The sequence below is a fragment of the Argopecten irradians genome, chromosome 4 (genome assembly GCF_041381155.1).
Source record: "Argopecten irradians isolate NY chromosome 4, Ai_NY, whole genome shotgun sequence".
In the NCBI taxonomy this organism is placed as follows: Eukaryota; Metazoa; Mollusca; class Bivalvia; order Pectinida; family Pectinidae; genus Argopecten; species Argopecten irradians.
The window spans coordinates 1,731,171-1,875,349 of record NC_091137.1 but is presented as its reverse complement, the minus strand read 5'-3'; the positions used below and the strand labels follow the sequence as shown (position 1 = coordinate 1,875,349).

Genomic DNA, 144,179 nt, shown 5'->3' with positions numbered 1-144,179 from the left:
GTTCACGAAGTGGTTCTATCATTGTCGAGAGAGAAGGTAAGAACCTAGCCATGTATTGAACCATACCACAAAATCTTCGCACTCCTGGAGCATCAGTAGGACTGGCCATTTTCAGAATGGCCTCAACTTTCAGAGGGTCTGCTTTAATACCATTGGCGGTAATGGTATTTCCTTGAGACCTGTAGCTTTCTTCTCTTCATTAAGGACTATGTTTCTTTCTTCACATCGCTGATAAAGAATCTCTAGTTTCTCTTTGTTGTCCTCCAGAGCGATTGCGTCTGATGCGCCTTTTCCTACAACAATGATATCGTCAGCTATGGCGAAAATACCATCTAGTCCTTCGTTTAATTTCCTCTGGAAGATTTCACTAGATACCTTCAGTCCAAAAGGTAGTCGAGCCCATCTATATCGTCCAAATGGAGTAATCATGGTTGTATATTCACTGGATTCTTCGTCCAGGCGTATATGCCAAAAAGCCTCCTTTACGTCTAGTTTACTAAATACGCGGGCATTGTTCAACTTTGGCAAAACATCGTCAATTGTCGGTAGTTTGAAGTGCTCTCTTTGAAGGGCTGTGTTTAGTACTTGGGGGTCCAAACAGATCCTAAGTTTTCCGTTTGCCTTATGGGCCACCGCCATTTGACTTACCCAAGGTGTAGGTTTGGTAATTGGTATCAAAATCTGTCTCTCCACCAGACTGTCTAATTCAGCCTTGACTTGATCTTGGAGTGAGATTGGTAGTTTTCTACAAGGTAGAACTTTAGGTTTTACCTCAGGGTCAAGAGTAAGAGTTGCCTCCCCTAGGTCACCCAGTTTGTTAACAGTTGATGATTCCACTTTTCCAATGAACCGTTCATTGTTTATAGTGACTAGACCCAATTCTTGTATGGATCTTAACCCAAGAATGTTCTGTAATCTATTATTGACTACAACAAATTTCACAGACTGTCCCTCTCCTGTTTTAGGATTCGTGACCATGAGTTCCGTCTCTCCCAATGGTTTGAGTGTGCTCTCATTAAACATGTGTAGGGTGAGAGTTGTTGGCTGAACTTGTTCTCTCCGAACATATCTTTGGTTGATGGTATTTACATCAGCTCCACTGTCTAGCTGAAATTTCACAGAATTCTCATTTACAGTCATGGAGGCAGTAATTATGTTCTTACTCTGTTTAATCGCGACAGAGTGTAACCACTGGTCGTTTCCATCTTCGTCGAAATCAGAGTTTTCTCCCTCCACACCGACGACATGAAGATTTTTCTTTTTGCATTTAACTTTGAAGTGGTTTCGTCCATTACACTGGGTACATGTCTTTCCCCATGCTGGGCATGCCTCCTTTTTCATAGTGTGTGTCCGTCCGCAAAATTTACACTCTCTGACAGTTACACTAGCATTTGATTCCCTGTAATTAGGCCTACTGTTCATCGGTTGTTTTTGTTTTCCCTTAACATTGGGCTTGGTAGTGGCTTTCAGTTTGTGTACTTTAGAGTCTTTATAGGCAGGTTCTTTCATTTGACTCACCTGTCTATTTGCTTGTTCATAAGATTGACATATTTTGATTGCTCTCTTGAGGGTAAGGTCGTCATCACGTAGTAGCAGTTGCTGTACTTTTCCAGTAGCGCTGAAAACTATTTTGTCCCTTATCATCCTATCTTCCTGTGTCCCAAAATTACAGGATGCTGCGCGTGATCTCAATTCAGTCAAGAATTGATCAAAAGGCTCAAAATACTGTACAGTCCAAAATTTGTGGGACTCGGCGACCTCGTTTTGTCTAGGATTACAGTAATCTCTAATTTTGTTGAAAACATCTACGGGGTTATTCTTATCCATCCCGTCTTCCCACGTAAAGTGATCGTATGCCTTCAATAGGGCCTCCCCTCCACAATTAATTATTGTTGCGGTTTGTATTTCGCCGCCCATCCGTGAGATTCGACTCGCGGTTAAGTATTTTTCGATATGCCGTTTCCATGTTTTGAAATTCTCCGACACATTTCCAGAATGAATGTTTAATTCGGGGGGGGAAACGTAAATTTGTGTTGATATGCTGGGTTGCCGGTACGGCCATTGCCTCGGCTGCGGGAAGGAAAACCTCTTGACCTTCTTCACCCATTATTTCATAGATTTAGTCATAGAACAGTTCAACACATACGTTGTACGAAGTACAGTTCATAGCATACGACCGTCACTGCTGCCACCATGTTGATGTGGAGTTGTCATATCAAACAAAATACAAGTAGACAGAAGTTTTCTTAGCTGCCATGCCGTCCACATCTTTATTCAAAGAGAGGCTTGGTTACATGTAAATTTAGGAATAGCGAATTATAGAAATGATATTCCGAATCTCGATATTTTACGGAACGAAATTAGATAATGTTCAACAGGGACGTTCAAAGACACATAAGTACATGACGGGAGACAAAACAGATCAAAACACGGGATACATATACACGCCAATCCTTACAAAAACAAACAATTGAAAGCGATATCGGCATTTACAACCCATATCATTGTTGTCCATGTCGACGTTATGTAAATATAGTATTTGAAATTTTTTGACGGGTTGCTATCTATGAAATTAACAAACATCCATCAAATGTATGATTATAACGTTAAATGATTAGAGTATTAATAGGCGGGGCAATATTTACAGTTAAATAACTCTACATAAATCTGTCAACTACGAGATTAAGCAATGAAATATTGAACGATCGACGTGCCATTATACACATAATAAAGCTTTCCAATGATTTTAATGTACTTGTTGACTTTTCTATATCGCATCTATCTGCCACAGAGTGTGTCCAGAATTGAACTCTTTTATTTCCGCGAGCCTTTCAGTTCATCGCTTTGATGGATATAGTTAAATCATGACACATTTAAGATAATCTCTAGGATGTATTTTTGTACCAGACAGAGGTTTTTGATAATCATAATTTAATCAAGGTTATCCTCGCGAAAAACACATGAGATAAAGGAATTAAGAGAATTCCGAAAATTATGAAGAAACAAAAAAATACTATGACATCCGTATAATTTATGAAACGTATACCTGCACTTATTATTACAACTTGTAATATACTGACGCGAAGATGCTGTTTTGTTTAGTACAATCCAATAAATACTATTCAAACACCTACATTGTACCTTTATATCTACCACATGCCGGTCCGTGGATTGTTATATTGAAAAACTAGTAAAATATATATTAAAATTTCTTTTTATTTACCCGAGGTAGCTGAGATCAATAGGAAGCAATCAACTTTGGAGACAGAACTAACGCGGTATAGACAGCATAGGGTCGGTGTAAGGGAACAGCTGGGATAACAAACTGCCACAGAACACCTCCAATAGACAGCTGCTGGTCCAATAACTAGGGGTAGTTGTACCTATTGTGGGCCGTTAGATATTGTTAACTGTGTTGTAATTGACAGCTTGGTCGACTTAGTGACACGTCGTTTGTGACTTACATACCATTGAGTATATAAAATATAGCATATACAAATATTTATCTTAACAATTTTGTCTGTTTTACTAAACCCATATATTGATGGATTGAGTTAACAGTTGTGTTAAGTATGTAAAAAAGAGTAGACTGAAACCAAACCGAGTGAAAAGTACATTACATGTACATAAATCTTGAATATGAAGAAAGAAACGTGACGACATACAAGTGATAAATTATTTGGTTACAGATACGTCGAGAATCAACCAAGTTAAATGACGTTGATGATAATGTTGATGATGTTGATGATGATGTTGTTGATTTTGTTGATGATGTTGATGATGATTTTGATGTTGATGATGATTATGATGTGTTTATGATGATGTTGATGATGATTTGATGATGATGTTGTTTGATTTGATGATGATTGTTTGATTGGATGTTGATGTTTGATGTTGTTTGATTGATTGATGTTTGATGATGATGATGTTGATGATGATGTTGATGATTTTGATGATGATGTTGATGATGATGTTGATGATGATGTTGTTGATTTTGATGATGATGTTGTTGATGATGATGATGATGATGATGATGTTGATGATGTTGTTGATGATGTTGATGATGATGTTGATGATGATGTTGATGATGTTGTTGATGATGTTGTTGATGATGTTGATGATGATGTTGATGATGATGTTGTTGATTTTGATGATGATGTTGTTGATGATGTTGATGATGTTGTTCGCTTTCTCTTATTACTGGTTTTATGTCCTATTTATATTTCCAGTTCTGGTAAAAGACGCAAAAAAGAGGACGTAGTGATCCCGGTTATTGCCAGATACACTCAGTTGTTAGTACTTCAAGGTGTTAATCAGATGGCCTTCACCTGCCCAACTCAACAACGCTCTGATGCAATATAGACATGAGGCCAGAATGATGTCAATGTGTTTGTTTATATTTTTCATCCACAATTTTGATGATTTATTGATTCCCTAAATCGATCGACTTTGAGAGAGGAGGGTATATAGCATGACGATAGTTTGCCTTTGGATTTAAGACAATACAACATATCGGCCTGTGATCCTTGCGGACATTAAGCTTAACATTGTAATGTACAACATATTTCTATGAAGAAATAGATGTTTATGTACAAACAAATGTAGTTAACTTTGAAACGTCTGAAATTCCTCTTTGGTTTTATATTTGATCGTCATCTGAAATGGTTTTAAGCTTTGGAAGATACCACCAACCTAAATCAAACTATATAAGGTTTGTGCACACAGTTACAGTGATACACAATTAGCTCCATTTACCGCAGTAAATACATATTTACTTCAGAGATATATCCATTCGGAGATTCCGTAATAGCCCACCAAATGTGGATGGTTTGATAATTAAGTTTACAAGCTCTCAGCGAGATGTCGGTATATTGCAGTTATATCTCAGAGCACATAACAAACTACCTCTTTTATGTAATAAACATTTTAGATGTTACAGTAACACTTACCTTTATGAAATATTACTAAGTATCATATCACAATGTTGGTATGTACCCTTAAGTGTATATGTTAAACAACACCCCTTTTGCAAACAATACATACCTAACTTTGAAAGATTATTGCCAATATTCATATGGAAATTTATGATGTATTACATTAGTTGATTTTTTTGTATTTTGGAATCCCCCACTCCAAACAGTACAGTTTTCAGTGGACCTTTATTATATTAACAACCACACCATCAAAGCGATTGCAAGACCAACCAATTCTGCAGCAAAAATTACAGCCCAATTCTGGTTTGGCCTTGAAAATAATACCAACAAAAATTGAGTTACTCAGAACACCCGATCTGCCTTAGTTAAGCATCAAAAACATGTTCAGCTCCCGACAAATTTTATTCTAATCTAACACCATAGTTACGTCATCCCCTTTGTTATCATGGCCGAATACAATGATGTTTATTGACAGCCTATGGAGGGACATCTTTGGTTATTCATTCAGTATCGGTGTTCTCTACGTTCACTATACGGTATCCACGCGGTGATGCAATGATGGCGTTAAATTCATCAAATGATCGGTAATTACATTTGGTGAACTGATTTTATTTTATAATTAATAAATTACTACTTATCGAGGACAACGCCGGCCTTACTTAGTACATGGACGTGGTAAATCATAAAAAGCACGATCTATTTGATAAAGGTACTGGAGAGCTATCAAAAGCACATTAACTAATACCGAAGTATAGCTGAAAGTAATCACTTACCTTGTTGGCATCTAAAATATTCACAGTATCGCCTTTGGCAGCCACGTGACCTATTATTCCTTTTCCCCACGCAACCTTGATGCTGCTCTCACCGGAAGTTGATGGTAAGATCGAAGTTCCGGAATGAATATCAAACAACTTGGACACAAGGACGGGTCTACTGGACCCCTTACCCTCCACAACAAACACAGACCCTGCATCACCATCAACAAGTACGCTGATGTTGGATTTTATTTTGTTGGTAAGACTCCTAAGGTCAAGGTCGTTGGAAATATCCTTCACGATTTCCAGGAAGAAATCACGTTCGTTGATTTGTCGCAAATCCCTCTTCATGTCGATATCTTTACTTGGGTAGCGAGGAAGTCGGACCTTTGATTGGATTAGAAGACTGAGGATATTAACAGAGTTCGGCGGTAGTGACCGGAACATTCGCATGTCTTTAAGACTACTGCGTCGACCTTCAGTCGTAAGTTCGGGAGAAGACGTTGGTTCATAGGTTCGAAAAATATTCTTCTTTTTTGATTTTGCAAAATCTTGTCGAAGATACTTTTTCGAATTAGATCTTTGATGGGCATGTTCAAAGAATCCGTCCTCACACCGAAGGTCCCGCGGGGAGGACGGGTTACTGTTTCCACCCGTCAAAGAGCCACGCTTTGTAGGATTGGGCGCGTTATCACACACAGCCCCGTATCCGTGTAACAAAAGCCACTTGTTAATGAGAACTGTATCAGCTTTCTTCAGAAACAATTCCTGCATAGACTCCTTATGTGTGTCCATCCAGTCTTCTACAGCCGCCGTTGTCAATCCAGACATTGTGAAAACTATTTATTACGAAACCTACCGCAAAATATCTCTGACTTGTAGTCTTCGATCATGGTTACTTCTAAATAAAACACTTCTTTAACGTCAAGTCGTATTGCCAATATCTGATACAGTTTTGTTATAAATAATTACTGTTTCAAATCCTCGGCAGTGTAAAGCTTATAACTTCTGAAAATGTTCACATTTTACTAGGTTTTACTCCTCTAGTATTCCGTGGACCATGACAATAACAGTGCTGGTACATGTCAATACTTTGTCATATGATTATTTTCACCTGTTCAATGTTTGAATTACAAAACAAACCGATTGATGTCACTAATCCATCATTGTTGAAAAAAAAATCGAAGTAAAATACATAAAGTTGATTTAGTTCGTGAAGTTTTGTTCAAAGTAATTAATTTAATATCATCTAATCACAGCACTTTCTAGCAATATATGTCGACAACAAGGCTGTCATACTATATCACTGGAAATCGTCGGTCCTATAGCAATATAAATAGTGTCTCAATTCTGCCCAGTCAGTTAACTGCGTGTTGTTATGCACGACTAGTACGAGTGGTCGTATGATGTGAGCGTAGTGTGTCAGTTCGCTGCTACCAGTGGCCCAACAAATATGTATCTCTTGGAGCTTTAGCCAAGGCGGATCGATAACTAGCAAAGGCTGTGATCTGGTCGCGTAGTAATCATGTCATCCGTGATTGTTTTGCCGCGCATTCCGACAAAAACGACACCACCAGGCTACAATGGTTTATACATATACATCCCATACCACCAGTTAGGGTACAATGGTGTATACCTATATATCCCATACCACCAGGTAGGGTACAATGGTTTATACATATACATCCCATACCACCAGTTAGGGTACAATGGTTTATACCTATATATCCCATACCACCAGTTAGGGTACAATAGTTTATACTTTTACAACCCACACCACCAGTTAGGGTACAATGGTTTATACCTATACATCCCATACCACCTGTTAGGGTAGAATGGTTTATACCTATATATCCCATACCACCAGTTAGGCTACAATGGTTTATATTTATACATCCCATACCATCAGTTAGGGTACAATGGTTTATACATATACATCCCATACCACCAGTTAGGGTACAATGGTTTATACCTATATATCCCATACCACCAGTTAGGCTACAATGGTTTATACATATACATCCCACACCACCAGTAAGGCTACAATGGTTTATACATATACATCCCATACCACCAGTTAGGGTACAATGGTTTATACTTATACATCCCATACCACCAGTTAGGGTACAATGTTTTATACATATACATCCCATACCACCAGTTAGGGTACAATGGTTTATACCTATATATCCCACACCACCAGTTAGGGTACAATGGTTTATACCTATACATCCCATACCACCAGTTAGGGTACAATGGTTTATACATACATCCCATACCACCAGTTAGGGTACAATGGTTTATACATATACATCCCATACCACCAGTTAGGGTACAATGGTTTATATATACATCCATACCACCAGTATACAATGTTTATACATAATCCCATACCACCAGTTAGGGTACAATGGTTTACTATACATCCCATACCACCAGTTAGGGTACAATGGTTTATACATATATATCCCATACCACCAGTTAGGGTACAATGGTTTATACATATACATCCCATACCACCAGTTAGGGTACAATGGTTTATACCTATATATCCCATACCACCAGTTAGGGTACAATGGTTTATACCTATACATCCCATACCACCAGTTAGGGTACAATGGTTTATACATATATATCCCATACCACCAGTTAGGGTACAATGGTTTATACATATACATCCCATACCACCAGTTAGGGTACAATGGTTTATACATATACATCCCATACCACCAGTTAGGGTACAATGGTTTATACTTATACATCCCATACCACCAGTTAGGGTACAATGGTTTATACATATACATCCCATACCACCAGTTAGGGTACAATGGTTTATACATATATATCCTATACCACCAGTTAGGGTACAATGGTTTATACATATATATCCCATACCACCAGTTAGGGTACAATGGTTTATACATATACATCCCATACCACCAGTTAGGGTACAATGGTTTATACATATACATCCCATACCACCAGTTAGGGTACAATGGTTTATACATATACATCCCATACCACCAGTTAGGGTACAATGGTTTATACATATACATCCCATACCACCAGTTAGGGTACAATGGTTTATACTATACATCCCATACCACCAGTTAGGGTACAATGGTTTATACATATATATCCCATACCACCAGTTAGGGTACAATGGTTTATACATATACATCCCATACCACCAGTTAGGGTACAATGGTTTATACCTATATATCCCATACCACCAGTTAGGGTACAATGGTTTATACCTATATATCCCATACCACCAGTTAGGGTACAATGGTTTATACATATACATCCCATACCACCAGTTAGGGTACAATGGTTTATACATATAATCCCATACCACCAGTTAGGGTACAATGGTTTATACTATACACATCAAGGTTTATACCCATACCACCAGTTAGGGTACAATGGTTTATACTATATATCCCATACCACCAGTTAGGGTACAATGGTTTATACCTATATACATCCCATACCACCAGTTAGGGTACAATGGTTTATACCTATATATCCCATACCACCAGTTAGGGTACAATGGTTTATACCTATATATCCCATACCACCAGTTAGGGTACAATGGTTTATACCTATATATCCCATACCACCAGTTAGGGTACAATGGTTTATACCTATACATCCCATACCACCAGTTAGGGTACAATGGTTTATACCTATATATCCCATACCACCAGTTAGGGTACAATGGTTTATACATATACATCCCATACCACCAGTTAGGGTACAATGGTTTATACCTATATATCCCATACCACCAGGTAGGGTACAATGGTTTATACATATACATCCCATACCACCAGTTAGGGTACAATGGTTTATACCTATATATCCCATACCACCAGTTAGGGTACAATGGTTTATACATATACATCCCATACCACCAGTTAGGGTACAATGGTTTATACATATACATCCCATACCACCAGTTAGGGTACAATGGTTTATACATATACATCCCATACCACCAGTTAGGGTACAATGGTTTATACATATACATCCCATACCACCAGTTAGGGTACAATGGTTTATACCTATACATCCCATACCACCAGTTAGGGTACAATGGTTTATACATATATATCCATACCACCAGTTAGGTACAATGGTTTATACTATACATCCCATACCACCAGTTAGGGTACAATGGTTTATACCTATATATCCCATACCACCAGTTAGGGTACAATGGTTTATACCTATATACATCCCATACCACCAGTTAGGGTACAATGGTTTATACATATATATCCCATACCACCAGTTAGGGTACAATGGTTTATACATATATATCCCATACCACCAGTTAGGGTACAATGGTTTATACCTATATATCCCATACCACCAGTTAGGGTACAATGGTTTATACATATACATCCCATACCACCAGTTAGGGTACAATGGTTTATACATATACATCCCATACCACCAGTTAGGGTACAATGGTTTATACATATACATCCCATACCACCAGTTAGGGTACAATGGTTTATACCTATATATCCCATACCACCAGTTAGGGTACAATGGTTTATACATATACATCCCATACCACCAGTTAGGGTACAATGGTGTATACATAAACATCCCATACCACCAGTTAGGGTACAATGGTTTATACCTATACATCCCATACCACCAGTTAGGGTACAATGGTTTATACATATACATCCCATACCACCAGTTAGGGTACAATGGTTTATACCTATACATCCCATACCACCAGTTAGGGTACAATGGTTTATACCTATACATCCCATACCACCAGTTAGGGTACAATGGTTTATACCTATACATCCCATACCACCAGTTAGGATACAATGGTTTATACCTATATATCCCACACCACCAGTTAGGATACAATGGTTTATACCTATATATCCCATACCACCAATGGTTTATACCTATATATCCCTCACCACCAGTTAGGGTACAATGGTTTATACATATACATCCCATATCACCAGTTAGGATACAATGGTTTATACCTATATATCCCACACCACCAGTTAGGGTACAATGGTTTATACATATACATCCCATACCACCAGTTAGGATACAATGGTTTATACATATATATCCCATACCACCAGTTAGGATACAATGGTTTATACCTATATATCCCATACCACCAGTTAGGATACAATGGTTTATACCTATATATCCCACACCACCAGTTAAGGTACAATGGTTTATACATATATATCCCATACCACCAGTTAGGGTACAATGGTTTATACCTATACATCCCATACCACCAGTTAGGGTACAATGGTTTATACCTATATATCCCATACCACCAGTTAGGGTACAATGGTGTATACCTATATATCCCATACCACCAGTTAAGGTACAATGGTTTATACATATATATCCCATACCATTTACTTCTCTTCAGACAGCCTAAGTAATTATTGATTGTATACTAACATTCTGATGATATCAGACTGGTTAAAGGCCAGTGGTTTGATATATCTGATTAACGTTATTAGATATACGACACTTTGACAAGTTCTGAAGGATACCATGATTAAAATGATGTGACACTGGACTCAATTTAGTTATGTGTCAATAGTGACGTATAAATAATTAACTTTCTTTTGTGTCGTACGTTTAGACCCGATGATCATATTCCCATGATAACTGTCCTCGATTCATAGTCGATGACGTACAAAAATGTATACGTGAATCAACGATGATAAGGTACCAAATAGAACTAGTCGCTTTAGTGATGATAAGGTATTTTATATAATACAATATCACATGTCACAATGATTATGGCATTGTAGCATGGCGTTAGAACTTTACCTGCTGCATGATCGTAAAAGTCGACTAAATTTCCCCCCCCCCCCCCCCTCAGCATTCCGGGAATGGGCTACTGTTTTCCCTTTGTCAGTATTATGTGACCGGGTGGGGTGTTGTTTGGTGTCTTCGGCAGCATAAATACTTCAGTGATATAGCTCAATAAAAAGGACAAAAGTTCCACTATACAAGAAGACACAAAACGTACATACCGCAGTTTCTCAAAACACGCACCACATACTTCATACACTACACCAAGGATTTATAAGTGAGAAGGATTCGTGACTGTCTCTTTACATTACTAAACACCACGCGAGACGCCTATGAACCGGGAATAAAAACCGTTTTTCTCAACAAATACTTGTCTTATCGAGTCAAACGAAACACCAATGTAGAGTTTATTAAATTTCACAACGTTTATTACTTGATTTAAGGACGGAAGATTTAGAGGATATGTCTTAAATTTGCGTTAAAAAAATACGACAGCCCATGAAATGACGGCCCGCTTCAGAAAGTAAGACGGTAACCCTCGCACCCGCAAGCTGCATCGAAGGCTGCGCCAGCGGATATCAAAGGAAAGTCAGTCGTCGCCCAACGTCACGGTCAGTGCACAAACACAAAAGCTCCTGCCTTGTGCTTCCCCAAAACCCAGTGTGTCTTATCCTTCTCATATACGTCCTTGACTACACACTGCATACATGGGAGGCCGTCCTTAAACGACCCTGGCTCTGAATAAGGCGTTATACACGGGAGACGGTCCTCGCACGATCTAGCTATGAATAAGGCGTTATACACGGGAGGCCGTCCTTACAAGACCCAGATTGTTAATAGGACGTTATACATGGGAGACCGTCCTTAAACGACCCTTGCTGTTAGTAGGACGTTATACAAGGGAGGCCGTCCTTACAAGACCCAGATTGTTAATAGGACGTTACACACTGGAGGCAGTCCTTACACGACCCCGGCTGTTAATAGAACGTTATACACGGGAGGCCGTCCTTACACGACCCCGGCTGTTAATAGGACGTTACACACTGGAGGCAGTCCTTACACGACCCCGGCTGTTAATAGGACGTTTCACACTGGAGGCAGTCCTTACACGACCCCGGCTGTTAATAGGACGTTATACAAGGGAGGCCGTCCTTACAAGACCCAGATTGTTAATGGGACGTTATACATGGGAGACCGTCCTTACACGACCCCGGCTGTTAATAGGACGTTACACAGGGGAGGCAGTCCTTACACGACTCCGGCTGTTAATAGGACGTTATACACGGGAGGCCGTCCTTACACGACCCCGGCTGTTAGTAGGACGTTATACATTGGAGACCGTCCTTACACGACCCTGGCTGTTAGTAGGACGTTATACAAGGGAGGCCGTCCTTACAAGACCCAGATTGTTAATAGGACGTTATACACAAGAGGCCGTCCTTACACGACCATGGCTGTTAAAAGTACGTTATACATGGGAGACCGTCCTTACATGACCTTGGCTGTTAATAGGACGTTATACATCGGAGGCCGTCCATACATGACCCTGGCTGTTAATAGGACGTTATACATGGGAGGCCGTCCTTACAAGACCCTGGCTGTTAAAAGGACGTTATACATGGGAGGCCGTCCTTACATGACCCTGGCTGTTAATAGGACGTTATACATGGGAGGCCGTCCTTACAAGACCCTGGCTGTTAATAGGACGTTATACATGGGAGGCCGTCCTAAACCAAACCAAACATATAGACCATTCGCAACCAACGAAGCCCAAACTATAGTCATTTCTCGAAGCCACAATATTTTGGATGGTCAATTACAGACTGTTTATAGTCAAAGTGTTCAGTGAAGAGTTGATATTGGACTCGGAACAAAGAAAGCGTAGAGTAATATAACAACGTCGCGAGCATTATCTTGATTTCAGTAATATTTAGGATGGTAGGACGTACGACTATCAATAATTAATTATAAAACCAATTTTTATGCAATATAGAAGCAACTGCGTAGTTAACATATTTAATTTATTTGGCTCGTATTGTGTGGTTATTTATGAGTGGCGACGTGGAAAACGGAGAGCTGCACAACATTGAAGCATAGGGAATTCAACTTATATAAAATTTATTTTACATCGATTGCGAAAAAAGTTATACAACTTATACAAATCACTTTCGATGACCTGGACGGAAGCGTGCTAGAGGTCGTAGAGTGTGACTACAGGAGGAAACTGGAGTGCCCGGAAAAATCCCACGTGATCGGGTAGGTGACCCCTGAATTTCTCACATCCGTGCCAGGGATCGAACCACTTAACCCCTACACAACCCGATCACCCAAATTCAACTTATGTTATATTTTACGATATGGTCTGTATCCATAACACCGAATTGTTAATCGTGAAAAAAAAATTCCAAGTTGATATCAGTGTGGATTCGGACTACACAGAACATCGGTCATCAAAAGAGACATTCCGAATGATTTGTTAAGATTAACAGCTTGGATCATTTAATAACAACATCCCATGTATGCAATGTGCAGTACATATCACAAATGGTACTATTATGAGGGCAATGGGGAACGCTCCATTCGTGCTTAGCGTTAAACAGGAGCAAAAACTACCGCTTTTATATACTGTGGTGTTCTTCGGCCAGGGGACAGAACCAAGAACATTTGTCACTGGGGAAAGCGTCCAACCCAAGGCCAAATGTAAGGCAGTGTTAAAGAAGACGTCAGGAAGAATAAAAGTCAGTTCCACGTCGTTCTTGTCGGGCAGTCCAACAGTTTAACATCTATATTACCATGGTACGAACTATAATCTGACGCACATTGTTCTTGATATGTTTTCACACTTCATACACGCAACACACCGCATAGAAGAGGGGCCGTCCATACATGGCCTTGGCTGTTAATAGGAAGTCAATTTGATCAAACAAACCAACAAATTTTCTGACAATTAAATTTAACATATTTCTTGCTTGAGAATAATGAATTATGCAGGCAATAACACAAAGTCGATATCATTCTTATTAAAGAGATATTTATGTGATAGATGTAAAATATGAGTGGATGACTGGAGTGCTTTATACGGTGAAATGTGTTTAAAGGAAATTACGATTCACACTTGTCATTGATCAATAGGGTATTCTGGTATTCGCCTATTTGCATTTTATTCATGATACGTACATTTTGTCTTATAAACCCAGAAAACACAATTTGGTGTTCATTTAACATATGGAAAATATTGATTATTCGACTGTGCTGCGAAAGCGATATCTTTTGATGATATGCTGCAGATTGTTTAATTTTCATTTTTATGTCCTTGGAATGTTATTGACTTCTTGTTGGTGACTGATTGAAATGAATAGAAAACACATTGTTCGATACATATCAAGTTCTCTGTTTTGTCCAAGACCTCCTTTGAAAAAGTGATTTAGAAGATAGACAACTATTACACTAGCTTTCACGTCGGTGATATAGGATTTTTCAAATAGACGATATCTCCACTATGATAAAGAGGCACAATAGGAACATACCACTGTCTCCCAAAACACAAAGACACTCACTAAATTCCACTTATCGTATACATGGATACCGTCTTTAAAAGGTGCTACCTGATACAAGGCCATTCAGTAAACAAACCGGCCAGCCAAATACAGAGTCGTGGGTCCCAACCGGCCAGCCAAATACAGAGTCTTGGGTCACAACTGGCCAGCCAAATACAGAGTCGTGGGTCCCAACCGGCCAGCCAAATACAGAGTCATGGATCCCAACCGGCCAGCCAAATACAGAGTCGTAGGTCCCAACTGGCCAGCCAAATACAGAGTCATGGGTCCCAACCGGCCAGCCAAATACAGAGTCGTGGGTCCCAACCGGCAAACCAAATACAGAGTCGTGGGTCCCAACTGGCCAGCCAAATACAGAGTCGTGGGTCCCAACTGGCCAGCCAAATACAGAGTCATGGATCCCAACCGGCCAGCCAAATACAGAGTCATGGGTCCCAACCGGCCAGCCAAATACAGAGTCGTGGGTCCCAACCGGCCAGCCAAATACAGAGTCGTGGGTCCCAACTGGCCAGCCAAATACAGAGTCGTGGATCATAACCGGCCAGCCAAATACAGAGTCATAGATCCCAACCGGCCAGCCAAATACAGAGTCATGGATCCCAACCGGCCATCCAAATACAGAGTCATGGGTCCCAACCGGCCAGCCAAATACAGAGTCATGGGTTCCAACCGGCCAGCCAAATACAGAGTCATGGATCCCAACTGGCCAGCCAAATACAGAGTCGTGGGTCCCAACTGGCCAGCCAAATACAGAGTCGTGGGTCCCAACTGGCCAGCCAAATACAGAGTCATTGAAACGAGGCTGAACACTTCCTTAGGTCGTTTGTTTGTTCGGTTACGTAAGGTCACTTAAGGACGGCTTCCCATGGATGCGGTGTGTAGTATGTATGAAGTGTGTAGTGTATGAAGTGTGTAGTGCGTGTTTTGGGAGACTGCGGTATAATCGTTAGCTTCTTCTTCTATAGAAGATACCAAGAAACACACTGACCTGAATGAAACCTTTTCATCATATATATGTACTACCAAAACCTTGTATTCAACAAGACATGAAAAGCGGAAATCAAATTGTTTAACTAGTACGCTGTAAATGAACAAAAGTAAAACAATTAACAAAAGTTAACTATCTTACCAATGTTCCATGATCGTGACTGGCACAGATTCAAACTGCACCATTCTCCGGGGATATCTGAAAACATAGTCTTCAATGTTATCAAATCATCTTTAGAGTTGGGGCATGTATGTCTCAAAAGATGGTCTTCAATGTTATCTTTAGAGTTGCATAGCTGAATCGAGAGATTGTCGTTTGGAATCGGTTGCGAAAACCAAGGAAAAAAAATCACCAGGCAATCAATTTTAGAAACAAATGTCATGATCTACTGAAGTACAAACATCACGATTTAGATAGTTCATTTTACTATTCTTCATTGACTTTGCAGTTCAATCACTCTCCATAGACCCTTTCGCATGATACGGTCGATCTTTGTGGAATATTTTCTGCTTTAATTACATCACATCATGTTATGTTGATATATATATATATAAAGTGCTCAATTGATGCGCACAATGTGATACTTTGTTTTGATAAAATGAAAGACGTGACACATATCCGCTAATTTAACGCCGCTGAAAGTGTAACACGGTTCCTTAAAGACGCATGGTTAATATTTCACAAAATACCGCAAAGTAAAAACGAATTTCCCAGATATTCACTCAATGAAAAAAAAAAACAACAAAAAACACACAAAAAGAAAAAGCAAACAAACAGAAAACCATTGCATAGTTTAAACGTTGAAATTATGCATACATCTCGTTTTACTTACACAAAGCGAACCTATTCATGGTTATGTATAATAATCACCCCTCCTCCCCCCGCACACACCATCACATTCTGACACCCACACACCACTCATACCGACACCCACACCCTCGAACCCACACAAACAACACCATCATATCCTGACACCCATACACCATCTCATACTGACACCCACACCCTGACACCAACACATACCATCACACCCGGACACCTACACACCATCACATCCGGACACACACACACACATCACATCCTGACACCTACACACCATCACATCCGGACACACACACACACTCACCCACCCTCCATCTCATCCTGACACCAACACACACCATCACACCCGGACACCCACATACCATCACATCCTCACACACACACCCCATCCCATCCTCACACACACACACCATCACATCCTCACACACACACACCCCATCCCATCCTCACACACACCCCATCCTCTCACACACACAAAACATCACATCCTCACACACACACCCCATCCCATCCTCTCACACACACCCCATCACATCCTCACACACACACACACCCCATCACATCCTCACACACACACCCCATCCCATCCTCACACACACACAACATCACATCCTCACACCCACATACACAAGGCTATTTTACATTTCATTAGGATGATCGTATACGCTTAATCACAAACATCATACGTCTATTTCTATTGTATTTAACCTGTCATATCGTAGCTTTCACACTGTATTGTCAGCTGTAAATTACATCAAAAGTCAGTGGTGATAACGGAGGCATACCACATATTGAAACAGATCTTTCCAGACAATAACTAACCACCGCAAAGCTTTCACATAGTCTTCAGTACATAACATGCTTAAGTCATTTGTTACGAACCTTAAATCGGACATAAGGCCTGTTAACAATTTATTTCATGGTAATTCAACTGATTTTCATTAGAACGAAACAACCCGTATTCCTGACCTGCAGGTAGGGCGTTAGAACTGTACCTGCTGCTCCTATTGAATGATCGTAAAAGGCGACTAAATTTAAGACCTTATCTTTTCTCTTCTTTCTTACCGACTTTCCTAATGCCTCCCCTGGCACAGCCTCACTTTTTGCCTTGAGTTGAGCGTTCGCCCCTGTGAAGATGGATCTGGGGTCTGTTCCCTGGCCGAGACACACCCAAAGTCTATAAAAGTGGTAGTTTCTGCTCCTGCTTAGCGCTAAGCATACAGGGAGTAGGACGATTGGTTCGCCCGTTGTCAGTATAATGTGACCGGGTGGGATATGTAACTTCTCTTTTCGGCGGCATGCTTCATTTATATAGTACTATAAAAAGGGCAACAGTTCTACTATACAAGAAGACACAACACGAACATACCACAGTCTCCCAAAACACGCACCTCACACTTCAGACACGCTGCACACTGCATACATGGGAGGCCGTCCTTACATGACCCTGGCTGTTAATAGGACGTTAAAATAATCAAACAAACAAACAACCAGTATTATGTGTTAAAATTGATGTCTACTTCACCACAAATTGCCCTGCAACCTTTAATAAACTCAGGTCCTGATTAAAGTTTGTTAAAAAAATCATTAAATCAGTAAAAAAATCATAAATTGCTTACGGGAATGAATTTATGATTAAAAGTTGGAGGTGTACTTGTCTGGAATCAATATAACGATCAATAATGAAACACTGACCTGTTGTAGATAAATAGAGACAAACAACTAAATTATATTGATTAACGGCTTCAAAGTCGGAGTTTTGAAAATGCATGAAGGCTTTTAATGCCTTGAACAATATTTTCGTATGAGTCAAAATACCAAATACATTGTATCCATAATCAAAATCATATCATCGAGTGTATGCAATAATTGAAACAATATATAACTTGCTAATGTTATGTTAAACGTCTGGACCTTTTGCTGTGTTAGAATTCAGGTGACTATTAAGTTCCGTAGGCTCTTGCTGTATCAGAACACAGATGTTTGTTTAATTAAATTTAAGTCCAGTTAACAGTCATTTTAGGACGGCCTACCATGTAGGCAATGTTTTGCATGTGTAAAATAAGAAGTGCATTTTGTGTCTTCTTGTATAGCGGAACTGTTGCCCTTTTTAGAACTATTCAACTGAAGCATACCGCACAAGACACATAGTAACACACCCCATCCGGTCACAATGATAACTAGCGAACCAGTCGTCCCACTCCCTTGATGCAGAGCGCTAAGCAGGAGCAGAATCTTCCATTATTATAGACTATGGTGTATCTCGACCAGGGAACAAAACCCAGAGCCTTCCTCACAGGACAAAGTCCTTAACCGAAGGCTAAACGTGATGTGTTGTCAAGGGAGACAATAGGAAGAGGAAAGTAAGTTAAGGAGAAAGAAAAGACTATCCTAAATTTAGTCGCCTTTTACAATTTTACAAGTCAAGTTTCCGAGCCTGTTGTACCAGAACACAGGTGACGGACGATTTTATATTAAGTTAATGAGCATCTTACTTTATCAGAACTCAGATGACCGTTAAGTTGTCCCTGAAGTTCTTGTATCAGAACTCAGGTCGCCGTCAATTTTACGATTCTCTTGCTGTAACAGAACTCGGGTGACCGTCAAATATTTGGGCCCCTTGTTCCCTATAACTTCATTTGATTATTATACCGTTTATGTTAAGATATTAGATATTGATCGAAAAGTAACTCAATTAATGCATGCCATGCATGGATTGCGACTTCTCTGTCCATTTAATTGGTTCATTATATTTACGTCTTATTAACAGCCAGGATCTTGTAAAGACGGCCTTCTGTGTAAGTGGTGTCTTGTGAGTGGTTTAGGAGACTGCAGTATATTAGTGGTGTGTCTTCTTGTATAGTGGAACGTTTGCCCTTTTTATTGTGCTATATCACTGAAGCATGCCGACGAAGACACCAAGCAACACACTTCTAGATCACTTTATAATGACAAATGACGGACCAGTTGTCCCACTCCCTTAATGCTGAACGCTAAAGCAGGAGCAGAAATTACCACTTTTATAGACTTTGGTGAATCTCGACTAAGGCACAGAAACCAGACTCTGCATCACAGGAGCACTCAACAGAAGGCCAAAGGAAGAAGAGACAAACTCATAAATTCAGTCGCCTTTTACGATTATGGGCGAATATGGGCAGCAGATACAATTCTAACGCAGGTCAGTTAAAGTTTCTGTCAGCTTTCTGTGATCAAAACATACAAAATGGACGAGGATTGTTAATAATTGGCGTGACCATGTCGTGTCGTAGTTGAGACGGGAAGTTGTCCATTGAGGCCGTTATTGTAATATAATGTCTGATTGTTTGGATTTGATTGGCGAGGTTTGGATGAACATACATATTATTATAACCATTACTGTGAGAGTAGAATATCAAACATGTCTCCTACATGAACATAGATTTTAGCATTATTATCAATTTCCTTTGGGGTTCAGAAGTCATAGACAAAAACGGAAGGACATTCTTCGTAGACGCGAAGCGTATATAAAAAAGAATGTCCGTCCGTTTTTGTAGAATAACAGAGTTGGTTTTGCCCTAGAGATATATAGAAAGGTACATGTATATGCTACATATTATTATAACGTTTACTGTGAGCATACAATATCAGACATGTCCCCTACATGAACCTACATATAAAGAATCACACTTTTTACTTTGGTATAATTGTGTGTCGCTCCACTATGACCCTTTATGACGTTGTTGTAGAAGTTTACAACACGAGCATCTCATAAGAACATTAGCTTATTGGTGTCTCGTGCTATGCCTTTTATGAAGTCATTACACCTCGTGTCGACATAGATTCCACTTCAAGTGCCCAAATAGAATTTCAAAACGATAGATGACAAAAATGCAAATGTAGGAGGATGTTGTGCTGAGCTTTCATAACTGAAAATAAACTTTAAAAAGCTATTGATCTAAACTTAGCCTTTTCATGAATAGATAAATAGTACAACACGATTTCCTATATATTGCAATGGTATTTCGGCATAGATGTGTATTGGTATCTTTAAATAAAAGTTTCCTGACATCAAAGATATGGTTGTTGTTATAGTACTCACACGTACATCTATACAGGTAGATGTACTGTCTCATGACGCAGGAAAAGCAAATTCATTATTAGAAGAAGAAATTGAGTTATCTACTTTATTGGTTTTCAAAGACATCTTTATGGTGATGAAATGATTAAGAATGTACGTTCACCTTTATCAACAGGTAAGAATTAGCATATTCTCAATTTTAGACAAACAACTTTCTCTTGATGTAACTCCACAATTGGATGGTACAAAATGACTAAAGCGAAAACTGCTGCGGACACACATGCAGACCGCCTTTTCGTGACCTCGAGTATTTCTACATCTGTCATTTACCGATAATTGTTGAAACATCGCATTATAAGGGATGGTTCTGAAAATTGTTTATATAAAACAGCCCAGTTCCTAGATTCGTTTGAGGATCCTTTCAAAAAATTCTGAAATGTATGGGTAGTACGTTTTACCATATCGGTATCACTGTGAAAGAGATAAAACTGTTTGTGTGCGGTCTTTGAATACACTTTTTACAAAAATTTAGAAGATTTTTGAAGATTTAAGGTAGACCGTCCCTTCTGGTTTCCTCTCAATGATTTCGTTCATTTTTTGATATTTTGATTTTAGGGTTACCCTGATCACAAAAACCACATGAAAATCATATGTCACCGGGTCAATTTTTCTTCCAGGGTTTGCTTAAAGATATGTACTAATGACTCAATATTCCGGATTTTAAGGATTTTTAAATAGATTATATATCCTCCCTTAACATCCCTTAACAAATAAATAATATGCTTGTAACAAGTTCATACCTCCAGTAGGTGATATAGAATTCATGATTATATCCAATAAGCTGGTTTTTTCACAATAAAACGAAATATCGTTATTTTTTAATTAAATCCGGATCCAAGTTTAGTAAAAAATTGCATCAAAATAGTCATATTTTCTTTTTTTTCTGAAAAAACGATATCCAGAAAAATCGATTTTTCAGAATTTCCATGCTGATCGACTTATTTGCAATAAGAAAAGTCAATAAAAAGTATACCTCACCGCATTATTTTTCAAAATATGACCGATTTGCTTCCTCATACTCCTTATATTTTGGCCTGAAAATGTTAAAAGTAGGCGAATCCGTAGCACTTTTCAACGTTTTATGTTATTGATTTACCCTTGTTAGTTTTCTATATTTATTATATTATTAGAGCATACAGGATAACACAATAATTACATATCTTAATGATTTCATTAATTTACTATATAAAATATAACAAACCAGTCTGGCCTCAAACTTTCAAAAAGAGTCTGGTTCAGAAGAAAATATATCCGTTTTTTCTGAGACAAATATTTTGCTCTGTGTAATACTGTATTTAAATGGATTATTTTCCGTTCTAGCATCTTTTAAAATAAAATGAAAATATTTTCCAGCAGTTTTATTTCCGTAATTTGTTTGTCCGTTTCCGGACGAAAGTTAGTAAACCGGTATCTTACGAAGAGTGCCTATTGAAGCTCGAAACTTAAATTTTTCCATTTAATATACCACTAACTTCCTTCGGCATCCATATGCTGTGTAAAATTTCTATTCTGCAAAAAGATAGGTATACAATTATAATGATAAGGGTCATTCATTTGTTACTACTGACGTGAAGTTTTTCATTTTGGGTCCCGTAAATAATCTGATTGCTTAGCGACTATTATAATTCTTGGATTTTAATTCATGCATGAATCTTTAAAATTATACTATATTTACCGATTGTCACACCTTTAGATTGACACACTTCAAGTTAACACTCGAAAAGGTTCTAGACGAAAAACTTGCTCGAATGCCGATTTCAGAAGCGAGTTGTAATAGAAGGGTACGGAGAAATAAAATGCATTTGTCGGAATTCGGATAGCGACGTTTCAAACGTATGACGTCACAGAAGGGACGGTCTACGTTAATACTGGTTTTTTTTAATATAAATTAGTGTCCTATTAACAGCCATGGTCATGTAAGGACGATTTCCCATGTATGCGGAATGTAGCATGTGTGTGGTGCGAGCTGCGTGTTTTGGGAGGCTGCGGTATGTTCGTGTTATATTTTCTTGTATAGTGGAACTCTTGCCCTTTTCATAGTGCTATATAATTATCTAATACCAAGTTTTACTTGTATGTAATGCACTTACATATCTTCGAAACATTTTGGTAACGAAAGTATTTGTGTATTAAGAATTTTGACCAAAAAATGTCATGGTTTCGAGGAATCATTGAAAGTAAAAGAAAAATATCAAGAGAAAAAATCTTAATTGGCCAATTCTCAAGAATTGAACACCATAAGATCAGTTTTAATACATAACTATTTCCATTTCATGACGTATAATACATTTGGTATTTACTGGGATCATTATTAACAGCCAGTGTCATTTAAGGACGGTTTGCTGTGCTGTGTATGTCTCGGCCAGGGGACATAACTCGGATCCTTTCGGGACGAGCCGTTAAATTAGAGACGAAGGTACGACGGCATTGACAAGGGAGATATTGGGAATAAGAATAGGGGATATCGGTTAGGAAAACACAATACTCTCAATTTAGTCGCCTTTACGATTAATTCAATAGTGGCATCAGGTACAATTCTAACGCCATATTTTGGTAAGCAACTAATCAATAACTAAATATAGCTGATCGCTAACGCTTATATCATATATAATGTTTTGACGACATATTACCCACAGAATATAATGTTAAATCTTAATTAATCAGTTTAATGTGCATGTATTTATGTGTCTGAGCTTTGCCCATTATGCGTCTGATTCACATCAAGTCATGTTATGATTGTGGCCTTTCGAGGACACTCAAACTGTAAAACAGCAATGAAAAGATATAAATATGGTGGTTGTCACCACCAATGTGATCCACAGACGTCACCACAACATAAAAATTCTAGTTTTATATCATTTACGTGAGGTGGCATTTCGTCAAATAGTAATTAAACACTCAAACTGTATCGATGCAAGTTGTGCTACTCAGAAATTAATAAATCAATGACCACATAACATCATAATTCGTGTACAGCCAAACAATTAGGCAATGTCAATATAATTACGTGATACCCTAATGTTAATTAATTCAGGCAAAATAAGTTGATGTCACGTGCTCAAACATAGACAGTGTGATACCGACGAATTCATCAAATATTCTGGATTTATACACTCAAACAACAAAGCAGTATCACGTCTCACTCCAAATTAAATAATAAAAGAAACGTTTTCCCCGTGAAATCATGATGACAACAATCCGATTCCCATGGCTCTCATGCATTTGCTTTTTTTAAATCGATTCTTGTATGACAAAAGCTTTTGCTATAGAAAAAAAATGAAACACTGGGATATTGTAAATTTTATCATTGTGTTGTGGCTATCATATGCTATTAATTACAGACTAAAGTAAGGTTTAGGATGCTTACCTCTGAGGTTTCGGTTTTATAAATGATTTTTAGCAGTACTACCGAAATTCATTTTCACCTCTTATTTGCATCTGTAAACTGAAAATCTGCGCATTATAAGTATTATATCATCGTATTTTGTTTAACCAGCTGAATAACTTTACCGACAAAATTCACTGCTATGTTTTTCGGTCACAAAACAACAAATACTGTGCATATGTCGAAATTGAGCATTTATTAAATGCCAGTAATAAAACTTGTTGTACATGCCAAAAAAGATGGGGGTAGCTTACAAATAAAAAACGCCATCCCATCATTATGTCAACAGAAAGAATAGTATCAAATTTTAATTCTGATGCAAACAAATTATATAAAATCTTCTATCACACTTGTCTGGAGGAAATTACAGAAGGGGAGGAGGTGGGTATTTCCAATTTCTTTCCCAGGTCGTTTCAAAGTGTGAGAAAAAATTTTCATCGAGAGTCACGTGATAAATCAACGTCACGTGACTATTAAGTAAGGGAGATAAATCCCAGATACGGAACATAATTGTTTACTGATGAACCGGAGAAACATAATAATAGATGAAAAAATAGTTGATATAAATTACTTTATGCTGTGCATGAATCCAATTATATCATCGTATTTTGTTTAACCAGCTGAATAACTTTACCCACAAAATTCACTGCTATGTTTTTTGGTCACAAAACAACAAATACTGTGTATATGTCGAAATTGAGCATTTATTAAATGCCAGTGATAAAACTTGTTGTACATGCCAAAAAAGATGGGGGTAGCTTACAAATAAAAAACGCCATAAACTTGAAGCATTATAAGTATTATGATTCACAACCTGTTGATATATTCAACTTTCTTTTTGATTCATGAGTATGAAAATTACGGAAGATATAACTTGAAATGATTCTAGTTGTTAACAGGTGCATTTGCAGTGAGCCAACAAAGTAAATATCCCAAATAGCCATGACGGCCCAACAGAGTCCGACAGATCTAGATGTATTACATAATTCCCAATTGTGAAGGTCTCTTAAGTGATTGGCCTGATACCCTTCATCTATTCTACACATATAATCATCGAGCCATATACATGATTGGCAATATCAGTGTATTTATATGGTATGACCAACACTCAATAGCCTAGCACCTTATGTTCTCTATGAAACAGGTCCGCCACCAATGTAAGGATACCCCACATGACTTATAACCTCCGACAGAGATAGCAGGAGAGCTACAATAATCTTCTTCAATAAAGGTAATATGGTTATTTTACAGTTTAGTAACACGATATATGGTATTAAGGCCTTTCGCGTGATACAATTAATTGTGTAGCGGATATATAGACGATCTCATTTAATGTTTTCCTATCAACACATTTCATCTTTGTACGTTATTTTTGCTATATTTATCACCTCCAATCTAAATGCAGACATCTGTGACGTCATAGGTAGGATACATATTCTATAGCGGATTGTTAGAAATATTGGAAGATAGATTAATTCCTAGCTAATCAATTATCGTTCGTGGGATGTATTGAAATATATCATTGATATAATTTCAGTATCTTTTCAGGAACCGTGATGATGTTCGTATGAATAGAATAATGTACATTCCATCCCAAATATATCGTGCGATATAGGACATCTGAATGGGATTGTAAATTATTCATGTCATTTTTTCATAACTGTCTGTGGTAAGGTATATCGCAACCTATTTTCGAGTGTACTAAGAAAATAAAGTAGTCAGTATAATGTGACTGGGTCGGGTGTGTTGCTTGGTGTCGTCGGCGGTATGCTTCAGAAATATAGCACAATGAAAAGGGCAAGAGTTCCACTATACAAGAAGACACAACTCGAACATCTCCTTAAACACACTCGCACTTCATACACGCAACACACCACATACATGGTAGGCCGTCCTGACATAACCCTGAATGTAAATAGGACTTTAATTTATTAAAGAAACAATCAAACAAAATCTTTGCATTTCAATGACATGGATGATAAAGGCGAAAAGGAATAATGCCTTTCGAACTTCAGGCAATGTGCTAACTTTGACGTATCTAGCAACTAACTTATACCTGAAAACACAGAAAGAAATGAGTGAAGATGATACTACCAGAGCATCGAAATGTGTTCAAAATGAAAGCCTATCTCAACAAACCACCTACTCCTAAACAGGTGAGTTCAACACATGTATTGGGCTGATGTTATAACAGCTCTCTTCATTTCAATTTCTCTCGTACGAGTAAGTGTATACATCATTTTTAGTTGCATGTATCAGTTTGAATGAAAAGTCCTACTTTAGTAATAATCGTTGTTATCCATATCTACAGTGATATCGATCTACAAATTAAAACAAGCAGGGGAGTAATTTTTACAACTGCAAATATTTATGGATTTCAAAATGGTAGCTTTCTGGGTTTAAAAACATGTAAAACATATTTAGACAGCTGGATTCTGACGTCAATTTGACTATTATCAGATCTTGTTTCATCCCATCCATGGAAAATCGAAAACACCCGTATACGGGTTACCGTAATGTGATATATAATCTAATAATTGATTGCTTTATACCATCGATTTACAAATACAAAACTACTCATACAGAAATTTTGTATGTATCCAATACCTAAAATTATTCCCACCTTTAAATCTGGTTTTCGGAGTTTTCATAGAAAAATCTACTTTCATCTTACCTGTTTGTAATTATATTATTAAGTTAGAGATGTAAATAGGCATCGTTAAAGACCATTTGATTGAGACATTTCATTTCCATTATATCTTAATCTTACCTCGATAACTACTTATTGTTGGTTTGATACATTTAATTGAAAATGGTATCGTACAAATTCAAGCAAACAAAAATATGTCACGACATATTGAATGTGAGTGTATTTACAGGTTATGTTGGTTTTTTTTGAGCTTTTTCACTTTTTTAGCATTTACTCTTCAGTTACATCATACATTTATGTTTCATTAGACACGCAAATATAGAAAATGTTCTCGCAAGCAATGTTATATATTTAGCTTTTATTGCAGAATATTCTACATATCTGTATATAGGTATGTATTATGTATATATTATGTATTATTTGTATATTCGTATATAGGTATTTATTATGTATATATTGTATATAGGTATGTATTATGTATATATCTGTATATAGGTATGTATTATGTATATATCTGTATATAGGTATGTATTATGTATATATCTGTATATAGGTATGTATTATGTATATATCTGTATATAGTATTATTATGTATGTATTATGTATATATATATCTGTATATAGGTATGATGTATTATGTATATGATATCTGTATATAGGTATGTATTATGTATATATCTGTATATAGGTATGTTATGTATATATTCTGTATATAGGTATGTATTATGTATATTCTGTATATAGGTATGATTATGTATATATTGTATTAGTTTTATATATCTGTATATAGGTATGTATTAGTATATCTTATATAGGTATGTATTATGTATTATCTGTATATAGGTATGTATTATATGTATATATCTGTATATAGGTATGTATTATGTATATATCTGTATATAGGTATGTATTATGTATATATCTGTATATAGGTATGTATTATGTATATATCTGTATATAGGTATGTATTATGTATATATCTGTATATAGGTATGTATTATGTATATATCTGTATATAGGTATGTATTATGTATATATCTGTATATAGGTATGTATTATGTATATATCTGTATATAGGTATGTATTATGTATATATCTGTATATAGGTATGTATGTATGTATATATATCTGTATATAGGTATGTATTATGATATATATCTGTATATAGGTATGTATTATGTATATATAGGTGTATTATGTATGTAAAGGTATGTATTATGTATATATCTGTATATAGGTATGATTAGTATATCTGTATATAGTATGTATTATGTATATATCTGTATATAGGTATGTATTATGTATATATCTGTATATAGGTATGTATTATGTATATATCTGTATATAGGTATGTATTATGTATATATCTGTATATAGGTATGTATTATGTATATATATGTATTATGTATATATCTGTATTATGTAGGTATGTATTATGTATATATCTGTATATAGGTATGTATTATGTATATATCTGTATATAGGTATGTATTATGTATATATCTGTATATAGGTATGTATTATGTATATATCTGTATATAGGTATGTATTATGTATATATCTGTTTATAGGTATCTATTATGTATAAATGCACTAGCAGACTAATTGCTAACGAAACCTTGTAAGTAAGGTATAGTGTACCTATTGTTTCTATTGTAGGATCGAAAAGGCCTTTTCCTAACTGACTGTTTTTATTTCTGCTGTCTCACTTGACACTACCACACTCTAGTTGAAATCAGTCCCCGGGCCAACACACACAATTATACTCCTGCTTCGCGATCAGCGTAAAGGAAGTGTTTGTTTGTTTGTTTGTTTGTATGATTTATAAACGTCCTATTAACAGCTATAGTCATGTAAGGACGGCCTCCCATGTATGCAGTGTGTTGCGTGTATGTTGTGCGAGGTGCGTATCTTGGAAGACTGCGGTATATTCATGTAGTGTCTTCTTGTATAGTGGAACTGTTGCCCATTTTATAGTGTTATATCACTGAAGCATGCTGCCGAAGACACAAAGCAACACATCCCATCTGGTCACATTATACTGACAACGGGCGAACCAGTCGTCCAACTCCCTGTATGCTGAGCGCTGAGCAGGAGTAGAAACTACAACTTTTATAGACTTTGGTGTGTCTCGACCAGGGGACAGAACCCAGAGCCTCCCTCACAAGGCGAACGTTCTCAACTCAAGGCCAAAAGTGAGGGGATGCCAAGGGAGGCATTAGGAAAGATAAAGTCAGTTAGGAAGAAGAGAAAAGATCCTAAATTAAGTCGCCTTTTACGAACATGCAATAGCGGCAGCAGGTACAATTCTAATGCCCTACAGCGAGATGGATGGTTTTCCCGTTGCCGTATATGGTAAGGGATCCACTCTCCCACTCAGGGAACTAAAATGTGAAAAGATAATGATGGCGTACGTCGGACGACGATGGACGAAGCAGGATGACCTACAGATATCCTGATCCTTCATGTGAGATGACCTAAAAACTAAAAACTCGTTAAAATAATAAAGAAATGTTAAGAGGATGCTTGGTACCCAAAGTATACCTAATTGCAAAGCTGTCCTGTTCTCTCGTTCGTAGTAGAGTATTTTTAAACTGAACAGCAAGGCAATTACGAGTTAAAGTATAGGAATTTTTGGAGCAATTCAATTATTGATTTCCTGTCTGAATGGAATAAATGGAACAACGCTATGTGGTACTGGTGCCTGTTGTAATTGGGATTTCAGGAACAAATCTCTATTGGTATTCGCTGTAGTGCGAAGCATTCTATAGAAACTATTTACAGACTTAGCAACTTTCCTCGGCTCTACCTCCTTCAATAAATATGCAAATTTTCTTATACATATGTATGAATTAAACTGTGTCAAATCGTGATTGAATACGTGTGAATCTGTAATCAGTAAGTGTGACTGTATGTTGGTTGTATAATGCTAAGGACATTGAAACACCAAATCAGCCACCAAACAGAGAATATCCACAAAAATTGGTGAGAGTCAAACTCTAAAATCCCCCAAAGAGCAGGACTGAGATGTTTTTCTAATCAAATGATGCTTCAAAATTTAACAAACGTGTGTTAATTCACGCATTATAATAATATATTTAAGAGTCACATTTCATAAATTGTCAAAAGGTCAGAATCTGTGGACGAGACAAAAGACGTCTAGACTAGTACTGTCGATGTCTTAAAAATGCCATCATTTTTACTTAACAGTTGATCATGGGTCATGTATGGTGGTTAGGTTAACGAGTAATGTGTTAACAGTCTGTGTGAGAGAGTGGGGTCAGGAGCTGATAATTGGTCAACGGGGAATATTGGTCCACCTAAAGAATTGTTACGAAGAACAGCTGTATTGTTATCATGTATCTGTTCTCATATGCCAATCTTCTAATACCAGAACACAATTGATGAAGCAGTGTGTAACAAAGTAGCATTATAATGGAGGTATATCATAAGAGACATGTTAAGGTTGTACAAACATGGAGGTATATCATAAGAGACATTTTAAGATTGTACAAACATGGAGTTATATCATAAGAGATATGTTAGGATTGTACAAATATGGAGGTATATCATAAGAGACATGTTAAGGTTGTACAAACATGGAGTTATATCATAAGAGATATGTTAGGATTGTACAAATATGGAGGTATATCATAAGAGACATGTTAAGGTTGTACAAACATGGAGGTATATCATAAGAGACATGTTAGGATTGTACAAAAGGAGTTATATAAGGACATTAAATTGTACAAACATGGAGTTATATAAGAGATATGTTAGGATTGTACAAATATGGAGGTATATCATAAGAGACATGTTAAGGTTGTACAAACATGGAGGTATATCATAAGAGATATGTTAGGATTGTACAAATATGGAGGTATATCATAAGAGACATGTTAAGGATTGTACAAACATGGAGGTATATCATAAGAGACATGTTAGGATTGTACAAACATGGAGGTTATATCATATGAGACATGTTAGGATTGTACAAATATGGAGTTAATCATAAGAGACATGTTAGGATTGTACAAAATGGAGGTATATCATAAGAGACATGTTAGGATTGTACAAACATGGAGGTATATCATAGAAGAATGTTAGGATTGTACAAATATGGAGTATATCATAAGAGACATGTTAGGATTGTACAACATGGAGGTATATCATAAGAGAATGTTAGGATTGTACAAACATGGAGTTATATCATAAGAGACATGTTAGGATTGTACAAACATGGAGGTATATCATAAGAGACATGTTAGGATTGTACAAAATGGAGGTATATCATAAGAGACATGTTAGGATTGTACAAATATGGAGGTATATCATAAGAGACATGTAAGGATTGTACAAACATGGAGGTATATCATAAGAGACATGTATTGTACAAAATGGAGTATATCATAAGAGATTGTACAAAATGGAGGTATATCATAAGAGACATGTAAGGATTGTACAAAACATGGAGGTATATCATAAGAGACATGTTAGGATTGTACAAGTATGGAGGTATATCATATGAGACATGTTAGGATTGTACAAATATGGAGTTATATCATAAGAGACATGTTAGGATTGTACAAACATGGAGGTATATCATATGAGACATGTTAGGATTGTACAAATATGGAGGTATATCATAAGAGATATGTAAGGATTGTACAAACATGGAGGTATATCATAAGAGATATGTCAGGATTGTACAAACATGGAGGTATTTCATAATATAGACATGTTAGGATTGTACAAATATATCATAAGAGACATGTTAGGATTGTACAAATGAGGTATATCATAAGAGACATGTTAGGATTGTACAAACATGGAGGTATATCATAAGAGACATGTAAGGATTGTACAAACATGGAGGTATATCATAAGAGACATGTAGGATTGTACAAAATGGAGGTATATCATAAGAGATTAGTACAAATGGGTATACAAGAGATTGTACAAATATGGAGGTATATCATAAGAGACATTTAGGATTGTACAAATATGGAGGTATATCAAAAGAGAGACATGTTACGATGGATTGTACAAACATGGAGGTATATCAAAAGAGATATGGTAAGGTTGTACAAACATGGAGGTATATCATAAGAGATATGTAAGGATTGTACAAACATGGAGGTATATATTACATAAGAGATTCAAAGGTTAGGATTGTACAAGTATGGAGGTATATCATAAGAGACATGTTAGGATTGTACAAATATGGAGGTATATCATAAGAGACATGTAAGGATTGTACAAACATGGAGGTATATCATAAGAGATATGTAAGGATTGTACAAACATGGAGGTATATCATAAGAGACATGTAAGGATTGTACAAACATGGAGGTATATCATAAGAGACATGTTAGGATTGTACAAGTATGGAGGTATATCATAAGAGACATGTTAGGATTGTACAAATATGGAGGTATATCATAAGAGACATGTAAGGATTGTACAAACATGGAGGTATATCATAAGAGACATGTTAGGATTGTACAAACATGGAGGTATATCATAAGAGACATGTAAGGATTGTACAAACATGGAGGTATATCATAAGAGATATGTAAGGATTGTACAAACATGGAGGTATATCATAAGAGACATGTTAGGATTGTACAAATATGGAGGTATATCATAAGAGACATGTAAGGATTGTACAAACATGGAGGTATATCATAAGAGATATGTAAGGATTGTACAAACATGGAGGTATATCATAAGAGACATGTAAGGATTGTACAAACATGGAGGTATATCATAAGAGACATGTTAGGATTGTACAAGTATGGAGGTATATCATAAGAGACATGTTAGGATTGTACAAATATGGAGGTATATCATAAGAGACATGTTAGGATTGTACAAAATGGAGGTATATCATAAGAGACATGTTAGGATTGTACAAATGGAGGTTATCATAGGACATGTTAGGATTGTACAATAGGAGGTATATCATAGATTAGGATTGTACAAATATGGAGGTATATCAAAAGAGACATATTAGGATTGTACAAATATGGAGGTATATCAAAAGAGACATGTTACGATGGTTGTACAAACATGGAGGTATATCAAAAGAGATATGGTAAGGTTGTACAAATATGGAGGTATATCAAAAGAGACATGTTAGGATTGTACAAACATGGAGGTATATTATATGAGACATGTTAGGATTGTACAAATATGGAGGTATATCATAAGAGACATGTTAAGATTGTACAAATATGGAAGTATATCATAAGAGACATTTTATGATTGTAAAACCTGGAGGTATATCATAAGAGATATGTTAGGATTATACAAATATGGAGGTATATCATAAGAGACATGTTAGGATTGTACAAATATGGAGGTATATCATAAGAGACATGTTAAGATTGTACAAATATGGAGGTATATCATAAGAGACATGTTAGGATTGTGGAAATATGGAGGTATATCATAAGAGACATGTTAGGATTGTACAAACAAAACATCAGAATGTAACACTATAAGGTTTTTCTTGTTAGTTCCTTTAAAAACGAAATGTAAAAGGTTTTTCTTGTTAGTTCCTTTAAAAACGAAATGTAAAATTATTTATCAATCGTTATGAACACGATGAATGAAATCGTCTGAAGTACTCATGGTGACATTGACATTTCAACAAATTATCATGATGTTTGTCTTTCTGACGTCAAAGAACATTATAACTTTGGCTTTCATTAATACTTTAATATAAATTCAACTGAAAGTCGAGATAACCGAGTACAATGGCACGTCCATTAACGGCCGTCAGATATGACGTAGCAGTCTTAAAGGATTAATCTATATGTAAATGACTGTGCTGCTTCATTACAACAGCCGTCACAAGGGATTCGGTCACAAGGCGATAAGAAGCTGTAGTTTCACATCAGATGTTTGCAAATAAAGCTTCGTACCTGATCCTATGAAGGGGATTTCGAAGTCTGCTCTGAAAGATATGAAAACGACCGAGTCATGAAAAGAGTGGATGGCTTGGTATTATGGTTTGAACGAGGCTTAGCATATTTTCTAAGCATGTGCCAAAGATAACAAACGAAAAACATCGCCCATATCCTACCGATAGATCGTTAGAATTGTACCTTCTACCCATATTGCATGATCTTAAGAGGTGACTAAATCAAAAATATAATCTTTTCTCTTTTTCTAACCGCATTTCTTTTTTCCTAGCGTCTCCCTTGACACCTCACGTTTTGACCTTCTATTCGGTGATGCGCTTGTACCCTTGAGGTAGGTTCTGCCCCATGGTTGATTCACCTAGTCTATAAAAGTGGTAGTTTTTGTCCCTTTTTACCGTTCAGCATAAAGGGAGAGACGACTGGTTCGTCCTTTGTCCCTCGTCCATTCAGCCAAAACACACCGCATACATGGAAGTCTTGAAAGATGACCATAGCTGTTAATGGGACGTTTATTTAAACAAACACACAAACACACTTCACCCGGGCACCACTGTTCTACCAAAGGGCAAACCAGTCATCACTCTCCCTTTGTGCTGATCAATACATCTGCACATCTGCGTATTCTACATAAATGATGCTACCCCCAAAAAAAAGTTCCATCGGATCTGTTGACTGTTGTTATAATAGACTGTTTTACTGAATTCCCCTTAGCGTTACAGTTCGTAAATCATGGCTTTGATGTAGTCTATTTTGTGATTACAACCTGATGCACAAATTTCTGGTTCATATAGAATTTAAAAAAATGATTTTTTTGTGAAATGAAAAATAATCTGATCAATAAGCCGTCTTCTAAACATTGACAGCCCCCTGTTTTTATATACGTGTTCATACAATACACAATAAAGTATATACCTTCAACTTGAAATCACGAATGGAACACAAGTGTTACAGCTGTAGCTAGAAGTGGTTTCAAAGAAAGCATATAAATTAGTCTAAAGTTTCCAACGTTTGATTGACACGATATATTCTGATATTTCATCATATGAAATATGATAGGAAAACAACAAATGCAAGACCATAAGGCGTTATTGATTGATTATAAAAATAAGCGTACACATTGTGTCAAATATGAAAGTTACGTCCACGGGCCAAAGGTACAAGTATAGTCCGCTTCGTTCGTTAGCACAAATGTCCTACGGGGATGGCTTACAAAGAGGTTACACGAGTGGTTATTGGATATGGAATTTATTTCATCTAAGTGAGTTATTTTTTAAAAGTTACAAAAGACACAAGCTTTAAATTGCATATCCAATTACCCCGAGCTGTGTGACCTATTTCTACCACGATGATATCCTCTACAAGACGGCCAAATAAGATAACGTTATTTGCCGACATATACAATAAGGTGTAATAATATCATTATAATTAAGTTAGGCACACATTGATATTAAACAAATATTAAAATCTTAAAGAATGTATTAATAACAAATCATTTCCAATATGCATTCCTATTCGCTGAACATCTTTCTTGAATCTAGATTTCTACAGGTACTTGAACAATCAACTAATAGCTGTCGAACTTGTTTAGGGCAAAGTGAGATCTCCCGGAACTTCTCGCCAAAAATCCTCACCAAGTTAACGTCCGGCCTATGAGCGTTAATTCTACCGGAATCATCCTCACGGTCCACGTACAGCACTACTAAACAAAAGACAAGGATGAATTTTAAGTCGATACATAGATTCCATTTCAATAGCATTTTGTTCTACATGCAGCGATCTGAGTAAAAAACATGCCGTCATTCTATGATCGATGACGTTGACAAATTGTGACGTGACAATGAGAAAAGTAGTTCGGATCAAAACAAATCAAGAGGAAGGTGTTATTCCACAAGTGAAATATCAATATATTTATCCAACACACAGTAAATTTATACAATGGCCTGAGAGTGGAATAACACGACGTAGTGTGTACCAAACAGGGATGGGATAAATATGTATACCATACGGGGGTGGGATAAATATGTATACCAAACAGGGATGGGATAAATATGTATACCATACGGGGGTAGGATTAATACAATCTGTTACCTGTAAGTGATCGAGATCGGGTTATCTCAGTCAAGGGCTAAGATTTTGTAACATAATCCCAACCGAGGCGTTAATATATTTTTTCTCGCGCCTCTAAGATATAACAAAACCCATCTATATACGCGTTCAGAGTGTAAAATTATCCCGTTTTGGACTTCCTGTTTCAAAGCCGTTTAGCTATTTCATCTGCGCTTCGATTTCAGTCATTCCGCGTAAAAATATAGTTCGGTTATATCAAAGAAAAACGATGATCAATCGGTACAAATTGTTTTCATAATCAAAAACATCAACCAAACAATGCATGGTAAATGACTTACTTTTTAATGCACATATTTCCAATAATATTGATTATCTGACGCGTGTGACGTCACTGATTCGAAAGTATGACGTCACAGGCGTGGACTGTTACATGAATGGCGTAAAATTCCGCCAAAAATCACGTACAGGTACCAGACAGATCGGACGAGATAGAAAAATCTAGCACTTGTTATCATGTGAGATATCCCTGTCCGAGGTGCGAGAAAAATATGTATATCATACGGGGATGGGATAGATATGTATATTCCACTGATGCTTACAAAACGTCAGTAATTATATATAAGTCGCTCAACTGTAAATGATTCGCACTACAGCAGTGCCTCATTAAGTAGTTCATTGGGCGAAAGTTCGATTGTTTATCGATGACACGTGACGCGATGGCTTAAATGCCGACATTTAATTGATGTCTGCGCCAAGGTAGATTAATAAAGCTAGTTATAAGTCAGTTAATGTCGTAGTTCGAGGTCAGATGTGTACTTAGTGGTCATTACAGGACGATCATCTGGCCATTAATCGATAAACGAGATACCCACGCGCTCATTATGATATGACCGATTACGCGGTGTATACAATGCCTGAAATTATAAAGGGCTCGTATCATTTTTTCCAGCAAACTGCCAGAATGAAAATACTGGTCAACTTTATAAAATAAAAAATAAGACATTCAGTGTGGATGCCATGTATTTGGGACACAATTAAAAATAAAAGTTTTTTTAATCAATGGATATATGTCAGCTGATGATAAAGATATGTTGTTGATGGGCGTGTAACGTATCATTGAGACATAGATAGGGCTTCCAATACCTATAAATCAGGTTTGAGACAAAATACAGCTGGTGCGTCCTAAAGGACACATCATGTATACTAAGGATCACATAATGACATAAAGTTAAGTGAAATACATGTATACAAAGTATGTTGTGAGGTATAGAAATATCGATGACATCTACAATACAGGACATCCCCATATATTTACATATGCCCCTATATAGTCAACGGGAGGGGAGTTGCGTTCAAATTAGCGAAAACGCAATGACGTATGAATGCAAACGCAGTGCAGGTTCGGGCTACTTCTAGTTCACGCTTCGATAAGATTTTGCGTCATAAGTTGACGGATTTTAAAATAACAATAAAGAGTTTTTATTAGATCCTATTAAATATGTATTTGACATCAAAACATGTGTTCAAGCATTGTAACGGTAATAAACTACAAAATGAATCGCTGGTCGGGGCTACAACCGGGGGGCTTTCCTCAGGAATGTTCGGGGAATCCCATAGTTACGTCAGATGTACATGTGTGTACGGTCACTCATCTCACCTAAATATAGTTTTGGGAGCGTCTAAGCGAACGATAGGTTAACAGATCATATACAGGTTTCCAGAAAAAAAACATTACAGGTAGCCTATCCGAAACAGTATCATCAGCTTAAATGGCCCCGTCTTTGCATTCAAAATAGGCCTACACACACGCAAACACTTGTCTATCCTCCGTACAATAAAATAAAAGTCATGACTGCGAAGAATTTAGTTTATATCGCGTTCTTAGACCGATACATACATGACAAAACTTTATCACAGTCACTTTCCTCGGTTGAAAATCAAATATGGCGGCTCGCTTCACTTCGGACCGCATCACTACCCTGACAACGATACATACCGGTAGTCGTTCCGCCTTGGTTATCTCAATTTTTATTCGAAATGGACATTATTAATATATATTATCAAATTGAAAAAAATATATGTTGAAAATAATTGAAAAGTGTCATTGTTGTATTTCAAACCAAACTGCAGCTATAACATTCAACAATCGGAACTATATCTTCGGTCATCCTGACTACCGTAGTTACCCAACTTAGCAACCATCACCGTTTTAAATTGTACATAAAGGTAGATTTATTTATGTAAATGTATAGATTATATATAACGCGCTACATTGAATATGTCTGTATCCCATTGCGTTCATACCACCTTTAACGCAATCAAAACACTGTTCAATCTCTATATGAAAGCATTAAGAAGTATAACGTACGATTTCTTCTAACTTCTGGTTTCCTATAGAAACGAGGGCCTGACACCTAATAAAGATACCAACCATTGAAATATTGTTGACTTCTATTTCTCATTGCATTTAATGTAGGTTTCACCCAAACCTTGTAAAGCCCGAAAAATTGGAGAAAAGTAATGAAAATACCTCAATTTAATTTCTGAATGTGTATGAGATTAAAAAATTGCATTAAAGGTAGATTTCGCCCAAACTAATAAACATTTTTTAGTAAAAAACGGCAAACTGGAGAAAAGTAATAAAAATACCTCAATTTAATTTCTGAATGAGTATGAGATTAAAAAATGCTTCTTGAACAAAATATTTAAGAAAATCCTTGTTCTATTACCGATGTCGATTGGATTATATGCAAATGAAGCTGCGATGGTTTGGTTTGTTTCATTGATTAATTAATTAACGTCCTATTAACAACCGGGGTCATCTAGGGAGGCCTGTTGTGTATGCGGTATGTAGCGTGTGTGAAATGCGTGTTTTGGGAGGCTGCAGTATGTTTGTTATGTCTTTTTGTAAAGTGGAACTCTTGCCATTTTTATAGCTTTATATTACTGAAGAATGCTGCCGAAACACACACCAATTCACGTTATACTGACAACAGACGAGCCAGTCGTTCTATTACTGTATGCTGAGCGTTAAGCAGAAGCAGAAACTACCACTTTTATAGATCTTGGTGTGTCGCGGCCAGGGGACAGAACCGAGAGCCTTCCTCACAGGGGCGAACAACGCTCAACTCCAGGCCAAAAGTGAGACCGTGCCGTATTTGAGAAGAAATTCGAATGTAAATTGTTTACGGACACACGACGAACGACAACAGACAACAGGCGATAAGAATAGGGTCACTTGAGACTTCGTCTCAGGTACTCTAAAACTAATTAAAGAGCTAGCTATAGGTTAGAGGCCATATTAGAAATAAAATCATATCTATTCACCCTGCCCCCGTGTATCTTACATTCAGCCATGATTCTATCCACTCTTCCCTCCTGTATCTTTCACTCTCGGCACTGAATCTATCCGCTCTGGTCTCCTATACTTCACTCTCGGCCCTGAACTTATATGCTCTGCAAGAAGTGCGAAAAACAGCAAGATAGGCGTATCCTGATACGAGGGGGCGAAATACTACACAAAAAACCCGAATCTATAACTCGGCGTATGAGTTTTTTTTTAATCACGATGAAACAAAGTGAAGAACTGAAACAAACAGAAAGAAGAATTACTCTTTCTGATAGACAGAACACATAACAAACAACACTATGCTATAATGCAATAAATGTTACTCGAAACGATATGACCTTAATTTGACATGATTTACTTTAATATGTCGACTGTATATTTCCTATTCATAGTAAATATGAGTGATCGATAACATAACATACAATAGGAATGAAATTACATTTAGTCTAAACGATTATAAACTCTGTAAACTCACATTTTTGGACCACCCAAACTAATGGTGCGAGGCCCTCCAATGGCGTATCTTGCGAAAAGAGCGAAACAAAAGGGGGATAACTCTAATGTAACTATAAAGTTTTAAAGCGGCGATGTACCGAATCTATGACACATAATATGATACGAAATAATTGTATAATGTAACTATTTGTTACAGAACAAGGCGACTAAATTCAGGATATTACGTTTTCTATTATCTCTAATTTTTTTCTTCCTGACGTCTCCCTTGACACCACTTTACTTATGGACTTTGGTTGAGCCCTCAGCCCTGTAAGGAAGGCTCCGAGTTCTGTCTCCAGACCGAGAATACTATAGACTATAAAAGTGGTACTTTCAGCTTAGCCTTCAGCATAAAAGAAGTGTAACGACTAATTCGCCCCTTGTCAGTGTAATGTGACCGGGTAGGTGTGTTGCTTGGTATCTTAGGTGGCATGCTTTAGTGATATATAATGCCAAACAAATGTTCCACTATAAAACAAGACACATAAATACACTGCAGTCTCCTAGCACTCATCTTGCACACATACATGTCACCACATCCACTGGAAGTCTTCCTTAAATGAATCTAACTGTTAATAAGACGTAAATAAACCAAACAAAACCAATGTATCCGCCCTACCCTCCTGTATCTTGGACGTGACCCACCGGCGATCGTCACTTCGACTTCTTCAAGCTGGAATAGAGGACGTAATCAATATTACAGTTGACATCGGTGATCCTGGGACAAGTATTTATACTTTCTTGCTTGTTTCTTTGTCCGTCTTGTAAACATCCCGTGATGTCGGAGATGGAAACTGTAATTTTTGTATATTTGATCTAATTATTAATAAATCAACACTACTGAATGAGCAATCCGTGTATGTGGTATTTTGCATACAAATTAATCATATTACGTGGAGTTTGAAAAATAATCTGAATAAAATACTTATTAATTCCCGAATTGTAACATGAAATCAAGGTCTAAGCAATTAACGTTAGTGAAATGGCAGGTGGATCCACGGCAGTGTAATGATGTAAACAGGGCCGCGAACCTAATAGCCGATATTACGGGTGAGGATGTCAATATCACGTGTGATGAATATTAACATCGATAGCTACTGACCACACAGTGGATCGTGGCAATGCGGGACCGCCAATAATGACGCCGATAATTAGCCTTACTGGAAGTCAATTATGTAATGATTTCTATTAATGCAGATGTATGGGATAGCCTGATTGTAGGGGATTTCATTGACTTTTATATCTTAAATAATTAAAGCATGAAAATATATAATCCGAAATCTAATAAACCACAAATTATATTATTTCATTATTAAACCATATGTTTTTCCCTTGTGGATTCGGCATATTGTATAGTCGTTTCGATATATAAATGAAGCTAACGTGAACTTGGAATACGCAGGATATGCACCAGTTATAATTTTAAAATGGACGAATTAAAAGAAAACAATACGACATCGAATTAAATCTTTAGACACAATGTACCTTAACGGATGTCAGAAGTACAGCTTATATCAAATTTGCTAGGCTATGCCTCGCCCCTTAGAATGGTGAGTTATGAAATGATCATGGTGTTAGAGCCGGTGTACCTGGTTAATGTTTGACACGCTATAGTCTTTATCAACTGATATTGTTTGTTTGATTAATTAACGTCCTATTAACAGGGCCATGTTAGGACGGTCTCCTATGTCTCCCGTGTTGTGTCTTCTTGTAAAGTGGAACTCTTGCCCTTTTTGTGTCGCCTGCATCGCAAGGGCGACGCATAGGTATCACTATGTCGGCCTCCGGGAAAAGGTTTCCGTGTGATAACTTTAGTATTCATTGCCAAATTTCAACTAAAAGTATACTGCTTTATATCATTGATATCTTGAATGAGTTTGATACTGGTCAAAATCGGTCGATATTTACAAGAGTTACGGAACTTTAAATTGTCAAAACATATAAATCCATGCTTTTCGCTTGATAACTTTCGTATTAATTGTTCGATTTCAACAAAATTTGCAATATTGCTTTAATTTATATTAATGAGATCTAGGATGGGTTTGATACTGGTTAAAATCCGTCAATATTTGCAAGAGTTACGTGACTTTTTAAATCGTCAAAACTGATATTTTCTTGGTTTCCGTGCGAAAACTTTAATATTTAATATCCGATTTTAACCAAATTTTGTGTATTGCTTTTTATCAATGAGATTAAAGATTGGTTTGATACTGGCCCAAACCCATCAATATTTACAAGAGTTATGGGACTTAAAAATCGTCAAAACAGATATTTTCTTGGTTTCCGTGCGATAAATTTACAGATGCTCTACCGCCAACAGAGCATAAATGATACTCAACCTTTGAACAATAATTGGTGTTTAATCATGTATTTAGCTATGCAACAATGACTCAGAAAGGATGTGCTCAGTTTGTTAAATAGGGCTAATAACAACAGAAACCATGATTGAAAGTGAATAATGTCATTTATTTGAGTTATAAATGACGACATAAAATTCAACTTTACTTTTAGTACAAAAGTGTAAAGGTTATCTGTTGACATATATATGTAATAACATAATAAGAACCCCCTTTATACAAAGATGGGGCTAAAATAGCGCCAACCATATAACCGGGCAGTTAGATATCTGTCAAACTGTCCGGTTATATCCCCCATCCACATCCTTTTAAGTCTACATGTACACTGTTACTTCATACTGACAATATATAGTGGTTCGAAAAATTATGTCCTTGTAATGAGAAAAAACAATTTCTTATAGGTCTCCAAAACAACAATCATATCAAACATATCATAAAGACTCTCAGAGGCCACTAACCCCACAAGAGCTCTACATGACTAGATACATACTACACAAACATCAATCTTTTAGGATCATCACCCGTTTGAGAGTCAATCAATAAATGTATACCTAGACATGATAGGTATTAAAACACCTAGGATTACAACTTGAAAACAGTACAGTACACAATTAAGTAGATCGTAAGAAGTCAGTATATAAGTGATGAAGTCTCGAGGGCATTACCCCAAGATTGCGAAAGACTTTTTAAAAACAAAAATACCCATAAAATATCCACTTCCGTGGAATTCTTGTTATAGTACTATATTACTGAAGCATATCGCCGACGACACTAACAAGACACCCCACACGGTCACATTATAATGACAACGATCTCACTCCATTTATGCTGAGCGTTAAGCAGGAGCAAAACCTACCACGTTTTAAGACTATTGTGTGTCTCGGCCAGGGGACAGAACCTAGAGCCTTAGTCACAGGGGCGAGTACTAACCAAACGTGAGGTAGTGTCAGGGGAAACAAGAGAAAGGAAAAGTAAGGTAGGAAGAAAGACTATATAATATCCTTTATATTTAGTCGCCTTTCATGATCATGCAATAGAGGCAGCAGGTACAGTTCTTACGTCCTACCTGCAGGGCAGACAAAACTGACATTGATGTTTTTTTCTGTTTGGTAGGAAAATAATTTTAAGATGGTCAGTTTGGATTTCAAGATGCACAATGATCCAAATTGCAATTAACATTTCGTTTCCAACTCTTATATAATTATGTATTAATATGATATAACATGTCTGATATGCCAATCAAATATAAGGTTGTGAACAATATAAGAGGCTCATGGTGTAAAATACACGCGAATGGCTAATTATGTAGGTCAATAAAGGTTATCAGCCTTGCTGTTCTTAAACAGATCTTATTATGGCAGCCGACTTAATTTACTGCAGCATTAGTCAACATTCTACAAATTCAAGCAGCCAATAGACTCTTAAAACTTTATATGGTTCTATAAATCACCAATCTTAAAGAATTGTGGAAATAGACAACAATATCTTAATGATATCTTACCAGTTCCTTCCTCGCTTCATCATTTGAAGGTTTGACATTTTGTAATTGAACTTATCACAACACCCCAATAAATCAGCTTTCGGTTTGCACCACACAGGAACTATCATGTACAGTGGAACCGTTGGACCTTTCTATGGTGCTATATCACTGAAACATGCCGCCAATTTCTGGCAAAGGGCGAACCAGTCGTCTCAATCCCTTAATGCTGGGGCCAGACAGGAGCAGAAATTACCAATTTTATAGGCTATGACGTGCCTCGACAGGCAAGAAGACAGAGCCCAGAGCCTACCTCAAAAGGGCGAGAACTCAATCGAAAGCCAAAAGTGAGGCGGTGTCAAGGGAGACATTAGAATGAAGGAAAAACAAAATCCTAAATTTAGTCGTCTTTAACGATCATTCCAACGCCCTACCTGCTGGGCAGTAGCGAAATCTAATATTTGGTTGAAGATGATCGGTAGCGGTGATCCAAATATTAAATTGAGTTAGAATGTAAAGACTAGTCTCCAAACTCATTACGTCAACATTAAGTTGTAAGTACATGATGTAAGCTTTACGAAAAGAACATTTCTTTCTATGCAGGGAAATCAATAGGCGTGTAATGTGTTGGAGATTTGCTGAGAGAATGATAAGGGTTTAATTAGGCGACGATATGACGCTAATGTTGAACAGCTTGCCTTCAATAGGAGATCGTTAAAGGCGAATTGTGTGTGAAATCATGTAGAATCTGCATATTTCTGATGTATCCTTTGTAGTTTCGAGGTGACATTACCAAAGAAAGGGACCCGTCATATCTATATTTGACAATGCTGAATACAACTTTCTTAACGTAACCAAACTGCAGTTACTTTTAATGTGGTATATGGCATCTCCATTCTCAATTATGGAGGAATCTCAAGATACCATTCACTAAGTTGAATAGAAATTACGTAAAACCCCGCACCACTAACTTCACACACGCAACACATCTCAAACATAAGAGTTCGTCCTGGCTAGGACGTTAATCTAAAACAAATTATTTTACAATTTTCAATTCTCGATTTAATATCATCATAGTCTCGCCAGTTGCGAAATAGATAACTATTGGTTGAAATCTAGGTCACACACTGATGAGTGTAATCCTTGTCATCAAGCCGAAAGATTGCAGCGCGGATTGACCAAGTGATATGTGAAATCAATAGGAAGGATTGGCGTCCTTGATATGTACAGATTGTATTCATATCTAAATTAATTCTCTTGTCTACCTCTAATCCAATCCAATCTTATATCGTATACTCCGCATGGCAGTGATATGAACTATTTATCTCTACCTCTCGACATATACTGTTATATGTCAACTTTGGACACAGCGTAAAAGAAACATTTGAGTTTTGTACGATTGGCTGTCATTTGCTCTCTTGTCATAGCCTGATATCGTAAACCTGAGTAAACGCGTTGACTACGGCGCTTCATGTCATATGTTCAGTAGCAATATCGGCTTGATGTATTATATCCCAAACGAATAAAATATTATCTCATACCTTACACGGCAGAGATCCCTGAAAGGGAAGATAAATTTCATAAAAGTAAGAGAGATCAGTCATACACCCGCTCACAACAGCAAAATATTTTATATCATCATGTAGAAATGACAACGTTATCATTTGGGACAATGATTTCATGGATTCTTGTTTGATGGGTTTTATACACTGCTCGTATGCCAGAAAACCACCATTACGATCTGCTATATCTTCAGTTACTGGCCACACATCCCAACTATGGCATTCCTATTCACTAATTATCTGGTTTCAATTTATAAAGGACTAAAAAGCTTTGTGCCCGTTTTGGCCCCACATCTCTCAAATTTTTAAACGTTTTAATGATCATGTTGTTGGATTTCATATATCGAGAATATGTACATCCTTGATGAATTGATATAATAGTTGTCTGATTGAATACTATTTCAGCTGTAGTTGTAGCTATGGTAACCATCCTAAATATGGATAAATTTTAAGGATTGCAAGGTTTTTATTTAGAAAATCATAGTGCATCCTTGAGCAAACTGTATAGTTTCCTTGCATATTATCAACAAACATTCAGTTTGTATAATTTCTATTGTTTCTGACAGAAAAAACTATCAAATATTAAGCCCAAATGACACTTTCGTAATCAGGTATGCCTATTTAGGATAGTTATCTTTGCAACTAGATAAGTATTAACAGAAAATTGACATAAATACTGAATTGGTAATGTAATAATATTTTAAATAACTTATATTATATATATAACTTATATTAATATTTCATAATTTCTCACAGTTCCATGACAATAACGCCCACAGTCGGAAATGCATTGATCTATGGCCCTGCAGGTAGGGCGTTAGAATTGAACCTGCTGCCCCTATTGCATGATCGTAAAAGGCGACTAAATTTAGGATCTTATCTTTTCTCTTCTTCCTATCTGACTTGATCTTTCCTTATGCCTCCCTTGGCACCGTTTCACTTTTGGCCTTGGATTGAGGGTTTGGCCCTGTGAGGAAGGCTCTGGGTTATGTCCCCTGGCCGAGACACACCAAAGTCTAAAAAGTGGTAGTTTCTGCTCCTGCTTAGCGCTCAGCATACAGGGAGTGGGACGACTGGTTCGCCCGTTATCAGTATAATGTGACCAGGTGGGGTGTTTTGCTTTGTGTCTTCGGCGGCATGCTTCAGTGATATAGCACTATAAAAAGGGCAACAGTTCCACTATTCAAAAAGACACAACACGAATATACTGCAGTCTCCCAAAACACGCACAACATAACGCAACACACCGCATACATGGGAGGCCATCCTTTCATGACTATGGCTGTTAATAGGAGGTAAATTAATCAAACAAACTCATTGATCTACATAAGTTATACTGAATGTCTAAACATCACCGGAATCTTTTATCAGACTTTAGATATATATAGGTATAATATGGGACAAGGAAGTAATTCCAACCGTGTGGACAAAACAAAATTGTCAAATTTTCGAGGCGATCTGCCCCTTTATCAAGACATACAAAACTAACAAGATTACATAATAGGATACGAACGGTAAGCTGCCACTTGCCGAAGGGTAAATTGCGCTCCATTTTGCTGTATAGTTTAATATTTGTCTACTTTGTCCCGCATTACCGTTAGTATCCTATTATGAAATCGTGTTCGTTTTGTTTGTCTTGATAAAGTGGCAGATCGCCTCGAAAATTTGACAATTTTGTTTTGTCTACACGGTTGGAATTACTTCCTTGTCCCATATTTACCATTTGAAGTAATTCGTATCCAACAGACTTACGTTTGATTGGATCCCGTGTCATCTGGAAAATCCTGTTGATATTACTTCTTTGACCCTAGGTATAATATGGATACTTTTTAATGTTGATCTGGTTACAACGGTATTGAACAAGCCTGATTTTATATGTGACGAACACAAGTATTTCCCTGATAAGGTTAGCATATCGACAATAGCACTTCCTCGCTGTTTTCGGCAACAAGCATCTCTTGAACCTCAATTTGAATTTCCCCGTCAACAATTGACAAATCCACGGCTATAGTAATAATTTGTAGACAGCAAGACGCACTGGCATAGGCTGGAAATATTAGGATTTAAAAAAGGGAAAATCAAGAGTTTTAAAATATTGTAAATGAGAAAATAAGATATTTATTATTCAAGTAATTCATTGATTGTTAATTATCATTGGCAGATAACTATCATTGGCAGATTTATATAACAAACAATATAATCCGATCACATTTCTATACAGACAGAAAGAACATAAAATTCCCCATAGACGATAGAAAGGATACAGAAAGTACCATAAATCTTTTGACAAATAGCAGTATCACTTCTCTGACATATTCAGGTTGATTTGAGGTGGTCATTATAAAAAAGCTATCCTGTAAACCGCGACGGGCTTACTGTCAGCGTACAATATGGTAAAGTCCAATAGAATCTACTTGAGACAAAGATGTAAGGTATATTTAGAACAGGATCTCGGTGTACATAGATCTGTATTTATACCTGTCGTAAACACCAATTCTGATGACTATTGTGATCTGTCGTAAACACCAATACTGATGACTATTGTAGTCTGTCGTAAACACCAATGTTGATGACTATTGTGTCTGTCGTAAACACCAATGTTGATGACTATTGTGATCTGTCGTAAACACCAATGTTGATGACTATTGTGATCTGTCGTACACGCCAATGTTGATGACTATTATGATCTGTCGTAAACACCAATGTTGATGACTATTGTGATCTGTCGTAAACACCAATGTTGATGACTATTGTGATCTGTCGTACACTCCAATGTTGATGACTATTATGATCTGTCGTAAACACTAATGTTGATGACTATTGTGATCTGAGTAAACACTAATGTTGATGACTATTGTGATCTGTCTAAAAAACCAATGCTGATGATAATTGTGATCTGTCGTAAACACCAATGCTGATGACTATTGTGATCTGTCGTACACTCCAATGTTGATGACTATTGTGATCTGTCGTAAACACTAATGTTGATGACTATTGTGATCTGTCGTACACTCCAATGTTGATGACTATTATCTGTCGTAAACACTTATGTTGATGACTATTGTGATCTGAGTAAACACTAATGTTGATGACTATTATGATCTGTCGTAAACACCAATGCTGATGACTATTATGATCAGTCGTAAACACCAATGCTGATGACTATTGTGATCTGTCGTAACACCAATGCTGATGACTATTTTGATCTGTCGTAAACACTAATGTTGATGACTATTGTCATCTGTCGTAAACACTAATGTTGATGACTATTGTCATCTGAGTAAACACCAATGTTGATGGCTATTGTGATCTGTCGTAAACACCAATGTTGATGACTATTGTGATCTGACGTGAACACCAATGTTGATGACTATTGTGATCTGTCGTAAACACCAATGTTGATGACTATTGTGACCGGTCGTAAACACCAATGTTGATGACTATTGTGATCTGAGTCAATACCAATGTTGATGACTATTGTGATCTGTCATCAACACCAATGTTGATGACTATCGTGATCTGTCGTAAACACCAATGTTGATGAATATTGTTATCTGTCGTAAACACCAATGTTGATGACTATTGTGATCTGTCATAAACACCAATGCTGATGACTATTGTGATCAGTCGTAAACACCAATGTTGATGACTATTGTGATATGTCGTAAACACCAATATTGATGACTATTGTGATAAGTAGTAAACACTAATGTTGATGACTATTGTGATCTGTCGTAAACACCAATGCTGATGACTATTGTGATCTGCGTAAACACTTATGTTGATGACTATTGTGATCTGTCGTAAACACCAATGTTGATGACTATTATGGTCTGAGTAAACACTAATGTTGATGACTATTGTGATCTGTCGTAAACTCCAATGTTGATAACTATTGTGATCTGTCGTAAACACCAATGCTGATGATTATTGTGATCTGAGTAAACGCCAATGCTAATGTCTATTGTAATCTGTCGTAAACACCAATGTTGATGACTATTGTGATCTGAGTAAACACCAATGTTGATGACTATTGTGATCTTTCGTAAACACCAATGCTGATGACTATTGTGATCTGTCGTAAACACCAATGCTGATGACTATTGTGATCTGTCGTAAACACCAATGTTGATGACTATTTTGATTTGAGTAAACACTAATGTTGATGACTATTGTGATCTGTCGTAAACACCAATGTTGATGACTATTCTGATCTGTCGTAAACACCAAGGTTGATGACTATTGTGATCTGAGTAAACACTAATGTTGATGACTATTGTGATCTGTCGTAAACACCAATGTTGATGACTATTGTTATCTGAGTAAACTCCAATGTTGATGACTATTGTGTTCTGTCGTAAACTCCAATGTTGATGAATATTGTGATCTGAGTAAACACTAATGTTGATGACTATTGTGATCTGTCGGAAACACCAATGTTGATGACTATTGTGATCTGTCGTAAACACCAATGTTGATGACTATTGTGATCTGTTGTAAACACCAATGTTGATGACTATTGTGATCTGAGTAAACACTAATGTTGATGACTATTGTGATCTGTCGTAAACACCAATGTTGATGACTATTGTGATCTGAGTAAACTCTAATGTTGATGACTATTGTGATCTGAGTAAACACTAATGTTGATGACTATTGTGATCTGTCGGAAACACCAATGTTGATGACTATTGTGATCTGAGTAAACACTAATGTTGATGACTATTGTGATCTGTCGGAAACACCAATGTTGATGACTATTGTGATCTGAGTAAACACTAATGTTGATGACTATTGTGATCTGTCGGAAACACCAATGTTGATGACTATTGTGATCTGTCGTAAACACCAATGTTGATGACTATTGTGATCTGTCGTAAACACCAATGTTGATGACTATTGTGATCTGAGTAAACACTAATGTTGATGACTATTGTGATCTGTCGTAAACACCAATGTTGATGACTATTGTGAGCTGAGTAAAAACTAATGTTGATGACTATTGTGATCTGTCGTAAACATTAATGTTGATGACTTTTGTGATCTATCGTAAACACCAATGTTGATGACTATTGTGATCTGTCGTAAACATCAATGTTGATGACTATTGTGAACTTTCGTTATCACCAATGTTGATGACTATTGTGATCTGTCGTAAACACCAATGTTGATGACTATTGTGATCTGTCGTAACACCAATGTTGATGACTATTGTGATCTGTCGTAAACACCAATATTGATGACTATTGTGATCTGTCGTAAACACCAATGTTGACGACTTTTGTGATCTGTCGTAAACACCAATGTTGATGACTATTGTGATCTGTCGTAAACTCCAATGTTGATGACTGTTGTGATCTGTCGTAAACTCCAATGTTGATGACTGTTGTGATCTGAGTAAACATTATTGTTGATGACTATTGTGATATGTCGTAAAAACCAATGTTGATGACTATTGTGATCTGAGGAAACACTAATGTTGATGACTATTGTGATATGTCGTAAAAACCAATGTTGATGACTATTGTGATCTGAGGAAACACTAATGTTGATGACTATTGTGATCTGTCGTAAACACCAATGTTGATGACTATTGTGATATGTCGTAAACACCAATGTTGATGACTATTGTGATCTAGTAAACACTAATGTTGATGACTATTGTGATCTGTCGTAAACACCAATGCTGATGACTATTGTGATCTTTCGTAAACACCAATGTTGATGACTATTGTGATCTTTCGTAAACACCAATGTTGATGACTATTAAAGAACACCAATATTGTGTTCTTTCGTAAACACCACTGTTAATGACTATTGTTATCTTAGTAAACACCACTGTTGATAACTATTGTGGTCTTTCGTAAACACCAATGCTGATGACTATTGTGATCTTTTGTAAACACCAATGCTGATGACTATTGTGATCTGAGCAAACACTAATGTTGATGACTATTGTAATCTGTCGTAAACACCAATGTTGATGACTATTGTGATTTGAGTATACACCAATGTTGATGACTATTTTGATCTGTCGTAAACACTAATGTTGATGACTTTTGTGATCTGAGTAAACACCAATTTGATGACTATTGTGATCTGTCGTAAACACCAATGTTGGTGACTATTGTGATCTGAGTAAATAACAATGTTGATGACTATTGTGATCTGAGTAAACACTAATGTTGATGACTGTTGTGATCTGAGTAAACACCAATGTTGATGACTATTGTGATCTGAGTAAACACTAATCTTGATGACTATTGTGATTTGAGTAAACACCAATGTTGATGACTATTGTGATATGTCGTAAACACCAATGTTGATGACTATTGTGATCTGTCGTAAACACCAATGCTGATGATTACCAAAGCTGATGTCTATTGTAATCTGTCGTAAACACCGATGTTGATGACTATTGTGATATGTCGTAAACACCAATGTTGATGACTATTGTGATCTGAGTAAACACCAATGTTGATGACTATTGTGATCAGTCGTAAACACTAATGTTGATGACTATTGTGATCTGTCGTAAACACCAATGTTGATGACTATTGTGATCTGTCGTAAACATCAATGTTGATGACTATTGTGATCTGAGTAAACACTTATGTTGATGACTATTTTGATCTGAGTAAACACTTATGTTGATGACTATTTTGATTTGAGTAAACACTAATGTTGATGACTATTGTGATCTGTCGTAAACACCAATGTTGATGACTATTCTGATCTGTCGTAAACACCAAGGTTGATGACTATTGTGATCTGAGTAAACACTAATGTTGATGACTATTGTGATCTGTCGTAAACACCAATGTTGATGACTATTGTTATCTGAGTAAACTCCAATGTTGATGACTATTGTGTTCTGTCGTAAACTCCAATGTTGATGAATATTGTGATCTGAGTAAACACTAATGTTGATGACTATTGTGATCTGTCGGAAACACCAATGTTGATGACTATTGTGATCTGTCGACACCAATGTTGATGACTATTGTGATCTGTTGTAAACACCAATGTTGATGACTATTGTGATCTGAGTAAACACTAATGTTGATGACTATTGTGATCTGTCGTAAACACCAATGTTGATGACTATTGTGATCTGAGTAAACTCTAATGTTGATGACTATTGTGATCTGAGTAAACACTAATGTTGATGACTATTGTGATCTGTCGGAAACACCAATGTTGATGACTATTGTGATCTGAGTAAACACTAATGTTGATGACTATTGTGATCTGTCGGAAACACCAATGTTGATGACTATTGTGATCTGAGTAAACACTAATGTTGATGACTATTGTGATCTGTCGGAAACACCAATGTTGATGACTATTGTGATCTGTCGTAAACACCAATGTTGATGACTATTGTGATCTGTCGTAAACACCAATGTTGATGACTATTGTGATCTGAGTAAACACTAATGTTGATGACTATTGTGATCTGTCGTAAACACCAATGTTGATGACTATTGTGATCTGAGTAAACACTAATGTTGATGACTATTGTGATCTGTCGTAAACACCAATGTTGATGACTATTGTGATCTGAGTAAACTCCAATGTTGATGACTATTGTGATCTGTCGTAAACACCAATGTTGATGAATATTGTGATCTGAGTAAACACTAATGTTGATGACTATTGTGATCTGTCGGAAACACCAGTGTTGATGACTATTGTGATCTGTCGTAAACACCAATGCTGATGATTACCAATGCTGATGTCTATTGTAATCTGTCATAAACCCCGATGTTGATGACTATTGTGATATGTCGTAAACAACACCAATGTTGATGACTATTGTCATCTGAGTAAACACCAATGTTGATGACTATTATGATCAGTCGTAAACACCAATGTTGATGACTATTGTGATCTGTCGTAAACACCAATGTTGATGACTATTTTGCTGTGTCGTAAACACCAATGTTGATGACTATTTTGCTGTGACGTAAACACCAATGTTGATGACTATTGTGATCGGTCGTAAACACCAATGTTGATGACTATTTTGCTGTGTCGTAAACACCGATGTTGATGACTATTGTGATATGTCGTAAACACCAATGTTGATGACTATTGTGATATGTCGTAAACACCAATGTTGATGACTATTGTGATATGAGTAAACACTAATGTTGATGACTATTGTAATCTGTCGTAAACACTAATGTTGACGACTATTGTGATCTGTCGTAAACACCAATGCTGATGACTATTTTGATCTGTCGCAAACTCCAATGCTGACGACTTTTGTTGTCTGTCGTAAACACCAATGTTGATGACTATTGTGATCTGTCGTAAACTCCAATGTTGATGACTGTTGTGATCTGTCGTAAACACTATTGATGATGACTATTGTGATATGTCGTAAACACCAATGTTGATGACTATTGTGATCTGTCGTAAACACCAATGTTGATGACTATTGTGATCTAAGTAAACACTAATGTTGATGACTATTGTGATCTGTCGTAAACATCAATGTTGATGACTATTGTGATCTGTTGTAAACACCAATGCTGATGATTACCAATGCTGATGTCTATTGTAATCTGTCGTAAATACCAATGTTGATGACTATTGTGATATGTCGTAAACACCAATGTTGATGACTATTGTGATCTGAGTAAACACCAATGTTGATGACTATTTTGATCTGTCGTAAACACTAATGTTGATGACTATTGTGATCAGTCGTAAACACTAATGTTGATGACTATTGTGATCTGTCTTAAACACCAATGTTGATGACTATTTTGCTGTGTCGTAAACACCAATGTTGATGACTATTGTGATCTGAGTAAACACTAATGTTGATTACTATTGTGATCTGTGGTAAACACCAATGTTGATGACTATTTTGATCTGTCGTAAACACCAATGGTGATGACTATTTTGATCTGTCGTAAACTCCAATGCTGACGACTTTTGTGGTCTGTCGTAAACACCAATGTTGATGACTATTGTGTTCTGTCGTAAACTCCAATGTTGATGACTGTTGTGATCTGAGTAAACACTATTGTTGATGACTTTGTGATCTGTCCTAAACACCAATGTTGATGACTATTGTGATCTGAGTAAACACTAATGGTGATGACTATTTTGATCTGAGTAAACACTAATGGTGATGACTATTTTGATCTGTCGTAAATTCCACTGTTGATGACTATTGTGATCTGTCGTAACACCAATGTTGATGACTATTGTGATCTGTCGTAAACACCAATGTTGATGACTATTGTGATCTGAGTAAACACTAATGTTGATGACTATTGTGATCTGTCGTAAACACCAATGTTGATGACTATTGTGGTCTGAGTAAACACTAATGTTGATGACTATTGTGATCTGTCGTAAACACCAATGTTGATGACTATTGTGATCTGTCGTAAACTCCAATGCTGACGACTATTGTGATATGAGTAAACGCTAATGTTGATGACTATTGTGATCTGTCGTAAACACCAATGTTGATGGCTATTGCGATCTGTCGTAAACACCAATGTTGATGGCTATTGCGACATGGGTAAACACTAATGGTGATGACTATTGTGATCTGTCGTAAACACTAATGTTGATGACTATTGTGATCTGAGTAAACACCAATGTTATTGACTATTGTGATCTGTCGTAAACACCAATGTTGATGACTATTGTGATCTGTCGTAAACACCAATGTTGATGACTATTGTGATTTGAGTATACACCAATGTTGATGACTATTTTGATCTGAGTAAACACCAATGTTGATGACTATTGTGATCTGAGTAAACACCAATGTTGAAGACTATTGTGATCTGAGTAAACACTAATGTTGATGACTATTGTGATCTGAGTAAACACCAATGTTGATGACTATTGTGATCTGAGTAAACACTAATGTTGATGACTATTGTGATCTGAGTAAACACCAATGTTGATGACTATTGTGATCTGTCGTAAACACCAATGTTGATGACTATTGTGATCTGAGTAAACATTAACGTTGATGACTATTGTGATCTGTCGTGAACACCAATGTTGAGACTATTGTGATCTGAGTAAAAATCAATGCTGATGACTATTGTTATCTGAGTAAACCCTCTTTAATTAAAACAGATGTGTAATGGTAAAAAGAAAAAAAATAAACAAATTGTCCTACACATTTTGACCAGGTGAAGTTACATAAGCTATGGTGCGACGTCTGTCGTTCGTCAACCGTTTATGGAAATATATTCAGTAAGTTCCGATTGAACATTACCAAATTTAACCAGGAAAAATGAACAGATATTTTATCTCTGCTGACCTCTGTAAGCGATACAGGACATCTGGGCCTCATAATTTAGATATGGCTAAATGTGATTATTGCTTTCCTTTGGTGTACAATGTATGTATTTAGGAATTATTTATGAATCACCGAAATAACACACTTACAGTAAGTGTTGCAAGCAACACACCTTCCCTGCCGTCGCTGCCGACAATTACATTTCCTAATCTATGGCAAGTTATTGTTATTGCTTATTTATGCTATCATTGCAGAAAATTTGAAACAAATTCCATTGATGTGTACCCAAGTTATCGTCTGGAAACTGATATTTTATAAAAAAAATACATTTTTAGCATCATTGACCTTTGTAGTTGACTTTTTGACCCCAAAGTTAGTCCCAAGTGTTTTCACATATGCTACCATTGTGTGAAGTTTGATAAAATCCATCAATTCGTTCTCAAATTATCATCTGGAAACCAAATCCGGACAGGCAGACAGACAGACTGACAGAAAGGAACAGAGTACATATACTATAGCCCCCCCCCCCCCCCCCCCCCCCGGTTTCACCGGTAACGGACTACAAAAATAAAGAATCGATAAATTTCAACATTTTTTCCATGATAAAGTTCTCTATATCATAATATGTGTAGTCATGGTCATGTCAATCATGACGAATGTACACATCAATGACATTTTATCTGTGATTGTCATTTACCTTGTCTATGTGTACACTGATGGTAGCACATTTTAGAGCACACATCCCTCTTAGACCCATTCTTATATATAGTATTTAGTACAAGATCTGATGTCTGGAGGCTAGTTTAGTGAGAGTAGTTTACACCATATTGTGTTGTTTTATATGTTCCCCCACAAACTCTTTTTATCAGACTTCCAAACAACTAAAACGTTTCTGCGAATCTAAAAAGGCAAATATCCCACTATTCAAGAAGATTCTGATTAATTGACATGAAATATAACCTAACTATATTTTCCTAACTTCTATATCATGTCATCATTGCGTGTGTGACGTGCAGGATTCGTGATTTGGGAGACTGGAGAATGTATATATATTCGTGTTTTGTCTGCTTGTAATGGAGGAACTATGGCTTGTCATTTGTATATAGTGCTATTCCACTGAAGCATGATGCCGACGACAAACACACCTCACTCGGTCACATCATACTGACAACGGACAAAGCAGTCGTCCCACTTCCGTTTTATTGAATGTTAAGTAGGAGTAAAAACAAAAATTTTATAGACTATGATGTGTAGCATGGGACAGAACCCAGAACCTTAATCAAAACGACAAACGCTCAACTACAGGTCAAAATTGAGGCGGTTTCAAGGAAAACCCTAGGGAAAAAAAGGAGTGTAGAAAGATGAGAAATGATAATATCCCAAATTTAGTCGCCTTTTACGATAGCAGCAGGTACGAATTTAACACCCAACCTGCAGAGCAAACATTAATGTATATTTTCCTTTATTTTAAAGGCTTTCTGAAATTTATTGTGGCACTTCATGTGATATAGAGTCGCTCTTAGTAGATGATGAGGTGTAGCAGGTCACCGAATTAAACATAAAACGTTGGCAGTCTTCTAACATTGTGTAGAAACAATTTATATATTGTCTTTCCTCTGTAACGGCGTTTGGCATTACACATAAAATACCGTCTCTCGGTTACCTTGGAAACCTGTAGACGTGGTTTTCTTACATGCCGTGTTTGTGTTTGTTCTGTAGTCGGTACAGTAAAGAAACACCTATTCGGCCTCATTTCCTCCGGTAATAATACTCCATTCTTTATTTAGAAAATCTCATTATTATGATGCTTTTCAAACCAAATTTCTTTCTCTTAGCTGTCACCACCGGATCCTAAGACTACAGATATGAAACGCATTACGAAAGCCTTACCTAGCGAAAATCAATATGTCACAAACAATGTTAAAGTGTTCTAGAATGACCGCCTCAAAATATCTTTTTATACATTGGACTAGCACCAGACCTTTATACCATATCAAGCTAAAAATCGAAGCTTCAGTCTTTCACTACTCGCACTGGCAGCTCCTTAAGTAATTTTATGTCATAATGTATACGATTAATCATGTATCAATCAAATGATAACTGCCTCCTAATATTAGATCCGACCTAACTACTTCAGTATTAAATCATTTCTTGATAGAAATTTGACAAGAAACATCAGTTTAAACTAAAAGATAAAATCCGTTTTTTAACTTGACAGTAAGTTGTTAATCACTTTATTTCATTATTGGTCACGGTTTTGTTAGATTATTTCAGTTGTTTGATTGGTATCATTTAATGTCCTATTTTAAGCTTAGGTCATTCAAAATATTCCCTGTATCTAATATGTTGTATATATATGATGTAAAATGATGTGGTATATTCGTGTGATTTGAAATGATGTGGTATATTCGTGTAATATTAAATGATGTGGTATATTCGTGTAATATGAAATGATGTGGTATATTCGTGTAATATGAAATGATGTGGTATATTCGTGTAATATGAAATGATGCGGTATATTCGTGTGATATGAAATGATGTGGTATATTCGTGTAATATGAAATGATGCGGTATATTCGTGTGATATGAAATGATGTGGTATATTCGTGTAGTATGAATTGATGGGGTATATTAGTGTGATATGAAATGATGTGGTAAATTCGTGTAATATGAAATGATGTGGTATATTCGTGTAATATGAAATGATGTGGTATATTCGTGTGATTTGAAATGATGTGGTATATTCGTGTAATATTAAATGATGTGGTATATTCGTGTAATATGAAATGATGTGGTATATTCGTGTGATTTGAAATAATGTGGTATATTCGTGTAATATGAAATGATGTGGTAAATTCGTGTAATATGAAATGATGTGGTATATTCGTGTGATTTGAAATAATGTGGTATATTCGTGTAATATGAATTGATGTGGTAAATTCGTCTGATATGAAAGTATGCGGTATATTCGTGTGATATGAAATGATGTGGTATATTCGTGTAATATGAATTGATGTGGTATATTCGTGTAATATTAAATGATGTGGTATATTTTTGTTATATGAATTGATGTGGTATATTAGTGTGATATAAAATGATGCGGTATATTCGTGATATGAAATGATGTGGTATATTCGTGTGATATGAAATGATGTGGTATATTCGTGTGATATGAATTGATGTGGTATATTCGTGTAATATGAAATGATGTGGTATATTCGTGTGATATGAAATGATGTGGTATATTCGTATGATATGAAATGTTGTTATATGACTGTGAGTTTTGCCGTTTTCTGATTGGTCTAGACCGCTCGGTCAGGTCTTGACAAAATGCAATGTCAACCTGAGACCGATGAACACCTGTTCAAAGGTTGACATTGCAAATCCGGTAACATGGCTATAATTAGACACAGGGAATTCCCTGTCTCTTCTACATTTTTCACCAATCAAAATAGATCATTGCCAATCATCGGGCAAAAGCCAAATCAGACATCAGTGTGATAGGATTAAGATAGATATTTTACAGATGTAGTTTTCCGGAAATTATATTGTGAAGAAGTATAACTGAAGTATTAAAAATACCTACTAAGGAATACGTGGGTGAAATTTTCTTGATTTAGTTTTGTTTAATTTTAAAATCATTCCACTAACCTTTCCTCAAAATTGTTTTAAATACTGAAATAGCAAAGCCTATATCGTTTCATATGAAAAAAACAATTGTTGACTTTTTGTAGGTGAATACGAGGAATTGTTAAACCTGAGAAAGGTGATATTCCCCGAGGCCGGCCTACAAAAAGTCAATATTTGTATAATGTGGTAAATTCGTGTGATATTAAATGATGGGGTATATTAGTGTGTTATGAAATGATGTGGTATATTAGTGTAATATTAAATGATGTGGTATATTTTTGTTATATGAATTGATGTGGTATATTAGTGTGATATAAAATGATGTGGTATATTCGTGTAATATGAAATGATGTGGTGTATTCGTGTGATATTAAATGATGTGGTATATTCGTGTGATATTAAATGATGATGGGTATATTCGTGTGATATTAAATGATGTGGTATATTCTTGTAATATGAAATGATGTGGTGTATTCGTGTGATATGAAAGGATGTGGTATATTCGTGTAATATGAAAGGATGTGGTATATTCGTGTAATATGAAATGATGTGGTATATTCGTATGATATGAAATGTTGTTATATGACTGTGAGTTTTGCCGTTTTCTGATTGGTCTAGACCGCTCGGTCAGGTCTTGACAAAATGCAATGTCAACCTGAGACCGATGAACACCTGTTCAAAGGTTGACATTGCAAATCCGGTAACATGGCTATAATTAGACACAGGGAATTCCCTGTCTCTTCTACATTTTTCACCAATCAAAATAGATCATTGCCAATCATCGGGCAAAAGCCAAATCAGACATCAGTGTGATAGGATTAAGATAGATATTTTACAGATGTAGTTTTCCGGAAATTATATTGTGAAGAAGTATAACTGAAGTATTAAAAATACCTACTAAGGAATACGTGGGTGAAATTTTCTTGATTTAGTTTTGTTTAATTTTAAAATCATTCCACTAACCTTTCCTCAAAATTGTTTTAAATACTGAAATAGCAAAGCCTATATCGTTTCATATGAAAAAAACAATTGTTGACTTTTTGTAGGTGAATACGAGGAATTGTTAAACCTGAGAAAGGTGATATTCCCCGAGGCCGGCCTACAAAAAGTCAATATTTGTATAATGTGGTAAATTCGTGTGATATTAAATGATGGGGTATATTAGTGTGTTATGAAATGATGTGGTATATTAGTGTAATATTAAATGATGTGGTATATTTTTGTTATATGAATTGATGTGGTATATTAGTGTGATATAAAATGATGTGGTATATTCGTGTAATATGAAATGATGTGGTGTATTCGTGTGATATTAAATGATGTGGTATATTCGTGTGATATTAAATGATGTGGTATATGGTTATATTCGTGTGATATTAAATGATGTGGTATATTCTTGTAATATGAAATGATGTGGTGTATTCGTGTGATATGAAAGGATGTGGTATATTCGTGTAATATGAAAGGATGTGGTATATTCGTGTAATATGAAATGATGTGGTATTTTCGTGTGATATGAAATGATGCGGTATATTCTTGTGATATGAAAGGATGTGGTATATTCGTGTAATATGAAAGAATGTGGTATATTCGTGTAATATGAAAGGATGTGGTATATTCGTGTAATATGAAATGATGTGGTATTTTCGTGTGATATGAAATGATGCGGTATATTCTTGTGATATGAAATGATGTGGTAAATTCGTGTGATATGAAATGATGTGGTATATTAGTGTGATATGAAATGTTATGGTATATTCGTGTAATATGAAATGATGCGGTATATTCGTGTAATATGAAATGATGCGGTATATTCGTGTAATATGAAATGATGTGGTATATTCTTGTGATATGAAATGATGTGGTAAATTCGTGTGATATGAAATTATGCGGTATATTCGTGTGATATGAAATGATGCGGTATATTCGTGTGATATGAAATGATGTGGTATATTCGTGTAATATGAAATGATGCGGTATATTCGTGTGATATGAAATGATGTGGTATATTCGTGTAATATGAATTGATGGGGTATATTAGTGTGATATGAAATGATGTGGTAAATTCGTGTAATATGAAATGATGTGGTATATTCGTGTAATATGAAATGATGTGGTATATTCGTGTGATTTGAAATGATGTGGTATATTCGTGTAATATTAAATGATGTGGTATATTCGTGTAATATGAAATGATGTGGTATATTCGTGTGATTTGAAATAATGTGGTATATTCGTGTAATATGAAATGATGTGGTAAATTCGTGTAATATGAAATGATGTGGTATATTCGTGTGATTTGAAATAATGTGGTATATTCGTGTAATATGAATTGATGTGGTAAATTCGTCTGATATGAAAGTATGCGGTATATTCGTGTGATATGAAATGATGTGGTATATTCGTGTAATATGAATTGATGTGGTATATTCGTGTAATATTAAATGATGTGGTATATTTTTGTTATATGAATTGATGTGGTATATTAGTGTGATATAAAATGATGCGGTATATTCGTGATATGAAATGATGTGGTATATTCGTGTGATATGAAATGATGTGGTATATTCGTGTGATATGAATTGATGTGGTATATTCGTGTAATATGAAATGATGTGGTATATTCGTGTGATATGAAATGATGTGGTATATTCGTGTGATATGAAATGATGTGGTATATTCGTGTGATATGAAATGATGTGGTATATTCGTGTGATATGAAATGATGTGGTATATTCGTGTGATATGAAATGATGTGGTATATTCGTATGATATGAAATGTTGTTATATGACTGTGAGTTTTGCCGTTTTCTGATTGGTCTAGACCGCTCGGTCAGGTCTTGACAAAATGCAATGTCAACCTGAGACCGATGAACACCTGTTCAAAGGTTGACATTGCAAATCCGGTAACATGGCTATAATTAGACACAGGGAATTCCCTGTCTCTTCTACATTTTTCACCAATCAAAATAGATCATTGCCAATCATCGGGCAAAAGCCAAATCAGACATCAGTGTGATAGGATTAAGATAGATATTTTACAGATGTAGTTTTCCGGAAATTATATTGTGAAGAAGTATAACTGAAGTATTAAAAATACCTACTAAGGAATACGTGGGTGAAATTTTCTTGATTTAGTTTTGTTTAATTTTAAAATCATTCCACTAACCTTTCCTCAAAATTGTTTTAAATACTGAAATAGCAAAGCCTATATCGTTTCATATGAAAAAAACAATTGTTGACTTTTTGTAGGTGAATACGAGGAATTGTTAAACCTGAGAAAGGTGATATTCCCCGAGGCCGGCCTACAAAAAGTCAATATTTGTATAATGTGGTAAATTCGTGTGATATTAAATGATGGGGTATATTAGTGTGTTATGAAATGATGTGGTATATTAGTGTAATATTAAATGATGTGGTATATTTTTGTTATATGAATTGATGTGGTATATTAGTGTGATATAAAATGATGTGGTATATTCGTGTAATATGAAATGATGTGGTGTATTCGTGTGATATTAAATGATGTGGTATATTCGTGTGATATTAAATGATGTGGTATATTCGTGTGATATTAAATGATGTGGTATATTCTTGTAATATGAAATGATGTGGTGTATTCGTGTGATATGAAAGGATGTGGTATATTCGTGTGATATGAAAGGATGTGGTATATTCGTGTAATATGAAAGAATGTGGTATATTCGTGTAATATGAAAGGATGTGGTATATTCGTGTAATATGAAAGAATGTGGTATATTCGTGTAATATGAAAGGATGTGGTATATTCGTGTAATATGAAATGATGTGGTATTTTCGTGTGATATGAAATGATGCGGTATATTCTTGTGATATGAAAGGATGTGGTATATTCGTGTAATATGAAAGAATGTGGTATATTCGTGTAATATGAAAGGATGTGGTATATTCGTGTAATATGAAATGATGTGGTATTTTCGTGTGATATGAAATGATGCGGTATATTCTTGTGATATGAAATGATGTGGTAAATTCGTGTGATATGAAATGATGTGGTATATTAGTGTGATATGAAATGTTATGGTATATTCGTGTAATATGAAATGATGCGGTATATTCGTGTAATATGAAATGATGTGGTATATTCTTGTGATATGAAATGATGTGGTAAATTCGTGTGATATGAAATTATGCGGTATATTCGTGTGATATGAAATGATGGGGCATATTCGTGTGATATGAAATGATGTGGTATATTAGTGTAATATTAAATGATGTGGTATACTCTTGTAATATGAAATAATGTGGTATATTCTTGTGATATGAAATGATGTGGTAAATTCGTGTGATATGAAATTATGCGGTATATTCTTGTAATATGAAATGATGTGGTATATTCATGTGATATGAAATGATGTGGTATATTCGTGTGATATGAAATGATGTGGTATATTCGTGTGATATGAAATGTGGTATATTCGTATAATATGAAATGATGTGGTATATTCTTGTGATATGAAATGATGTGGTATATTCTTGTGATATGAAATGATGTGGTATATTCGTGTAATATGAAATGATGTATATTCTTGTGATATGAAATGATGTGGTATATTCTTGTGATATGAAATGATGTGGTATATTAGTGTAATATTAAATGATGCGGTATATTCGTGTGATATGAAATTATGCGGTATATTCGTGTGATATGAAATGATGTGGTATATTCGTGTGATATGAAATGATGCGGTATATTCGTGTGATATGAAATGATGCGGTATATTCGTGTGATATGAAATGATGCGGTATATTCGTGCTGTATCTCCATGTTATACAGTTATAGTGCTATCTCACTGAAGTTTGTCGCCAATGATACTGAACAGCACACCTCATCCGATCACAGTATCATGACAACGGACAATCCAGTCGTCCCACTTGCTTTGCTAATTACGAAATAGGAGTATTATAATTTGTGTTGTGTATCGGCCAGGGGAATGCTCAATTCTGGATCAAATGTGAAGAGGTTTCAATGGAGAAAATAGACCGGTAGAAAGAAGAACAAAAATATCCTTAATTTGTAAATTTATGCTAAATACGAAGTCTAACACAAAAATATAGAACAGCTGGTCACATGTTCAACACATGTACAGACATGCTTCGAGCATGTCAATCCAGATACAGAAAGCCACGCTTCAGATTGGATTTACAGTGCTAACAAAAACTCGAAATCACATTATTTTGCAGCTGCGATCAATTTCCATATAATAAATTGCCAAGAGTACCTTTCAAATAGATTGATAGAATACAAAAAGTTACTATAATTTGATTGCATACCTGGGGTTTGGAAATTGAATTAGACTTTATGGAAAGAAATATTTTGCTTTTTCTTTGAAACATAAATGAAATATATTGGAGATCCTTTCTAAGCCCTACCTATTGAATACAACATTGGCGATATATAAAACCTTTCTGTTGCCATAATCTTCCATTACAACAATATTTCTTTGACGTCGCATATGTATAACTATTGCCACAACGTTGCGCGATTTCATTTTCACTTTGACAATGCCATTATATGTTGTACATCGTTTCCGTACCCGGTTGTCCAGGTTGTACATGAGGAATGCCCTTTCCATTCGATGCAAATGGATGTATGAAGAGAATGACAAAACGTTACAGAGGCGAACTTGTGCTCACGAAGAAGTTATGCGAAATAACTAGAACTTAAAATTTAACCAGCAACTCACAAGAGAAATTAAATAAACGTGATGTAGTTTGCATCTTCGTTTTGGTAGAATATCATTTAATGAAGAAGTAGTTAATCTTGTTTTGTTTGGTCGAATCGGCTTAACGTCCTATCAACAATTACATAATTGTAACAACACTAATTCTTTATCTGGATACCGTAATTTGCCATCCATTGAATTAATCTAAGTACATTATGATTGGTATCGTTGGAAATACGGTTCTATGATTTAAGATTCTAAGGACGAGTGACCGTTATTAGTGGCCCTGCAAATAGGATGTTAGAATTGCACTTGCTGCCCCTATTGCATGATCGTAAAAGGCGACTAAATTTAGGATCTTATCTTTTCTCTTCTTCCTCACTGACTTTATCTTTCCTAATGCCTCACTTGGCACCGCCTCACTGTTGGCATGTAGTTGAGCGTTCGCCCTTGTGAGGAAGGCTCTGGGTTCTGTCCCCTGGCCAAGACACACCAAAGTCTATAAAAGTGGTAGTTTCTGCTGCTGCTTAGCGCTCAGCATACAGGGAGTGGGACGACTGGTTCGCCCGTTGTCAGTGTAATGGGACCGGATGGGGTGTGTTGTTTGGTGTCTTCGGCGGCATGTTTCAATGATAGAGCACTATAAAAAGGGCAACAGTTCCACTTTACAAGACGACAAAACATGAATATACCGCAGTCTCCCAAAACACGCACCTCGCACAACATACACGCAACACATCGCATACATGGGATACATACCATAGCTGTTAATAGGACGTTAATTAATCAAACAATCAAACAAAGACCATTATCAGATGAAGTCATGTCTGGCTTATGAGTATGTCCTATTAATAGGTTTTTACGACCTACACTGTGTGAGTGTAGGTGGTGCTAATGTATTGTGGGGGACTATGGATATATTCGTGTTGTCTCCATGCCCATGCGATAGTGATATTTCACTGCAGTATACCGATATAGACATCACACCCGTCAAAGTTCCCTTTCTGCTGAGTGTGTTTAGTGGGTCGCGAAAAGGGGCAAGTTGAAATAATCCATCTTTATTTTTTGCGAAGATAGCTAATACATTAAATAGTTTTTTTTAAATAATTCGCCATGAATTAATATACAGGTTTCCAAATTATTAAGAGTACTAAAGTAGCGATAGGCACACGCTACGTATATATTCGGTCAGAGACTTTGGCTGGCGCATATCTGAGAAGCTCAATGCATGTCCTTTATGTATACTTGTTCATAAGCCTGTAGTGATTTCGGTATAAACAAATCCAGTCTCAATCTAAATCAATACATGCTATAGGTGTACTGCATTGTGCGTGCACTTACCTCGTCATATACCTACTGCTTAAACCCAAGTGCCGTCTGGGACGTATTAGAAATAGGTTTTAAACTAGAATAGAACTATACACCACAAGGCCGGTTCCAACGTATTCTGTTTGGTCTGTATTTATTGCCAGCTGTCGTAGTTATCGTGTTAGAACGAAAAATAGGTTGACATATGAGGGTCATATCTAAATATTTCTAAACCTACTTCAGAACTTCATATTAAACCCCATAAAATCATTATATGAAAAATGTATATAGGAAACGATTACAGTTATATGAAGAAACAAAGAAAAAGTTTAACTTGTGCAAACCTACAGGAAAGCGCCATTTAATCTAGAGCCACTCGGAACACGAGGTAAATTGATCTTTTAGCGCCGCTCAGAACACAAAGTAAATGATCAGATGGAAAATCTTTGTGTACAGAAGACTAAGCATTGTGTAACTTTATCGAAAATACCAATGGTACCTATTCGGAAAACTATAGAGAATACTTGAGGGCAAGGGAAGATAACTCTCACTTACTAATCGATTGTTAGGTATCTATTGATGAAGTTTAACACATGCAGTGGATATATGCCAAGTGAAACAATCTTCTGTAATTTAAGAAGATTTTAATCATAATGTCATTTTTATGAATAACGTCATCTGGACAGTAGCAACAAAATATTGCCGAAATGTCTCATTTATTCTGCTATTCTTGTATTGATTTCAAAATGTTCAGACTGTAAAAATCATTGTCTTGATTCTGTGTTTGTCATTTTCTTCCATTGTACATCCCCGATGACCAATAACAAATCAAATTTCACATGTTTGTTATTTGTATTTACTATCCTTAGCATCCGTTTTATTTGTTAACCATTAAGTCGGTAATATATAAGCCAAGTATGTAAACGATAGATAAACAATGTTAAGACCCAATGTTGTTTATACACTAAGTGTAAATAACGTTACCAATAGATACCAATGCTTTGTTTTGTTAAATTTGTATTAACAATTAAGGTAGTTTGACCAGAATGATGCTCCCGAGTTATTTATTGGTTCGACAAACATCCAAAACATGTTTGCAGAGCTTCTATTGGTTAACATCAATGAATGGTAATGGGTATATGTTCTCCCGCTGATGGTACGTTCACAACTCTATTCTGACTCACAGAAACTTGAATGACAGCGAATCCTCGAAAGGTAGGTTTGGAACAGGTAACACACAGTTTCCAAGTAACTTCATATACTTTGATTCATTATATAGCGTTTCATATGACACATATACAAATGTTCAGTTAAACGCTGTTTTATACCAAACGGTTGGAATACAGTCCTGATAATATCACATTATACGAGGAGAAAATTATTTGTTTGGAAATAAAGAATCAAATCAATTTTTAAATATGATGTACATAATGATATCGTAATAATAAAATTAACATTACTTACAGATGTTTAATCTAACATATTGCCTTCCATTATTATAGCATGTTCTAATTCCAGTTCTAAATGTATAAAATAGAATCGCGTGACGATGAAGTTCAACATAAAACAACTATAGAGTATTATTTCATTAAACCAGCAGGAATAGGAACATCATATTCTATTTACCTTTTTTTCATTTAACAAAATTCTTAATAAGTTCATTGATTTGGATTAACTGGATTGGTTATTCGATTACTTGGCCTTAACTAGTTTAGTTATCCGATTACTTGATCTTAACTGGTTTGGTAATTCGATTACTTGGCCTTAACTAGTTTAGTTATTCGATTACTTGGTCTTAACTGGACTGGTTATTCGATTACTTGACCTTAACTAGATTAGTCATTCGATTTCTTGGTCTTAACTGGTTTGGTTATTCCATTACTTGACCTTAACTAGTTTTTTTATTCGATTACTTTGCCTTAACTAGTTTAGTTATCCGATTACTTGATCTTAACTGGTTTGGTAATTCGATTACTTGGCCTTAACTAGTTTAGTTATTCGATTATTTGGTCTTAACTGGATTGGTTATTCGATTACGTGGCCTTAACTAGTTAAGTTATTCGATTACTCGGTCTTAACTGGATTGGTTAATCGATTACTTGGTCTTAACTGGTTTGGTTATTCCATAACTTGGCCTTAACTGGTTTGGTTATTCGATTACCTGGCCTTAACTGGTTTAGTAATTCGATTACTTGACCTTAACTGGTTTTTTATTCGATTACGTGGCCTTAACTGGATTGGTTATTCGATTACTTGGTCTTAACTAGTTTAGTTATTCGATTACTTGGCCTTAACTGGTTTGGTTATTCGATTACTTGACCTTTACTGGATTGGTTATTCGATTACTTGACCTTAACTGGTCTGGTTATTCGATTACTTGGCCTTAACTGGTTTAGGTATTCGTTTACGTGGCCTTAACTAAATGTATTTTGATCATAGACGGCGTTTGTGTATAAAGCGTTTAATTGTTTGTTTGTTTAATTAATTAATTAACGTCCTATTAGCAGCTATGGTCATGTAAGGACGGCCTCCCATGTATGAGTGTGTTTGCGTGTATGTTTTGGGATTTGCGTGTTTTGGGAGACTGCAGTATATTCATGTTGTCTTCTTGTATAGTGGAACTGTTGCCCTTTTTATAGTGCTATATCTCTGAGGCATGCCGCCGAAGACATCAAGCAACACACCCCATCCGGTCACATTATACTGACAACGGGCGAACCAGTCGTCCCATTCCCGTTATGCTGAGTGCTAATCAGGAACAGACACTACCACTTTTATAGAATTTGGTGTGTATCGGCCAGGAGACAGCACCAAAAGCCTGCCTCACAGCGCCGAACGCTCAACCTAAGTTAATATAGCGTTTAAAGAGAGGAGATTCCTATAGAGTTGTGGGTTTCACAAAGAAAATATGGCGTGCATGATGCTTTTCCTTCTTGTAATTTTATTATTTGTTTTAAAACATAATTTTACTTTAGTATTGATGTTGTTTCCCCGTGGAATACCAGTTTCCAATGTTCGGAAGTAGAAAGTGGAGGCAGCAAAATGCAATATCTGTAACAGTAGAGGAGAAAATGTAGCAGTCAGACTTGGATTCAAACCCGTGATCTCCGAACACTAGGTGCATGCTCTACCGACTGAGCTACCTGTCACCGATGATCAACCCAGTCCAATCTTGCTACATTTTTCCTTTTTCTTTCTTTTTTTTAGGTCTTTGCCCTCGAAGACATACGAAACCATTACCATACCACAGGGGGGATTTTAGTTGGGCGCTATTTTTGTAACAGGAGAGGAGATAATATTGAGGCCAGACTGGGATTCTATTCCGGACATTAGAAAACAGGCCGAATGCTCTATCTACTGAGCTACCCAGTCACTGATTCACGAAGCGAATATTTCAGTGCCATAATTAGTATTTGCTTCGCGTATAAAATTACACTTTAGCACACCAAGGCACGTTCACTTTTCAACAGTTTATGTTTCGTTTACTGCTTAATTTAGTGATCTTAATATGAAAAACGTATATGGAATTTGTATTTCTAACAAAATATGCAATTTGTCAAAATTATTTCAATTTCAATTATTTCTATAATTATAACTGATAAAAGTTATTATCATTTTCTCTGCAGGTAATACCTTAACGAAGAACAATGCTTCCAACAAAAACCATTGTATTACTGATGCTCTGTACACCAAGGATGGTGCTGGGAGGCAACGGGACGATGGCCGACTGGATACGACTTACTGACACATTGTTCGCTAACTACACGAACGAGATCTACCCTGTTCGTAACTTTGGGACGGACACACTGATCATAGATACATCAATGTTTCTTCTTTCGATTCTCGACTTTGATGAAGTGGCTGGTATTATTACAATAAGTGCTGGAGTAGTACTTGGTTGGTACGACTATCGTCTGCAGTGGCTACCCAGTGAATATGGAGGAATCACAGAAATTCAAGTAAATGGCTCGAAGGTGTGGAAACCAAAAGCCTATGTAATCACGGCAGCTGATGACCTAAGCAAGATTGGAACCAATGACTTTGACGTCGATATAGCATCCAACGGTTTATGTTACTACAGTCCGGGGAAGCTGTTAAAATCGACATGTTCGGTGGATATGTCGAAGTTCCCAGTTGATACTCAGAAATGCGACATCCGAATACTGCTGTGGGGCTCACCCAGTGATGTCAGACTCACATTTACGTATAATTATATAGATTTGACGTACTATACTCCTAATGGGGAATGGAATATTGATAAGACTTCGGTGTCCTATTATATGGGGTTCGGATCTCCTTCCACTACCATTGATTTTACCATTCAGATATCAAGAAAGTACATGTATTTCATCGTCTCAATGACAATACCGATATTACTTCTGTGCTTCCTGAATCCGTTCGTTTTCCTATTGCCTGCCTCGTCAGGTGAAAGGATCTCCTACACCATTACGATGTTCTTGTCACTTGCTGTCTACATGACATTGATCAGCGACAACCTTCCGAAAGTGTCGGAGAATATGGCGGGGATGTCCTACTTTCTACTGCTCTCTCTTTTCTACAGCAGTGTGTTGATTGTATTAACAATATTTACACTTCGATGTGAAGCTATCGAAGATATCCAGAAATTTCCGAAGTGGCTTAGGTGCGTTACGCGCTTCTGGTGTAAAAGAAATGGAAACAAAATTTCATCTAACCAAGTATCGTCAAAAATTCCAGATTTTGAAAAAAAGAAAGACCTTGAAACAGAAGACGTTATCGAGGTCGACACCGACTTCATAAACGTTTCGCACAGTGAAGTGATGGAGATAATTGACAAATTTCTATTCGGAATATCCTTTCTGGTTATCATTATAATAACCGTCTGGTTTCTTTGTACTCACTATGCGTAAATCAGCAATAATAGCAAGAATCCTAGTAAATTATTTTGTTCTAAAAAAACATATCTTCAATCTATAGGCCATTAACCAGATAGGTGATTTGTTTTACATATATTCAACATATTCATGTAACCTGAGCAATGTATATGAATATAAAGAAATTAAGTGAATTAAAATGGGTTCTACATTCGAAGATCTCTTTTTTTACATGTCTGAAATCAACTGAGGTAGTCATGGTTTCTGTACTATTTTACTCAAAGACTTGCTATATCACGACGTCATAATTGATTTTCGACCAGCAGGGTTAATAAAAAAATAATGAATTATTTGTGCTCGTATTGACGTCTTTACGTTTACAACATGATATGGCTTTGGATAAAATTCTATCATGATTTTAGACGAGAAATGCAAACATAAATTGCCACCAATTTGCTAAGGTACATATTTACTGATGGTTTTGTATTTGCCCTCTTTGTAATTGAAGTTGAATTGTTTGAGAACTCCATGTAGTGCCGTCTATGTTCCTGTTCTGCTAGAGTTAATCATTAAAGTTAATAACATCGATTAAACCTAACGAAATTAGATGTATGATTGTATAGATATGTATTGATGAAGTAAAGGTTGTTTACACTGTTCAGAAATAGCTAGATCGATATCATACCCACCTTAATGACCAGATAGCCGGGACCAGATAACAGTTGTTATAAAACAAGTCAACACGAAGGTATCCTACAGCTTTCGGTGATTCACTTAATGTAGACGATGACCAACGTTTCATGTGATGGAAAAAGGTCATTATGTCATGTATGACGTCACGAGCCCCATTGATCAATAATGATTGAAAATAGTAGGTTGGAAAAACCCAAATGTTTGTCATCTACAAAGAATTTGGACCTTGAATAATAATAATAATAGACTCAATATTTATTGAGGATGAATTTACATGGTCCTCCTGTTAGTAAAACACAATATCATTTGTTAGATAAACTGGCAGACAAATTAAGCAAATTGATAAACAATCGCAAAAAAAGATAACAGAAATTATACTTAAAATTATCACAGGATGCATAAACCCCATGCATGGTTATTCCGTCATTAAAAGATTAAAACATTGTCATAGTTACGTGTAAATATAGCAAAATCTAAAAGAAGAATGAATAATAAGGAATTCAAATAAAAAAACTAAGAAAAAAAATGATTAGACATCTCAATAAAATACAATAATGATTTATGATAGTGATATACAGTGCTGGACAAAATTTCGTTAAAATGTGGAAAACATTTTCTTCATGTCATTTGCTAAACGAATCCAATCATTGATGCTGCCCCTGCGAGATGGTATCCAAGACATCACGAATATACATGAATGATTAATGAAATTTCAAGAATATTAGCAGATTGTGGTTCATGAAAACAAGCTCATGAATATTCATCAATGAATTTCCTGAACTCTTCATGAAGTTTTATATACCATGAAACATTCATGATTGTTCATGATCAATGTGTCAAGAATTATCCATGAAGTTTTATGCATGACTGCGATTCATTAAAATTCTTAAATTTTCAGAATTTAAATGAATATCAGTTATGCATAAAACTTCATGAATGATTTTTAACATGTTATTTTATTCATTTTGATGAATTTTAATAAATATCCACTGAAGTCACATGATCACACGAGTCACTTATATATATATATTTCCCGCCAAAGCAGTCAAAATCCAAAATGACTGCTGTATCTGCTGGCGTGTGGAAAGAGAAACATTATTCATCTTACAATGGAAGTTTTGGCACATTAGTGAACTGGTGATTCCATTCCTGGATCTCTTTAAGCACAGATAAACACTCAGTAAGTTTTGATTTTCTGCAGTTCTTTTTTCAGCATGAAATTGTTGCACACTGATATTGCTATAGTGATTATGCATAAATATTGGTTTGTAAAATTTCGTCAAATGTTATTGAGTTAAGTTGCGTATATACTATCATGCTTTATAACTATAGGTTTGCTTTGGACATTTACAAAGGAGTAGGTACAATAAAGGTCAATTTTGGCCCCAACAGAGATTGCCTTTATTTTGATACTATATACATCAATATATGGGAATTATAAAATGCACACTTTTAATACATTCTGTTATGTTGTTGCCTAGCAACAGGCCTGGCAACGAGCATACAGTATTGATGCTAAAACAGACACTTGAATTGCTTTTAAAAATTTCTAACGCGTAGATTAAGGTGGAAACTTTAAGAAAGTTAGTACTTTGTGATGTGTGTATAAGAAATCATCGAAACCATGTCATGTTTCATAACACTTAACCATATTATAGCCCATAGTTACACCATAGCAACCATTTTCTCTCCATAGCAACAACACTCTAGACACTAAAAACACAAAATAATGAGATTTTAAAGATATTTAAATCAATCTAATTTTACGTCTGTTCATTCCATTTCTGTATTTCAGCAGGGTATACGTAGTCTTCACATTTCTTGAATTTTATATCAAAGTCCCAAAAGGATAGCAACAACGTAATATAATCACAATCTTATGGCACTACTACATGTGTACACTACGGTACTACTTTACGATATGTTATTACATGTATACGCTCGCTATTTAGAGCCGGGCCTTCCTTTTTCAAAATCTGGGCTGTATACAAAAATGGCGGCGAAAGAAACGATGAGTAAAGGAAATGTTCTATGTCAAGAGATGCATACATTTGCTGAAGTCGGGAAATCTTTTACGGAACGTCCGACGTGTCAATGCCTATATTCGTGTCTATAGATCTTGTGTAGGTGTTCAAACAAACAACTATACCAAGAAAACAATAACACGAACATGATATGGTGCTGGAAAATCATCGAATTTTGCTTCCATTCGGGTACGTTTCTGATTAAAGTTGTATGGTCTATAACTTTCGCTCTTTTTGTCATAGTGAAAACTGTTTAAGTGTTATACATATTTTTTCTCCGTCTGTCTGAGGTTTAAACTTTCTAATTTTCTAATTTTACCACTTTTTATAAAGTTGCAGCACTGGAAGTATCTATAATTATAAAAGTAAAAAATCTTTTTGACGTGTACACGTGAAAAATAGGCTCGAAAGATGCCGAATCATTCCAAACTCTTCCGAACATCGTCGCGACAATCTCGAAGTAAAACGAGAGTTGTGAAACCAAGAGAAAATATCAACAATTTTTCATAAACAAAATATGTGGTCGACCTCATCAGACTCTATCTACAAAGAAAATAATGCTCGCACATTACAATATTTGATACACACAACATTTTACGGTAATGTGTAAATTCGATGTTTCAAATACTCAATCTGTGGACATATATCAACTATCGGTATAAGAATATACTAGCATGATTTGCTCATATAGGCCAGAAGGAAAACGTAAACAAACACATGTGTGCTTACGCTAGTTACCTGGCTGACCACGTGCAGGTCGTGTCGAACGTCAGTCACGTGATACGATTAGGAATCCGACAAAACCCGAAGTCACTGAACATGGCGGTGATTGAAGGCGCTTTATTCAAAACCAGGAATATATGATTCCTAGATTTCGGCTCTGTTATAGGCCGACATATGCTTTTGGGGAGCTAAATCATCAAGTTACATGTCAATGTTTAAATATCAAATATTTAAGTTACATATCGTTACAGTGAAATTAGCAGCAATACAACTTTAAAACATCAAAGTCTTCTGAATTTAAAACAATTTTCTAAGGACTTCCATTTAAGGCATTAAAACATATCTTGAGATGGTGTTTCATAAGGTACACCTAAAATAAGTTTAAATGGCTGCTTCTGGGCCTTGAGAAGCTTGCTGATCAGATTTGAGTTACATCCTTATCATACTGTACTACATATACAGAAACAAGAGATCCCATATTAATCTAAATTCCTTAAATAAAATGAAGGATCTTTGCGCCAACCAAAGAAGGATCTATGACTAACAATGGAAAGAGGTATCTTTACCTTGCATTTTCAAACTTTTTCAAACATACTACATGTAAAATTTGAGACAGATCGCTTCAGTACTTTCTGAGAAACAGCGGTAACAAACTTCAACGATGAAATCCAAGATGGCGGCCAGTTGGTCATCTTGTTGACCAATCAGTCCCAAAAGGTATGGAATTTCAGAGAGATCCCTTCAGTTATTTCTGAGAGAGAGCGGTAAAAAAAACCTCCAACTATCAAATTCCAAGATGGCGGCCAGTCGGCCATCTTGTTGACCGAACAGTCTCAAAATGCAATATGTACAACAAAGGTCCCCGGGGAACCTACATAATAAGTTTGAGAAAGATCCCATCAGTACTTTCTGAGAAATAGCGGTAACAAACTTTAACTATCAAAATTCATTGTATATCGGCCGTTCGGCCATTTAGTTGACCGATAAGTCCCAAAATGCAATATGCACAACTAGGGCCCTAGGGGAACCTACATATAAAATCTGAGACAAATCCCTTTCTGAGAAAAAGCGATAAAAAGAATTGTTAACGGACGGACGGACCACGGACGAGTTAAAAAAGTAGTTTGCCTTCAATGAATAAATTTTGACTAAAACGTCGTAGTAAGTCTAATTTTTGTTTTAATTTAGATAATGTGACATGATTTACATACATGTATTTAAGCCCTATGTGAACACCAAGTAATTTCTCGTTTCTAACTTGTTCCAGCGGTTTACCACAAAGATAAATTAAGATTTACACACTTTCTAAGTTGCTTCGTTTAGGGCAAATGTACATGCATTAAGGTTTTTTTACATTTAACACCATTTTGTTTTCTGTTCACTTTTTTATTTGTTTGTTTCATTGATTAACGCCCTATTAACAGCCAGGGTCATGTAAGGACGGCCTCCCATGTATGCTGTGTGTTGTGTGTATGTTGTGCGAGTGGTCCTGTGCGAGTTGCGTGTTTTGGGAGACTGCGGTATATTCATGTAGTGTCTTCTTGTATAGTGGAACCACTAAAGCATGCCGCCGAAGACACCAAGCAACACACCACACCCGCTTACACTATACTGACAACGGGCGAACTAGTCGTCCCACTCCGCGTATGCTGAGCGCTAAGCAGGAGCAGAAACTACCACTTTTATAGACTTTGGTGTGTCTCGGCCAGGGGACAGAACCCAGAGCCTTCCTCACAAGACTTTAACATTATGATTGCAGAACTTCATGTATGCTATCTGGTGTCTTAGTAGAATCATCTGCATACATGTCTGTAGCAGTGTAACTTTGCTGTATTCGATAAAGGACCACTACGGGAGACAATTTAACTTCAATCCTCTAGTAAAGATTGACCCATACCATGGACTTGTCTTCAATTTCATACATGCTCATCTTTTGTAATAAAACATAATGATCTACAAGGTCAAAAGGTTTTTTAAGATTAACTAGACCATCATCTATATTATTAGCCCTAGAATTTACAATATTTAACAGTGCAGTTTCACAGGAGTGATTCTGACGGAAACCTGACTGGGTTGATACAATAAGATGGTTAGCAGAAAGGTATTTATAAAAAGTGCTTCTCGGGAATTTTTGAAAGTATTGGTAAAACAAATATTGGTCTAAAATTGCTTCAATCTGCAGCGCTACCACTTTTATGAAGGAGAGTAACTCTACCCAACTTCCACTGAGCTAGATATCTGCCAGATCTAAAACTAAGATTCAAGAAATAGGTAAAAGACGGAGCTATTTCCACATGGATACCGTTCAATAGCTTAGCCATGGTCGACACCAGCACAGGGACCTGGCACGATTTTTTAAACTAACAGTATACATATATATACAATGTATATTATAGTATCAAGGGTATGAACTCGGCAGTCGAGAAAAACGGACCTATTTTTTTTAAACCATGATTATTTTAATAAATGGGTTATATACAGTATTGACGGATATCTTACCTTAAAAAGAAATAATTTATCTTTCCATTGAGTGCTTGATGAACAAAATTGGCCAAGTATTGACGAAGTTATGGCTTGATGAATCGAGAAATTTACGAAAAATATGCTAGGTAGACATTTCCCTGTCCGGTCGAAATGTCGTCTCGGCTCTAATGGGCACCTCAAAAACCAAGCCAAAACCACAAAATCTACGCTTGTGGTGGTAAACAGTACCCATAACTGTGTTCATCCACAACCTCCTTTGGAGGTGTCATGACCCGTACTTTGTAGAAACTCCATTTAAACATCGTGTAGCTCACTTACTTTAACCGTCACCGCCATGTTCGTTTGTTTTTCGGAACGCTTCTCGAGTTTATTTACAAGCACAACATTACATAATTTGCATAATGTAAGTCACGATATGTAAAGTCGAGAAGCGTTCCGAAAAACAAATGAACATGGCGGTGACGGTTAAAGTAAGTGAGCTACATGATGTTTAAATGGAGTTTCTACAAAGTACGGGTCATGACACCTCCAAAGGAGATTGTGGATGAACACAGTTATGGGTACTGTTTACCACCACAAGCGTAGATTTTGTGATTTTGGCTTGGTTTTTGAGGTACCCATTAGAGCCGAGACGACATTTCGACCGGACAGGGAAATGTCTACCTAGCATATTTTTCGTAAATTTCCCGATTCATCAAGCCATAACTTCGTCAATACTTGGCCAATTTTGTTCATCAAGCACTCAATGGAAAGATAAATTATTTTTCTTTAAGGTAAGATATCCGTCAATGTTGTATATAACCCATTTATTAAAATAATCATGGTTTTAAAAAAATAGGTCCGTTTTTCTCGACCGCCGAGTTCATACCCTTGATACTATAATATATATATGTATACTATTGGTTAAAAAATTTTCGTGCCAGGTCCCTGTGGACACCAGTGGCTTAATCATGTCCAACTCTTTTAAAAACTTTGTTCAAAAAGAAACCTCTTGGATAGCAAATCTACTATCATTGCCTAGTTTTGCGTCTATAAAATGCTTCAGTTTATTAAAAGAAGTTGATACATTCTCAAGTTGTGATGTCAATTTACCAACGACCTCGGTAAAGTATTCACTAACGTATTTTGTCATTTCACCTTACGTTTCGTCCGTCGTCGTCCGCCCAGCTCCGTCCGCTGTGCGTATACTTTTCAGATTTTGAACTTCTTCTCAAGTTCTACCAGTATAATTTCACTGGCTGAAACTTGCCTTCTGACATGGTCCCGACCAAGTTTTGTTATTTGTAGGGTCGATCCCAAATCCAAGATGGCCGCCACAGCCGCCATCTTAAAAACACAGTTTGAACTTCTTCTCAAATTCAAAAGGTGCGATTTGGCTGAAATTTGACTGAAATGATCCCTGACATGGTCCGACAAAGTGTTATTTTTCGGGTCCATCCGAAATCCAAGATGACAGCAACAGCCACCATCTTGAAAACACGTTTTGAATTTTGACAAAATACTTTCATAAAAAGGTGTTATAGTTTCCATGGATGCTTTTGGAAGACACCTAGTATTCATATTTACTATGCAATTCAAGAAAATAAGCTCTTAGCATTTCATGCAAATTACAATTGGTATGGCAAATCAAAAGTTTTGATCAAAAAGAAAAACGCAAAAAAATACCCAAAACAACAAGAACAAAAAATATCGCTTTTTATAGCAGGTCATGTCTCTGCAGGAACTGTAGCTAATCGACATTTTTAGATGACAATTTCCGATACGACATCGACACTTTTTTATTGAACTCTACCTCATTTATTTACGCAGCACGATCTTATTAAAACTTTATAATAATAATGATAGTTTCCTCGTAATTTGAGCTTCAAATTTGTTCAACATTTTTTTTACTTTGTTTGGACGATGTTTTAACCTTAATATTAATATCTCTTATGGTAGGAATCAACTTTTTTGTAAAGCATTGGCTGTCAGAGCCTGACAGAAAGCATAGTAAAGTTTGAAGATAAAAAGTTTAAAGTTTGGAGATGATACAATGTAGCTGTAATGACACATTTGACTCACGTTTTGCCTGGAGGTATTATTTTTATTGTGTACTTCTAAGCATTTAGTGATTTTTTTAAAGTGAATAGTCGGGCAAAGAAAACCAGTCTAAATGCGTTCATTGGCCTTCCAAAAGTTCTCGCATATTAATACGACGGTCAAGTTCTGCTTAGTTTCCCAGTTCTGACCATTAAAGTAAAGGAAATTTGAAGGCATTGAAAGCGAGGCTGTGTGGAAATGTAACCACGGACAAAGTGAGCCGGGAGGACGTTTTAGAATTCCCATACTTTAAATTAATTTCTTCGTACGCAGACAGATTTTGACGAGAAATTTTATTTTTCCATTTCATAAGAAATTATACTGGATACATTCACACAATTTTTACCGACTTTAGCCATCCTTGCCCGACTGTTCACTTTAAGTATAAAAAGGGCCGTTCCCATGGGAACTTTGTGTTAACAAGGGGGAATGGGTTAATAAGGGTAGATCCTCGTCGTACGCAGCAGTATTCCAACACTTGTTGAATTAGTATTGATGTGCTTCCGCTACATCATAGAGATAAAAACTGTCGTGATACATGCTTGTAACCTTGGAGGAAACAGGGTACAAAGAGGAATTGCGACAACTGTTTGTTTGTTTGCTTGCCTGATTCCATTAACGTCCTATTAACAACCAGGGTCATGATAGGACGACCTCCAATGTATGCGATGTACCGCGTGTGTGGATGTTCATGTCGCATCTTCTTGCCCTTTTTATAGTGTTATCCTACTAAAGCATGTCGCCGAAGATACCAAACAAGCACACTCCAATCGGTTCAATCCTACTTACAACGGGCGAACCAGTCGTCCTGCTTCCTGTATGCTGGGCGTTAAGAAACTAACACTTTAGTAGACTATGGTGTGACTCTGACAGAACCACAAACCTTCCTCAGATTTGTGAACGCTCCATTGAAGCCATAAGTGACGCGGTGTAAAGGGAGATATTACAAGGAATAAATGAAAATAGGGAGAAGAGAAAATAAACTATTCTAAATTTAGTCGCCTTTTACGATCATGCAATAAGGGCAGCAGGCAAATAAGATGGGATTTATACATAGGATCGACAGTCGGATCGCCCTTCCGGGCTGTATGGACAGAACCACCCCTCTCTTCCATTACATAAAGTTACCTCTAAACATGGGCTATGTAATCTGACTTGGCCTAGTTAATATTTAATGTGGTGGCTGTGTTTCACGTCCTGTTACCGGTATGATTACTGTATTTATATGTTTAGATTTATGGAAGTTTAAACGAAATTATTTCCATATGGTAAAACATGCCAACATTTACTTGTTAGAGGGACACGTAGAACTAATGGTAGAATATAGACAACCACAAATCATTTCCAAAATAAGGCAAAAGAAACCTACCGACAGATCAACGAAAATTTAATGGAGATGTAGACGTACTATTCGTGTGCGCTTTGCTCGATTCGAAATCAATCCTTTAAAGACACACAGCGATGTCACTTCCAGTGCCCATGTTAACGCTTGTCTCTGGCTTGCTAAGTCTTAAATCATTAACACACTGATGTTTACTGGGGCTTCCAATATCGATGGCAGATTTTTATAATGTTTCTAATTTTACGTTAATTAAAATTGACAGCATCTCAAATTTCTCATGGTATTTTTTTGCCTGTCAAGTTCAATAATTTTAAAAAGATGAGATGACATAATTTATAAAATACGTAATGTTTTCCACCATGAACTTTAAAAGAATACCTGCAAAAAATGACTGTCATGTTTCATTCTTTATTATCGGGCTTGGCCATATTTCATTTGAAATGTCTTCAGCAATATGATGTTGAAAGTGATATGATTATACGTTGTTTGGTGTTGTTGGCGGCATGCTTGAGTGACTACAAAAAAGAGCAGGCAGGATTCCAAATATTACAGGGAGAAACAACATGAATGTGCCTCCCATAGTATAGTCACACGAGCGACAAGTTGTAGGTTGTAGCTGTAAATAGGATGTTAACCCCAACCAAATCAAGCAATCAGGTGTTGTACCCACTTCATGATAGTAAAAGGCGACTAGATTAGGAATTGGTCTTTACTTTCTACCTTCTTCGCCTCGCGCTGATTAACTATCCACTAGCCGGGACGCACCTTATTCTACATCAATGATAGAAGTTTCCGTGTGACCGGAAATGCTGTTTGATGTCCATGGCAGCATGCTTCGGTGATATTATAAAAATGGTGATCCTGTATTACAAGTCTCCAAAACCACATCCATGATCACTCACTACACTAAACGCCTTTAGATATGAGGGAAATTACCTTTGTTAATAGAACGTTTACTTGCTTAGTTTGTGTCTACAAATATTTAATTTCACAATGCCACATCCGTATACGTATAGTACATATCTTATGTTGTCTTATTATAATGATATTTGTGTGTTTAATGTTAACATTATTGATTTGTTTTCAATCCTTTAAGTGATCCCAATGAGTCTGTTGAATTGATAATAGACAATATGCTGTCCTCTGGTCAACACAAACCATAGCACATCTGGGTTGGTGTGCTGCCTTTGGCAATACATTACAGTACGTGTACAGTCAAACATTGACAAGAGCTATTACTTATAACGAATATACTCAGGTTCATGTCTGATTTTTGTTTACTTTGTTCGTGGTTGTTATGCTACTTTAATTAACACTAAATTGGATAACGATTTTCATTATCAAGATATGTAAGTTACAACAGCAACCTGCATCTGGAACAATGTAAACACGAACACGTATACTCTACAGTCCAAGAAGGATAACTCTCATACAACATGCTGTGAGAACACTGGGACTGAGGCTGCACACATTTCTTGGTTTAGGTTATGATACTTTTTATCCTAGTTTATCAAACATTTACTGCATTTTCGATACACTGATGGTGAAGTAAGGGAAACATAAGTATGTATAAAAACTGTATTTATCAAATGTAATATACACAATACAATACATTTCAAAGTGAAGACGGAGTTTTATCTTATACATTTATTTGACGTTTTCGCTTGGTTTACTGAAGGGTTAAGTAGGCAATAATTCTTAGACTAGCTGAACTTGGGGCCTGGGATCGCGATACGTAGGGGTCAATATCAGTAACTAAACATAAACTTGGGGGATCGCGGTAAGTGTCAATGCTGGTACATGAAGATCACCTTGGGGACTGGGATCGCGATACGTAGGGGTCAATATCAGTAACTAAACATAAACTTAGGGGATCGCGGTAAGTGTCAATGCTGGTACATGAAGATCACCTTGGGGACTGGGATCGCGGATACGTAGGGGTCAATATCAGTAACTAAACATAAACTTAGGGGATCGCGGTAGCGCGTACAATATCAGTAACTGGGATCAAGCGTCAATGACATGATCACCTTGGGGACTGGGATCGCGATACGTAGGGGTCAATATCAGTAACTAAACATAAACTTAGGGGATCGCGGTAAGCGTCAATGCTGGTACATGAAGATCACCTTGGGGACTGGGATCGCGGATACGTAGGGGTCAATATCAGTAACTAAACATAAACTTAGGGGATCGCGGTAAGCGTCAATGCTGGTACATGAAGATCACCTTGGGGACTGGGATCGCGATAACGTAGGGGTCAATATCAGTAACTAAACATAAACTTAGGGGATCGCGGTAAGCGTCAATGCTGGTACATGAAGATCACCTTGGGGACTGGGATCGCGGATACGTAGGGGTCAATATCAGTAACTAAACATAAACTTAGGGGATCGCGGTAAGCGTCAATGCTGGTACATGAAGATCACCTTGGGGACTGGGATCGCGGATACGTAGGGGTCAATATCAGTAACTAAACATAAACTTAGGGGATCGCGGTAAGTGTCAATGCTGGTACATGAAGATCACCTTGGGGACTGGGATCGCGGATACGTAGGGGTCAATATCAGTAACTAAACATAAACTTGGGGGATCGCGGTAAGGTCAATGCTGGTACATGAAGATCACCTTGGGGACTGGGATCGCGGATACGTAGGGGTCAATATCAGTAACTAAACATAAACTTAGGGGATCGCGGTAAGCGTCAATGCTGGTACATGAAGATCACCTTGGGGACTGGGATCGCGATACGTAGGGGTCAATATCAGTAACTAAACATAAACTTAGGGGATCGCGGGTAAGCGTCAATGCTGGTACATGAAGATCACCTTGGGGACTGGGATCGCGGATACGTAGGGGTCAATATCAGTAACTAAACATAAACTTAGGGGATCGCGGTAAGTGTCAATGCTGGTACATGAAGATCACCTTGGGGACTGGGATCGCGATACGTAGGGGTCAATATCAGTAACTAAACATAAACTTAGGGGATCGCGGTAAGTGTCAATGCTGGTACATGAAGAGATCACCTTGGGGACTGGGATCGCGGATACGTAGGGGTCAATATCAGTAACTAAACATAAACTTAGGGGATCGCGGTAAGTGTCAATGCTGGTACATGAAGATCACCTTGGGGACTGGGATCGCGATACGTAGGGGTCAATATCAGTAACTAAACATAAACTTAGGGGATCGCGGTAAGTGTCAATGCTGGTACATGAAGATCACCTTGGGGACTGGGATCGCGGATACGTAGGGGTCAATATCAGTAACTAAACATAAACTTAGGGGATCGCGGTAAGCGTCAATGCTGGTACATGAAGATCACCTTGGGGACTGGGATCGCGATACGTAGGGGTCAATATCAGTAACTAAACATAAACTTAGGGGATCGCGGTAAGCGTCAATGCTGGTACATGAAGATCACCTTGGGGACTGGGATCGCGGATACGTAGGGGTCAATATCAGTAACTAAACATAAACTTAGGGGATCGCGTAAGCGTCAATGCTGGTACATGAAGATCACCTTGGGGACTGGGATCGCGGATACGTAGGGGTCAATATCAGTAACTAAACATAAACTTAGGGGATCGCGGTAAGCGTCAATGCTGGTACATGAAGATCACCTTGGGGACTGGGATCGCGATACGTAGGGGTCAATATCAGTAACTAAACATAAACTTAGGGGATCGCGGTAAGCGTCAATGCTGGTACATGAAGATCACCTTGGGGACTGGGATCGCGGATACGTAGGGGTCAATATCAGTAACTAAACATAAACTTAGGGGATCGCGGTAAGCGTCAATGCTGGTACATGAAGATCACCTTGGGGACTGGGATCGCGGATACGTAGGGGTCAATATCAGTAACTAAACATAAACTTAGGGGATCGCGGTAAGCGTCAATGCTGGTACATGAAGATCACCTTGGGGACTGGGATCGCGGATACGTAGGGGTCAATATCAGTAACTAAACATAAACTTAGGGGATCGCGGTAAGCGTCAATGCTGGTACATGAAGATCACCTTGGGGACTGGGATCGCGGATACGTAGGGGTCAATATCAGTAACTAAACATAAACTTAGGGGATCGCGGTAAGCGTCAATGCTGGTACATGAAGATCACCTTGGGGACTGGGATCGCGGATACGTAGGGGTCAATATCAGTAACTAAACATAAACTTAGGGGATCGCGGTAAGCGTCAATGCTGGTACATGAAGATCACCTTGGGGACTGGGATCGCGGATACGTAGGGGTCAATATCAGTAACTAAACATAAACTTAGGGGATCGCGGTAAGCGTCAATGCTGGTACATGAAGATCACCTTGGGGACTGGGATCGCGGATACGTAGGGGTCAATATCAGTAACTAAACATAAACTTAGGGGATCGCGGTAAGTGTCAATGCTGGTACATGAAGATCACCTTGGGGACTGGGATCGCGGATACGTAGGGGTCAATATCAGTAACTAAACATAAACTTAGGGGATCGCGGTAAGCGTCAATGCTGGTACATGAAGATCACCTTGGGGACTGGGATCGCGGATACGTAGGGGTCAATATCAGTAACTAAACATAAACTTGGGGGATCGCGGTAAGCGTCAATGCTGGTACATGAAGATCACCTTGGGGACTGGGATCGCGGATACGTAGGGGTCAATATCAGTAACTAAACATAAACTTAGGGGATCGCGGTAAGCGTCAATGCTGGTACATGAAGATCACCTTGGGGACTGGGATCGCGGATACGTAGGGGTCAATATCAGTAACTAAACATAAACTTAGGGGATCGCGGTAAGTGTCAATGCTGGTACATGAAGATCACCTTGGGGACTGGGATCGCGGATACGTAGGGGTCAATATCAGTAACTAAACATAAACTTAGGGGATCGCGGTAAGCGTCAATGCTGGTACATGAAGATCACCTTGGGGACTGGGATCGCGGATACGTAGGGGTCAATATCAGTAACTAAACATAAACTTAGGGGATCGCGGTAAGCGTCAATGCTGGTACATGAAGATCACCTTGGGGACTGGGATCGCGGATACGTAGGGGTCAATATCAGTAACTAAACATAAACTTAGGGGATCGCGGTAAGCGTCAATGCTGGTACATGAAGATCACCTTGGGGACTGGGATCGCGATACGTAGGGGTCAATATCAGTAACTAAACATAAACTTGGGGGATCGCGGTAAGCGTCAATGCTGGTACATGAAGATCACCTTGGGGACTGGGATCGCGGATACGTAGGGGTCAATATCAGTAACTAAACATAAACTTAGGGGATCGCGGTAAGCGTCAATGCTGGTACATGAAGATCACCTTGGGGACTGGGATCGCGGATACGTAGGGGTCAATATCAGTAACTAAACATAAACTTAGGGGATCGCGGTAAGCGTCAATGCTGGTACATGAAGATCACCTTGGGGACTGGGATCGCGGATACGTAGGGGTCAATATCAGTAACTAAACATAAACTTAGGGGATCGCGGTAAGCGTCAATGCTGGTACATGAAGATCACCTTGGGGACTGGGATCGCGGATACGTAGGGGTCAATATCAGTAACTAAACATAAACTTAGGGGATCGCGGTAAGGGTCAATATCAGTGCATGAAGAAAACTTAAAAGTTTAAAACTTTACCACCCAAATCAAATATTGTATCAAAGAGACTATTGATGAATATAACTTTTCTTTGAAATTCTTAAAATTAAATTCCGATCAATATCAATATTTCACTCTATTTCGAAGGCCAATGATAAGAGAAAACATGAAAATAATAGAGAAATTGAAATAGAGGAACTACTTAATAACAACCCTAGTGCAGGCCTTTCGACTGAGTTTGGTACCAAAATACAGAAATTACTATGTAAAGTTGAAGGCCTTATTCTACGGTCAAAGGCCAATCGGTATGAAAATGGGGAAAAAGCGACAGATTTAGGATGTTTTTACTTAAATCTATAAACTGTGTATACCACACCGGGCAACTATCTGATTTTCAATGCTATTTTCATGTATAGCAAAAGACGATAAAGATAGAAAGTATTTGAAAATAGGCGACCAATATCTCTTCTTGTAGACTATACAATAGCATCAGCAGCAACAGAAAGTAGAGTTTAAAAGGTTCTCCCAAACAGCATTAGTGAAATACAAACAAGTTTTTATTGAAGATAGGTTCATCGGCTTTAACACTAGACCTTTTTATGATATCATGACTCTGTTGGAAGGGAAAAACTGTCAGAATTATTGCTTATTTTTAGACTTCAAGAAGGCCTTTGACTCTATTGAATGGAATTTCATGCTGTAAAACTTTGTAAATTGGTTTAAATATTTTATAAGAATTCTAAAAGTTGTACTATTAATATTGGTCATTTGTCATCCTTCTATAGTTTGAGTACAGTCTGTCGTTATTGTGATCCTTTGTCACCTGATATCTCATAATTGGGGTTGAACTGTTAGTATTATCATTAAAATCAAACAGTAGGGTTAGAGGTATAGCTATAAAAGATAACCAGTTTCCACTTGGTCAATATGCTGATGATGCTTATCTCCTACTTGATTGTAAAAGTCAGTCACGATGCACTGCTGTTCACATACTTGAAGATTTCGCTAGTGTATCAAGATAAAAATAGATTTAGAAAAATCTAGTGTCCTGTGGATTGGTAGCAAGAAATACTCCAATGAAAGAATATGAATTGAATTTAAACTGGTCTTAAGCAAATCTTAAAATGCTGGGTGAAGTATTTTCATTATATCTTGAAAACATGGAAAAAATGAATTATGATAACAAACTCTGTCAGATAAACAAACTTCAAAGACACTGGACTTGTCGAGATCTAACTTTAATTGGACGTTTCTAAGATACTGGACTTGTCGAGATCTTACTTTAATTGGACGTTTCTAAGATACTGGACTTGTCGAGATCTTACTTTAATTGGACATTTCTAAGATACTGGACTTGTCGAGATCTTATTTTAATTGGACTTTTCTAAGATACTGGACTTGTCGAGATCTTACTTTAATTGGACGTTTCTAAGATACTGGACTTGTCGAGATCTTACTTTAATTGGACGTATCACTATCATAAAAACACTCATGTTACCCAAATTTGCACATCTGTTGTCGACACTTCCAAACCCGTCTAAATCCTTTATTACTAAGTTATACAAAATCATGTTTGAATTCATATGGAATTCTAAGTCTGATAAAAAATGAAACGTGACACTCTAATTGCATGTAAGGAAAATGGAGGTTTAAACATGACTCATGTTTGTTTTATATTACATATCTGAAAATGAAATGGATTAGAAAAATATATGAAGATACTAGAAAAACCTGAAAAACTTTGCTAAAGGATATATTGCTATTTGAAATTGATTTGTTATATGAGCTTGACGGTAATGAAATGAAAGAAACAGGAGATAGCTGTTTATCAGAAATACAAAGTGAGCCTGATACCCTTGCAGAATACTTAAATAAAAGCTTGGTCAATTTTGTTCCTATTATAAAGTTGTGTAACACATGGAAAGGGCAACACAGTCTTGGTACAGTTAGATCTATTTCAAAACGGTACAATAAGATAATTTCAAGATATGGATACTATCCATTATTTAAATTTCATTAGTAAATACAATAGATAGACATTGGAAACAAGTTGATCGTGATTCTGTAGAGCGTAATGACACTGTAAAACCATCCAAGAAGATAGATATTATTTCACTTGTTTTGTGTTAAGTTGAATGGAAATATAATTGTAACGATCAAAATATCATTCTGGGAAATCTAAAGGTTGGAAAATATTTAAATCATTTTCTTTGCTAAAACAGCATATATACTATTGTCGTATGAAAGATTTCATTCCAAATTTCGGAGCATGTTTGATTTTTTTGCAAACACAATGACAATAGAAAAACAGATCTTGTACAACTTTTCAAAAAGAAGTGGGGAGCGTTTGAGCAATCTCTTCACATTAGGTTTTGAATTTCACTATATTGAAAAGTTATTTATATTAATTCTACCCATTTTTAAGTTCGTCCCCTTTCCATAGGCATATAATCTTTAGGTGTGGGGAGGGGGATAAACGCTCTATTGCTGACATGGAAGGGTCCCTCTTACTCTAGATCTAATATATAAATTCATTTCGATTAATGAAAGGCTTAGATTGTATATCACGTTTATCAAATAAGGAAAATATATGAATGAATGAATATGTAATGAACAAATGAATGTGTACAAACGTACATTTTATAAGCATACATATTTGAGGTTTGAGAGTAGTTAGAAATGAAGAATAGAATGAAACTAATGTAGTATATTTAAGCCTAAGGATGTGTATGTTGGTATGTAATATATGTTTGACGTGTGAGAGCCCCCCTGTGAGGGGACATTATTTATATTTTGAGGCTGACCCCAAGGCCCCAACCTTGGCAGCCTTCAACTTATATAAACATGTCTGGGGAACAAAGAATGTGTTTTAAAAACTTTACCATCCAATCCCTGTGTATCAATAAAATATGTTTCGGCTTACTTAACTCAAAAAACCCTCTATTTATATATTGAACATATCATCAAATCTACGGTTGACCTTGGCCTGAATTAGCTGTTCACATTAGGTTGAATGGTATATACCAAAACACCCTCCATATCAAAGATACAATTGTGGTGACTATTGCCAGAAAAAAAGACATTTCGGTAATCTCCTAAGAGAAGGTATCTGGATGCGAATATCCCATGTGAAATTGAACTGAACGGGGTGTACTGTCTTCGACAAGCAGTCATTTGTACCCGATAAATAAGAATAACAACGAAGTCTTTTATTTTGATTTTAATGAAAATGCCATACAAACAATTAATTGAGGTGCAAATGACACGCAAACATCAAAACAGAAATTGCATATTAACTGATTTGTTAGTGAAATAAAATCCTCTCAATGAGCCAATATCAAGTGAGCAAATTTTAGTATCCGCTTGACAAACCGTATGCCACTCAACAAGATCACCCGAAACCTGAAAATTCAAAATATCTTTACAAGAGACTTAAGATAAAAGGATGCAGTCTTCCACTGTCTGCAATCACCCAGTGCAAAGTTAGAAATCGGCATATTATTTTGAATGTATACATGTGAAGTCTCAATAATTTGATGGAAACATACATTTTCATAACTTACATGTATTTAAAGTATATCATCCATGATGTTGCGCTGTATTTAAAACCTAATTTGACCTCATATCTATGATTCTACATCATTGCCGTTCGATTCTCTATATGTAATGAGTGATATAACTATATATGATACATCATATAAAATCAATTCCAACTCACTTAAGCAGCAGCAACGCAGTTGAGCATGCTCTAGCTAATCAATATAATATCAATAATTAATATTACTGTCAATTATCATATTAATTAAATCTAGAAACAATAGGTTTCCGTCTTGATGCATATAACAATGAAATGTATGTGTTTCACATCAGTGTGATAGTGTTTCGGTTTGTACACATAAAATTATATAATCAAACCTCGGATTCCTGTTGAAGGGTTAACAGAAACACATCCTTCGTACACAGTACTGTTACCCTGGTGATGTATGTCATCAGAAACACACCCTTTGTACAGACTACTGTTACCCTGGTGATGTACGTCATCAGAAACACACCCTTCGTACAGAGTACTGTTACCCTGATGATGTACGTCATCAGAGACACACGCTTTGTACAGAGTACTGTTACCCTGGTGATGTACGTCTCATCAGAAACACGCCCTTCGTACAGAGTACTGTTACCCTGATGGTGAACGTTATCAGAAACACACCCTTCGTACAGAGTACTGTTACCCTGGTGATGTACGTCATCAGAAACACGCCCTTCGTACAGAGTACTGTTACCCTGGTGATGTACGTCATCAGAAACACGCCCTTCGTACAGAGTACTGTTACCCTGGTGATGTACGTCATCGGAAACACGCCCTTCGTACAGAGTACTGTTACACTGGTGATGTACGTCATCAGAAACACAGCCTTCGTACAGAGTACTGTTACCCTGGTGATGTACGTCATCAGAAACACACCCTTCGTATAGAGTACTGTTACCCTGGTGATTTACGTCTCATCAGAAACAAGCCCTTCGTACAGAAAACTGTTACCCTGGTGATGTACGTCATCAGAAACACACCCTTTGTACAGAGTACTGTTACCCTGGTGATGTACGTCATCAGAAACACCCCCTTCGTACAGAGTACTGTTACCCTGGTGATGTACGTCATCGGAAACACGCCCTTCGTACAGAGTAATGTTACCCTGGTGATGTACGTCATCAGAAACATGCCCTTCGTACAGAGTACTGTTACCCTGGTGATGTACGTCATCAGAAAACACGCCCTTCGTACAGAGTACTGTTACCCTGGTGATGTACGTCATCGGAAACACGCCCTTCGTACAGAGTTCTGTTACCCTGGTGATGTACGTCATCGGAAAACACACCCTTCGTACAGAGTACTGTTACCCTGGTGATGTACGTCATTAGTAGTCAGTGAAGAGTGATTGGAAGATTTCCATCTGATATTGTAACAAAACAAAAACTGGCACATAAAAATGGTAATACTTTTCAAAAAGAGTATTGAGCGACCGAAACCCGATCTGAATCGGTTCCAAGACGACGAAGACGACACTATTTGTATCAATAGACCATTTGCATTTCTCAGTGATGTAAGCGGCATATTTTGTAATGACGTAAGGAAACACCTGACAAAAACGGCACTTCCTGTCTATTACCTGACACATTTGTTACCGATGTCAACACGATGAAACGCGTTGTTTTTGGTGTAAATATCGGCGTGACAACTCATGATAAGATAATAAGTGCTTGAATAAGGTATTTTTATACTATTTTCTTATTTCTGAAACAGTCACAGTTGAAATATAAGGGTAACTCGTCGCTTCAATGCAATGTTATATTACACTCTGATCATCCATTTGTCAGCTGTTTGTACGGAACACAGATTGAAAAATGTTAAAAATCCTCAATTTTCCATATGAATTATGAAACCTGATAATACTGACAGTTTATATATGAAAAGATTATTGAGAAATAATTGTGGACCAATCTCTGTGTCTGTAGTTACCGCCATTGAAATAAAAATAATAAATTCATTGATCAAAAGTACATGTACAACACGTACACTTGTAGGCCCCCTACATTACGGGAGGCTATGTACATGTATACATATGCACATTAAAATTATACATAATGTACATGTCCGGTATAATTAATACCTATTTAACACCAGAAATATTAAGTACAATGTACATGTTTTGACAACACAGTCAATTTAAATATGATGAACATTTCTTTGCAAATTGAAACAGATCGCTAATGCACTAGGACTACTTTAGTCAGTATAAGTAAAGTGTACTAAGTTTGCTCTAGTGAGTTACACATGAGTTTCACATTAAGGGAGTACTCTGTAGAATGAGAGGGAGTATTACTTCAGCAGATATTTAAAGAAATCTACTTGTCACCCTTTCATTTGATGAAACATTAAATATTTATACATGTACCATGTATATAGAGTGTATGTACATGTAAATATACATGAATCTTATTTGGCTTACTTGGGACAATTATGATGACACTTCAAATGTTTTTAAGAAGAGAAATCAGTCTTCTGGTTGTCTATTTGATGATCCATTCAAATGTGTCTTGTGAGCAGCAATGAAAAAGAAAACCACAATTATACAAATTGGAGAGGATAAAGCTTTTTCCTGACAGCCATAGGCCAATGTCTAATATCTATGAGTCAATAACATTTATTGAATTTGAAATACTGATGGATTTATTTGAGACTAAATATTCAATTTTATTAACAAACCAAATAATATACTGTATATTCAGTTTTCTCCATGTAAATCTGTAAACAAACATAAGGCAAAATACATGTAATGATCAATCCCTTCCTTTTTGGATTTTGATAAGAAAGCAACAGAGTATGATCAAAGCTTTAATATGCTAACATTAAAACAAAAAGTCATTCTAGTTACATTCAGGCTTTTCATTTATTTAATATTATGTGCAATTTCATACTCTCTTTTCAAAGATTTTAAGATTTAACAGAGATTAAGAATAAGATGTCAGAACTTGACTTTTGATATCATTGCAGCTGTTTGATAAAATAGTTACCATAAATCTTAGATTGCAAAGCAGTCAACCTATAACAAAATTTATTTGTGAATAACATATATATTAAATGAGGTAAAAAAGATAGACTTTAAACTCTAATATTTAAACAGTGCAATAAAACAAGAATAACTCCAGACTTTTTTGTATATACACATGTTACATGTATATACTTTACATTAAATCAGATCTTTCACCTGTATTAGGTTTGAATGTCTTGTTACCTGTTCACATATGAAGAAACACAAATGCATCATCACTATTCTTTTTATTGTAATAAAATGATTGTATGTTTTTGGATGGTCCAGGTCCAGATCAGTGAACCTTAACTGAGGTGGTAGATGTATTAAGTTCAGCCTCTTACTAGCCATGTATATTTCCCCTTCTACTACAGAACAATGACATATTCATAACATGGGAGACTGCATCCTTGATACTCCAGAGGTTATTTTCACTGTCATTACACTAGAAACTGTTGAACACTTAAGGCTGAATGGAAAATTTATGACAAGAAAATTTAAATGATATTTCATTAATCTCAAAATATATTTTTGCATCTAGAGAATATTGAAGAAACTCTTGTGTTTGCAGGTCAGACTGTGAGTGCTTTTTGTCCTGCAGTGCTGCACTGTGCAAAATTGAAAACTTTGAGCAAATAAAATTATTAGAATTTCTTATGTGTGTTAAATCTATTTATTAATAATTTATTCTCAAGAAGAGAATAAAGGTTATGGCAGTAATTTTACCATTATAAAAACTGAATAAAAACCCACTATGAATGGTTGCATGTTCAATGTTGCTCTCAAAAGCATGTGTGCCACTTCATAGAAATCTGTTATTAGTAAGTATTAGTTATCTTAAATTATCTTAATATGAAATATATTTTGTAACACCATATTTTAATTTAAGTTTACAAACTAAATGATCCTGCAGAGGTGTATCCTCAATACTCCAGGGGTTACTATCTACTGACATTATATCCATCCTTGGGCTATGGCATAGCAAAAATGAAGGCAACAGAAGACACAGGTAATTTGATCCTTTGATGATCTTGTACATCAAAATAATCTAATAATGGTACACTGTGGTTGACTGTGGCTTTGAAGTTGGACATCGCTCACTCTCTGAAATCTAAAAGGATTTTCTCTGCAGACCTGTGATTGGCCAGCTTTATTCTCATGAACTGCCTCCTTTTTATAATGGGATAGTTCAGGGGTGGATAGGATGTCTGTGTCTTAAACCCTGGAGTATCGAAGGTGGCAGAGTGTAAATTTCAATAATACCTTTAAAAGATGCATATACATTTGTATAGACTGTCCATATTATTCTTTTGAAAGAAACCTGAACATTGCATTTCTGTTTAAAGACTGTTCAGTTATTACTGTATACACATCTGATGCAAGGGAACTACATAAAGACAATTATCACTATCACTATCAGTGTCAATAGACACTGTTTCCATTTCTTGGGTAGGAAAGGGGACAAGGAGCTGGAATCCGGGATATTTCGACTGACTCAAATGAAGGGAATACAGGCTACATGTAGCTCATAAAGTTTGGAATACAAATAAAACAACAAAGTGCTGTCATAACTTGTATTTTTCACTTTAAACACATTTTAATAATAATACTGGATTACATTTGTAGTGTATCTACAATGCATTTGTATAAAATTTCTCTCTGTCCATAAGTTATGATGTCCATTCTTTTAATCCAGTCCTTTCCTCATATGCATGTATGTCCTTTTGATTTAAGAACTGTTATCACATCAAAGTTTTCCATGATTAGCTTCCTGTAATTAAAAATAAGAATGTGATTAATTGTTACACTTTGACTAAGGTAATATGTCATTTATTGACAGATCATTTGTCATTTAATACAAATGATCTTTAGTTCTGTAGTATACATGTAAATATAATATTATTGTTATTGATAAAAACTGGACTTGACAATCTACACAAATATTAAACTTTAAAAGCTTTAACTTGTCTTATACTCTTGCAGGTGCTTTTATGTTTCATCTGTAACAATATGAAATATTTCTGTCACAATTACATGCATATTTTTTTCAAATTTTAAATAATTACTATTGATTACATGTATAATATTGGATACTTCTCATTACTCTAAGAAAAGTTTGGAATTTACACTGGTCAAAGAAATTGTTTGGAGGCGGCAGTATCTTATATTTACCTGGAATTTTTATGATAATTGTTTGAACCTAAATGATAATCAGATGATTTCTAAGAAATAGCTAGTTAATGATTTAATAAAATTCTATGCCTAATACAAATTTGACAGTATAGGCTTGCCTGCATGCATAATTTACTTTATTTATCATAATTCAAGTCATTTGTGAAATAACAAAACTTTTTCCTATATCTGGTTATAAACGTCTATGCTTGACGTCTCCCGCCATGTTAGCACTAAATACATATGTACAGTAACTTACATGTACATTATATTACGTTTCTTCGTCACTGGTTCTGTATAGCATTCTTCGGATGTGGTCTTACACAATTCCTTTAAGTCCTAAAAGCTGAACATGTCGCTGACAAAGGGTTAATGAATGCGGGTTTAATATCAATCTCATTGAGCCATGTTGCCTGGGTATTGTGATAAACGAAAAAGTCAATATGTTCCTTTTAATTTATATGTTATTCTATATACAAAACAAAACCTCGCGCGTCATGGGAATGTTGGCCATCCTAACTCTGGCCCCTTATGGTAATTGATGGACATACCAGTGTACGTATCAACACAACGTTCCACTTCACAGATATCTCAGCAGAAACGTTTCATTGCCAAACGAACAATATTCCTGCTTAAAGAGCCATTATATCAGATACATAGTATGTCAATCCTTCAAATGAGAAAACACTTTTTATTATCCTGTCGATTTTATATTTTATCTATACTCATAATATTGAAGTCGATCATATTAGAGATAAAACGTTGAGTTATTTATTACCGGTAAAATTACCAGTCAACGATTGCAACCATGTGAAACGTTAATTGATGTTCATAATTCAGTTGCATTTAAATCAAAGGTATGATACCAAAAAGAAGCTACTAAAATAAGGAAACATTCCTTTTACTGTCAGGGTTACCTCCCGTATAGTGCTTGTACAGAATAACGTAGTTATCACATTGGCTTATAAGACTACCGAAAAAAAGATCATGTAAAAATAAGTATTTGTTGTATGTATAGCAATCGTCGCTGATTATCTACACTGTTATTGTTGTTACTAAATTTATACTTGCCATAACCGGACGAACATTTTTGTCTTTAGTAATTACAATTGCATACAAGTAGTTTTGATGAATTAAACTGTGAAAATCATTCATGCTTTATAAGCATTTGTTTGCGTACTGTAATAGTTTTTTTTATGTTATATGTATGTTTAGATGAAACCATGTCAGAAAAAATCATTTTGTAATTATTATTGCCACCGTAAAGATGTGAAATGAAAATGATAGACAACAACGTTGTCACTTGGTTTGATTGTGTGGTCTTTTTACTACATTGTAAGTATTGTGATTCATTATTATTGTAAGGGAATATAATTAATTTTTATTTGTTTTCATACTATATCCGACTTTCTGATTAGCAGATCATTTTTGTTCATATGCTATGAAGAAAAAATCCAAGAATGGCACGAAAACCCGACGCTCGATATTATCATGTGGTTCGAAAAATTAATTATAAGCATTAATGTAACTAATTTTTCACTTCATCGAGTTATGCCGATGAAGTTAAAAAATAGTGATATCAATTGAAAATTACGGCACATACAACTTTGATTTCAAAGACCAGAAATACTAAATGTATAGCCAGATTATATTAACACCATTATTCTCGAGTTAACATTAAATAATTAACAAACAAACTGGTTACAAACATATGTATGATGTAAACTTTATATACCATCACTAATTATAACTGATCCTAGATAATTATTAATGTATTATTCAATGTTAAGAAATGCTTAGCTCTTGGTGGAATGTTTTCTGCTAGGGGCCAATATCAGCTGTCCCAAAAAGTAAATATATAACATAGTACGATCAAGACAAATGATATACCAGCAGACGTCTGAGGGCGTCTTTGATGCTCATAAAATGGTTAAAAGTCTGAATGTGTTTAAAATAATACACCATTAAAACGCTCGCAGACACACATTCACAAACACGCGCGCATTAAATCTTAAATAAACATTCTATTATCAGCTGTTATTATAGCCAATATCTATACAAACATCCTTCGATATTTGAAGTGCATTCAAAATGTTAAATTTAATACGAAAGAACAAGAAAAACGAATAACAATTGTCACGTTGTAATCGTGAATAGTTAATATGATTTAAATTCTATCGTAACCGTGAATTTTCCTACTAATAGTGAATTAGGTTAATATGTTTCCAATATGAGTATAGGATTTGTGTCTTTTCTGTGCAATCAGAAAAACGGATTATATATTCATCTATGAAACAATAACAGCTGCTACCATGTATGAAACATTAGTAAAAGATGGGTATATTAGAACTTCTACAACATGAGATATTAAAAGTTTTGCCAATGCAAAGAAATATAAGATGATTCAGTTTCGTTATGTATAATCCGGCTACAAACCAAATATTCCAAAGATAGAATCACTTTGAATTAAGATATTTTCTATCACCTGATTTCATCAATGATGAAGACGTCACGGCCGCTCATGCCGCATTCTATTTAATAACAATTCAGTGTGCTCCTGACATCATCAGCGGGCGGAGTTTTCTTGTAAACTAAGACAAGATAAATTATTATTATGTGATAAATTAATTGCAAAAGAGTAAAGAGGTAAAAAAAAAGTTTAAAGAGTATTTCATAACCCGGGAAGATCATGAATATGGATCATTCTAAGATCATTAATATATATCTTAAACTCCAAACGCACTCATAAGATGCAAAGTCACATCCCTTTTCTGGACGATATTTTCCAACAAGCCCGTTCACGTCCTGTACACGGGTAATCACGTGACTATCACATTGGTAAAGGGATCATTCCCGCCATTTTATCACGTGATCCCTGTCACATTATGCACGTGACATAAAATAATTCCAATATTTTAGCAGCTTTTATACATAAAGGCCATTAACAGTGTCCATCTGCACGTGAAACGAATTGTTAATCCATTTTCCTATCGAAAACACGTGAGGAGTATAACGAGGATTAAAAACGTCATTAGGGAGCGCACATGAGTTTCTGACTTTAAGGATGTCCCCTCGTTACATTTCCATTTTTCACAGAAACAGATATCTCCTGTTCTTGGTCTAGATTCAGCTATACAAACAGCGTTAATGTTCATAGTGATTGTCAGGTTCGAGGAGCAGGTCCGCTGATACCGAACAACGCCTGTAAATATATAACAAAATCTAAGTATGTAACATACTTCAGGTACAAGTCCGCTGATACCGAACAACGCCTGTAAATGTATAACATAATATTAATATGTAAAACGCTACAGGTTCAAGTCCGCTGATACCGAACAACGCCTGTAAATATATAACAAAATCTTAGTATGTAACATACTTCAGGTACAAGTCCGCTGATACCGAACAACGCCTGTAAATGTATAACATAATATTAATATGTAAAACGCTACAGGTACAAGTCCGCTGATACCGAACAACGCCTGTAAATATATAACAAAATATTAGTATGTAAAACACTACAGGTACAAGTCCGCTGATACCGAACAACGCCTGTAAATATATAACAAAATATTAATATGTAAAACACTACAGGTACAAGTCCGCTGATACCGAACAACGCCTGTAAATATATAACAAAATATTAATATGTAAAACACTACAGGTACAAGTCCGCTGATACCGAACAACGCCTGTAAATATATAACAAAATATTAATATGTAAAACACTACAGGTACAAGTCCGCTGATACCGAACAACGCCTGTAAATATATAACAAAATATTAATATGTAAAACACTACAGGTACAAGTCCACTGATACCGAACAACGCCTGTAAATATATAACAAAATATTAATATGTAAAACACTACAGGTACAAGTCCGCTGATACCGAACAACGCCTGTAAATATATAACAAAATATTAATATGTAAAACACTACAGGTACAAGTCCGCTGATACCGAACAACGCCTGTAAATATATAACAAAATATTAATATGTAAAATACACTACAGGTACAAGTCCGCTGATACCGAACAACGCCTGTAAATATATAACAAAATATTAAATGTAAAACACTACAGGTACAAGTCCGCTGATACCGAACAACGCCTGTAAATATATAACAAAATCTTAATATGTAACATACTTCAGGTACAAGTCCACTGATACTGAACTACGCCTGTATATATATAACAAAATCTTAATATGTAACATATTTCAGGTACAAGTCCGCTGATACTGAACTACGCCTGTAAATATATAACAAAATATTAATATGTAAAACGCTACAGGTACAAGTCCGCTGATACCGAACAACGCCTGTAAATATATAACAAAATCTTAATATGTAACATACTTCAGGTACAAGTCCACTGATACCGAACTACGTCTGTAAATATATAACAAAATCTTAATATGTAACATACTACAGGTACAAGTCCGCTGATACCGAACTACGTCTGTAAATATATAACAAAATCTTAATATGTAACATACTTCAGGTACAAGTCCACTGATACTGAACTACGCCTGTATATATATATAACAAAATCTTAATATGTAACATACTTCAGGTACAAGTCCACTGATACCGAACTACGTCTGTAAATATATAACAAAATCTTAATATGTAACATACTACAGGTACAAGTCCGCTGATACTGAACTACGCCTGTAAATATATAACAAAATCTTAATATGTAACATACTTCAGGTACAAGTTCACTGATACTGAACTACGCCTGTATATATATAACAAAATCTTAATATGTAACATACTTCAGGTACAAGTCCGCTGATACTGAACTACGCCTGTATATATATAACAAAATCTTAATATGTAACATACTTCAGGTACAAGTCCGCTGATACTAAACTACGCCTGTAAATATATAACAAATACTTAATATGTAACATACTTCAGGTACAGGTCTACTGATACCGAACTACGCCTGTATATATATAACAAAATCTTAATATGTAACATACTTCAGGTACAAGTCCACTGATACTGAACTACGCCTGTAAATATATAACAAAATATTAATATGTAACATATTTCAGGTACAAGTCCACTGATACTAAACCACGCCTGTAAATATATAACGAAATCTTAGTATGTAACATACTTCAGGTACAGGTCCGCTGATACTGAACAACGCCTGTAAATATATAACAAAATCTTAATTTGTAACATACTACAGGTACAAGTCCGCTGATACCGAACTACATCTGTAAATATATAACAAAATCTTAGTATGTAACATACTTCAGGTACAAGTCCACTGATACTGAACTACGCCTGTAAATATATAACAAAACTTAATATGTAACATACTTCAGGTACAAGTCCACTGATACTGAACTACACCTGTAAATATATAACAAAATCTTAATATGTAACATACTTCAGGTACAAGTCTACTGATACCGAACTACGCCTGTATATATATAAACAAAATCTGAATATGTAACATACTACAGGTACAAGTCCGCTGATACCGAACTACGTCTGTAAATATATAACAAAATCTTAATATGTAACATACTTCAGCTACAGTCCACTGATACTGAACTACGCCTGTAAATATATAACAAAATCTTAGTATGTAACATACTTCAGGTACAGGTCCACTGATACTGAACTACGCCTGTATATATATAACAAAATCTTAATATGTAACATACTTCAGGTACAGGTCCACAGATACTGAACTACAGCCTGTAAATATATAACGAAATCTTAGTATGTAACATACTTCAGGTACAGGTCCGCTGATACTGAACAACGCCTGTAAATATATAACAAAATCTTAATTTGTAACATACTACAGGTACAAGTCCGCTGATACCGAACTACGTCTGTAAATATATAACAAAATCTTAATATGTAACATACTTCAGGTACAAGTCCACTGATACTGAACTACGCCTGTAAATATATAACAAAATCTTAATATGTAAAACGCTACAGGTACAAGTCCGCTGATACCGAACTACGCCTGTAAATATATAACAAAATCTTAATATGTAACATACTTCAGGTACAAGTCCGCTGATACTGAACTACGCCTGTAAATATATAACAAAATCTTAATATGTAACATACTTCAGGTACAAGTCCACTGATACTAAACTACGCCTGTAAATATATAACAAAATCTTAGTATGTAACATACTTCAGGTACAGGTCCGCTGATACTGAACAACGCCTGTAAATATATAACAAAATCTTAATTTGTAACATACTACAGGTACAAGTCCGCTGATACCGAACAACGCCTGTAAATATATAACAAAATCTTAGTATGTAATATACTTCAGGTACAAGTCCGCTGATACTGAACTACGCCTGTAAATATATAACAAAATCTTAATATGTAACATACTACAGGTACAAGTCCGCTGATACCGAACAACGCCTGTAAATATATAACAAAATCTTAGTATGTAACATACTTCAGGTACAGGTCCGCTGATACTGAACTACGCCTGTAAATATATAACAAAATATTAATATGTAACATACTTCAGGTACAGGTCTACTGATACTGAACTACGCCTGTAAATATATAACAAATACTTAATATGTAACATACTTCAGGTACAGGTCCACTGATACCGAACTACGCATGTAAATATATAACAAAATCTTAGTATGTAACATATTTCAGGTACAAGTCCACTGATACCGAACTACGCATGTAAATATATAACAAAATCTTAGTATGTAACATACTTACAGGTACAAGTCCGCTGATACCGAACTACGTCTGTAAATATATAACAAAATCGTAATATGTAACATACTTCAGGTACAAGTCCACTGATACTGAATTACGCCTGTATATATATAACAAAATCTTAATATGTAACATACTTCAGGTACAGGTCCACAGATACTGAACAACGCCTGTAAATATATAACAAAATCTTAATTTGTAACATACTACAGGTACAAGTCCGCTGATACCGAACTACATCTGTAAATATATAACAAAATCTCAATATGTAACATACTACAGGTACAAGTCCGCTGATACCGAACTACGTCTGTAAATATATAACAAAATCTTAATATGTAACATACTTCAGGTACAGGTCCACTGATACTGAACTACGCCTGTAAATATATAACAAAATCTTAATATGTAACATACTTCAGGTACAGGTCCACTGATACTGAACTACGCCTGTAAATATATATCAAAATCTTAGTATGTAACATACTTCAGGTACAGGTCCACTGATACTGAACTTCGCCTGTATATATATAACAAAATCTTAATAAGTAACATACTTCAGGTACAGTCCACTGATACTGAACTACGCCTGTATATATTATAACAAAATCTTAATATGTAACATACTTCAGGTACAAGTCCACTGATACTGAACTACGCCTGTATATATATAACAAAATCTTAATATGTAACATACTTCAGGTACAAGTCCACTGATACTGAACTACGCCTGTAAATATATAACAAAATCTTAATATGTAACATACTACAGGTACAAGTCCGCTGATACCGAACTACGCCTGTATATATATAACAAAATCTTAATATGTAACATACTTCAGGTACAAGTCCGCTGATACTGAACTACGCCTGTAAATATATAACAAAATATTAATATGTAAAACGCTACAGGTACAAGTCCGCTGATACCGAACTACGCCTGTAAATATATAACAAAATCTTAATATGTAACATACTTCAGGTACAAGTCCGCTGATACTAAACTACGCCTGTAAATATATAACAAAATCTTAATATGTAACATACTTCAGGTACAAGTCCACTGATACTGAACTACGCCTGTATATATATAACAAAATCTTAATATGTAACATACTTCAGGTACAAGTCCACTGATACTGAACTACGCCTGTAAATATATAACAAAATCTTAATATGTAACATACTACAGGTACAAGTCCGCTGATACCGAACTACGCCTGTAAATATATAACAAAATCTTAATATGTAACATACTTCAGGTACAAGTCCGCTGATACTGAACTACGCCTGTAAATATATAACAAAATCTTAATATGTAACATACTTCAGGTACAAGTCTACTGATACCGAACTACGCCTGTATATATATTTAACAAAATCTGAATATGTAATATACTTCAGGTACAAGTCCGCTGATACCGAACTACGTCTGTAAATATATATAACAAAATCTTAATATGCAACATACTTCAGGTACAGGTCCACTGATACTGAACTACGCCTGTAAATATATAACAAAATCTTAATATGTAACATACTTCAGGTACAAGTCCGCTGATACTGAACTACGCCTGTATATATATAACAAAATCTTAATATGTAACATACTTCAGGTACAAGTCCACTGATACTGAACTACGCCTGTAAATATATAACAAAATCTTAATATGTAACATACTTCAGGTACAGGTCCACTGATACTGAACTACGCCTGTATATATATATAACAAAATCTTAATATGTAACATACTTCAGGTACAAGTCCACTGATACTGAACTACGCCTGTATATATATAACAAAATCTTAATATGTAACATACTTCAGGTACAAGTCCGCTGATACTGAACTACGCCTGTAAATATATAACAAAATCTTAATATGTAACATACTACAGGTACAAGTCCGCTGATACCGAACTACGCCTGTAAATATATAACAAAATCTTAATATGTAACATACTTCAGGTACAAGTCCACTGATACTGAACTACGCCTGTAAATATATAACAAAATCTTAATATGTAACATACTACAGGTACAAGTCCGCTGATACCGAACTACGTCTGTAAATATATAACAAAATCTTAATATGTAACATACTTCAGGTACAAGTCCACTGATACTGAACTACGCCTGTAAATATATAACAAAATCTTAATATGTAACATACTTCAGGTACAGGTCCACTGACACCGAACTACGCCTGTAAATATATAACAAAATCTTAATATGTAACATACTTCAGGTACAGGTCCACTGATACCGAACTACGCCTGTAAATATATAACAAAATCTTAATATGTAACATACTTCAGGTACAAGTCCACTGATACTGAACTACGCCTGTAAATATATAACAAAATCTTAATATGTAACATACTTCAGGTACAAGTCCACTGATACTGAACTACGCCTGTAAATATATAACAAAATCTTAATATGTAACATACTTCAGGTACAAGTCCGCTGATACTGAACTACGCCTGTAAATATATAACAAAATCTTAATATGTAACATACTTCAGGTACAGGTCCACTGATACTGAACTACGCCTGTAAATATATAACAAAATCTTAATATGTAACATACTTCAGGTACAAGTCCACTGATACTGAACTACGTCTGTGAATATATAACAAAATCTTAATATGTAACATACTTCAGGTACAAGTCCACTGATACTGAACTACGCCTGTAAATATATAACAAAATCTTAATATGTAACATACTTCAGGTACAAGTCCACTGATACCGAACTACGCCTGTATATATATAACAAAATCTGAATATGTAACATACTTCAGGTACAAGTCCACTGATACTGAACTACGCCTGTAAATATATAACAAAATCTTAATATGTAACATACTTCAGGTACAAGTCCACTGATACTGAACTACGCCTGTAAATATATAACAAAATCTTAATATGTAACATACTTCAGGTACAGGTCCACTGATACTGAACTACGCCTGTAAATATATAACAAAATCTTAATATGTAACATACTTCAGGTACAGGTCCACTGATACTGAACTACACCTATAAATATATAACAAAATCTTAATATGTAACATACTTCAGGTACAGGTCCACTGATACCGAACTACGCCTGTAAATATATAACAAAATCTTAATATGTAACATACTTCAGGTACATGTCCACTGATACTGAACTACGCCTGTAAATATATAACAAAATCTTAGTATGTAACATACTTCAGGTACAAGTCCGCTGGTACTGAACTACGCCTGTAAATATATAACAAAATCTTAATATGTAACATACTACAGGTACAAGTCCGCTGATACCGAGCAACGCCTCTAAATGTATAACAAAATAATTATATACTGCATGGACAGTTAGATTATACCATCCCATTTATCGATCTAATTATTAGGTTTAACAAATGTATGACATATGTCTTCATAAAGTTCAGAAACAACAAGTTCTCACTTGTTGGAATAGTAATTGCGCCAACAACCCTCTATATTACGAGGTTGACTTTTTAGTTTATGGTAAACGTACCTGGCCGGACATTTCGGACCCATTTGACACAGAATCCATAACAAGCTATGGTCTTAACTCCCTTGTTGGTTTCGTTGAAAGGGTCGCCACAGTAGTTGTCTATGGTAGAGAAGGACAAGCAATCATAGCACTGGATAGGTCCGTCACTCCGGTCTACTGCAAACACAAAATGGATACCATGATGAGTAAAAAGACAAAATGGGGAAAATTGTGTAAGCAATCAATAAAGTCATTCTTCTCAAAATGAAAAGAAATTAAATGAACTATAGCAGGATTGTCTGAAAACTTAAAAAAAATCTTCAAACAGAATAATTAAAATCAAAACGAATAAAATGTAAACGGAAGACGAATGATAACAGATTTAAAAAAAATCACAATTAACAAAGGATACAGTAGATAATCTCACTGTCACAGCTGATGTAGGAACAACACACTGAACCGATAGTCAAATAATATTGGAATATTTTGAGATACATTTTGTAATTAAGAAATAGTAAAAGTTCGTAATGAATGGGTTAAAACAGATAAACATGGTCCTCTCGATTTGCATAATTTCTTACTGTTAGAAACTCTGAGAGAAATACGTGTATTTGGCCTACTGTGGTACGTCGTCATCGTATAGTAGGTATACATAGGCCCGATAAAGACACCTTAGTTTGGGGCATTAGACTTACCGTCACATAACGTGATGCTGTCATTCTGGTAATAGCAATAGTGTGAGGGTTCCCAAACATACAGCTATTATGGAAGCTAATGTGAAAGCCACTAAACAGTCACTATTCAATTCTACTATTTCTTCTTCCACTAAAAGCCATGGTATTTATTGTTACAGTAGACCAAATATAGCGTATAAATTGTAATAACAAGAGTTTTAATTGTTACAATAGACCAAATATAGCGTATAGATTGTAATAACAAGAGTTTTAATTGTTACAATAGACCAAATATAACGTATAGATTGTAATAACAAGAGTTTTAATTGTTACAGTAGACCAAATATAACGTATAGATTGTAATAACATGAGTTCTAATTTTTACAGTGGACCAAATATAGCGTATAGATTGTAATAATAAGAGTTTTAATGCTTACAATAGACCAAATATAACGTATAGATTGTAATAACAAGAGTTTTAATTGTTACAGTAGACCAAATATAACGTATAGATTGTAATAACAAGAGTTTTAATTGTTACAGTAGACCAAATATAACGTATAGATTGTAATAACAAGAGTTTTAATTGTTACAGTAGACCAAATATAACGTATAGATTGTAATAACAAGAGTTTTAATTGTTACAGTAGACCAAATATAGCGTATAGATTGTAATAACAAGAGTTTTAATTGTTACAATAGACCAAATATAAACGTATAGATCGTAATAACAAGAGTTTTAATTGTTACAATAGACCAAATATAGCATATAGATTGTAATAACAAGAGTTTTAATTGTTACAATAGACCAAATATAGCGTATAGATTGTAATAACAAGAGTTTTAATTGTTACAATAGACCAAATATAGCGTATAGATTTGTAATAACAAGAGTTTTAATTGTTACAGTAGACCAAATATAGCGTATAGATTGTAATAACAGGAGTTTTAATTGTTACAGTATACAAAATATAAACGTATAGATTTTAATAATTGAGTTTTTAATTGTTACAGTAGACCAAATATAGCGTATAGATTGTAATAACAAGAGTTTTAATTGTTACAGTAGACCAAATATAACGTATAGATTGTAATAACAGAGTTTTAATTGTTAAAGTAGACCAAATATAACGTATAGATTGTAATAACAAGAGTTTTGAATTGTTACAGTAGACCAAATATATAACGTATAGATTGTAATAACAAGAGTTTTGATTGTTACAGTAGGCCAAATATAACATACAGATTGTAATAACAAGAGTTTAATTGTTACAGTAGACCAAATATAGCGTATAGATTGTAATAACAAGAGTTTTAATTGTTACAGTAGACCAAATATAACGTATAGATTGTAATAACAAGAGTTTTAATTGTTACAGTAGACCAAATATAACGTATAGATTGTAATAACAAGAGTTTTAATTGTTACAGTAGACCAAATATAACGTATAGATTGTAATAACAAGAGTTTTAATTGTTACAGTAGACCAAATATAGCGTATAGATTGTAATAACAGGAGTTTTAATTGTTACAGTAGACCAAATATAGCGTATAGATTGTAATAACAAGAGTTTTAATTGTTACAGTAGACCAAATATAGCGTATAGATTGTAATAACAAGAGTTTTAATTGTTACAGTAGACCAAATATAGCGTATAGATTGTAATAACAGGAGTTTTAATTGTTACAGTATACCAAATATAGCGTATAGATTGTAATAACAAGAGTTTTAATTGTTACAGTAGACCAAATATAACGTATAGATTGTAATAACAGGAGTTTTAATTGTTACAGTAGACCAAATATAACGTATAGATTGTAATAACAAGAGTTTTAATTGTTACAGTAGACCAAATATAACGTATAGATTGTAATAACAAGAGTTTTAATTGTTACAATAGACCAAATATAGCGTATAGATTGTAATAACAAGAGTTTTAATTGTTAAAGTAGACCAAATATAGCGTATAGATTGTAATAACCAAGAGTTTTTATTGTTACAAGTAGACCAAATATAACGTATAGATTGTAATAACAAGAGTTTTAATTGTTACAATAGACCAAATATAACGTATAGATTGTAATAACAGAGTTTTAATTGTTACAGTAGACCAAATATAACGTATAGATTGTAATACAAGAGTTTTAATTGTTACAGTAGACCAAATATAGCGTATAGATTGTAATAACAAGAGTTTTAATTGTTACAGTAGACCAAATATAACGTATAGATTGTAATAACAGGAGTTTTAATTGTTACAGTAGACCAAATATAACGTATAGATTGTAATAACAGGAGTTTTAATTGTTACAGTAGACCAAATATAACGTATAGATTGTAATAACAAGAGTTTTAATTGTTACAGTAGACCAAATATAACGTATAGATTGTAATAACAAGAGTTTTTAATTGTTACAATAGACCAAATATAACGTATAGATTGTAATAACAAGAGTTTTAATTGTTACAGTAGACCAAATATAACGTATAGATTGTAATAACAAGAGTTTTAATTGTTACAGTAGACCAAATATAACGTATAGATTGTAATAACAAGAGTTTTAATTGTTACAGTAGACCAAATATAACGTATAGATTGTAATAACAAGAGTTTTAATTGTAACAGTATACCAAATATAGCGTATAGATTGTAATAACAAGAGTTTTAATTGTTACAGTAGACCAAATATAGCGTATAGATTGTTAATAACAAGAGTTTTAATTGTTACAGTAGACCAAATATAGCGTATAGATTGTAATAACAAGAGTTTTAATTGTTACAATAGACCAAATATAACGTATAGATTGTAATAACAAGAGTTTTAATTGTTACAATAGACCAAATATAACGTATAGATTGTAATAACAAGAGTTTTAATTGTTACAGTAGACCAAATATAACGTATAGATTGTAATAACAAGAGTTTTAATTGTTACAGTAGACCAAATATAGCGTATAGATTGTAATAACAAGAGTTTTAATTGTTACAGTAGACCAAATATAGCGTATAGATTGTAATAACAAGAGTTTTAATTGTTACAATAGACCAAATATAGCGTATAGATTGTAATAACAAGAGTTTTAATTGTTACAATAGACCAATATAACGTATAGATTGTAATAACAAGAGTTTTAATTGTTACAGTAGACCAAATATAACGTATAGATTGTAATAACAAGAGTTTTAATTGTTACAGTAGACCAAATATAACGTATAGATTGTAATAACAGGAGTTTTAATTGTTACAGTATACCAAATATAGCGTATAGATTGTAATAACAGGAGTTTTAATTGTTACAGTATACCAAATATAACGTATAGATTGTAATAACAGGAGTTTTAATTGTTACAGTATACCAAATATAACGTATAGATTGTAATTACAGGAGTTTTAATTGTTACAGTATACCAAATATAACGTATAGATTGTAATAACAAGAGTTTTAATTGTTACAGTAGACCAAATATAGCGTATAGATTGTAATAACAGGAGTTTTAATTGTTACAGTAGACCAAATATAACGTATAGATTGTAATTACAGGAGTTTTAATTGTTACAGTATACCAAATATAACGTATAGATTGTAATTACAGGAGTTTTAATTGTTACAGTATACCAAATATAAACGTATAGATTGTAATAACAGGAGTTTTAATTGTTTACAGTAGACCAAATATAACGTATAGATTGTAATAACAAGAGTTTTAATTGTTACAGTAGACCAAATATAACGTATAGATTGTAATAACAAGAGTTTTAATTGTTACAGTATACCAAATATAACGTATAGATTGTAATAACAGGAGTTTTAATTGTTACAGTAGACCAAATATAACGTATAGATTGTAATTACAGGAGTTTTAATTGTTACAGTATACCAAATATAACGTATAGATTGTAATAACAAGAGTTTTAATTGTTACAGTAGGCCAAATATAACATACAGATTGTAATAACAAGAGTTTTAATTGTTACAGTAGACCAAATATAGCGTATAGATTGTAATAACAAGTTTTAATTGTTACAGTAGACCAAATATAACGTATAGATTGTAATAATAAGAGTTTTAATTGTTACAATAGACCAAATATAACGTATAGATTGTAATAACAAGAGTTTTAATTGTTACAGTAGACCAAATATAGCGTATAGATTGTAATAATAAGAGTTTTAATTGTTACAATAGACCAAATATAGCGTATAGATTGTAATAACAAGTTTTAATTGTTACAGTAGACCAAATATAACGTATAGATTGTAATAATAAGAGTTTTAATTGTTACAATAGACCAAATATAACGTATAGATTGTAATAACAAGAGTTTTAATTGTTACAGTAGACCAAATATAGCGTATAAATTGTAATAACAGGAGTTTTAATTGTTACAGTAGACCAAATATAGCGTATAGATTGTAATAACAGGAGTTTTAATTGTTACAGTAGACCAAATATAGCGTATAGATTGTAATAACAGGAGTTTTAATTGTTACAGTAGACCAAATATAACGTATAGATTGTAATAACAAGAGTTTTAATTGTTACAATAGACCAAATATAACATATAGATTGTAATAACAGGAGTTTTAATTGTTACAATAGACCAAATATAGCGTATAGATTGTAATAACAAGAGTTTTAATTGTTACAGTAGACCAAATATAATGTATAGATTGTAATAACAAGAGTTTTAATTGTTACAGTAGACCAAATATAGCGTATAGTTTGTAATAACAGGAGTTTTAATTGTTACAATAGACCAAATATAGCGTATAGATTGTAATAACAGGAGTTTTAATTGTTACAGTACACCAAATATAGCGTATAGATTGTAATAACAATGTAGGTCAGAGAGTTTTAATACAACTTTGACCAGCTGGTCAAACTCCCCTCGAAGCACCGTATATTCCATATCAATAAAATACCTTGGACGAAGTCGGGGATATTTAGTTTATAGGGATATCAACTTCATTTATGTGGGGTTAAGTAAAGCCGGCCAGAGAAGCCTCCATGGCAGCTAATCAACCGATCTCCATATCCTCTTATTCTGTAGCACAAACCGTTTCCGCCCTATCTAAAATGTCTTTCCAGAAAAGGCCTAGTTGTCCTCATTTAGCTGACATTTCCCTCCCCCCCATCACAAATATTAAAATGCTTCTGTCGTCATGGTAACGTGTGGTCTGAGTGCATAATCTCTTGATGAAACAAACTCCTGGACAGAAATGACCTTCAACAAAAATGGAAGCCGAGGAATAATGTAAAATGCACAAGCGACCTCGGCGACTGGGACTCCGAGACAGTATTCTATAGAGAGTTAATCAAGGACTGGTTTCAATATACTTGATTGGTTGAATGCTCGTGACAGTACATATAGAGCCTTGAGCCTCAATGGGAAATCTCGCTAAATCTCGTGTCCATATCGATAAAAGATATGTCCTTACTATGATGTAGGTAATGTCCTAACACCATAGACCGTGATGGTTTAAGATATGTCCTTACTATGATGTAGCTGATGTCCTAACAATATAGACCGTGCTGGTTTGAGATATGTCCTTACTATGATGTAGCTAATGTCATAACAATATAGACCGTGCTGGTTTGAGACATGTCCTTACTATGATGTAGGTAATGTCCTAACAATATAGACCGTGATGGTTTGAGATATGTCCTTACTATGATGTAGCTAATGTCCTAACAATATAGACCGTGATGGTTTGAGATATGTCCTTACTATGATGTAGCTGATGTCCTAACAATATAGACCGTGCTGGTTTGAGACATGTCCTTACTATGATGTAGGTAATGTCCTAACAATATAGACCGTGATGGTTTGAGATATGTCCTTACTATGATGTAGCTAATGTCCTAACAATATAGACCGTGATGGTTTGAGATATGTCCTTACTATGATGTAGCTGATGTCCTAACAATATAGACCGTGCTGGTTTGAGATATGTCCTTACTATGATGTAGCTGATGTCATAACAATATAGACCGTGGTGGTTTGAGATATGTCCTTACTATGATGTAGCTGATGTCCTAACAATATAGACTGTGATGGTTTGAGATATGTCCTTACTATGATGTAGCTGATGTCCTAACAATATAGACCGTGCTGGTTTGAGATATGTCCTTACTATGATGTAGCTGATGTCATAACAATATAGACCGTGATGGTTTGAGATATGTCCTTACTATGGTGTAGCTGATGTCCTAACAATATAGACCATGATGGTTTGAGATATGTCCTTACTATGATGTAGCTGATGTCCTAACAATATAGACCGTGCTGGTTTGAGATATGTCCTTACTATGATGTAGCTAATGTCCTAACAATATAGACCGTGATGGTTTGAGATATGTCCTTACTATGATGTAGCTGATGTCCTAACAATATAGACCGTGCTGGTTTGAGATATGTCCTTACTATGATGTAGCTGATGTCATAACAATATAGACCGTGATGGTTTGAGATATGTCCTTACTATGGTGTAGCTGATGTCCTAACAATATAGACCGTGATGGGTTTGAGATATGTCCTTACTATGATGTAGCTGATGTCATAACAATATAGACCGTGATGGTTTGAGATATGTCCTTACTATGATGTAGCTAATGTCATAACAATATAGACCGTGATGGTTTGAGATATGTCCTTACTATGATGTAGCTAATGTCGTCCTAACAATATAGACCGTGCTGGTTTGAGATATGTCCTTACTATGATGTAGCTGATGTCCTAACAATATAGACCGTGATGGTTTGAGATATGTCCTTACTATGGTGTAGCTGATGTCATAGCAATATAGACCGTGATGGTTTGAGATATGTCCTTACTATGATGTAGCTGATGTCATAACAATATAGACCGTGATGGTTTGAGATATGTCCTTACTATGATGTAGCTGATGTCATAACAATATAGACCATGATGGTTTGAGATGCCATTGGTGACACAGGCCACCTGTTGGTACATATATAAGCAATGCTGAAGGTCATTGATAAATATGGGCGACGTTAACTCATCAAATGTCCACAGCAAGCGTAATATTGGGCAGAGCAGTGTGTATCCTGATACACTATTCGAGATTGCATCTGAGACATGTATTCGTGACTAAATATCTCCATTTTCATTTATCTATGACATTACTTTAATTCATGTATTTGTAACACATTATTAACAAATTAGAGTAGGCACATATCTATACACTATTCGAGATTGCATCTGTGACATGTATTCATGGCTAAATATTTCACTTGAATGTATCTGTGATATAACTTTAATTCATGACTAAATATATTCACTTTATTGTATCTGTGACATTACTTTTATTCATGGCTAAATTTATTCACTTTAATGTAACTGTGACATTACATTTATTTATATTAACTAGATATTTATTTACTGAACCGTATCTCTGACATATTCCCATGGCTGTACCTGTTTGTTTTTATCATAACAAACGCTTCTGTGGCTATGCAGTCAAGTGTAAATGAGATCATGAATAATTTGTTGAAAACTAGGTATGGGTTGGCTTAATGCAATCATTTTAGCATCGATCAAATGGATACCAGCCTTGACCTTCCATGCTGAGTCAGCCATGTCATAATGATAAACAAGAGGCCCATGGGCCTTAACGTTCACCTGAGTTCGGATAAAGAATGAAACAAAGACATATAAACACTATCTAAATGCCCATCTCTTGAAATCAGTCAATGATTATATCAATGTGACCTTTTAATCTTTACTAAGAGTATTTGATTCCATTACATCTGTTACATTTCCTATGAAAACTGAGCAAATAATACTCATAAATGTGTTTTCCCTATATAAACTAAAGTAAATTTGACCCCCTCTTCAGGGAAAAATCAGAAACCTAAAGGCCACAAATATTGTAGAAGGCCTTGAGACCTTTTAATATATGAAGAATACACGTATTTGGTTCCATCATGCCTATTAATTCAGAAGATTTTATTTTCCTTTTAGCCATTTTGACCCCTTTTGGCCCTTTAGGACCTTTCATTCTGTGAAGAGTATTTTATTCTACGACATCTGCGAAGATTTTTGAAATTTTAGTCACTTTTACCCCTTTTTGGCCCTCCCACAAACCCTTGTGGGTAGTCACATATAATTTCCAATTTTGATTGGTCTTATGCCTTAAAAGATTTGTGCAAAAATTCATTAAATTTGCTTCAGCAATTTTGGAGATAAAGTCGAAAATATAAAATTGTGTACGAACACATAACTGCACGACGACGGACAAAAGGCGATCAGAATAGGTCACTTGAGACTTAGTCTCTGGTAACCTAACAATACATCATATAGCCTTTTATATTTCATACTTTCATAATGCTCTATCATCGACAAGGCATAAATGATAGTCATCATTTGACAATAAAAGGTGTTTAATCATGTATATATATTTGTGTAATTAACACAAAAATTATATAAAATAATATATTTTGCTCTTGGTATATGTGCAATCAGTAATTCATTGCATATAGGACACAGCGGGGCGCAATTAATTAAAAGATCACAGTGACCTAGTTAAGTATTTATTCCATTTCAATACATAAAAACTTTAATATTTTTGCTGAACACTAAGATTTTTCAACGATTTGATAGCTTCATTTCAATGTTTAATAATGCATGTGGATCTTGACATGACCTACTTAACATGATTTAATCCCAGGGTCTTGGCTAGGTCTCATGCATAAATTAGGTCATATTCAATGTATAGTATCATCTAGCCACTACGCATACGCTGTTTTCCGATGTTTAAAGCAGGTTTCTAAATTAGTAAGGCTTGCTTTATAAGCTTAATGCAAGGAACGTCTTCACTGAAGGTAGGATGTTATAACTGTGCATATTACTCCACATGATCGTAAATCGCGACTAAATTTGGAATCTTAATTTCGTGGGTACAGAAATGAAAATACTCTAATTTTTGCAACCATTCCGAAGCTTCCTAGCACTTGTTTTGTATTATGTGACGATTGACTTCAGATGACTACATCCGATGGTCACATTTGCTGGGTTATGTGCATAAATTAGTTCTCACTCAATGGAAAGGTATCTTCTGTGAACTATCTATATTCTGTATTTCCCATGTTTCAAGCAAGTGTTTAAGCTATTTAAATTTAAATAAAAACGGAGAAAATTTTAAGCAACATCTACATTGCAAGTATGTTAGAATTGTGTCTGCTACCTCATTGCATGATTGGAAAAGGCGACTAAATCTGGGATCTCAATTTAAGTGGCTACCTAGATAAAATATATACATATTGGATTTCTGTCTCAATCATCACATAGAGAAGGTTTTTATCTCAAGAAGCATTTCCTATCACAATAAACCAGTTATTTTTAAGATAACACCCGTTTATGTTGAACGCTAGATGTTACATACAATATATTGTCTTCTAAAGCAACTAGATAAAGGTTCCATATTAAGTCGCCTTTTACGACCATGCAATGAGGTAGGAGGCACAATTATAACATTGTACTTGCAATGCAGATGTTGCTTGAGATTCTCTCATAAAACAAACTTAATTAGCTTAAACACTTGCTTAAACATGGAAAACCCATAAGATACTTAGTTGACAGACGATACCTCTCATTGAATATGACCTAATTCATCCCCATCACCCACTTCATGTGGCCCTAAGATGCAATAATCTTAAGCAGATCATGTCAAAATCAAAATAAAGTTATATAAACGTCACTTTAAAGCTATGAAATGATTGAAAAGTTAAAGAATTTCATCTAAATAACCACGAAATTAAGATTCCAAATTTAATCGCCTTTTACGATCATGCAATGGGGCAGCAGGCACAATTATATCCTACTTTTAGTGAAGGTGTTGCGTGAAATAAGCTCATTAAACAAGCTGAAATAATGTAAAACTCTGCTTTTAAACATGGGGTATCAGCGTATGCGTAGTGGATAGATGTTACCATACATTGAATATGACAATGCACGTGACTTAACCAATCTGACCCTAGATTTTAATCATCTTAAGCAGGTCATGTCAAGATCCACATGCAGTGCAAAACATTAAATTCAAGCTATAAAATCGTTGAACAAGAGATCCCAGAGGGATCTTGGCGCCCACCAAAGAATGATATATGTCTGACAATGGAAAGAGGTATTTTTCCCCGTGCTTTTCAAACTTTTTCAAACATACTACATGTACATATAACTTTGAGACAGATTGCTTCAGTACTTTCTGAGAAACAACGGTAACTAACTTCAATGATGAAATCCAAGATACAATTTGTTGACCGATCAGTTACAAAATGCAATATGCCAAACTAGGACCCAAGGGGAACATACATATGCAAATTTAGAAGGATTCTTTCTGTAATCTTTTAAAAAAATAGGTAAACAAACATGTAGACGAACACGTTGTGTTAGTGTTATTTCGGACTGAAGAAGGCCCTATAGTGGCTGAATATATATTCCATAGAAATGATTTTGATTTTACTTTGAATTTATTTTGGCCTTTTATTTCGGATTATTAATATACTAGCTTTATACCGTTTTTCCTCATTATGAAAAAAATAGCGATTACAAACTTCAATTATCAAAATCCAAGATGGTGGCCTGTCGGCCATCTTTTTCACCGATCGGTCCCAAAATGTAATATGTACATTTGAGACAGATCCCTTCAGTGCTTTCTGAGAAATAGTGGTAACAAACTTCAGTTTTCAAAATGCAAGATGGCGGCCTGTCGGCCATCATGTCCACCGATTGGTCCGAAAATACAATATGTCAAACTAGGACATTAGAGAAACATGCATGTGAAATTTGAGACAGATCCCTTCAGTACTATCTGAGAAATAGCGGTAACAAACTTCAGTTATCAAAATCGAAGGTGGCGGCCTGTCGGCAATCTTGTTCACCGATCGGTCCCAAAATGCAATATACACAACTAGGTACCTAGGGGAACATTCACATGCAATTTGAGTCGGATCTCTTAAGTACTCTCTGAGTGGTTACATTAGCGGTAACAAGAATTGTTAACGGACGGACGGACCACGGACGACAGGCGATTTCATGGCCCACCATCTGATGATGGAGGGCTGAAAATCTTAGATTTCAGCAAAAATATTAAAGATTTAAACACTGAAATGGAACAAATACTTAACGAGGTCACTGTGACCTACTTTAAAAAAAATGTATCAGTTTTCTGAACTGAACTTCACAAACCCAATATTTATACCCTTTGACCCCTAAAATTAGAATCACAATGGCTGACATTACATCCGTGTTTTAAGGGTTTGTGATTTGTAGTTCTTTAAAACATTTTCACATTAACTGTCATGACAAATAACCACATGTCACTGCTGATCGAAACCGACCAATCGTCCATCTAAACGCGAACAAGTTATAATTAAAACAAATGAGATTTTCCGCAACGATAAAAATAATTGGAATATTTGAGATCTGTATTTTTTGTAGTAAAAACAATATCGTGTTTGGCATTTCTGTATCGATTGTGGATTGTACAAGGAGGTTTGTAGTTGTGAGGTAGTTAGAGTATTGACAGAATCCAATTGGAAGAAAGCAACAACCTTGCATGTATTGAAAGCATAAAATACCAACATGAAGTTAAACTTCCACACAAATTTCAGCGCAATTAACAATCTGCATAATTCACTCCCCAATTGGCGTAGTTCGGAAGCAATACAAACACTGAAATTTCCTATTTATTCAAGGCTCATTGTATAGTAACTCTATTGGTATTTAAAACAAATCCTAATTCGAAATGAAATTTCGCAAGTGCACGGGACTTTACAATCGGAACAATGCTCTAAATGCAATAATAACTTCTGAAATAGCTCACACATTTCAAGGTGTTGAACCATTTGTAGGCCCGTCTGCTATCAGCTAGCTCCAGGCATTACTACAAGAATTGGGATTTTACGAGCTTTCCTTTGCAAATGCAATTTAAATTTCCTGAGGACATATGCGAATGAAAAATCCATTAAATCACATTTAAAATAGTTTGTAGGTAGATAAAGGGTGCAGGTTATTGGGCGAGTGTCTATCTGCCGACTTCAGCAAAGACAAGATAGGAGCTTCCATCATCAAGTAACATAATAACAAATAATGTCATTAAAGGATTTCCTTACATACAATGTGTTAAATGTGTATATGTTTTGTCAAACTGTGGTATAATCGTGATGTCTAGTGATAATAGTGGATCCATTTCTAGTGCTATATCACTGAAGTGTATAATCGTGGTGTCTAGTGTTCATAGTGGATCCAATTCTAGTGCTATATCACTGAAGTGTATAATCGTGATGTCTAGTGATAATAGTGGAGCAATTTCTAGTGCTTTATCACTGAGGTGTATAATCGTGGTAAATAGCGTTAATAGTGGATCCATTTCTAGTGCTATATCACTGAAGTGTATAATCGTGGTGTCTAGTGTTTATAGTGGATCCATTTCTAGTGCTATATCACTGAAGAGTATAATCGTGGTGTCTAGTGTTCATAGTGGATCCATTTCTAGTGCTATATCACTGAAGTGTATAATCGTGGTGTCTAGTGTTCATAGTGGATCCATTTCTAGTGCTATATCACTGAAGTGTATAATCGTGGTGTCTAGTGTTTATAGTGGATCCATCTCTAGTGCTATATCACTGAAGTGTATAATCGTGATATAGCACTAGAATTGGATCCACTATGAACACTAGACACCACGATTATACACCTCAGTGATAAAGCACTAGAAATGGCTCCACTATTATCACTAGACACCACGATTATACACCTCAGTGATATAGCACTAGAAATGGCTCCACTATTATCACTAGACACCACGATTATACACTTCAGTGATATAGCACTAGAAATGGCTCCACTTTTATCACTAGACACCACGATTATACACTTCTGTGATATAGCACTAGAAATGGCTCCACTATGAACACTAGACACCACGATTATACACTTCAGTGATATAGCACTAGAAATGGCTCCACTATTTACACTAGACACCACGATTATACACTTCAGTGATATAGCACTAGAAATGGCTCCACTATTATCACTAGACACCACGATTATACACTTCAGTGATATGGCATTAGAAATGGCTCCACTATAAACACTAGACACCACTATTATACACTTCATTGATATACCACTAGAAATGGCTCCACTATTAACACTAGACACCACGATTATACACTGCAGTGATATAGCACTAGAAATGGCTCCACTATAAACACTAGACACCACTATTATACACTTCAGTGATATAGCACTAGAAATGGCTCCACTATTATCACTAGACACCACGATTATACACTTCAGTGATATAGCACTATAAATGGCTCCACTATTAACGCTATTTACCACGATTATACAATTCAGTGATATAGCACTAGAAATGGCTCCACTATTAACGCTATTTACTACGATTATACACTTCAGTTATATAGCACTAGAAATGGATCCACTATGAACACTAGACACCACGATTATACACTTCAGTGATATAGCACTAGAAATGGCTCCACTATTAACACTAGACACCACGATTATACACTTCAGTGATATAGCACTAGAAATGGCTCCACTATTAACACTAGACACCACGATTATACACTTCAGTGATATAGCACTAGAAATGGCTCCACTATTAACACTAGACACCACGATTATACAATTCAGTGATATAGCACTAGAAATGGCTCCACTATTAACGCTATTTACTACGATTATACACTTCAGTTATATAGCACTAGAAATGGATCCACTATGAACACTAGACACCACGATTATACACTTCAGTGATATAGCACTAGAAATGGATCCACTATGAACACTAGACACCACGATTATACACTTCAGTGATATAGCACTAGAAATGGCTCCACTATGAACACTAGACACCACGATTATACACTTCAGTGATATAGCACTAGAAATGGATCCACTATGAACACTAGACACCACGATTATACACTTCAGTGATATAGCACTAGAAATGGCTCCACTATTAACACTAGACACCACGATTATACACTTCAGTGATATAGCACTAGAAATGGCTCCACTATTAACACTAGACACCACGATTATACACTTCAGTGATATAGCACTAGAAATGGCTCCACTATTAACACCTGACACCACGATTATACACTTCAGTGATATAGCACTAGAAATGGCTCCACTATTAACACTAGACACCACGATTATACACTTCAGTGATATAGCACTAGAAATGGCTCCACTATTAACACTACACCACGATTATACACTTCAGTGATATAGCACTAGAAATGGATCCACTATTAACACTAGACACCACGATTATACACTTCAGTGATATAGCACTAGAAATGGATCCACTATGAACACTAGACACCACGATTATACACTTCAGTGATATAGCACTAGAAATGGCTCCACTATGAACACTAGACACCACGATTATACACTTCAGTGATATAGCACTAGAAATGGCTCCACTATTAACACTAGACACCACGATTATACACTTCAGTGATATAGCACTAGAAATGGCTCCACTATGAACACTAGACACCACGATTATACACTTCAGTGATATAGCACTAGAAATGGCTCCACTATTAACGCTATTTACCACGATTATACACTTCAGTGATATAGCACTAGAAATGGATCCACTATGAACACTAGACACCACGATTATACACTTCAGTGATATAGCACTAGAAATGGCTCCACTATTAACACTAGACACCACGATTATACACTTCAGTGATATAGCACTAGAAATGGATCCACTATGAACACTAGACACCACGATTATACACTTCAGTGATATAGCACTAGAAATGGCTCCACTATTATCACTAGACACCACGATTATACACTTCAGTGATATAGCACTAGAAATGGCTCCACTATGAACACTAGACACCACGATTATACACTTCAGTGATATAGCACTAGAAATGGATCCACTATGAACACTAGACACCACGATTATACACTTCAGTGATATAGCACTAGAAATGGATCCACTATGAACACTGACACCACGATTATACACTCAGTGATATAGCACTAGAAATGGCTCCACTATGAACACTAGACACCACGATTATACACTTCAGTGATATAGCACTAGAAATGGATCCACTATTAACACTAGACACCACGATTATACACTTCAGTGATATAGCACTAGAAATGGATCCACTATGAACACTAGACACCACGATTATACACTTCAGTGATATAGCACTAGAAATGGCTCCACTATGAACACTAGACACCACGATTATACACTTCAGTGATATAGCACTAGAAATGGATCCACTATGAACACTAGACACCACGATTATACACTTCAGTGATATAGCACTAGAAATGGCTCCACTATGAACACTAGACACCACGATTATACACTTCAGTGATATAGCACTAGAAATGGATCCACTATAAACACTAGACACCACGATTATACACTTCAGTGATATAGCACTAGAAATGGATCCACTATGAACACCTGACACCACGATTATACACTTCAGTGATATAGCACTAGAAATGGATCCACTATGAATACTAGACACCACGATTATACACTTCAGTGATACAGCACTAGAAATGGATCCACTATGAACACCTGACACCACGATTATACACTTCAGTGATATAGCACTAGAAATGGCTCCACTATTAAACACTAGACACCACGATTATACACTTCAGTGATATAGCACTAGAAATGGATCCACACTATTATCACTAGACACCACGATTTATACACTTCAGTGATATAGCACTAGAAATGGATCCACTATGAACACCTGACACCACGATTATACACTTCAGTGATATAGCACTAGAAATGGATCCACTATGAATACTAGACACCACGATTATACACTTCAGTGATATAGCACTAGAAATGGATCCACTATTAACGCTATTTACCACGATTATACACCTCAGTGATATAGCACTAGAAATGGATCCACTATTTACACTAGACACCACGATTATACACTTCAGTGATATAGTACTAGGAATGGCTTCACTATTTACACTAGACACCACGATTATACACTTCAGTGATATAGCACTAGAAATGGCTCCACTATGAACACTTGACACCACGATTATACACTTCAGTGATATAGCACTAGAAATGGCTCCACTATGAACACTAGACACCACGATTATACACTTCAGTGATATAGCACTAGAAATGGCTCCACTATGAACACTAGACACCACGATTATACACTTCAGTGATATAGCACTAGAAATTGATCCACTATGAACACCTGACACCACGATTATACACTTCAGTGATATAGCACTAGAAATGTATCCACTATTATCACTAGACACCACGATTATACACTTCATTGATATAGCACTACAAATGGATCCACTATGAACACTGAACACCACGATTATTCACTTCAGTGATATAGCACTAGAAATGGCTCCACTATGAATACTAGACACAACGATTATTCACTTCAGTGATATAGCACTAGAAATGGCTCCACTATGAATACTAGACACAACGATTATACACTTCAGTGATATAGCACTACAAATGGATCCACTATGAACACTAGACACCACGATTATACACCTCAGTGATATAGCACTAGAAATGGCTCCACTATTATCACTAGACATCACGATTAAATGGCTCCACTATGAACACTAGACACCACGATTATACACTTCAGTGATATAGCACTAGAAATGGCTCCACTATTATCACTAGACACCACGATTATACACTTCAGTGATATGGCATTAGAAATGGCTCCACTATAAACACTAGACACCACTATTATACACTTCATTGATATACCACTAGAAATGGCTCCACTATTAACACTAGACACCACGATTATACACTGCAGTGATATAGCACTAGAAATGGCTCCACTATAAACACTAGACACCACTATTATACACTTCAGTGATATAGCACTAGAAATGGATCCACTATGAACACTAGACACCACGATTATACACTTCAGTGATATAGCACTATAAATGGCTCCACTATTAACACCTGACACCACGATTATACACTTCAGTGATATAGCACTAGAAATGACTCCACTATTATCACTAGACACCACGATTATACACTTCAGTGATATAGCACTAGAAATCGGCTCCACTATTATCACTACACCACTAAAGTGTGTTCCGGAATTGCTCCGGTTCCGTGATTAGTCGTAGTTATTGCTGATGTCACTCTCCCGAGTTACACAAGTCTAAATCAAATTCATTATTGATTGAATGTTCCTTTGATAATGGTATCATCACCCCTGTGAAAAAGCTGTGTCTTACTGTTTAATGGCAGTTGACAGTACCATTTTTTTCAGATATACGAAGCGCGAAGTTCCAAAAGAAAGGAGGACATTTTCAGTTAGCACTAGAAATTTGTTTACTTTTTAATCACCACGATAATTCTACATTTACAGTATGAAAATGTCCATAACATATCGTACACGCAATAGACCTTTTATTGTTTGGATGCTGAGCAGAATAGACAGTTACTTCTAACTAAATCTATCAAATAATCCGCCTGATATCCAGTGATTTCGCCCGTTTATCATATTTTTTTAGCATATGTCCACTATGACCTGATTTTTTCATCGGCTTGAAATTCAGTTGATGACGTCAGCACTAGAAATGGATCGTCACTAAAAACCTGACACCACGATTATACACTTCAGTGAATTCGAGGAAGGCAGACATAATGGCGGAATCCGCTATGCATTCTTTGAAACCAAGTTGATGTATACACTGCAGTGATACGCACTAAAATGGATCCACTATGAACACCGGTCACTGATTATCATTTGCACTAGTCAGTGATATTAATAGAAATGGCGCCACACTCTTTGGATTTCACTAGATCACCAAAATTAACAACTCTTTGTCGGGACTATGTCAGGATCATTTAGCACTAGAAATGGATCCACTATTAGAAGTTCACTAGACACTGCACGATTATCACTCCTGTTTCGATATCGCACCCAAAAATAACAATCCACTTTGTCGGGACCCATGTCAAGATCATTTCAGGCAAGTTTCAGCCAAATCGAACTTGAAAAGAATTTCAAAATCTGAAAAGTTTACGAACGGCGGACGACAACGGGCAAAACGTGATTATAGGTCTTCCTGACTGACCTAAAACATTTTTGACTTGTTTCGTAAAATTACACATGAAATTAACTTGTTCATTACATAAAACACGTAAAGGGACGATCCGATTCTTGGTGTATGTGATGTCAGGTGTAGGATGTTTGTTTGTTTGATTAATTAACGTCCTATTAACAGCTATGGTCATGTAAGGACGGGCTCCCATGCATGCGGTGTGTAACGTGTGTGTAGTGCGAGGTGCGTGTTTTGGGAGACTGCGGTAGGAATGCATGCCCTCTATCTAGATGTGTTTTTGTTTCATTTCCCCATAACACAAGTGCATGTATTTATATGTCAGCAAAACATTAAAATGTATAGCCGTAAACCATTTACTATTAAGCTTCAAACTGTTAAAAGTTATGAAAGATCATCGTGATATCAGATAGTAACACCAACATCGTAAAACATTACTCATATTAATGTGTTTTAATTTGAAATAATTAAGTTTTATGTAAGGAAGTATTTAACTCGTTGTGTACAGCATCGATACTTTTTTGAAACTCAGGTCTGCAGTGATGTTAGGCTAAAAATTGTGATGGGCTGAAAGTCCGACAAATGATATAGTATTGCCATGTTAACGGCCGACAGTTTTGGCAGAGATTGGAAAGTGTCTGGTGCAGGCTACCGTCTAGTAAAAGAGATACGTCTAGTAAAAGAGATACCGTTATTTATGTATCTACTGCTGAGAGTTTAATGTTCACTATTGATCCAGAGAGTCTAGATTCCACATTGAATTTTAGGTTTTACATTGATCCAGGGAGAGTCTATATTCTACATTGGTTTTAGGTTTTACATTGACCCAGGGAGAGTCTATGTTCTACATTGGTTTTAGGTTTTACATTGATCCAGGGAGAGTCTATATTCTACATTGGTTTTAGGTTTTACATTGATCTAGGGAGAGTCTATATTCCACATTGATTTTGCATTGATCCAGGGAGAGTCAATATTCCACAATGGTTTATCCATGCAAAGTCTATATTCCAAACTGGTTTTAGGTTTTACATTGATCGAGAGTCTATATTCCACATTGGTTTTAGGTTTTACATTGATCAAGGGAGAATCTATATTTCACATTGGTTTTAGGTTTTACATTGATCAAGGGAGAGTCTATATTCCACAGTGGTTTTAGGTTTCACATTGATCCAGGGAGAGTCAATATTCCACAGTGGTTTTAGGTTTTACATTGATCAAGGGAGAGTCTATATTCCACAGTTGGTTTTAGGTTTTACATTGATCAAGGGAGAGTCTATATTCACATTGGTTTAGGTTTTACGACAGTTTTACGTTTTAGTTTTATGCATATTGATCAGGAGAGTCTATATTCCACATGGTTTTGTTTATTCAGGTTTTACATTGATCCAGGTCTATTCACATTTAGGTTTTACATCTATATTCATGGTTTTGATTGTCATGGTCATTGACAAGTCTATATTCCACATGTTTAGGTTTTACATTGATCACTATATTCCACAGTGGTTTTAGGTTTTACATTGATCAAGGGAGAATCTATATTCCACATTGGTTTTAGGTTTTACATTGATCCAGGGAGAGTCTATATTCCACAGTGGTTTTAGGTTTTACATTGATCAAGGGAGAGTCTATATTCCACAGTGGTTTTAGGTTTTACATTGATCAAGGGAGAGTCTATATTCCACAGTGGTTTTAGGTTTTACATTGATCAAGGGAGAGTCTATATTCCACAGTGGTTTTAGGTTTTACATTGATCAAGGGAGAGTCTATATTCCACATTGGAGTTTATAGGTTTTCCACATCCAGGGAGAGTCTATATTCCACAGTGGGTTTTGCATTGATCCAGGGAGAGTCTATATTCCACAGTGGTTTTGCATTGATTCACGGAGAGTCTATATTCCACATTGGTTTTAGGTTTTACATTGATCCATGCAGAGTCTATATTCCAAACTGGTTTTAGGTTTTACATTGATCGAGAGTCTATATTCCACATTGGTTTTAGGTTTTACATTGATCCAGAAGGTCTATATTCCACATTGGTTTTAGGTTTTACATTGATCCAGGGAGAGTCTATATTCCACAGTGGTTTTACATTGATTCAGGGAGAGTCTATATTCCACATTGGTTTTAGGTTTTACATTAACCCAGGGAGAGTCTATATTCCACATTGGTTTTAGGTTTTACAATGATCCAGAGGGTCTATATTACATAATGGTGTTAGGTTTTACATTGACCCAAGGAGAATCTATATTCCACATTGGTTTTAGGTTTTACATTGACCCAGGGAGAGTCTAGATTCCACAATGGTTTTAAATTGATCCAGGGAGAGTCTAGATTCCACATTGGTTTTAGGTTTTACATTGATCCAGGGAGAATCTATATTCCACATTGGTTTTAGGTTTTACATTTTATGATCAAGGGAAAATCTATATTTCACATTGGTTTTAGGTTTTACATTGATCCAGGGAGAATCTATATTCCACATTGGTTTTAGGTTTTACATTGATCCAGGGAGAATCTATATTCCACATTGGTTTTAGGTTTTACATTGATCAAGGGAGAGTCTATATTCCACATTGGTTTTAGGTTTTACATTGATCAGGGGATCTATATTCACATGTGGTTTTAGGTCTATTTCCACATTGATTTTACATTGATCCAGGGAGTGTCTATATTCCACATTGGTTTTAGGTTTTACATTGATCCAGGAGAGTCTATATTCCACATTGGTTTTACATTGATCGAGAGTCTATATTCCACATGGTTAGTGGTTTTAGGTTTTACATTGATCCAGGGAGAGTCAATATTTTACATGATCACAGTGGTTTTAGGTTTTACATTGATCAAGGGAGAGTCTATATTCCACAGTGGTTTTAGGTTTTACATTGATCAAGGGAGAGTCTATATTCCACATTGGTTTTAGGTTTTACATTGATCGAGAGTCTATATTCCACATTGGTTTTAGGTTTTACATTGATCCAGGGAGAGTCTATATTCCACAGTGGTTTTGCATTGATCCAGGGAGAGTCTATATTCCACAGTGGTTTTGCATTGATTCACGGAGAGTCTATATTCCACATTGGTTTTAGGTTTTACATTGATCCATGCAGAGTCTATATTCCAAACTGGTTTTAGGTTTTACATTGATCGAGAGTCTATATTCCACATTGGTTTTAGGTTTTACATTGATCCAGAAGGTCTATATTCCACATTGGTTTTAGGTTTTACATTGATCCAGGGAGAGTCTATATTCCACAGTGGTTTTACATTGATTCAGGGAGAGTCTATATTCCACATTGGTTTTAGGTTTTACATTAACCCAGGGAGAGTCTATATTCCACATTGGTTTTAGGTTTTACAATGATCCAGAGGGTCTATATTACATAATGGTGTTAGGTTTTACATTGACCCAAGGAGAATCTATATTCCACATTGGTTTTAGGTTTTACATTGACCCAGGGAGAGTCTAGATTCCACAATGGTTTTAAATTGATCCAGGGAGAGTCTAGATTCCACATTGTTTTTAGGTTTTACATTGATCCAGGGAGAATCTATATTCCACATTGGTTTTAGGTTTTACATTGATCAAGGGAGAATCTATATTTCACATTGGTTTTAGGTTTTACAATGATCCAGGGAGAGTCTATATTCCACATTGGTTTTAGGTTTTACATTGACCCAGGGAGAGTCTATATTCCACATTGGTTTTACATTGATCCAGGGAGAGTCTATATTTCACATTGTTTTTAGGTTTTACATTGATCAAGGGAGAGTCTATATTCCACATTGGTTTTAGGTTTTACATTGATCCAGGGAGAGTCTATATTCCACATTGGTTTTATGTTTTACATTGATCCAGGGAGAATCTATATTTCACATTGTTTTTAGGTTTTACATTGATCAAGGGAGAGTCTATATTCCACATTGGTTTTAGGTTTTACATTGATCCAGGGAGAGTCTATATTCCACATTGGTTTTATGTTTTACATTGATCCAGGGAGAGTCTATATTCCACACTGGTTTTACATTGATCCAGGGAGAGTCTATATTCCACACTGGTTTTAGGTTTTACATTGATCTAGGGAGAATCAATATTCCACATTGGTTTTAGGTTCTACATTGATCCAGGGAGAGTCTAGATTCCACATTGGTTTTACATTGATCCAGGGAGAGTCTATATTCCACATTGGTTTTAGGTTTTACATTGATCCAGGGAGAGTCTAAATTCCACATTGGTTTTAGGTTTTACATTGACCCAAGAAGAGTCTATATTCCACATTGATTTTAGGTTTTACATTGCTCAAGGGAAAGTCTATATTCCACATTGGTTTTAGGTTTTACATTGATCCAGGGAGAGTCAATATTCCACATTGGTTTTAGGTTTTACATTGATCCAGGGAGAGTCAATATTCCACATTGGTTTTAGGTTTTACATTGATCCAGAGGGTCTCTATTCAATAATGGTTTTAGGTTTTACATTGACCCAGGGAGAGTCAATATTCCACATTTGTTTTAGGTTTTACATTGATCCAGGGAGAATCAATATTCCACATTGGATTTAGGTTTTACATTAATCCAGGGAGAGTCTATATTCGACATTGGTTTTATGTTTTACATTGATCCAGGGAGAATCTATATTCTACATTGGTTTTGCATTGATCCAGGGAGAGTCTATATTCTACATTGGTTTTAGGTTTTACATTGATCCAGGGAGAGTCTATATTCTACATTGGTTTTAGGTTTTACATTGATCCAGGGAGAATCTATATGCCACATTGGTTTTAGGTTTTACATTGATCCAGGGAGAGTCTATATTCCACATTGGTTTTAGGTTTTACATTGATCCAGGGAGAGTCTATATTCCACATTGGTTTTGCATTGATCCAGGGAGAGTCTATATTGTACATTGGTTTTAGGTTTTACATTGATCCAGGGAGAGTCTATATTCTACATTGGTTTTAGGTTTTACATTGACCCAGGGAAAATCTATATTCCACATTGGTTTTAGGTTTTACATTGACCCAGGGAGAGAGTCTATATTCTACATTGGTTTTAGGTTTTACATTGATCCAGGGAGAATCTATATTCCACATTGGTTTTAGGTTTTACATTGATCCAGGGAGAGTCTATATTCTACATTGGTTTTAGGTTTTACATTGACCCAGGGAGAATCTATATTCCACATTGGTTTTATGTTTTACATTGATCCAGGGAGAGTCTATATTATACATTGGTTTTACATTGATCCAGGGAGAGTCTATATTTCACATTGGTTTTAGGTTTTACATTGATCCAGGGAGAGTCTATATTCCACATTGGTTTTAGGTTTTACATTGATCCAGGGAGAGTCTATATTCCACATTGGTTTTGCATTGATCCAGGCAGAGTGAATATTCCACATTGGTTTTAGGTTTTACATTGATCCAGAGGGTCTCTATTCAATAATGGTGTTAGGTTTTACATTGATCCATGCAGAGTCTATATTCCAAACTGGTTTTAGGTTTTACATTGTTCGAGAGTCTATATTCCACAGTGGTTTTGCATTGATCGAGGGAGAGTCTATATTCCAAACTGGTTTTAGGTTTTACATTGGTCCAGAGGATCTATATTCCACAATGGTTTTGCATTGATTCAGGGAGAGTCAATATTCCACAATGGTTTTGCATTGATCCAGGGAGAGTCAATATTCCAGATTGGTTTTAGGTTTTACATTGACCCAGGGAGAGTCTATATTTCACATTGGTTTTAGGTTTTACATTGACCCAGGGAGAGTCTATATGCCATAATGGTTTTAGGTTTTACATTGACCCAGGGAGAGTCTATATTCCACGTTGGTTTTAGGTTTTACATTGATCCAGAGGGTCTCTATTCAATAATGGTTTTAGGTTTTACATTGACCCAGGGAGAGTCAATATTCCACATTGGTTTTAGGTTTTACATTGATCCAGGGAGAGTCTATATTCCACACTGGTTTTACATTGATCCAGGGAGAGTCAATATTCCACATTGGTTTTAGGTTTTACATTGATCCAGGGAGAGTCAATATTCTACATTGGTTTTAGGTTTTACATTGATCCAGAGGGTCTCTATTCAATAATGGTTTTAGGTTTTACATTGACCCAGGGAGAGTCAATATTCCACATTGGTTTTAGGTTTTACATTGATCCAGGGAGAATCAATATTCCACATTGGATTTAGGTTTTACATTGATCCAGGGAGAGTCTATATTCCACAGTGGTTTTGCATTGATGGAGGGAGAGTCTATATTCCAAACTGGTTTTAGGTTTTACATTGGTCCAGAGGGTCTATATTCCACAATGGTTTTGCATTGATTCAGGGAGAGTCAATATTCCACAATGGTTTTGCATTGATCCAGGGAGAGTCAATATTCCACATTGGTTTTAGGTTTTACATTGACCCAGGGAGAGTCTATATTCCACGTTGGTTTTAGGTTTTACATTGACCCAGAGAGAGTCTATATTCCACATTGGTTTTAGGTTTTACATTGATCCAGAGGGTCTCTATTCAATAATGGTTTTAGGTTTTACATTGACCCAGGGAGAGTCTATATTCCACGTTGGTTTTAGGTTTTACATTGATCCAGGGAGAGTCTATATTCCACGTTGGTTTTAGGTTTTACATTGATCCAGGGAGAGTCTATATTCCATAATGGTTTTAGGTTTTACATTGACCCAGGGAGAGTCTATATTCCACATTGGTTTTAGGTTTTACATTGATCCAGGGAGAATCTCTATTCCACATTGGTTTTAGGTTTTACATTGATCCAGAGGGTCTATATTCCACAATGGTTTTAGGTTTTACATTGACCCAGGGAGAATCTATATTATACATTGGTTTTAGGTTTTACATTGACCCAGGGAGAGTGTATATTCCACATTAGTTTTAGGTTTTACATTGACTCAGGGAGAGTCTATATTCCACATTGGTTTTAGGTTTTACATTGACTCAGGGAGAATCTATATTCCACATTGGTTTTAGGTTTTACATTGACTAAGGGAGAATCTATATTCCACATTGATTTTAGGTTTTACATTGACCCAGGGAGAGTCTATATTCCACATTGGTTTTAGGTTTTACATTGACCCAGGGAGAGTCTATATTCCACAATGGTTTTAGGTTTTACAATGATCCAAGGAGAATCTATATTCCACATTGGTTTTAGGTTATACATTGATCCAGGGAGAGTCTATATTCTACATTGGTTTTAGGTTTTACATTGATCAAGGGAGAGTCTATATTATACATTGGTTTTACATTGATCCAGGGAGAGTCTATATTTCACATTGGTTTTAGGTTTTACATTGATCCAGGAAGAGTCTATATTCCACATTGGTTTTAGGTTTTACATTGATCCAGGGAGAGTCTATATTCCACATTGGTTTTGCATTGATCCAGGGAGAGTCTATATTCTACATTGGTTTTAGGTTTTACATTGATCCAGGGAGAGTCTATATTCCACATTGGTTTTAGGTTTTACATTGATCCAGGGAGAGTCTATATTCCACATTGGTTTTGCATTGATCCAGGCAGAGTGAATATTCCACATTGGTTTTAGGTTTTACATTGATCCAGAGGGTCTCTATTCAATAATGGTGTTAGGTTTTACATTGATTCATGCAGAGTCTATATTCCAAACTGGTTTTAGGTTTTACATTGTTCGAGAGTCTATATTCCACAGTGGTTTTGCATTGATCGAGGGAGAGTCTATATTCCAAACTGGTTTTAGGTTTTACATTGGTCCAGAGGGTCTATATTCCACAATGGTTTTGCATTGATTCAGGGAGAGTCAATATTCCACAATGGTTTTGCATTGATCCAGGGAGAGTCAATATTCCAGATTGGTTTTAGGTTTTACATTGACCCAGGGAGAGTCAATATTCCACATTGGTTTTAGGTTTTACATTGATCCAGGGAGAATCAATATTCCACATTGGATTTAGGTTTTACATTGATCCAGGGAGAGTCTATATTCCACAGTGGTTTTGCATTGATGGAGGGAGAGTCTATATTCCAAACTGGTTTTGCATTGATCCAGGGAGAGTCAATATTCCACATTGGTTTTAGGTTTTACAATGATCCAGGGAGAGTCTATATTCCACGTTGGTTTTAGGTTTTACATTGATCCAGGGAGAATCTATATTTCACATTGTTTTTAGGTTTTACATTGATCAAGGGAGAGTCTATATTCCATAATGGTTTTTAGGTTTTACATTGATCCAGAGGGTCTATATTCCACAATGGTTTTGCATTGATTCAGGGAGAGTCAATATTCCACAATGGTTTTAGGTTTTACATTGATCCAGAGGGTCTATATTCCACAATGGTTTTGCATTGATTCAGGGAGAGTCAATATTCCAAACTGGTTTTGCATTGATCCAGGGAGAGTCAATATTCCACATTGGTTTTAGGTTTTACAATGACCCAGAGAGAGTCTATATTCCACATTGGTTTTAGGTTTTACATTGGTCCAGAGGGTCTATATTCCACATTGGTTTTAGGTTTTACAATGACCCAGAGAGAGTCTATATTCCACATTGGTTTTAGGTTTTACATTGATCGAGAGTCTATATTCCACATTGGTTTTAGGTTTTACATTGACCCAGAGAGAGTCTATATTCCACATTGGTTTTAGGTTTTACATTGGTCCAGAGGGTCTATATTCCACAATGGTTTTGCATTGATTCAGGGAGAGTCAATATTCCACAATGGCTTTGCATTGATCCAGGGAGAGTCAATATTCCACAATGGTTTTAGGTTTTACATTGATCCAGGGAGAGTCTATATTCCACGTTGGTTTTAGGTTTTACATTGACCCAGAGAGAGTCTATATTCCACATTGGTTTTAGGTTTTACAATGATCCAGGGAGAGTCTATATTCCACAATGGTTTTGCATTGATTCAGGGAGAGTCAATATTCCAAACTGGTTTTGCATTGATCCAGGGAGAGTCAATATTCCACATTGGTTTTAGGTTTTACATTGACCCAGGGAGAGTCTATATTCCACGTTGGTTTTAGGTTTTACATTGACCCAGAGAGAGTCTATATTCCACATTGGTTTTAGGTTTTACATTGATCCAGAGGGTCTCTATTCAATAATGGTTTTAGGTTTTACATTGACCCAGGGAGAGTCTATATTCCACGTTGGTTTTAGGTTTTACATTGATCCAGGGAGAGTCTATATTCCACGTTGGTTTTAGGTTTTACATTGATCCAGGGAGAGTCTATATTCCATAATGGTTTTAGGTTTTACATTGACCCAGGGAGAGTCTATATTCCACATTGGTTTTAGGTTTTACATTGATCCAGGGAGAATCTCTATTCTACAATGGTTTTAGGTTTTACATTGACCCAGGGAGAATCTATATTATACATTGGTTTTAGGTTTTACATTGACCCAGGGAGAGTGTATATTCCACATTAGTTTTAGGTTTTACATTGACTCAGGGAGAGTCTATATTCCACATTGGTTTTAGGTTTTACATTGACTCAGGGAGAATCTATATTCCACATTGGTTTTAGGTTTTACATTGACTCAGGGAGAATCTATATTCCACATTGATTTTAGGTTTTACATTGACCCAGGGAGAGTCTATATTCCACATTGGTTTTAGGTTCTACATTGACCCAGGGAGAGTCTATATTCCACAATGGTTTTAGGTTTTACAATGATCCAAGGAGAATCTATATTCCACATTGGTTTTAGGTTATACATTGATCCAGGGAGAGTCTATATTCTACATTGGTTTTAGGTTTTACATTGATCAAGGGAGAGTCTAGATTCCACATTGGTTTCAGGTTTTACATTGATCCAGGGAGAATCTATATTCCACATTGGTTTTAGGTTTTACATTGATCAAGGGAGAGTCTATATTCTACATTGCTTTTAGGTTTTACATTGATCCAGAGAGTCTATATTCCACATTGGTATTAGGTTTTACATTGATCCAGGGAGAGTCTATATTCTACATTGGTTTTAGGTTTTACATTGTTCCAGAAGGTTGCTATTCAATAATGGTTTTAGGTTTTACATTGATTCAGGGAGAATCTATATTCTACATTGGTTTTAGGTTTTACATTGATCCAGGGAGAGTCTATATTGTACATTGGTTTTAGGTTTTACATTGATCCAGGGAGAATCTATATTCCACATTGGTTTAAGGTTTTACATTGATCCAGGGAGAGTCTATATTCTACATTGGTTTTAGGTTTTACATTGATCCAGAGGGTCTATATTCCACAATGGTTTTAGGTTTTACATTGACCCAGGGAGAATCTATATTCTACATTGGTTTTAGGTTTTACATTGATCCAGGGAGAGTCTTGATTCCACATTGGTTTTAGGTTTTACATTGATCCAGGGAGAATCTATATTCCACGTTGGTTTTAGGTTTTACATTGATCCAGGGAGAATCCAGGGAGAAACTAATGTAGAATATAGACTCTCCTCTCCCTGGATCAATGTAAAACCTAAAACCAATGTGGAATATAGACTCTCCCTGGGTCAATGTAAAACCTAAAACCAATGTAGAATATAGACTCTCCCTGGATCAATGTAAAACCTAAAACCAATGTAGAATATAGATTCTCCAGATCCAGAGGGTCTATATTCCATAATGGTTTGAGGTTTTACATTGACCCAGGGAGAGTGTATATTCCACATTGGATTTAGATTTTTATGATTAGAACTAAATTTACTGCATATTCCAACCTCTCACGAAGGAAAAGAGTGGCCAATAAATCCCTTGCTGACACAGTCGAGTCCACACATAATCCCCTTTCATGGCCAATCAGGATTACATGACCATGAAAGGGGCTGTACATTTATTCAGTCAACCATGGTAACAAATACTGTAAAAGAGGGGAGATAATCATTACCAGCCTTGTTATATTGATTAAATCAATCAACAGACCAAATAAGCAATGCTGATAAGATTTGTAAAACGACATTGTAATAAGAAAATAAATTTCAAGTTATGAACATCAAAAGGCTTAATTAATTAAGTTTTCACTTAACATACGAAAGCTGAAACTTAATAGCTTTGTAAAGAAAAGTTTAAACTCTTTAGGAATCTCTATACCAACAAATGGCACTCTGAAATTAATATATGCATTATATCAGTTGAACATATGAAATTGATTTAAAATACAATTTACTTACATTCAATGTTTCCGACAATTTTTTCATTTGCTTATTTTTCTTCCAATCGTTGAACCGAGCTTGACAATAATCCAATTGTTTCATACTGTACATATGCGGATTCCCTAAAATGTTTGTATGCAGCATTTCCCAAAGTCAAAGGTTTTATCACGACACATAGCAAAATCCTTGTAATTCTTACGATAGGTAATGACAAACTGATGCATTTATATTGAGCCAAGATTCCCTAGTACCGAAAAGTGCTCACAAGCATAATATACTTTTAAATCAAATGGAAAACATTTGGATAGTAGGGTATAGGGATGGAAAGGTGTGTATTTTTCAATCAACCAGTCTTTTTGTTCGAGGTTAAGAAGCATACAGTAAGTCAGTTATTGCATGATTTCTTGTCACTCAGGACTAATTGGCCCCTGGCTTCTCTCGGGTGCAATACATCCCATATTATTCGATAGCTATGCAATGACCTTTACTAACTGTTTACACAGGTAAATCATGTTTACTGCATATCTCAAAATAAATATCTTACTGCATACCTCCAACCTCTCACAAAGAAAAAGTATGGCTAATAAATATCTTACTGCATAACTCCAATCTTTCACAAAGAAAAAAATATGGCTAATAAATATCTTGCTATCACAGTTAAGTTCAAATATAATTCCCTTTCGTGGCCAATCAGGATTATTACATGTAAGGGGCTGGACTTGTGTGCAGTCGACCATATTAACACATGCTGTAAGAGAGTGGAGATAGTCATTACTCATCTTGTTCTAATAATTAGGTCTATCAATAGACCGACTAACCAATGCTGATAAGATGTGTAAGCAGACAATGCAATAAGGAAATCACATTTATTTAAATGAATATCAAAAAGCTTCATTAATTAATGTTTTGATTAATTATCATATGACAGTTGAAAAGTTACCTCAAAGCGTTGTAAGTTTTTAACTCTTCATGAACTTTTATATCAACAAATGATACTTTGGAATTGATATATACATTCCATCAACTGCAATAATCGTTACTTATTTTATGGTCTAATGAACACTTACAGGTAAGGTGTAAGTATAGATACATTTGCATTATATTTGCTATATAGTAGTTTACATGACCGTCGAATCAGAATGGCTGTAGCATGCGGTTATGGTGATAATCAATCATTATAAATTACACATAACTACCCTAAATGTTCTAATAGGCATCAAATGAATATATTTCTTGTGTGGAAATTCCCGATGTCAGTATATTGTGACCGGGTGGGGTGTGTTGCTTGGTGTCTTCGGCGGTATGATTAAGTGGTATAACACTATAAAAAGAGCAAGAGTTCCATGTACAGAAAGACACAACACGATGGGAGGCCGTCTCTAAATGGTCTTGGTTGTTAATAGGACGTTACACACACAACACATCACATACAGGAGAGGCCGTCCTTAAATGACCCTGGTTGTTAATAGGGCGTTACACACACAACACATCACATACACGGGAGGCCGTCCTTAAATGACCCTGGTTGTTAATAGGACGTTACACACACAACACATCACATACAGGAGAGGCCGTCCTTAAATGACCCTGGTTGTTAATAGGACGTTACACACACAACACATCACATACACGGGAGGCCGTCCTTAAATGACCCTGGTTGTTAATAGGACGTTACACACACAACACATCACATACAGGAGAGGCCGTCCTTAAATGACCCTGGTTGTTAATAGGACGTTACACACACAACACATCACATACACGGGAGGCCGTCCTTAATTAAATGACCCTGGTTGTTAATAGGACGTTACACACACAACACATCACATACACGGGAGGCCGTCCTTAAATGACCCTGGTTGTTAATAGGACGTTACACACACAACACATCACATACAGGAGAGGCCGTCCTTAAATGAAACTGCTTGTGAATAGGACAATTTGATAAACCATACCAAACTAAAGCAAAAGAGCAAACAATTTCCTGGAAACCAAATCATGATATGGAACGAAACACCAATAAACAATAGATGACGGCACATGTTTTTTTTTAATTTCCCTAAGGCAGTTCTGGTTTCATTTCTGTACTTCTGACTTTTGTCAGACCTCTGAAATCATTTCTTATTTGCGAGTGATAATATGAAGATTATGAAGAATATATGATGTCGCTTACTCATATTCAGATACTTCGCGTTGGATTAAGTTACTCATATTCAGATACTTCGCGTTGGATTAAGTTACTCATATTCAAATACTTCGCGTTGGATTAAGTGTTTTCCACATGCCATTTACATTACTAATGAATTTGTATAAATCACGCATGAACCAATGATTACAACTAGTTACTTTAATAATTTCAAATATCAACATCATTTATCGCACCTCGGACGGAAATGTCCCCAAATGATTGGCGGAGAGCCGTCACGTGGTGACCCCCTATTACATTATAGGGGGTCAGTAAATTTTATTATGGTGCAATATGGCGGCTGTCGCCCTCGCTTCAAAATTTTAAAACATTCTCTTCAACTAAACATACCACTTCATTACCGTAAAACTATATATTACTTGTTAATTTTTGTGTGAAAATAACTTTAATCGTTTTAATACTTCAAATTACATGATATGCGTTTTTTAAATACGAGTTGCTTCCCCTACGCCAGTTCGAAAGTTGATGACGCGCTGAAAGTCAAACGTAAGAATTCAAGCGTTTTCTAGACTGTGATTATAAACAAATGAAGGTGTTCGTACCTACAGATCAATCTTCACTCTACAATCAATTTATCGGCATAACTTTTAAGTGATTATCTCAGCGAGAATGCACAGATGATCAAGGAGATTGTGCTTAAAATGTTAGATGGATGTTTGTGTCACTCTTATTATATAAGCTTACAGACGGTCTGGTGTCGTAGGAGGTAGGCCTACTGTGCTCAAAGGAATGTCGAAATTATTGTTGATTTATGAATTATTCATTATTATTCTGCAGGTTCCTTATATAGTATATTTGAAAATTCTTGAAAGAAATACATAGATAAATATTTGGCCTATTATTTTAAAAGTGGCGATTGTTTGTTATCATTCGTGCCAGTATGATTTAAGTTTGATTTCAGATTCTTGACCAAACAAATAGGAAACAAAGAATTATTAAAACAAATAAATGGTCCTCGATGCGATAAATTCGTTATATAGTCAGTTACTGACCCCCTATAAAGGCATAGAGGGTCAGTAAGAAGTATAGGAGGCTCGGGCTACGCCCTCGCCCCCTATAAATCTTACTGACCCTCTATGCCTTTATAGGGGGTCAGTAACTGACTATATAACTAATAATATCGTAGCTATAAAAGAAAGGAGAGAGGAGGTTTCTAGTCTTTATTGGACAATGTCGCTTTTCAGAACACACCCTATTTATTTGGAAAATATTTAGATAATTGAAATCCACAATGAACGTCTTAAAGGTTTAATTAAGAAATGCTTCACACGGTTTATTTAAAACAAAATGCCGGGAGGTAGTATTCAAAGTATAGATGATTTCAACTGTTTAAGTCACAGAATTGTTTGAATCTCGATTTTCTCCATTTTGTAAACGTTTGACAATATAGCATTGCTTCAATAGAAAATGGTAGATTCCCATTATTTGAGGGATATCAAGAATACAAGACTATCTATTGATTTTAACAGATACAACTTGCTAAAACACGAAAAGAGCATTAAAATCCAACAAATGTGGACGAACGGAGTTATTCTCGCTCCTGTTTAAAGTGATTTCTGATCACAATCGTTAGATGTGACGTAGAATTCCTGTCAGAGCAGCGTAGTCTATTTAGCGTCACTTAAAAGCTTGAAGTAATCCGCTTCAGAATGAATTGATGACAAGCAGAGAAGATCAAAACTTAAAACATGTTACACAGGCATATTGATACTTTCAAAGCTATGCCATTTTATCTATTTGACGGGCACACAAACTCCAAGCTTACCAAGGCGATAAAATCTATATTGAAAGTAATTGATCATTGAGTATTTTAGAACACATGCATAATAAAGGGTATGTGTGCGATATGTTTAATAACTGGCATTGATATTATTTCAACTTCACCTTCATACCCCCTATTTATAATATCATCGATAGTGAAATCTTATGACGATGCCCACATGAAAAAAAAGTATTTTCCGTATGTTCGTATTGATGCGATAGATTTTTCTGACAATCCTACAACTTTTTGGACATATACTAGGCTTTAACAGAGATCTCGTATTCTGCGCTCAGAATCAAAGTGAGTGGACCGACTGGTTAACATGTTCTGAGAGTATAGTCTACTAGCAAGCGTAATGGAATTGAAAAAGAGATTATTTTAGGCAGATGGACCACGACCAAACTGTTGTCACCCAAAAAACAAACCACAGCAACACATCGCCTGCTTATGGAGTTAAATAACATTGCTCCAGAGCGCCTGGTCTCGAAATCAATATTTGTTTTGGGTTATCGATACAAATATGTTCTTTTGGTGTCGAATATATTCGGTTCTATTTTATATTGACATAGTTATTGTGATTATGCTTGAGTTCTATCAATCATGTATCTGCATCTGTAGTTAGAATAGTTCATACAAATTAATCTATATACCAAACGATAATTCAGTCCTTCAATACTTAAAAAGTTATATAGTGTAGGACTGACTTTTTTGTCATAAATAAAAGACGGAAATAAGACATGCACGTTGTTAAAGTCACACGCAGAGCGTTCAAGACTAGGTAAATCATCTGTCGTATCCAGAAAACTCGGCCAGCAGTACGACGTAATAATTATGATAGTTCCTACGTATTCCCGACATCGATGATAAAGATGTCTCTAATAATTGTGCAAGAGCCAAAGTCCAACAAGGGATATCGTATTCCTATCAATTCATAGAGTGATAATCAAACAAAATATAATAAAGTATGAACCACAACTTAACATGGGCGAGCGCTCAACTCGAGGCGGTGGTTTGCTCGTTTAATTAAATTTACAACCAGGGTCATTTAAGGACGACTTCTGATGTACGCAGTTTGTTTTTTGTGTGCAGTGTATGGTGTGTGTTTCGGGAGACAGTGCATGGTGTGTGTTTCGGGAGACAGTGCATGGTGTGTGTTTCGGGAGACAGTGCATGGTGTGTGTTTCGGGAGACAGTGCATGGTGTGTGTTTCGGGAGACAGTGCATGGTGTGTGTTTCGGGAGACAGTGCATGGTGTGTGTTTCGGGAGACTAAATTATGTTCATGTTGTATCATCTGGTAATAGCGGACCTCTTGTTCTTTTTATAGTGCTATATCACTAAAGCATGCCGCCAAAGACACCAAACAACACACCCCAACTAGTCACATTATACTGACAATAGACAAACCAATCGCTCCACTCCTTTACTGCTGAGCACTAATCAGCAGGGGACAGAACCCTGAGCATACCTCACAGGGGCGGTCAACCGACGGCTATAGTGAGGCGGTATCAGCAGGACGTTAGGAAGAAACATTATATCGGTCGCCAAGATATAGGGAGGCTAGATTCGATCGGGAGGAATATCAATTTTTCTGTGAATGCAATTTCGCTTTTTTCTTTAATTTAACAACAAAATCCTTTTAGTTCTACAAAACGAGACGACAAATGATTGTGTATTAAATTTCTTGCAAGCCATTTGTCATTTGATTGAGCTTCTATTGTTGCTAGTCATTAATTTCTTAAAGAAATAATCAAGTTACCAAGCTGGTGATATAATTACTTAACTTTGAGATATGCGCTCGCCCTGTCAGGAAGGGCTCAAAGTTCCATGGCAGAGATACACCGTTACCTTTGAAAGTTAGACGACTGATTTGGCCGTTTCCGGATTTAGCGAGTTGATAGTACTATAAAAGTGTCATTAGTTTAATGAGCCAAAATGAATATACCTCAGCCTCCCAAAATATACAGACATTCACGTACGTACCGCACACGGGAGAGCCTATCCTTAAATGACCATGGCTGTCAGTAGGACATAATAAACTACTTCTATTACAATGTTCGTGATCAAAGAAGGATACTTACGTGCCAAACAATCTTCTTCTCCGGCAAACACAAAGTAAACCATGATGAGAACTGCAAAGAACATAGGAAAGGTTTATGAGTTCATCAAACTATTAACAGATCCAACATTCCAAATACGGTTATTTGCGGAAATTGCACATCCAAATAAGTTATGCACGCGTAAAATATGATATTCCCTGTATTCAAACCAGTACGTATTCAATATATCGCTGGACAGGGGGATTTCACTTGCTGAAACGCCATGTGCGTTTTGAAAATTATGATACGGTCTTCCGACTGTGGAATGTTGAAGGCCTCCAGGCTGCTGTTAATACCCCGTAAGTGACAATAGTTATGTCTCGGTCTATAGCTAATACAAATGTATGTGATGCAAATCAATCACAATTTAAATGTGTAACACAGACATGCAATCACACATGTTGTTTAATGTCAAGTTAGTTCGTCACTGGTAGATACTACTTTTCGCAGCGAACTACCTAACTAATCCCATCCGACTTAGAAACACAAAAGACGAAGCGTTTGTAAAATCTTATTTGTCCTCTATTTTTTTCTTCTTTTGAAGCAATTAAGAAGACAGCGTTGATGAAGCCCTATCGTGGGGAAGTGCCGGGTATATAAGTCTCGGGCCGTGCCAACAGTCTGTTGGTAATGCATTAGATCTGTTAGGCTGTGTGTGAACTGTTCACAAAAATCGATAAGACTACACATAGGTTACGACAGAGAACCAGGTTTTACGACAAACCGAGGACGCACATATATATACATATCTATATAACCAATGTCTCTTTCGGAAAAGTCGGTCACATAAACCGAGGTCTGGTTGTCTACCAAATATTACCGCGTTGTTGAGTTTCCTTACTAAGTAGTAGGATTATTGCACTGTACAAATTTCAATACAGCTATATTTGGATAAGTTTGATTTATTTTTATTTACCGCTTACGCTTAGTAAAGATCATGTCGTATTCGGTTTGAATGTGAAGATGTGAAGAAAGGTGGCATAACAGAGGAAATGCAATACCTATGTGATTTTAATATTGCATTTAAAGACGGAAGGCTACTTGTAGAATGTTGAGGCACGCCGCATATGCCACCTTTTGTTTCTACTTATAAAACATCACTTCAGAGTAATCTTGGTGTAATACAAAGATTGCTTAACCTTTGTCGTCCTGATTACATTGTTTGGTTGTTTATGATAGGTTTAATGTCACAATAGGGTCATTCAAAGACGATCTTCCATGTGTGTAATGTGCTGTGGTGTGTGCCTTCCATGTGTGTAATGTGCTGTGGTGTGCCGTCCATGTGTGTAATGTGCTGTGGTGTGTGCCGTCCATGTGTGTAATGTGCTGTGGTGTGTGCCGTCCATGTGTGTAATGTGCTGTGGTGTGTGCCGTCCATGTGTGTAATGTGCTGTGGTGTGTGCCGTCCATGTGTGTAATGTGCTGTGGTGTGTGCCGTCCATGTGTGTAATGTGCTGTGGTGTGTGCCGTCCATGTGTGTAATGTGCTGTGGTGTGTGCCGTCCACGTGTGTAATGTGCTGTGGTGTGCCGTCCACGTGTGTAATGTGCTGTGGTGTGTGCCTTCCATGTGTGTAATGTGCTGTGGTGTGTGCCGTCCATGTGTGTAATGTGCTGTGGTGTGTGCCGTCGATGTGTGTAATGTGCTGTGGTGTGTGCCGTCCATGTGTGTAATGTGCTGTGGTGTGTGCCGTCCATGTGTGTAATGTGCTGTGGTGTGTGCCTTCCTTGTGTGTAATGTGCTGTGGTGTGTGCCTTCCATGTGTGTAATGTGCTGTGATGTGTGCCTTCCATGTGTGTAATGTGCTGTGGTGTGTGCCGTCCATGTGTGTAATGTGCTGTGGTGTGTGCCTTCCATGTGTGTAATGTGCTGTGGTGTGTGCCGTCCATGTGTGTAATGTGCTGTGGTGTGTACCGTCCATGTGTGTAATGTGCTGTGGTGTGTGCCTTCCATGTGTGTAATGTGCTGTGGTGTATGCCTTCCATGTGTGTAATGTGCTGTGGTGTGTGCCGTCCATGTGTGTAATGTGCTGTGTGTGTGTGCCTTCCATATGTGTGATGTGCTGTGGTGTGTGCCGTCCATGTGTGTAATGTGCTGTGGTGTGCCGTCCATGTGTGTAATGTGCTGTGGTGTGTGCCGTCCATGTGTGTAATGTGCTGTGGTGTGCCGTCCATGTGTGTAATGTGCTGTGGTGTGTGCCGTCCATGTGTGTAATGTGCTGTGGTGTGCCGTCCATGTGTGTAATGTGCTGTGGTGTGTGCCGTCCATGTGTGTAATGTGCTGTGGTGTGTGCCGTCCATGTGTGTAATGTGCTGTGGTGTGTGCCGTCCATGTGTGTAATGTGCTGTGGTGTGCCGTCCATGTGTGTAATGTGCTGTGGTGTGCCGTCCATGTGTGTAATGTGCTGTGGTGTGTGCCGTCCATGTGTGTAATGTGCTGTGGTGTGTGCCGTCCATGTGTGTGTGTGTGCTCATGTGCTGTGGTGTGTGCCGTCCATGTGTGTAATGTGCTGTGGTGTGTGCCGTCCATGTGTGTAATGTGCTGTGGTGTGCCGTCCATGTGTGTAATGTGCTGTGGTGTGTGCCGTCCATGTGTGTAATGTGCTGTGGTGTGTGCGTCCATGTGTGTAATGTGCTGTGGTGTGTGCCGTCCATGTGTGTAATGTGCTGTGGTGTGTGCCGTCCATGTGTGTAATGTGCTGTGGTGTGTGCCGTCCATGTGTGTAATGTGCTGTGGTGTGCCGTCCATGTGTGTAATGTGCTGTGGTGTGTGCCGTCCATGTGTGTAATGTGCTGTGGTGTGCCGTCCATGTGTGTAATGTGCTGTGGTGTGTGCCGTCCATGTGTGTAATGTGCTGTGGTGTGTGCCGTCCATGTGTGTAATGTGCTGTGGTGTGTGCCGTCCATGTGTGTAATGTGCTGTGGTGTGTGCCGTCCATGTGTTATGTGCTGTGGTGTGCCGTCCATGTGTGTAATGTGCTGTGGTGTGTGCCGTCCATGTGTGTAATGTGCTGTGGTGTGCCGTCCATGTGTGATGTGTATGTGCTGTGGTGTGTGCCGTCCATGTGTGTAATGTGCTGTGGTGTGTGCCG

At 36.1% G+C, this 144,179-nt stretch overlaps 3 protein-coding genes and 1 long non-coding RNA gene across 6 annotated transcripts in view; 1 reads left to right on the top strand and 3 right to left on the bottom strand.

Moving 5' to 3' along the window:
• The window catches only part of LOC138320353 (dual 3',5'-cyclic-AMP and -GMP phosphodiesterase 11A-like), a 495,361-nt gene extending 488,254 nt beyond the window's left edge, over window positions 1-7,107 (bottom strand). For all 3 annotated transcript variants that reach the window (XR_011208170.1, XM_069263276.1, XM_069263277.1), the window contains exon 1: window positions 5,708-7,107. Coding sequence is in view for 2 of the 3 variants with exons in the window: in XM_069263276.1 (XP_069119377.1) it covers window positions 5,708-6,520 (813 nt within the window). In the remaining variant the exon portion in view is untranslated. The remainder of the gene's footprint in view (window positions 1-5,707) is intronic.
• Window positions 7,108-69,824: 62,717 nt separating this feature from the next.
• On the top strand, window positions 69,825-71,572 carry LOC138322370 (neuronal acetylcholine receptor subunit alpha-7-like). The gene has a single exon (XM_069266410.1). It carries the CDS (start codon window positions 69,846-69,848, stop codon window positions 71,085-71,087), a length of 1,242 nt encoding a protein of 413 aa, XP_069122511.1. The 5' UTR covers window positions 69,825-69,845; the 3' UTR covers window positions 71,088-71,572.
• Window positions 71,573-94,151: 22,579 nt separating this feature from the next.
• LOC138320341 (uncharacterized) lies at window positions 94,152-95,135 on the bottom strand. The gene is made up of 2 exons (XR_011208168.1): window positions 95,020-95,135; window positions 94,152-94,359 (listed from the first exon to the last, which is right to left on the bottom strand). It is a non-coding gene; the product is annotated as an uncharacterized lncRNA (long non-coding RNA).
• A 2,143-nt stretch (window positions 95,136-97,278) lies between these two features.
• LOC138320340 (UPAR/Ly6 domain-containing protein qvr-like) lies at window positions 97,279-141,649 on the bottom strand. Its single transcript, XM_069263260.1, has 3 exons — window positions 141,072-141,649; window positions 105,040-105,195; window positions 97,279-97,962 (listed from the first exon to the last, which is right to left on the bottom strand). Exons 1-3 carry the CDS (start codon window positions 141,133-141,135, stop codon window positions 97,748-97,750), a joined length of 435 nt encoding a protein of 144 aa, XP_069119361.1. The 5' UTR covers window positions 141,136-141,649; the 3' UTR covers window positions 97,279-97,747.
• Between the last annotated feature and the right edge of the window lie 2,530 nt (window positions 141,650-144,179).

Bases quoted from the DNA above. Each gene is read 5' to 3' on its own strand.
- LOC138322370 (XM_069266410.1), top strand. From the start codon at position 69,846: ATGCTTCCAACAAAAACCATTGTATTACTGATGCTCTGTACACCAAGG.
- LOC138320340 (XM_069263260.1), bottom strand. From the start codon at position 141,135: ATGTTCTTTGCAGTTCTCATCATGGTTTACTTTGTGTTTGCCGGAGAA. The intron at 105,196-141,071 runs GTAAGTATCCTT...TTGTGTTTGCAG, and splicing joins AGAAGAAGATTGTTTGGCAC to TAGACCGGAGTGACGGACCT. The intron at 97,963-105,039 runs GTACGTTTACCA...ATATATTTACAG, and splicing joins GGTCCGAAATGTCCGGCCAG to GCGTTGTTCGGTATCAGCGG.